The sequence below is a fragment of the Musca vetustissima genome, unplaced genomic scaffold, assembly GCF_032173495.1.
Source record: "Musca vetustissima isolate MV318-11 ecotype Yass unplaced genomic scaffold, APGP_CSIRO_Mvet_v1 utg81962, whole genome shotgun sequence".
Classification (NCBI taxonomy): Eukaryota; Metazoa; Arthropoda; class Insecta; order Diptera; family Muscidae; genus Musca; species Musca vetustissima.
The window spans coordinates 44,739-157,433 of NW_026876284.1; the positions used below are offsets into that span (position 1 = coordinate 44,739).

At 34.7% G+C, this 112,695-nt stretch overlaps 3 protein-coding genes across 5 annotated transcripts; 2 read left to right on the top strand and 1 right to left on the bottom strand.

The window, feature by feature from the left end:
• The first annotated feature begins 35,143 nt into the window (after positions 1 to 35,143).
• On the top strand, positions 35,144 to 77,763 carry LOC133338827 (SH3 domain-binding protein 5). Of its 3 annotated transcripts, XM_061546934.1 has the most exons (8): positions 35,144 to 35,188; positions 62,881 to 62,943; positions 63,116 to 63,244; positions 63,409 to 63,562; positions 63,793 to 63,928; positions 68,590 to 68,655; positions 68,748 to 69,872; positions 77,596 to 77,763. In XM_061546934.1, the coding sequence occupies exons 1-8, from the start codon at positions 35,144 to 35,146 to the stop codon at positions 77,756 to 77,758; spliced, it is 1,881 nt and encodes a 626-aa protein (XP_061402918.1). In that variant the 3' UTR covers positions 77,759 to 77,763. The 3 variants fall into 3 exon arrangements, with proteins under 3 accessions (XP_061402918.1, XP_061402919.1, XP_061402920.1); XM_061546935.1 differs by lacking the exon at positions 68,590 to 68,655; XM_061546936.1 differs by lacking the exon at positions 62,881 to 62,943 and having other exon boundaries at positions 35,146 to 35,188.
• Positions 77,764 to 86,678: 8,915 nt separating this feature from the next.
• Positions 86,679 to 87,880, top strand: LOC133338821 (AH receptor-interacting protein). Its single transcript, XM_061546928.1, has 4 exons — positions 86,679 to 86,766; positions 86,837 to 87,010; positions 87,128 to 87,477; positions 87,538 to 87,880. The coding sequence occupies exons 1-4, from the start codon at positions 86,680 to 86,682 to the stop codon at positions 87,878 to 87,880; spliced, it is 954 nt and encodes a 317-aa protein (XP_061402912.1). The 5' UTR covers position 86,679.
• Positions 87,881 to 89,739: 1,859 nt separating this feature from the next.
• LOC133338823 (uncharacterized) lies at positions 89,740 to 90,727 on the bottom strand. The gene has a single exon (XM_061546930.1). The coding sequence runs from the start codon at positions 90,725 to 90,727 to the stop codon at positions 89,747 to 89,749; it is 981 nt and encodes a 326-aa protein (XP_061402914.1). The 3' UTR covers positions 89,740 to 89,746.
• Between the last annotated feature and the right edge of the window lie 21,968 nt (positions 90,728 to 112,695).

Consider the following 112,695-nt stretch of genomic DNA (forward strand, 5'->3'; position numbering starts at 1 on the left):
TATATAGTTTCGTTCGATTTTAGGTAAAAGGTGCACAAAAATCCCAATATTGGTCCGATTGAGACAAAATTTTACACAGAGTATTGAATTAGATCTTAGTTGATACCTGTCAAGTTTTGTTAAAATCGGTTCAGACTTAGATATAGCTCCCATATATATTTTCGTCCGATTTTATGTAAATGGCGCACCGAGGAGTCTATGCTTGTCCCATATTCATGAAGTTTTTGTATCTGTATGGGTTGTTTTAGTTTAGTTGAAATATCTACAAGTTCATGCAGTTAATTTCGTTAGATTCCATTTCAATGGTCCTCCAAAGATGATATGACTATTCTATCTAAAGATACATATGAGCATCTATTGTATGTACCCAAATTGGTGAATTGGTCGGCCCCGACCGACTTTTGAAACTTCCTTACTGTTTTTTTTTTTTTTTTTTTTTTTTTTTTGTATACACTCCAACAAAGGGTGGATTCCTAAGTTTTAATAGGATGGATAGCATTAACCTGAATGTGATTTGAGTAAAATTTTGCTCCGTGTACTTAGATCTCACAGTACAAGTTTTGAGGGTCCCTTACACCTTCTATAGTTAGCGCAGGTCGCCCATTGGAAAACATTTGCGATCTATATATAGTTTTGAAATGAACTTTTCAATTAAAATTCAATCTATAAGCGTCATTACTTTTTGCCCTCCCCGACCACGTCTCTGGATATAGAGTAAAAAAAACAAAACGCATATGCTGATAAAAACAAAAACAAATGTGGAATACGTACCTTTTTAAATCTTCGTCGTTGATTGCTTAAAACAGATTCACCAAACAGATGATGCGTATGACGACGCCGCTGATGATTTGCTTGATGATGATACCACGAACCAGAAGATAACAAGCATTATGCAAAGGCATTTAAGTCAGGCAGGCAGCCAGCCAAATAGGCGGATAGACGCGGTAAGTAGGCAAACAGACAATAATCGAAGTTAAACAGTAAATACGAAAAAAAAAACTAAATACAAAACGTAACGAAACCCCGAAAGAAATTTAAAACCAGACAAATGAAATCCAATTAAATGATTTTTTGTTTTCGTTTCTGTTGTAGGTTGCGCCGGTTGCCGGTTCTATCGTTGAAAAAAAAATACCCAGTGATGTTCTTGACGGAAACAGAAAAACCGACACTCACACAAACCGAAAATTTGAAAAATTTGCTGTTAAACAATGGCGATGATAATGATGTTGTAGTTGTTGTTGCTGTTGAAGTGCGATGTTGTTGCTGTTGCTGTATGTGCCTCTGTAAAGAGTAAACAACCCAGACAAGCAGAGTAGTAAACAAAGAGTCTGCGCAAAGCTGTTTTTTTTGGGAGTAGAAGAGCACCAAGTAGCACCACCAAAAAAAGCAAAAAAACAGTTCCCAGCTGACAGCTGTTGTTACAACCGACACAAACAGTCCAAAAACTCCTGATGAATGAAACTTGGAGGAGACTTGGAGGATATGACACACACACGCACACAAATCAATCACTTGAACGTTTGCAGAACTTCTTGTTTCAACTTTTTTTAGAAATACAAAAAAATCATGAAATACAACAACAAATTGAAAAGGATGTTGTTGCTGCTGTTGCCAAAAGTGGTCGTAAATTCTTGTTGTCGGATTTTTGTTGCTTGTTTGTTTTTGTAAATTATCGATTTCCCGAAAATTGTTACGCCTTTTGTTTCTAAGACGTTGTCGTAGTTGTTATTATTTTTTCTTCTATTTATTTCGAAACAAAATTTTTCCGGTTATTTCTTCTTTATTTTTTTTTTTTTTCGTTTGACTTAAACTAAATATGGAGATAATGTTGACGTATTTTGGTTGCAGATGCTTTTCATTTATTTGTTTTAATTTTTTTTTCTTCTTCTTTTTGTTGTTGTTATTATTACTTTACTTTTGAAGTAGATTTCTCACGATTCTTTTCCGCTATGTTGTTGTTATTGTATTTGCAATTCACCTACAAAAAAAGAGAGATAATAGAACATTATTAAAAAATATGAGGTATAATATGAGGGTGGGATTATTTGCCGAGATATTTATAATTTACGAGGCTCGTGCGACAAGTCTTTTAAGTGGTAGCTGCTTTAATTATTTGTTTAATTTTTTTTTTTAATGTTTTATTCTTATTATATTATCTTCTTCTAATTTAATTCGAAATAAAATATCACCATAGAATTGTTAAACGTTCAGAGTTAAGTAGTGGGGGATAATTGGGGCACATTCGGCACTTATTTTTTAGAGCTCTATATCTCAGTACTTATTCAACAGATATAAACACTTTATGGCTGGTTATTGTCCTCTGATACTTATTTAAAAAAACTAATAGCTTCGATATTTGATGGGGCACATTCGGCACCATAGTCATAGCCTGGTAATTATCACCGCTATCAGTCTGGTTGGAATTCAGATCTTCTAAAAGTTATATTTAGTTTTAATATGCGAATCAATGTTTGACTTTTAAGGCTATATTTTCTAGCGGCAGATGTTGACGTCTCAGGGTCACACACACCTCCAGAAATAGTTTTTTTCTGTCGCATTTTCCTCAATAGAAGCACGTTCGGTCTAATATATGTAAATCGGAACCATATTAAAGGATTATTTTTAAATACAAACTCAAACCAGTAAGGAAAGTAGTAAAGTCGGACTGGGCCGACCATATTATACCCTTCACCACTTTGGGTATATTTTACATATGTATCCTAACAGACGACGCGTTTTGTTATAAATCTATATCTGAACCGATTTCAGGGAAATTTGCCAGAGACTAATTTATATAACATCAGTATGTTGTGTCAATCAGCCTAGCTATGGATCTTTTCACGAAGCTTAGCAACATCATTCTAGACTTAATTCAGTACCCTATACCAAAATTCGTGCAAATTGAAAGATATATAGGGTCATTGGTGCACCAATTACCTTAAATCGGATAAAAATATATATGGGAACTATATCTAAATCTGGACCGATTTTCACGAAACTTGGCAGACATCACTCTCGATCTTATTAATAACTCTGTGCCAAATTTCGTTCACATCAAAAGATTTCCAGGGACTTTGGTGCAACATTTACCTTAAATCGGACGAAAATATATATGGGAGATATCTCTAAATCTAAACCGATTTTCACGGAACTTAGTACACATCATTCTATACTTAATTTAGTACGCTGTGCCAAATTTCGTGCAAATCAAAAATTTCCAGGGACTTTAGTGTACTATTTACCTAAAATCGGGCGGAGCTATATATGGGAGCTATATCTAAATCTGAACCGATTTTCACGAAACTTGGCAAACATCATTCTAGACCTTATTCATTACGCTGTGCCAAATTTCGTGCAAGTCAAAAGATTTCCAAGGGCTTTAGTGGACTATTTACCTAAAATCGGGCGAAGCTATACATGGGAGCTATATCTAAATCTGAACCGATTTTCTCAAAACTTTTTACACATCATTCTAGACTTAATTCAGTACACTATGCCAAAATTCGTGCAAATCAAAAGATTTCCAGGGACTTTAGTGTACTATTTACCTAAAATCGGGCGGAGCTATATCTAAATCTTAACCGATTTTCACGAAACTTTGCACAGATTATTTTATACTTACATAGGTACGCTTTGCCAAATTTCGTGCAAATCGAAAGATATATAGGGACTTTGGTACACAATTAACCTTAAATCGGACGAAAATATATATGGGAGCTATATCTAAATCTGAACCGATTTTTCCCTATTTCAATAGGGTTCGTCCTTGGGCCAAACAGATGAGCTGTGCCAAATTTCTTCCAATTCGGATCATAAATGTGACCTGTACTTTGTTTACAATTTAACATGGTCAGACATACGGACGGACGGGCGGGCGGACGGGCATGTATAAATCGACTTAGAAAGTGATTCTATGCATATTCTCAAAAGGAACCATGGGTCTATCTCGAATATTTTTGCCTGTTACAAACATATGCACAAAGACATAATACCCTGTACCACAGTGTGGTGAAGGGTATAAAAATACAAAAACCCGTGCATTTGAATATTTTATTAGCTAGAGATTTAAAACTTTGCGGCCTGTATTTATTTTGATATTCGATACCTATGGAACCCAGCCAGCAACTTGATTGCCGAATGTGCCCCGATGCCCCAGTCTCCCCTATTTTGGGATCTCATTAATGGTCTCTTTACGATAAGACCACAACATAGGAAATTGGCATAGACATAAGGATTATCAATTTCGTGGTTACCTTCAGTCTTCACATTGATAGGGCTAAAATGTGCCTGGTTTTAGACACATTTTTGTAACCAATACAGTTTCAAACAATTTAGAGTCGTCCATACGTCTGCTTGCCTGGCCAGACGAATATCCGATTTGAACCAAATTTTTACAACCTATTATCTTTACCAAGCCTAGATCAACTTCGAATATGGGGCCTATTGGTCCATTCCTTCGAGGGTAAAAATGTTCAATATTTATATGTTCAAAATCAGGCGAATTGAATGTCCGATTTGAAACTAAATTTTGAACAACCTATTATCTTTATCAATCCTAGATGAAGTTTGATGATGGCACCCATTTGTCCACTCCTTCTGGTACAAAATTTTCAATATCAATAAATCCAATATCGGGCGAATGTAATGCCCACCACAAAGCGTCAACATGTCCAATATTTATAAATTCAATATCTGGCGAATGCATTACCCGAATTGAAACCAATATCGCACAACAAGCAAGCCTTAATCAAGTCCCAAGATGGGACCCATTGGACGTCCACTACACTCTGGTACCTCCCTCACAAAGGGTGAATATTTTATAAACTTCTAAATTTAATTTTTTGATTGAATAACCTCTTGGATCAACATTAAATCCGAAACATCTTTGTATATAACGAATAAGAAAATCTGTGCGTTATTCCGAAGACCCCTGCAAACCGTAGGCTGAGGGTATATATCAGTCGGCAACTCCGACTGTTTTATTAAGTTTGAAATATATCTTCAATTAACAGTGACAGTCAATCCATCATCGTTAAGTCAGGTACAAAAACACCTTCGGATCTAAGAGCGCACTAAACAGGGACATTTTCTGGATATAATTCATTATTTTAGAATTTTCAGAACACCAAATATGACAATTCTATTTTTTAACCTACCCACCGAGTGAAAAAATGTGCTTCATCGCTGAATATGTCGAATCCTGTCCCTAACTTTCAAAACCACAAAATGGATGACACATTATTATAACACACCAATGTAGGCCTAATCATATTCTCTATCATCCGGTTAGCTTTTTCGATTTGTATATGCCTTTTAAACAAGGTAGAATGTCTATTAAATTTGTCATTCCCATATAAATTTTTGATCGGAATTAAATATATATATGTCGATTTAGCCATGCTTTGAAATTTTGCACTACTCCTAACGGAATGTCAAATTTAAGAATGCACTCCATTTCATGGTCAAGAGAAAAAATGGTTCTATTCTTCTTCAAAGTATTCTACAAAATAAGCCCAAAATTCCAAAATATAGGCTGCAAAAGAACATCAGTTCGTACTGATCAACAAATTGTCATAGCAGTATGAGTTCAACGGAATTTGTGAGACGGTTATCGTGGGATATAACCTCAAGAACAGAGCATGGAAGAGCTATGATAGAAGGCATACATGCCCGGAAACCGCAAAGAAAGCCTTTTATTTTCCTGAAAAGGATCTAAAAACAATCTGGGATTTTACAAAATCTCATATAAATTGGAATCCGAATCAGTGGAGAAATATTATGCTCTCGGATGAATTAATCTTCGAAATATAAGTCTCAAACGAGAACAAATTTGTTGTGAAAAGGCCTAAAAATTAAAGACATAGAATTGCAAGGGTAATGGGTCAATAATGGTATTGGGCTGGTTTTCTTTTTATGGAGTTCGATCTGAAGTAATGGATCGTATTGTTTCAGCATGAATCGAATCACGTCAAAGATTGGTTGCGAAAGTCAATAATCAGTATTTTATAATCATCAGATTTTCACCCTATAGAAAAAATCTTCATAGTATCATAGATAGCAAAATATAAAAAGTGCCTCAAACAGACAGGAACTAGAATGGTATGCCCAAGTATCAAATCGTGCATTTTATTGATTCAGGGCCTCGTACGTTTGCTGCCGTAATCAAAAATAATGATTATTTATAAGAAAAAATCAAAAAAGTTGCTTTAGTTTGGACCAAGCAATAAATGGGTCAATTTATGGGTCGATTACGCCACGTTGCCAAATTTGCATTATGGATGGCAACTGTTGTCAACTTCAGTTGCTTCAAATAGAATTTTTCGGCAATCATTTATTTCTGGTTGCTGTTTATAATAACTGAACTTTGTAGGCTTCCCATAATGGCTAATATTACTACAAGAGACAAATTTGAGGTCCTTATTGCCCGGATGGAAGCTCGCCCAAATGTAGCACGCGGCGTGCGGACTTTTGGTCAAACCAAAGCCACTATTGATGATGTGTGGAAGGCCATTTCAGAAGACCTTTACTGCTATGGCCCACCAACACGCATTCCAAATGAATGGCAGAAGTGGCGAACACCTTCTTTTGTGTATCATCAATACATCCGACAACACCCTGGAATTTTGTTTTCGAATAAAAAAATGTTATTCTTCCCTTTTTCCTCCTCCGTTAATTTGAATACAATCCAAATTTTACACATTAGCCCGATAACTTCGGCGAAAACCACCGACATTGTCGGTTGAGCCATGCCAAAGTTGAAGTCATTGCTATGGGACTTTTGAAAACTTCCCTCCACAAAAACATCAGAGCTGCACACATTTTTAAAAGAGGGGGAATTGCTGTTGACCTCCAGGCTTTCGGAAATCAGGGTTTAAGGCTTCATCTATGTACACAACGGCATCTTTTGGTAGTCGAAAATACGCCTTCAAACTAATATGAGCAGTTAATTGAACATTTCTCTAAACGTCAGTATCTACTCACAGAACTGATGGTAGTTCTAATAGATTTATCTCTTAAATGCCTTCTAATAAATGACACACCTTGAACATAATTTTCATCATCAAAACATAGTTCCACTGTGCTACAGAGTATTATGTCTTTGTGCCGTTAAGGTATAATATTGAGCCTAGAAAATTCGTTTTGTAAAAAATTGGTTCAGATGCAAATATTACTCCCATATATATTTTGGACTAAATTCATGTTAATTGTGCACCAAATAATGAACTGGTGTTCAATTGAGATTAAATTTTGAACAGCACTATGTTTTGTAGCATAACGAATAGTGTGATTTAAATCGATTTACATAATTTTGTCTCATTGCCAAAAACGACTCTAAATCTGCTCTAATGAAATAGACTTTGACATAGGTTACCGAGGATTGATCGATTGATGTACCCAATAATATCCCGAAATCGGTTGAAAAGCGGACCAATGTTTATAATTTTTAGTGAAGATATTTGGTACTCAATAAGAAGCCATTGTACCAAATTTCATCGAATTCACTTGAATAGCGCATTCAAGAACCCCAAAATATCTAAAATTGGGGGGTGCACTTATATGGAAGCTATTCCCACCGATATATGTCACCTTAGAATTTGACCTGCCTGCAGACAAAAGACAACTCTATGCAAAATTTTGGTGATCTATCTCAATTCGTTTAGAGGCTAGAGGGATTACAACAGACAGACGGACATGGTGAAATCTTCATGTTGGAGGGTATAAAAAGGCACAAATGTACCCGGTTATTGACCGTAGGATTAAGTCATTTCGTATATAGAAACATATCACATATTTAACTTAGTCCAATTTCATGCCAATATTCCTTCACACAAGCTGTTAGGATGCATTTCTTGAATATTGCCAAATTGGTAAAGGGTGTCATGTAGTTGGCGCTTTCTGACTTTACTTCTTTCCTTACTGTGTTTTTTTAGTGAATACATTTCCATTTATTGCAAAAATAAACTTTCACTATAACATTATATTATAAGTTACAGTTCATTTATTCAGTTTGCAATTTAAGTTGCTTTAGTTTTGGTCACCAGTAAAAGCCGTAATGCCAAAATACAATCATCAAAATTTTGTTAAATTCATGGAACACTCTATTCAACCTCCCATCTCTGGCTGCAGATAACAAAATACCCCCAATAAACTCGCAACGTCCATTTAAATTAAGAAAATGTCTTAAACTAATAGTAAAAATTCTTGCTAAAAATGACATAACCTAATTTGATGGCAACCAAACTTGTTATGCGGACCCCTAGTACATACATCTATATGTGTAAATGTACATATCTTTTCAGAGATAGGCATTTTTACGACCATTGTTAAGGTTTCAGCCTTCTGTTCTTGTTTTTGTTGTTGCTGCTGCTGTTAATTCTCAAAAAAAAAAAAACGCACGCGACATGAAAACGTGTGGATGATACACGTTGCGACGAATGACAATGTGTAGTAAACGTTTGTGTAGCTGTGTGTTTATGTGACTATGTCAAAAGAGAGTATATACAACAAATGAAAGTATGTATGTAAGCAACTAGACAAAAGCAACAACAAAACAATTGACAACAAATATGTATATGCAGGGTACATAGCTAACTAAAAAAACCAAATATGTACAGCGCATACTAAATAATGAATAAACAACAGAAACACATTTTATTTTTGTTGATGGCAACAAACATAGTCGAACAAAAATGTTACGAACAAACAACATAAACATTTGACACACAACACCAACAACAACAGCAGATAGTAAAGATATGGAGTCGCCTCGCATACATATACATTCACACATTTAGATAACATCAAACCTTCTGTTTCGTTTGCCTCTCAACAAGGCTGTCGACGCTACAACCAAACCTTCGAATTCGAACAAACCAACAAACATTCACTTGTCGTTATAACAACGCAACCGAGAGGGGTCAGCCGCAACAGCAACAGTCCAACGACAACGACCATAACATTTCTCTCTAACAAAATCCATGAAATACTCGTAACAAACATTTAACGAACACACTAACTAATACGAACGAATGTGCCGACCATAACGAACGGAAGAAAACAGAAAAAACGGATTCCTTATTATTGTTTAGGTTTGGCCGTCTTGCAGCCTGGTCTTGGCAAAGTAAAAATCTCACAGAAACAACAAAAAACAATGTCAAGAGACACATTGAATTGAATAACCGTATTGTGTGAGCACGATGAGAGGAGAGTGTGAATGCCGTCAGGAGAAGTGTGGGAGAAACTCATTGAGGAGTATTGAAACCAGACTTCTTGATACAAGTGGCCAAAGAAGCAGAAGAAGAACAAGAAGGTGGCATAAAACACACTCCACTCTCACAACATCATCTCATCAGTAAACTTGCTGGCTATTGAATAATCTCTCAACTGACTGAAGGATGGCGGAAGGGAAAAAAGGGCGCGACACTATGAAACAATGTGGCTTGACGACGATAATGATGACGTTGTTGTGACGATACAAGTGCAGGAGGAAATGAAACTTCAAAAACTCCTCTTCAACGATTTATTGAGAGAAATACATGCATACATACGTACATGCATATAAATAATGAAAACTCTTAAACAAATGTCAAGAATGTGTGAATGGCAACAAAATAAAATAAAACAAAACCTATAACCGCAAAATAATCGCATGGTTGATGGGGGTTTAAATGTAGCTGTATGGGGTATTATTGGGAATAAAGGAAGATTAAATTATTAGAGAGATGGTTGGAAGAAGAAGAAGAAAATGGAGACTAAATGCAAAGGTCAAATGTGGCATAAACCACAAAATCTGATAAAGTAGGCGAATGGGGTTATTTTCAAAAGGGATGTGTAATGAAGTTAATTGCAGATGGGTTGGTATGTCATAATTTTGGATTTTTTTAACATTCCTTGTCGCTCATCGTGTTCCTGTCCTGCTCGATAAGCAGATATCAGAAGCTTATCGCACTCTGGTAAATCATTTTGTCTGATGCTTTCTTGGCATTAACCCTTTAAGAGGTCCATTGCTTCAACGGGCAGATCATCGGAACCATCATATAATACGATGGTTTCCTTGTTTGCTGCAGTATTACCACGTACCACCATGGATTAGGGGTTTTCGTCTCCGACAAGTATGATTCTCTCTTACTACTATTAAGTTACTTGGGATGTTACCTAAAATACCGTCGTGTTGACCACCGTCCGTTATCTTGGCTGAGACCAAAACTCCTAATTTCCTCAAATAAATTGAGGAAAATACCGTATGTTCCTTCAGGCTCTTGTTAATGTCTTCAAGTGTAATGAGATTGGGAGAATCAAAAAGAGAGTCCATATAAAAACAGAATAAATAAAAAAAAATGTAATGTTCAGGACTGCTGGTGCCAGACTGGGTATTTTCGTGTAGCCCCTATATAACGGTACCCCCAATATTTTGTACTTTGGTAGTTTTTAACATGTTTTCCAACCGAATTGGCTGGAATTTGGCATTTTGGGTTCTCATTGAATAACACATGTCCATACCAAAAGAATTTTAGATTATACCCAAGCTTCACGATAGCCCCCATTTAAGGATATCCCCCAGTATACGGCATTCTAGGAATTTAGGACACATCTTTTCACCGAATTGGTTGTAATTCGGTATTTTGGGTTCTCATTGTATTGGCCATCTTCGTACCAAAAATTAGTAATATTGACCGAACTTTCAGGGTAGCCCCCATATAACGGTACTTCCCCATACTCGGTATTTTTGAGATTTTGGACATGTTTTTCGAATTGTCTGCAATTTTGTATTTTGGGTTCTCTCTCATTGAATAACACATATCCGCTTTAAAAATAACTAATATTGACCAAAGTTTCTGGGTAGCCCCCATGTAACGGTATTCCCCTAGTAATCGGTATTTTGGGGATTTTGGTCACGTTTTCCAACCGATCTGGCTGTAATTTAGTAGTTTGGGTTCTCATTGAATAACACATATCCTTAACAAAAATGATCAATATTTAACCAAGTTTCAGGTTATTCGGTATTTTGGAAATATTAGACAGGTTTTCAAATAGAATTCAAGGCAGTAATTTCGTATATAAGGCGAGCTAAATCCAACCAAAGTTGTTTGTGGAAAATCGCTTCGAACCAAATGGTCGCCCGGTTTTTTTTCCGGAAACAGTTGCCAGTCCTACGTTTTTTGAATAATAAAAAAAGATGATAAACCACGATAGGTCGGACGCATCGGCAACTTTTTGATCGGTCAAAAAGTGGTTTGAATGGGTCATCAGCCCGACTAGCTACTTAACGACTTTTTTTTATTCCTGCACATGAAAAAAATGCGAAGTCAAATATTTTGTCTCAATCGGAATAGAAAAAGTAAATCATGTATAAAAATGTCCACAAATTGTGTATAGATTAAATTGTGACGTAAATCATATTAAATTAAATCGAAATCGTGCGAATAGAAGCGAATTGTGCACCGTATATCTTATGTTTATCCGATTGACACTAAACTTAGTATAGCGCACAGAATTAAGACATTTTTAAATATAGCTTCCATATCGAATTCGTCTGATTTCAGGTAAGTTTTTTCCGATTGTCATGAAATTCTGCATTGATTGGAGTCGATTAACTATATAAAAATGATCCAAAGAGTCATCGAAAGATCATCTTGAATGATAGTACCTACTTCGTCCTTGATGGCTACCTCAACAAACAAAATTGTTTCATCTAGAGTTCGAAACAGCAAAGAGTTATTACTGAGATTTTTCTACATCCTCAAAATGTGGATGTTTGGTATGGTTTAGGGGTCCGCGGAGTCATAGTACCTTAATTTTTCAAATATGATGTTGGATGGATAGTACTCTCGGTATGACCTGGAAAACGAGTATTTTCAACGATACTTGTTTCTGGGTCCTTAATTGGTCGTCGAGATCTTGTGATTTAACCCATTGTGACTATATATTTCAAAAACCAAGTGAAAAATTCAATTCGAAACCTCAAAGATAGAATTATTTCAATGAAGATATAGCCACCCTGAAATGTTTGCAAAAATTAACAAAATGTACCAAACCAAAAGATATGAAATCTATGCGATAATCAGTCTTTTCTGCACTTTTTATTTATAAAAGTGAACGAGGGGGTAGGGAATTCGAATCATGGTCGATAATCGAAGTGTTTTGCAGTTGAAATAAGGATTTTGAGTAGATTTGGACAGGAATAGCATTGGCTGAACGGAGCGACGGTGTACGTCAAACACAAAGTTTGTGACAGGACTCTTACTTGAAGTTACAATTTTCAAATCAACCTTTTCCAATTGAGATGTAAGTCTTCCACCGATTTGTGGAAGAGTGTAATAGTAGTACGAGTAGCATGAGGAAAAACACATGCTCGAAGTATACGATCTCTAAAGCTAGATTTAACTATTGAAGACGAAATATGTACTCCAAAAATTAAAAAAAAATGGGGCTCCACTGATTTAAATTGTATTAAATTATTTTTCCATGACTAGGCGATAACAATGTTTATTTAAATTTGACAGACGAGAACCGGATCTTACTATGAGGAACCTTATTCCTAAGAAGACAATAAATTGGTCCAACTTCCCAGTTAGATCATTGTGAATGTGAAACCTTCAACAATTTCTAACGAAAGCAGCAAAAATGGAATAGGAAGTTCGACACAGATATCATACTTAAAATCTACTATATACAAAAATCGGATCGTTGGGAATGGGGATAATACAATATCGGTTTTTGAATAAGAGACGGTACAAATAAAACTATATATATATATATATATATATACAAATTTGGAATTAGTAAAAGATCCGTATTTAATTTAAAAATCGCTAATCGAAAGTCAACGAACCATTTAATACCGCATGTGTTGGAGACGAAATGTATATATAAATCATTACTAATTAAAAATTATGGTCTACTATTATGGTCTACTATGGCTGTGGTCTCCAAATATAAATAACAGCTCTCACACTGAATGTATTAAATATATTTTTGTAAAGCGATATAAAATGATTTTATTGTGGTTTGGCAATAAGTAAATAGGTATTTTTTATAACAAATACCTCAGGTTATATACAATAATGCATCAATGGACGTTTATTCATCTTTCTAATATTATTATTTATTTTTTATTTTATATTAATTCTTTAGATAACAATGCATCTGAGTTTCTTTGTTTCAAATTCAAGTTTTTATTTTAAAAAAATATATATGCACCTATGACTTAGGCAAAAAGGCGATCATCACTTATTTCTTTGTGAATATATAATGTAGATTCATGTTTTTGTTGTTTGTTATTATTCATTCACCTGACATTATTTTTTGGAAATTTTTGTAAACTAACTTTGATATCAATCATTGCATTGCAAACAAAATTTTGAAATCAAATGGTCTATTTAAAATTTTATTTAAAAAATTAAAAAAAAACATTTTATAATAATCAACGATTTGTGGTTTTCATAAAGAACATATTCCTTAAAAATCGAAGTTTAAGGGCCTCATTGTGCCTATAGTGTCAGGAGAAAATAATCTTAAACATACCTCAATCCTCTAAATATCATAAATTGTAAGTAATATTATACGGGGGTTATATTAAAACGAGGGAAAATATTCGAATTCGGTTTTAAATCGTGCCGAATAATGGGTGGTGCGTTATATGATAGGTACACCAAACTTTGAGTCAATTTTTGGTTGAGAGATTTTCTCCAAATGTGATCCCTAAATTGAGAGCTACAGCCATTTTTTTGGAAAAATGGGTCCAAACCAATTAAAAATAGAATTTTGAGACGTATTATATAGAAGCAATGTTAAAAGGTACACAAATATTGAAAACATTTGGTAGGAATATTTAGTACCCACGGAAAACCAAAAATATCAACGTACGACAAATTCCAATTTTGCCGAGTTCCTCTCTGCATAATTTTAAAAGACGTTGATCTGATTGCTATCGACTGTAGGCAAATATTCCCATTAGCCCGAGTCAGTACTGACTTAAATTGAAATAAATTATTTTTCCATAGCCCCCCGAGAACAATATATATTAAAATCGACCAGACCAGAACCGAACCTTCATTCTATGGGGAACCTTACTTCGAAGAAGAAGTGATTTTCCCACAATATGAACCGTAAATAGAAAATTACAGTTATTTTTGTTAAAAAATGGGTCCAAACCACCTAAAACCCGAAATTTGAGATGGGTTATATGGTGGGGCTATCGTAAAACGTTGACAAATATTGATAACATTTGTTCGGAAGATTTGATATCCAAAGAAACCAAAAATATCAAAGTACGACAACAATTCGGTTAAATATTGTACCCAAAATTCCGAAAATTGGGAGGGTATCATTATATCAAGGCTCTATCAAAAAATAGACCCAAAGATCAATTTTCAATGTTAAATGCCAAAGCTCTGTGGTGATTTCAACAGACGAAGAAATCGTCATCGATTTTTATTATGATCAATAATATACTTCATGAATTCCCTGAATATTTCCAGGTATTACAAAGGGAATGACACGTTTAATATACATTTCAACTTATGTTGTCTCCTAGTCCATAAAAAATATTCTTTGAAATGTTCATATTCCTTAAAAAATTGTCTTTAAAATTCCAAGCTTACAAAATATTCTCTTAATTCGTTCATAAAAATTCATGTTTTCGGGTCTCGTAGTATATTAAATAACCTTTTTTTATACCATCCACCATAGTATGGAGGGTATATTAATTTTGATTTTCCGTTTGTAACTCATAGAAATAATCATTTCCGACCCTATAAAGTATCCGTCCGTCTGTGTGTCTGTTGTAATCACTCTAGCGTCTAAACGACTTGAGATATAGCGCCAAAATTTTGCATAGAATCCTCTTTTGTCTGAAGGCAGGTCAAGTTTGAAGATAGGCTTTATCGGTCCACGTTTAGGCATAGCTCCCATATAAGGGTACCCCCCAATTTTCTGTATTTTGAGGTTCTTGTGGTCGTTTTTCAACTGAATTCGCTGGAATTTGGTACATTGAGTTCTTATTGGGTAGCAAATCTCTCCACTAAAAATTATAAATATGGGTCCATATTTACGGATAGCCCCCATATAAAGGTACGCCTAATTTTGCGGTATTTTGGGGGGTTTGAAAGCATTTTTCGACCAAATTCGCTGAAATTCGGTACTTTGAGTTCTTATTGGGTAGCAAAATTAAAAATTATAAATATAGGTCAATTTTTTCGGGTAGCCCCCATATAAGGGACCCCCAAATTTTCGGTATTTTGGGGTTCTTGGGCTTGTTTTATAAGTGAATTCTCTGAAATTTAGTACATGGTGTTCTTATTGGGTACCAATTTTCCCCACTAAAAATTATAAATATAGGCCCACTTTTTCTGGTATCCCCCATATAAGGGTTCTTAATAGGTACCAAAATCTCTCCACAAAAAATTATAAATATAGGTTAATTTTTTCGGATATCCCCCATATAAGGGTACCCCCCAATTTTCGGTTTTTAGAGTTCTTGAGCGCGGTTTTCAACCGTATTCGCTGAAATTTGGTGCATTTGGTTTCTTATTGGGTACCAATTTCCCCCACTAAAAATTATAAATATAGGCCCATTTTTTCTGGTAGCCCCCATATAAGGGTACCTCCCAATTTCCAGTTTTTGGGGGGTTTTGACCGGATTTTTTCACCGAATTGGCTGTAATTTAGTAATATGAGTTCTTATTAGGTAGCAAATTTCTGCACAAAAATTATAAATATAGGTCAATTTTATAGGGTAGCCCCCATATAAGGGTACCCCCAATTTTCGATATTTTGAGGTTCTTGAGCGCGTTTTCCAACCGAATTCTCTGAATTTTGGTATTTTGTAGTCGTATATGGTAACAAATCTCCCCACCAAAAATTATTAATATTCACCCCTTTTTAGTGGTACTCCCCACATAACCCCCTTTTTTATATTAAAATAGTTATCTGATCTGTTCCGTCGTTACGGGGAATAGTCAATTTTTACCCTACAACGATTATTTAGCCATCTGTTGTAAGCATTCCGCCTTCTAAAGATACTGTGATAAAAAACTCAAACATAACTATAATGAAATATATCGGCAGACATTTAGGCATCTCCTCAATATAGTGATACTTCCTGAAGGAAAGTATTGAGATAAAAAATTTAAATATTGGGTTCGAAATTGGCATATACCGGTTATTAATATGGCATAGCCCTCATATAATGATATCTCCAAATATTCACTATTTCTACACTATGTAATCAATATTAGTCCCCCTTTAGGCATACCGTCATATTACTTTGTAATCTAAATTACAGTAGTTTGAGGATTTTATACTCTAGCATGCGTTATCAGTATCAGTCCACTTTTTTGATCTTACAGATTTTAGCAAAAGTCCCCATTAAAAATTGTTGTAGTTTGTATTTGGTGTAAATAATAGTTTACATAAATCGGTTTGTAGAAGTATCGGTATATGCCCATTTTTTGTATGTTATTTTTATTGCATGTATGGTGGAGGGTATCCAAAGTTCGGCCCGGCCGAACTTAACGTTTTTTTACATGTTAATATTTACGCTCTAGGGTCTCTTATCCCTGTTTAGTGTATCATTGTCTCTTAAATAGTGTTCGCAATAGGGTTTCCTACACCCTTAAAAGGTCTCTTGGTCCTTTACTTTAAGGTCTCTTGGTCCTTTACAAATATGTTTTGCAGATCCTCGTATTAGGCTTCCCTAATTAATGTTTAAAAATCCATGCTTTAGGGTTTTGTGGTCTCTTCAAATTTTTTCTTAAAAAAAATCATTAATTTAGGTTATACTGGTCCCTTAAAAAATATTCTTTTGAAATCCATGATTTAGGGTCTATTTGTTCCTTCAAACATATTCTCTGAAAATCCATAGTTGAGGGCCTGTTAGTTCCTTCAAAAAATATTACTTAAAATCCAGTTTAAGTAATATTTTCAAAAATAGTATTTACAAATCTCCAAATATTTTTTTAAAAATCTACAATTTAGGTAATGTTGGTCCCTTCAAAAATATTCTTTATAATCCACGCTTTAGGGTCTCCTGGTCCTTTTCAAGCTATTGTTAAATGTACACTGCTTTTGTTTCTCCTAATGCCTAAATGCTTTAAAAAACTATTCTTTAAAAATTCCCCTGGGACCTTTAAAAGTCCACGCCTTTGGGTCTTTAAATATTCATGCTTTAGGGTCTCCTTGTCACTTTATAAATATTCTTTAAAAATCTACGCTTTAGAGTTTCCGTGTCCTATATAAAAATCTACGCTTTGGGTCTCTTTAAAACGTCATGATTTAAGACCCCAAACTCCTCTTTAAAAGCCATGCTTTAGAGTCTTCTACTCCCTTAAAAATACATTCTTTAAAAATACAGGTTTCACGGAATCTAAGCCCTCGAGAAAATATTCTGTACAAATCAAAATTGTTGGGTCTCCTAATCCTTGGGAAAACTAATAGGCTTTAAAAACCTCTAACCCTTGTGGAACTCTCAGTTCTTGAAAAACAAATATTCTTTAAATTCTCCACTCTTTCAAGACTTTTAGTTTTTGGGAATATATATTTTGAAAAGTCTTCCTTTGAAGTACTCTAGCCGTGGGAAAATATCCGTGGATGACTAAAAAAACCTTCAAAGAAATTAATTAAAATAATTTGAACCCCGCCCAAATCCGAACACTGTTCTTTTAACCCGATACATGTGACTCAATATCTATAGTGTCTCAATATATATATATACATATATATTCCCTTTACGATTTGTAGGAGTGTCTGTTCTGTTTTCCCCCCTGTCTGGCTGTTTCTTCTTCTTCTTCGTTTTTTTGGCAACACCAAACATTTCGACATACCAATAGTTTAGTATTTTTTATTTTTTAGGTCTGGCCATTTCGTCTTCAGCCCCGTGTGTTATATTCGTGTGTTTCCAAGTAAAAATAACAGATGGTTGTGAACAAACGTCACATTGTTACAATTCGCGTGTTCGTGTAGTACTACCAAAATATATAACAACAACAAAAAACTAAACTACCAACAACAATAATAAAACAGCCGAAAAACAGAAGATGACAGCCAGAAAGCACAACTTTTGCTTACATCGCTTGGGAGGGGAAGAAGGAATCAGAAAAAACAGAAGTTTTTTGTTGCGCTTTTTTTCGGTTCTTGTTGGAAAGCCAAACTTGGAGAACCCGCAGATATATGTTGTATATCCGAACAAAAATATCATATGAGAATATTGAAGCACAAGGAAGAAAAGCAAATCAAGGGATTAGAAGAAGGAAAAGAGCAGAGGAAAAAGGAAATTAAAAAACAACAATACCACGTAACAGACATACGCACACACTAAGTCACACAGGGATGGGAAATTTTAATGTCTGTTGGCAAAAATTGACTTCAAAAGTAAAATTGTGTAAACAAATTTGCACACCTGCATGCTTTATTATGTGCCTAACTAAATTCAAAATAAATGTTCCGATGACAACTCATAATCCGAAACATAAAAAAAAACAATGCCCATAAACATTATTAAAGCTACAATTTAAGTTTCATAAAAACCAGAAGGCGTCATGTGAAATATCGTATCATATAACCTGTGGAGAAATACTACCAGAGTTGAATTATATTCGAATTAACTGTTAAATGCGGCATCCGCAATGCCTACGGCATTCATTTCATGGGAGATAAACGATTGAATCGATTTAAGGCCTCCTAAACCTCTAAAATATACATATAGGGTATCCTAGTCCCTTTTTAAAAATCCAACCTTTACGGGTTCCTAGTCAAACTTTAAAATTACACGTTCTACAGCTCCTAGCAACCTAATATTCTTAGATAAACATTCTATAAAATCCACTATTTAGGTTCTCCTTGAACTTTGTAAATTATTCTTCAAATAATATCCGATTTGAACCAAACTTTGTACAACCTATTATATTTTCCGAGGCTAGATCAAATCCCCCACAATGGGTGAAATTTTTCAATGTATATACAGGGTGAGATGAAAAAACTGCAACCAACTTCAGACTGCTATAATTTCTAAACCACTCACCCGACAGCTGTTAAAATTATTCCAGTGACAGTTCATAATATTGTTTACAAGCGTACAAAAGCATTTTGATGAGAATATTCCGGAAAAAAGTTATTCTTGATGGAATTCAAGGGTCATAGTGTGATTTCTTTATATTTGGGTGGAAAACCACAAGTGGCTATCGTTAGAGCACACCAGCATTTAAATGTGAATAAATATTTTGTGTCTCGTACCATCGCTCGTTGCCGTGATACTGGCAGCGTAGCCCGACGTCAAGGAAGTGGACGGAAGAAAACAGCAACATCAGCAGAAATGGCTCGAAAAGTAAAGAAGCGACTTGATCGAAACCCGCGTCGCAGTGGCCGAAAAATGGCTTGTGAGCTGAACATATCGCAATATTCCATTCGGAAAATATTTGAAAAATGAGCTCGGGGTAAAGCCATTGAAATTACAAAAAATGCAAGAAATTTCACCGCAACAGAATGAAAATACACTCAAAAGAGCTAAAGAGTTGCTTCGCTTGGCCGAAAGTGGTGAACTGCCGAATTTGGTTTTCTCCGATGAGAAAACATTCGTTGTCCAGCAGTTTGTAAACAAACAAACAAAACTTGCCAAAGAGGTCAGCGGAAAATGTGCACCTTCGGTTGGCCACCAGAACTGAAGCGTCGGCCGTGGTGATGGTGTGGGCCGCCATAACAGCCGATGGTCCCTCTCCGCTCGTATTAATCGACCGTGGCATCAGAATAAATGCCGAATATTATCGCGAAAATATTCTGGAGGGTATATTAAATCCTTGTGCACGCAAACATTTTGGCCGCAAACCTTGGTCATTCCAACAGGACTCAGCTCGCGCCACCCTAGAATGGTTACAATATGAGGTTTCTCGCTTCATTTCCAGCGCACAATGGCCACCAATATCTCCGAATACCAATCTGTTGGTCTATTGTGTCTGGAGTATTTTAGAAAGCAAGGTTGGCACTAAAAAATACCAAAGTGTCGATCACCTCAAGCAAGCGCTTTACGGGGCATGGGCCAAAATTGGTCGTTTGAAGGCCATAATTCGTGCTAAAGGTGACCAATTCGAACAAATCTACACTTATTCTAAAATTTGATACTATTTCCGACCCTTTTTTGCTTTCATTCAATAAAATTTAAAAATCATGACGTTTGACTTTGTTACAATTTTTTATCTCATTTTGTAAATTCAATATTACAAAAGGAATATCCTATTTGAACCAACCAATCAAGTCCGAAGACGAGACCACTTTTGAGAAAATGCATAGAATCACTTTCTATGTCGATCTAAGCATGTCCGTCCGCCTGTCCATTGGTGTATTTGAAGTGAAGTTGAAATCGGTTCAGATTTTATGTAGCTCCCATATATGTGTTCTTCCGATTTTATGTAAATGGTGCTCTAAAAAATTCCTCTCATCCTGAATCTTTGGGAAGAGGTTAAGTTTATCTGTTTCTGAATTTGTTTTGATTTTGCTATCCATGTAACTCCAAAGATTTTTCTATAGGGTGAAGATCTGATAGGTGTGTTGGCCATTATAAAACCCTGGTTTTTTTTATTTCCGCAAGCAATTTTTGTCAAGTTGTTGTTAAGCTGAAACACCCAAACAAGCGGTATATTTTCTTCAGTGAAGGGAACCATAGCGTTTTCCAACACATTTATATAAACTATCCAATAAATTACTTCATAAATCTCGTAAATATATCGAACTCCATAAAAAGAAAAATAGCCCAATGCCATTATTGGCCCACCTTCATGCTTCCCAGTAACCTTGCAATACTGAGGCTTCAGCCTTTTATGTCTCTGCATTTAATATAAAACTCAAAGGCTTCCGAGAACATAATATTTACCCACGGACTCGGACTTCAATCAATATAAGCTTTTGCGATAGCCAATCTGGCTTTCCGTTTTTTTCAGAAATGTCCGGGCATGTAGACCTGCTACTCTGTTCTTGAGGTTATATGACCAATTCCGTTGAACTTTTAAATGGGTATTTTTACTACTATTACATTTTGTTGATCAGAACGAACTAATTCGTTAATTAATTCATCTTTCCGGGATGAACTGCCACTATGATACAGTTGAATAAAAACAAACTATAATTCGAGAAATCACAGATTTATTTTGTCCAAGCAAAAATTGAGACAATTATCTTTTCCATAAAGTATTATTTATATCATAATGATTTTTTTTTTTCTTAATTGTCCTAAGCGAACTGGGCTTTTGGATTGTGAAATCGTATTGGGATACAATTAAAAATACAGGACCAAATGTTATTTTTTTATTTTTATGATCTTAGGTGTATTTTCCAAACAAAGCGATTATAATTTGACATTCCGTATTCTTAATTGGTCAGAAATATGTCAATATCGGTGCATGTTTGCCATAGTCCCCATATAAAGGCCATAACCCCCAATTTCGGTATCCCAGTTTGGTATTTTAATTTCTAAGATGATAAAAACGTTCATGGCAGCCCTCAATTAAAGGTGTTGTCGGTATTTTGAGGTTCTTGAGCGTGGTTTTCAACAGAATTCGCTGAAATTTGGTACTTTGAGTTCTTATGGGGTAGCAAATATTCCCACTAAAAATTATAAATATAGGTCCATTTTTTGGGACAGCCCCCATGTAAGGGTACCCCCCAAATTTCGGTATTTTGAGGTTCTTGAGCGTGTTTTTCAACAGAATTCGCTGAAATTTGGTACCTTGAGTTCTTATTGGGTACCAAATAAACCTACTAAAAAATATAAATATAGGTCAATTTTTTCTGGTACCCCCTATATAACGGTACCCCTCAATTTTCGGTATTTTGGGGTTCTTGAGCGCGTTTTTCAACCGAATTCGCTGAAATTTGCTACATTGGGTTCCTATTGGGTACTAAATTTCTCCACCAAAAATTGATATATAGGTCCACTTTTTCTGATAGTCCCCATATAACGGTACCTCCTAATTTTCAGTATTTTGGGGGTTTTGATCGTATTTTTCTGCCGAATTAGATGTAATTTAGTATTTTGAGTTCTTAATAGGTACCAAATCTCCCCACAAAAAATTATGTATATAGGTCCATTTTTTCGGATAGCCCCTATATAAGAATACCCCCAATTTTCGCTATTTTGGGGTTCTTAAGCGCGTTTATCAACCGAATTTGCTGCAATTTGGTATTTTGTAGTCGTATATGGTAACAAATCTTCCCACCAAAAATTATTAATATTCGCCCCCTTTTTGGGGTAGTCCCCATATAACCCCCTTTTTTATACTAAAATAGTTATCTGATTTGTTTGGTTCTAAGACTCTGTTGTAATCATTTCACATGCGGAGGATAGCGAGATAAAAAATTAGAACGTAAGGTTCGATAATGAACTATAGCCGCATTCAGACCTAGCCTCTGTATGGAGGTACCAGAAGAAGTGGTCCGATATTCCCCACCTTCGAATTTGAACTAAGTTTGGAAGAAATAATAAGATGGGCAACGTTTGGATAAAATCTAAATTTTTTGCAACGGATTTGGTCCAAAGAAACATGGGGTCTAGAACCAATATTTGGATGAAGCACATTTTCACCGTGTTAAAGTGTATACACCGTCATTAGCTGTAAGGCTGAGGGTATAATTATCCATTAAAAAGTTCTGAAATTTGTATGTTTACATAATCCGTTTTTAGAAATGTCGGTATAGGTCCACCTTTTGACATGTTCCCTATATTTTCATTTCTAGTACCTGTCCGTATATCTATGGTGGAGGGTATCCAAAGTTCGGCCCGGCCGAACTTAACTCTTGTTTACTTGTTATGATTCTAGCCGACTTTTCCAACTGGATTCAGAAATTTCTTATTTAATTTTCTTAGAGTATTAAAAACCACCCAACAGCATTTTATCAAAGCAAAGCCCTCAAAGAAAGGTCTTGGCCGATTTTAATTGTTTTGAATGTTCACTTCATGGTTTTGTTTTTATGGTCTTAGGAATATATAGGCTGTTGGCATTCCGTATTTTAGGTGCGCCAGAAATTTCGGTATTTTCAGGATCCTAGCCGAAAATTTACTTATTTTTAATGCCATATCATGTTAGGTGTAAAAAGTTCGTTCCGCTGTTTATGTCCTCCCTGAGTTAAGAATATTGCTGGAAAGAACAATTTTAGTCAATATTTTGGCGTAGACCCCTTATTTTTAGTTGTAGTTGTATTTATCCTAGCAATTTATTATTCCCATCCCTGTCGCACACACAATGATGAATTTTTCAAAAGGTTTTGTTTTTTTCGGCAAAAAAAAGTTCTTCACATAACCCAAAACAACAAAAGCTGACGCAAAGCATTTTCGTGTTTTTGCATTTCCACAAAATTCGTCTGAAAACTTTAGCCGTAAAGGCTATGGAAATTGCAACGAAAATTCCCAGCACTAATTTAGTTAAAGAGTTTCAAGAGGCCTAAAAGGCAGGGTCACGTTTCTATAGTGTTTTCATAAAACAAACATTTCTTTATATAACCCCTTATATATGGTAAAGAGGTAAGAACACAAGGCGGGCTAAAGAGGTGGACACAAAACGATTACCTAATACTGATTTTTGGAAATTTTGTTTTTTTTCGAAAAGAGTTTAACATACACTAAAACAGTAAATCCTTTTTTGATAGACATTTATATTTTTAGTTAGGATATTAACTAATCCTCCCCCCTTTGTTGGTGGGGCATTACAGCTCTCCCTCTCTAGTTTCATTTCCTCTCAGGAAATATCCATTGACAAATACCCGGCCAGCAGAGACAAGCCCTTGAATTTTAGATGTTTTTTGTTAACAACTTTTTTTATTTTTTTCTTATTCTCTTTTATTATTCTTTTTGTGGTTGTTTTTTTTCTAATTTTTCCTGGTTTTCCAGCAATCATTGCTTTTGTTTGTTTCTTGTTTTTATTTGTTGTTGGTTACGCAAATATTGATTTTTAAGCCATTGAAATTTTAAAACAAAAACAAGAATTACAAAAGAAAAACATAACATTATATTACTGTTGTTGTTATCGGTGTAGTTATTGTTGTTGTTGTTTTTTCACTATCATTTGTTCTTCATCTTCTTCCAATGTTGTTGGGTTTGTTTGTTCTTTGTCATCCGCCGTTGTCTACATTTTCCTCAATTTCTTCATCACCGTTGTCGTCGTCATCATCATCATTGCACTTCTTCGAGTACTTCTATCTTCCACACTATTTTTGCTGGTTTTGCTGTTGTTGTTATTTTCTGAGGTAATGGTAGGTAATTTATTTCACATTTTCCACAAATTGTTGCACTCACACACCAGCGCAAACTTTGCAATCCAGACGAATATGGCTGAGCTGCTGCTGCTGCTGGTGCACCACTCCAATTTCAATATCACACAACAGACACCTTCACACACACACACATAGACACACTCCAATTGTATACTACGAATGGCATTCTCTTTTCTTAATATTTAATTAATTTTCAATATTTTATTTTATTTTTTGGTTATTCCAAAACAAACGAAACACCAAATACATAATTGACCATTTTAATTAACTTGGTTAAACGTAATGTGCAGCACCAATTTAACTCATTTGACTTGTCGCAAATAGCCCAACTTAACTCCACTTCATTAACTCCACAAAAAATACATTTTCTCACAACTAGATTTTCTTTAGATATTTGTTTTATTTTCAAAAAATTTTAGATTTTTTCTTCTCATTACCATTTGTAATCACTTTTTTGTTGTTTTTGTAAAATTTTCTTATTTTTTTGTTTATTTATATTCACCGTTTAGATTTTCATTTCTATAACCGTTCGCTTTGAATACTCATCGAAGACTGGAATATAAACGGTGCAAACTTGATGTCTAATAAGATAGCTGCACTCTCCCGCTCTTATAAATGGCCGTTCTCTCTCTCTCTCTCTCTCGGTCACTTTGTTCTCCCTGTACTAAAGTATCTTATAGTACGTGCTATTAATTTGTTAAATACGTTTTCTAATAATACCATTTACTAAAAGAGAGAGAGAGAGTCACAGATATACAGAGAGAGAGTATCTGTGTATCTTTGGTGTGTCATGGTATTTGTGCTCATGCCCACTGTGGCCTCTGAACACCAACAACAGCAAACAGTAACAGCAACAGTGCATTTTTCTTATTGAGTTTCTTGGTGCCTAGGCTCAGCATTCTCAGTTTTGCGTACCAAAACAGTTTTTGTTTACATTCGCTCTCTCAAAGAATCTTGAAAACCCAAAGAGAAGACCTGTATTGAAAAGATATGTCACGTACACAAATCCTAACGAGAAAACAAGTGATGTACAAATTTTATTAAACTAGTAGAGGAATTTCCATTTTGGTATATACAACAGGTGAATATTTAACCACATTTTCCAACTGAAAGGGATGTAATTTGACATTCTGCGGTTTAGGTCCTGTTTCCCTATTTTCAGTATTTTCAAGGATTTAGCCGGATTTTCCCAACAATGTCGCTTTAATTTGGTATTCCATGTTTTGACATTTTAGGCCCTTTTAGGCCCTTTTAAAGTTTCAGCCGCATTTTCCAACCAAAATGGATGCAAAATGCCCTTTTGCTTTTTAGATGGGCCAATATTTTCTTTGATTGATATTGGCCTAATTTCCAAATCGAAACGACTGTAATTTGACATTTTATTAAGGACGATAAACAAATTTTCGATGTTGGTCCATGTTTTGGCCTAATTGAAGGTGTTAATTGCATTCTCTCGAAAATGCTTGTACTTTGTGATTCCGGAATCATGAAGTTTTAAAAACATATTTGTAGAAAAATTTCGAAGTATGTCCATTTCTTGACATACACCCCATATAATGGTCTTAGAATTTTTCGATAACTTGAAGGTTTAACCACAGTTTATACCGAAATCACTATCTTTTTGTATTCCGGGTTCTTGTGGGGCGAACAATGTATTTTCATTTTCTTTCAATATAGGTCCATATTTATACCCTTCACCACACAGTGGTACAGGGTATTATGTCTTTGTGCATATGTTTGTAACAGGCAAAAGGAAACGAGATAGACACATGGTTCCTTTTGATAATATGCATAGAATCACTTTTTAAGTCGATTTATGCATGTCCGTCCGTCCGTTTGTCTGTCCATGTTAAATTGTAAACAAAGTACAGGTCGCATTTATTATCCGAATTGGATGAAATTGGGCATACGTCACTTATTTGGCCCAAGGACGAACCCTATTGAAATTGGGAAAAATCGGTTCAGATTTATATATAGCTCCCATATATATTTTCGTCCGATTTAAGGTAAATGGGGCACCAATGTCCCTAAATATCTTTCGATTTGCACGAAATTTGGCAGAGCGTACTTAATTAAGCCTAGAATGATGTGTGCTAAGTTTCATGAAAATCGGTTCAGATTTATATATAGCTCCCATATATATTTTCGTCCGATTTAAGGTAAATGGTGCACCAATGTCCCTAAATATCTTTCGATTTGCACGAAATTTGGCACAGCGTACTGAATTAAGCCTAGAATTATGTGTGCTAAGTTTCGTGAAATTCGGTTCAGATTTAGATATAGTTCCCATATATATTTTCGTCCGATTTAAGGTAAATGGTGCACCAAAGTCCCTAAATATCTTTCAATTTTCACGAAATTTGGTATAGCGTAGTGAATAATGTCTAGAATGGTGTGTGTTAAGTTGCGTGAAAATCGGTTCCAAGTTAGATATAGCTCCCATATATATTTTCGTCCGATTTAAGGAAAATGGTGTACCAAAGTCTCTATATATCTTTCGATATGGACGAAATTTAGCATAGCGTACTGAATTAAGTCCGAATTAAGAAAGTTTAATGAAAATTGGTGCAGATTTAGATATAGCTCCCATATATGTTCGCCTGATTTAATTTTACTTTTTAATTTTGAACGAAATTTGACATAGCGTACTGAATTGAGTCTAGAATGATGTGCGTAAATTTTCCTGAAAATTTTCCGATTTTAAGACCCTAAGTTAGGCAGATTGCCATACAATTTTGCACAACGTACTAAAGTATGTGTAATATAATAAGTGACAAGTATTGCTGAAATCAGTTCGGATTTAGATGTAGCTGCCATATATATTTTCTTCCGATTTTAAATAAGTGGTGCACCATAGACTCAAAGTAAGGCCGATTGACACAAAATTTTGCACAACATACTTAAGATAGTATAGTTTTATAGTCAAATTTTGTTGGAATCCGTCCAGATTTCAATTTAGCTCCCATATAGTTTCGTCCGATTTTAAGTGGGACCCAAGGACCCAAAATATGTTCATTAGGAACAAAACGTGCATAAATTAGTCTAACTTAGTATATAGCAATTTTCATCCTATTTTAAGTAAATGGTGCACCAAACTCTTCATGTTTTTCAGAATAGAATGACATAATTGCGTGTTACTTGGGCTCAAAATATTCAACGGGTGCGCGATTGATATTTGCTTTAAATCGGTTTACAGAATTTGGTTTCATTTAGGCATACTCCCATATATAGTTTCGTCCTCTTTAAAGATATCCGAGGGTAAAATACCTCCTGGCAGTAGCAGGCATTTTTTGGTTTAGTTTTTCAAGATTTTTAATGGGCTGGTAATCCAATACCAATGCTTGTTAAGGTTTGTAACTTTGCACATATATATTTGAAGATTTAAAAGAGAAGAAAAATAATTTACAACAAATTGTCGTTATTGTTTTTTGTAATTAAAGAAAAGTCCTTATTTTTGATGGCGGGCATGATAACTCCTCTCGGTAACATCGGATTCCGAAAATTCCAACGGTGTTAGAAATAGTACATGTCTGGCTCTCGTATAAACTAGGATTATTGGATTATTGACTTCGCTCTAAAATTAACAAAATGGAGGACCTTTGAACAAATATTTTTGGAAAATTTACGATTTTTGACCAAAAACCATGTTAAATAATAAGGAAGAACTTCACCGATTGGCTTTATCCTAGTTCATACGATAGCTATGCACCCACAAAGAAACGTGTAAAATCGATTGGGTTATTAATTTTTGAGTTATCGTGCCCGCCATTCGCAAAACCAATGTTTAGAGAAAAACGCGTTTAACGTTTGAGAAGCCCTGCAGCCGTCACTTGATGCTGACACAATAAATCGGCTATATCTTCAAGAGTTCTTGAGATTTTCACTTGAAATTTTGTAGGGACATTCTAGTAGGGACATTTTGACCCCGAGAATGCGGGGGTCACCTTATGTGGCGTACTAAATTATTTATTCATTTTGATTCAGTTTCATCCGAATATGGCAATATCGGTCCACTGGTTTTGGTAAATCCCTCACAAAGGGTCAACATTTATAAAATATGTAAAGAAGGCATGGAGAATAGCAATTAACCCAAACTTTGAACATCGCAATATATTTACTAAAGCTAGATCAAGTCTGTTGATGGGTCCCATCGATCCACCTCATCCAATTCCTCCCACATATAGCATAACATTTTGTAAATCGTATATAAAGTGAATCCAAACCTTGCTCACCGTTATATTTTTATCAAAGCTACGTTAAGATCGAAAATTGGATTGGCCAACTTATCCTAGCCACTCCTCAACAAGGGGTACATATTTTTCAAATTCGTAAATCTCATATGAATCTGATCGAATTTCAGGTCATTTTGTTCGAATATGGACCAATCGGTTCTCTCCACCTGCTACCTCCCGCATAAAATAAATTTTAAAATTGTATATGAAGCCATCGATCGAAATTCGAAGTATTTTTGTCAAACCTAAATTAAATTAAAACGCATCAATCAAATGTCAATTTAGATGTGTAAAATTTTCATAATATGTATTTACAATTCAGGTATTGTTATTCTATATCTATATTTCAGTAGTTATTCAACAGATACTTAATTATAAAAATTTGGTACTAGTTTTAGTATTAGTTAAATATTTTTCAAATTCGCCGAAGTGCCCTAGCCGGGGTAGGTTCGACATTTGATGGGTTACATTCGGCACCCATAGGCATAGCCTGGTAATTATAATTGCTATCAGTCAGGTTGGAATTCAGATTCTCTAAAGGTTCTATTTTGTTTTAATATGCGACTCAATGTTTGACTTTTAAGGCTATATTTACTAACGGCGGACGTTGACGTCTCAAAGCCACACACCATTGTTAACTACTTTTTAATAATACTTACAAAACCAGTAAGGAAAGTAGTAAAGTCGGACGGGGCCGACAATATGATACCCTTCACCACTTTAGGTATATTCATTCTAACAAACGTTGCATTTTTGAAGGACCATTAACGTGAAATTAAACATGTCATTCTGTAACCTATACGAAATTTTGGTCAGATATAGGGTTGGTTCTTACAATGAGACAATATTATGTAAATAAATTTAAAGCAAGATATCGAAATCTAAACCGATTTCATCCAAACTTGTCACATGTTAGGTTACACTTATTTCAGTATGTTTTGTGCATTTGGCCACATTTTGTCTTCTTCATTTACTTATAAATCCAAATTTCGTGCAAATCGAAGAATATATAGGGTCTATATATATGGGAGCTATATCTAAATCTGAACCGATTTTCACGAAACTTTGCACACATCATTCTAGACTCAATTCAGTACGTTATGCCAAATTTTGTGCAAATCGAATTACATATAGGGACAAGTGTGCACCATTTACCTTAAATCGGACAAAAATATATACGGGAGGTATATCTAAATCTAAACAGATTTTCACTAAACTTAGCACACATCATTCTAGGCTTAATTCAGTACGCTGTGACAAATTTCGTGCAAATCGAAAGATATTTAGGTACTTTGGTGCACCTTTTACCTTAAATCGGACGAAAATATATATGGGAGATATCTCTAAATCTAAACCGATTTTCAGGAAATTTTGCAGACATCATTCTAGACTCAATTCAGCACGTTGTGCCAAATTTCGTGCAAATCGAAGGATATGTAGGGACTTTGGTGAACCATTTACATGAAATCGGACGAAACTATATATGGAAGCTATATCTAAATCTTGACCGATTTTCACGAAACTTTGCAGACATCATTCTAGACTCAATTCAGCACGTTGTGGCAAATTTCGTGCAAATCGAAGGATATATAGGGACTTTGGTGAACCATTTACATGAAATCGGACGAAACTATATATGGGAGCTATATCTAAATCTGGACCGATTTTAACGAAACTTAGCAGACATAATTCTAGGCTCAATTCAGTACGTTATGCCAAATTTGGAGCAAATCGAAAGATATATAGTGACTTTGGTGCACCATTTACATGAAATCGGACGAAACTATATATGGGAGCTGTATCTAAATCTGGACCGATTTTCACTAAACTTGGCTGTACCAATTTTCGTGCAAATCGAAAGATATATAGGGACCATTTACATTAAATCGGTTAAATGTATATATTGGAGCTATATCTAAATCTGAACCGATTTTTTTCAATTTCAATAGGGTTCGTCCTTGGGCCAATAAGTGACCTACGGACGGACAGACGGACATGCGTAAATCGACTCAGAAAGTGATTCTATGCATATTCTCAAAAGGAACCATGGGTCTATCTCGATTATTTTTGCCTGTTACAAACATATGCACAAAGACATAATACCCTGTACCACAGTGTGGTGAAGGGTATAAATATTATAATAAAAACCGGACATCTAAATAAGCTAATTAGCTAGAGATTTCAAACTTTGCGACAGTTATTTTTATTGATATTCAATGCTTATGGATCATAGCTAGTGATGTACAATGACAGCTTCGTATCGAAAACGACATTGCCGAAGGGTCCCTGATTCCGAAGCTCCTCCCCTATATTATATTTAATTTATGACAAAACTGAAATTTATGTACAATGTACATTCATCAAACATTGTTTCCTATGCATGAATATAATTTACAAACTACTCGATTATATTAAGAATGTACCGGTGCACCTTTCTTATTATTAGTCTCCTTCAGAATGCAAGCATTAGTTTTGTGTATTCCAAACATACGCAACAATTTTCAAAGTAAACTGAGCATACGTTGTTCTCAATGTTCTTGCTTTCTGTACACATTTTATTAATTTTAGTACACATCTGGTGGTTGTCTACGCTAATCCTGAATAGAATAAATATGAATTTAGTTATTCCTACCAAAAACTATATAACACATGTGTTTGGTAATGTTGACGGTTATTTGGGATACCTTTTGAATTTGTTTTTGCAAAATATTCAGTCTAAATCCCAGTTTTTTATTTTTTTAAAAACAACTACTTGAACTCACTACGGAACTCACCACTGTTCATTATCAGTTCCCTTAGTTTTTTGTTAGTGATATTCCTATTAATAGATTCTTTACAAAAAAACATTTTTCCACTAATTTCTACACTGAAAATTTTGTAAAAACAAAAATAAACATTTATAATTAATATTATTATATAATGCAAAAAATGTATTCCAGCCTCCAAAATTCCCCAAATGGCATATTATAGTCTTTTTAGCCTTGTGACTAAAACACTCAAAATTCCGAAAATGCCAAAAATCTGACGTTATTTGGCTATATCTAAACCTAAACACTCAAATTGCAACCTATTCGATAGAGGCTCTTTCCACAGTTCTATGTTACTTATGGTGCCAGAATATTCTGCATAGAATATGATCCTGACATATGTTTTTATTTCATTGCCGTAAGTAGAATGGATTTTATACATGCTCTCAAGGTGTATTAAATAAGGTGTAAGTGACAATCATATGGTTTTAAACTTTTTTCTTTATTGTTTGTAAAGTAAATTGTCAAAAACATTTTCAACAATTAATTACGATTTACAAAAATTGAATTTAAATTTAGGATATTGATAAAAAAATATGTTCATAGAGAGGAACGAAAAGCAAACTTAGGCTTAAATCAGTTTTAAACCTTTTCGCTGATTTGATCCAAAGTTTAAGTTTTGTATCCCGTATTGAAATATGTTCATAAATCCTAGCTACACGTACGTAGCCTATATTGGAATAGGAAGATTCCAAAAATCAATCCAAAGGTGAAAGTCTTTGATATTCTCCTATAGACAGATTGCACAAGGGCAACACAATTTCCTTGATTTAGTCTTTGGCCGGGGATTTACGTCCACCAAACTTCCATTAAGGAGGCGAAATTTGAAGGCAATTCTTCGAAAAAATTTGTAATTTACAATATAAGCAATATCACCAGGAGCCAAGGGCTACACGTTGGAAACATTTCAAAACAATTCGTGACCGGGTCTTAAACTTTAAATTGCCAAAAATCGAAAAAAAAACAAATTCCTTAATTATTCTTCAAAGAAAAGTTCTTGACACAAATTAATAAACATAAATGGATAATTGTTTTTATTTATTTTTGTCAAAAACTAATTGTCAACATGACAATTTAATTTCTATAACAGCAATGTTGTTTTTGTAAAATGTTAGTTGTTGTAGCTGATGCATACACCTTATTAAATACACCTTGACATGCTCTAAATATTTGAAGTTTAGTTTTCCTGTATATCTATATGTAGGTGAGCTTCTGGATACATCTTGCAGTCTTCGGAATGCTACCGAAGACCGTCTCACTCCGATTAAGGTTAACCTGGATGAATTCTGTCAATTGTCCTCCACTAATCGATCCTCTTATGATTCGGTTATCTTCTCCTCGGCTCCCTCCCACTTCCTCGCTACTCTTTTTGGCCTCCTCTTCTCCAGTCTTATCTTCCCAATCTTAAAGAAGTCTGCGTTGGACGCGTAGGTCTCCTCGCCTTAGTCTTTATCAGACTTGCCATTGAAGAATTATCAGAGCCCACCACAACTAGAGTTCCATCTTCTTTCTCCTTCCTGTGGAAGACTTTCCATTTCTTCACCAACAGTGTACTGTTTTGCAGAACAAAGACATCGAGCATGCGTTCTGACGAAATCCGTTGCCTTTTGTTATTGAGGAATGTACTGTTTCCTCACCATCTTGTGTTTAATTGTCTCATTTTTTGGAACATTATCTGTCACTAGTTTTCTTAGGGCTTCTATGCGCTTTTATGACTCATACTCTATCCTTGAAAAGACCCCTTTGATTCTCCATGATCTTTTTGTTGACCGCATCCTTCACCTCCTTACTCCTTACTTTTTTGTTTTCCAGACGCGTGGTTTTCGTAGATCACTACATAGCAGAGCTCTTCTCTTTCGCGCCACCTGACAACCTTTGCATAAGATGGCGGCTCCTTACCATCTGTTGCCTCTGTCTTCCCCTTTCCTAAATTCCCGTTAGTCATTTTAAAGTTGCTGGGCTTAACGAAAGATTGGGTGCTCTTCTTTTTGATATTAGAGCCAGCATCGTCACCCTCAGTCGATGGATTTTCATGCCAAACTCCTTTGACCTCTGTTAGACTATACGTTCTCTTGATATCAGCCGACTGGAAGCTCTTTTTCTTTTTTCCGGGTATGGTGTTCGTCTGCTCTTCCCGAGACCTAATCCTCTTCACCACTTTCGAGTAGAGGGGCCAACAGATTTATCCTTTTGAGTATTGGCTGCCTGTCCAATTTTGTTCTTTGGCTTCATTCTGGCTATTTTTCCCTTTTGTAATAATGCAGAAAATATAGTCGGCCCTATTCGACTTTTGTCCTTTCCTTTATTTTCTTTCCCTTTAAGTACATTGCCAAGCGATTAAAAATCGTCCAAATTTCCGTTTTTTGTTTAGGAGTTCAAAACATTTTTACAATTACTCGTTTAAATTCTAACGGAAATATAGTATTGTATCCATACAGTACTTTTTGTATCTATGAGATACTTGGACTGTACAAACATTATTTACAAAGTTGTATTTAACAGGTACAACTACTGTACAGATAAATAATTCATTCAAAACGGGCGAACACAACAAAAACCCGATAAATGTCTTGACTATGAGAAAGTAAACAATAGCCACCTGTCATTTGAGTGGCATAAACGAATGTCAAACAAAATAGAAATATAAAAACAAAACACAAAGAGTGTTTTTTCCTTTTCTCATCAAATAGAGAGAGCGAGGGCGGACTTTGAGCAAACGCGGTATATTTCTCTCTTTCGCTCACTCTCCCCTCCACAAACATTAAAGCAGACAGTAAACATTGGACAAAGAGCCCCAACGTCGGGCAAAACAACAAACCATGAAAACAGTCTGTTGGGAGCTGAATTTGCGAATGGGGGTTGCTTCTGCTTTCGTGCTTTTTGCGATAACTAGGCGAGTTTAGACGACGATAAGGAAAAACAAGAAAATAAGCAGAGACATCATCATCTGACAGTGCAACGGTTGTTTGAAACGAACGAATGACACAACAATTGTGTTAACACTCTTTTTTGCGTTGCTGAGTAAAAGTAACTGTAAATAAAGCTCCCCCATCTTCCCGCAATACCTTAACTGTCCCCCCTCCCCAACATTACCCTGAAAGATATACAACAACGTTACGTTGTAATGTAACGGACATAATGGGGGAAAATGTCAGATTTCCACACAACCAGGGTGGAGACAACTGAGGAAGAGTAAACGACGAAGATAAATAGCAACACACAACGGACACACACACCAGTAATAAACCTACATTAGAGAAAATTTCAGAGCATGATTTTGGGGTGTCGGGCACAAGAGAGGAAAAATCGAAAATAACTGCTGCAAGTTACATTTATCAGCAGCAGCAAAGTTGGAAAATTTCTTCCGCTGTTGAGACGACGACGACGACAACACTCATGCTCACGCTATACCGACGTTTGGTCGACCAAACGAAGTAGAGAAAATATAACGCATGAATGTGCAGCAGTATAACCGAACCGAATTCGCGGATAAACGGAAAGGCTGAAGTGATTTTTTTAGTTTTTCATGACAAAAAAAAAAGAAAACGCATTACCAAGAAAGAAAAATCGTTTTGTTATGAAATTTTCTAAGAAATTGCAAGAAAAAGAAGAAAAAAGTGAAAGAAATAGAAAAAGGAAATAGAAATAGAAATACAAGTGCAATTTGAAACAAAGTGTAAATGAAAATTAGAAATTATCTACAAATGAAAATGTGGTGTTGTTATTGTTGTTGTTAATAAAACTTGAAAAAAAAAATCTTAGAAGCGTTACCTACCAAAAAATAGTTTTTCTTCCACATAAAAAGTTTAGTTTAAACAAATTCTACTCTAATTACACCAAATCATTGTCATCATGTCAATGGAAAGCAATAATACCCCTGTGGATCCACGAGTTCAGGTATGTTATTTGAATACTTTGATTTTTTGCTTGTCACATTTATGAATAAAATATAACAAATCGCCGAATATGAAATCTGTGCCAAGCCCACACATTTACCGCAAGCGTATTTCGTTCTTTCTTTCTGTTTTGTGGAAAATCATTGTCAAATGTTTTGTTTCGGAATATATCTATATATTTAGTATACGAATGTGCAAAATGTGTTATTGTTATAACATTGGGTTGTATCGAAGAAAAATAAATAAATTTTCGTGATATAGCACCATGGGCCAGAGATTCCAGTTTTTGTCATAATTAGATTAGTGAGATAGACAATATCACATATAAGTGGTTCGGAGACAATTTCGTATACCCTTCACAGGATATTATGACTTTGTACATATGTTTGTAACAGACAAAAGGAAAAGAGATAGACACAGGGTTCCTTTTGAGAATATGCATAGAATCACCTTCTGAGTCGATTTATGCATGTCCCTCCATCCGTCTGTCCATGTTAAATTGTGAACATAGAGCAGGTCGCAGGGCTTAACACTATTTTAGTAAAAGCGATCAGATTTTTCTGAAATTTTTTCCAGAGGTATGTATTTTTACCCTAATTATGGGGATATTTTTTTTTCTTGGGGGACGTACCCGGTTATTTGACCCGGAAGTTCGGGTACGGGTAACCGGTTATATCCGGTTCTAAGGTCCATATCTTTTGATCCACAACAGATACAAATTGTGGTCTATCATTTGAGTCTGGGTTGGAGAGGGACTATAATGGACCCAAGTTCAACTTTTAGGGAGTTTTTCAAAAAAATCGGGGACCAAAATCTTTTTTTGACTATATCTCCAAAATGGTTTGAGATCACCCCATCATATTACCACTCAATGGAAAGGTATTTTTATAACCTTTAAAATGATACCCATTTTATAGTTACCGGATCCGTAGAACCGTATATAACCGTACCCGTACCCGAACTTCCGGGTCAAATAACCGGTAACCGGGTACGTCCCCAAATAAAAAAATATATCCCCATAATTAGGGTAAAAATACCTACCTCTGGAAAATTTTTCAGAAAAATCTGATCGTTTTTACTAAACTAGAGTTGCTTCAAAATCGGTTCGGATTTAGATATAGATCCTATATATAACTTCGTCCCATTTTTAGTAAATGGTGCACCAAAGACCCAAAGTTACGCCGATTGGCACACAAAATTTTGCACAACGCCTTGAAGTTGGGGTAGCCTAACACGTGCCAAGTTTTATTGAAATCGTTTCAGATTTATATATAGCTCCCCTATATACTTTCGTCCCATTTAATATAAATGGTGCACCAAAGTCTCTATATATCATTCGATTTGCCCGACATTTGGCATAGCGTACTAAACTAAGTCTAGAATGATGTGTATTTATTTTCCTGAAAATCGGTTCAGATTTAGATATAGCTCCCATATATATTTAATGTAAATGGTGTACCAAAGTCCCTATATATCATTCGGTTTGCACGAAATTTGGCATAACGTACTGCATTGAGTCTAGAATGATGTGTACTAAGTTTCGTAAAAATCGGATTAGGTTTCACTATAGCTCCTATCAGGGACGTATGCAATGATTTTTTTTCACAGTAAATTTATGTTTGCAACAGCGAATTTTTCCATTTTGTACTACCCAGTATGACAAATTATAGCTCTTTAGGTTGGATAATGCGAAAAAAAACCCTTCAAAATACCGAAAACGTGGTGGAAACCTTATACATATGATGTCTAGCCAAAACATGGACCTATAATAATAATTTTTTGCGCGTGGATTTACTGTAGATTTTTTTTAAGGATCATAGATCGGTTGAAGGAGAAGCTGACAACGGTCGTTGGGACCATTAGGCGTGTTTTGCGGACCGATTGGGGCTTAAGTAGGCGTTCTGGGCGTATCATATATGGTGGGTTTTTTGTTGCCTGTGCAACTTATGATGCAGCTATATGGTACAGATCTGCCTCATCTGTCTTTGGGCAGAGGAAGTTCCCTTCGTGTCGGCGGGTCGTTATGTTAGCATGTTTGCCAGTGTGTAGCACTATTTCCACAGAGGCGTTGCAAGGCGTTGATCTTGAAGTGAGATGTAGGGCTACCCTGTATAAGCTTAAGCGTGGCTTGCAGTTGGATGAGGATGATTGGCTCAGGCCTTCTGATCTGATCTTGAAGGGGAGAGTAGGCGGTACAGCACTATCCTTCGGGAGTGTGTTGTTGATAGGTGGTGGACAAGGTAGACGAACAGTGACAAAGGGAGGGTGGCGTACGAATTAATTCGTGACGCAACGTTCGTAGTGGAGCGCCCAGACTTTCGCTTCGGCTTACGTACTGGTTTCTTACTGACGGGGCATGGTTCTCTCAACTCGTTTCTGTATAAAAGAAGCCTGTCTCAGACGGATTTAGTAGTTCGTGAAGCATTTAGGAGAAGGACAGCACTTAGTGGAGGTGGTACTCGTGCACAGCCCCCTGCAGGTGGACTCGGTCGGTTGCACCGAGTGGCGGTGGATGTTGGCGGAGAGTGTGCTGACTGCCGATGTTTTGCATCGTGGGTGGTTCGCGGTATTCCTGCTTCACGAGGTTCACTCCTCTTGTGGATGTCGTGAAGGCTGTCTGTGAGGGCAATTTCGTTGAGTGTTTGTGTTGTGGTGTCCGTTGCCGCGGTCCTTTGGGCCCTTTGTGCAGTCTGTGAGGTCAGCATGTTAATTGTATGTGTTCAACGTCGTCACTGCTTGTGGCAAGGTTGTGCTTGCGGTTTTTGCTACTGCGTTTATTATACCCTTCACCACACTGTGGTACAGGGTATTATGTCTTTGTGCATATGTTTGTAACAGGCAAAAATAATCGAGATAGACCCATGGTTCCTTTTGAGAATATGCATAGAATCACTTTCTGAATCGATTTATGCATGTCCGTCCGTCCGTCTGTCCATGTTAAATTGTAAACAAAGTACAGGTCGCATTTATGATCCGATTTGGATGAAATTTGGCACAGCTCATTTGTTTGGCCCAAGGACGAACGAACGAATTGGGAAAAATCGGTTTAGATTTAGATATAGCTCCCATATATATTTTTGCCCGATTTACGGACTTTAGACCCTGAAAATCTTTCGATTTGCACGAAATTTGGCATAGCGTACTGAATTGAGCCACGAAAGATGTGTGCCAAGTTTCGTGAAAATCGGTTCAGATTTATATATAGCTCCCATATATAGTTTCGCCCGATTTACGGACTTTAGACCCTGAAAATCTTTCGATTTGCACGAAATTTGGCATAGCGTACTGAATTGAGCCACGAAAGATGTGTGCCAAGTTTCGTGAAAATCGGTTCAGATTTAGATATAGCTCCCATATATAGTTTCGGCCGATTTTTGGTAAATGGCGTACCAAAGTCCCTATATATCTTTCGATTTCCACGAAATTTGGCATAGCGCACTGAATTAAGTCTAGAATGATGTGTGCAAAGTTTCGTGAAAATCGGTTCAGATTTAGATATAGCTCCCGTATATATCTTCCTCCGATTTAAGGTAAATGGTGTACCAAAGTCCTTATATATCTTTCGATTTGCATGAAATTTGGCATAACGTACTGAATTGAGGCTAGAATGATGTCTGTCCAGTTTCGCGAAAATCGGTCCAGATTTAGATATAGCTCCCATATATAGTTTCGTCCGATTTCATGTAAATGGTGCCCCAAAGTCCCCATATGTCTTTCGATTTGCACGAAATTTGACATATCGTACTGAATTAAGCCTAGAGTGATGTCTGCCAAGTTTCGAGAAAATCGGTCCAGATTTCTATATAGCTCCCATATATAGTTTCGTCCGATTTCATGTAAATGGTGCACCAAAGTCCCTATATATCCTTCGATATATTTAGATAGAGCTTCCACATATATTTTCGCCCGATTTTAAGTAAATTGGACATCAAACTCTTCATGCTAGTCAGGTTGACATCAAATTTTGCACAACGTACAAAATTGAGCATAGAATTACGTAGTTGCGTTTTCTAGAAGTACAGACATAGCCCAACAGATAACCTATTTATATTTGATTGAAGTCGATTTATATAACTTATGGATATATAGGTAGATTCACATTTAGATAAATATCACATATTTTATTTCATCCAATTTCATGTTAATAGTCCTGTTTAATATATTCATAGTGGTGAAGGGTATCATATAGTCGGCCCCGTCCGACTTTACTACTTTCCTTACTGGTTTTTGTATTGGGATACCAGGCCGGACTTTCGTCGAACTGGGAGAGGCTTCGGTCTCGAGCCTGATCGGAGGTTTTCCGTACCGCGGGTGTCAGGTGCCCCTGAATCTGTCGATCAAGGCTGACAGTTTGCGTGGCCCCCTGGGAAGTTTCGCGCCACACCAAGTGCCTTCTGCATGCTCTTCGATTGGTACAGCACTTCGGTGCTGGTGGGCTTAATTCTACCTGTGGCTCAGCCACTGTGAGGTAGGCCAATAGACAGGTACTCATATTAAACTTCTCAAGATCCTGTTCGTTGATACCATTATGCAATTTAGTATTTTATAAAATGTTCAATGTATGTCCCTTATAACGGTTCCCACACTAATTCTCAAACTAGAGTGGCTGCACTTTTGTATTCCGAGTTATCGGATAGTAAACAACTTGATCCGGTATGTTGAAATTTCTAATAGAACCATAGTGTTTATAATTTGGTGTTTCGTTTTCTCAGAGGGTAACAATTTTCATGGTGGCTCGTGTACCTCCTCCATACGAAGACCCAAATTTGGCATATATACATACCCCATTGTTGGCCAAAATTGCTCCAGAGGTACCAGAGTGTTAACTTCGTAATTTCAATGTAACTGAAATTTACATCTTCAGCTTTAGTTTAGATCTCATCGAGACACATCTATAGATTATTAACACCTCCAGCGGCGTACCCATTACATTGTTGAATTCAAATTAAAATTCCCCTTCCTTTGAAATAATTTTAATTTAACAGCACATTGTTTCAATTTTGATACAACCCAATGTGCATATATTTGTGCCTGCATATAAATGTTAATGTATGTAAACACACAAACACATACTACTTACATATTATGTGATTTGTTTTATCTGCTTTCGTCTATTTTTTTCTGTTTTGTTTATGGTCAATCAATGACCCTCATCGTATCTAAAATAAAATATCTAAATTGAATGGCATAACAATATAACAGAGAAAACAGATTCTATATTTCATCTTTGAGAGGGAAAAAAGATCGCACAGATCATCTCCGATAATAAAATATTAAATAATGTAATATATTTACGGAAATAGCATACTCTTTGTGGCATTAACAGTGACAATGAATTTAAAAATATATTTTTGAAATGTAGAGCATTGTAAAGTGTTTTTATTTAACCTTGACCGTTTATCTTTGGGACATTTAAAATAAAAATAAAACATCAAAATATAACAAATTTTCCGTTATGATATCGAACGAAATAGTAAAAATATTTATTCCGTTTTGTAGAAGGTAAAATAGCAATAAAGTAGCATCAGGGAAAAAATGCATATTCGTCCCCTTGCCCATTTCAGTTTCGAGTTCAGTTCATATTGGTCTGTAACTGCGGTCTAAACTTTTATTATAGACAAACATACGGACTAGATAGATTCAGCTTGTCGAGGTATGACTATGACTAAAAGGTGGGTTTAAGGACAATATTGAGGATTAGGTCTCTAATATATCGCTGGTTTAACAAATAAAGGCAAAAAATCCATATTTGAAATTTATCAGGGGAGACAAAAAAACATCCACCAACATGTAATAAATTGGACATGTAATAAATTGCAAGTGCTGCTTGGCGTCGCGCCGCTTGATCTTTGAAGTGAGATGTAGGGCTATCATGTATAAGCTTAAGCGTGGCTTGCAGTTGGATGAGGATGATTGGCTCAGGCCTTCTGATCTGACCTGGAAGGGGAGAGTAAGCGGTACAGCACTATCCTTCGGGAGTGTGTTGTTGATATGTGGAGGACAAGGTGGACGAACAGTGACAAAGGGAGGGTGGCGTACGAATTAATTCGTGACGCAACGTTCGTAGTGGACCGCCCAGACTTTCGCTTCGGCTTACGTACTGGTTTCTTACTGACGGGGCATGGTTCTCTCAATGCGTTTCTGCATAAAAGAAGTCTGTCCCAGACGGATTTATGTGGGACTGGAAGCATATACTGACAGAATGCTGTTACTATGATGACATTGGAGATGGTGGTCTGTAACTGCGGTCTAAACTTTTATTATAGACAAACATACGGACTAGATAGATTCAGCTTATCGAGGTATAACTATGACCAAAAGGTGGGTTTAGGGACAATATTGAGGATTAGGTCTCTAAAATATCGCGGGTTTAACATATAAAGGCAAAAAAGGCATTTTGAATAAATTTGTCATTCCGATTGGTGGGTAAAAAACATCTTCGCAGGTGAAAAATGTGTTTTGTATAGGTCCATGCTTTGGCATAGACATTTTAAAATATTTTTCATCCTTCATATTAGGTTGGGCCACTTGTCGAAAATGTTGATAAAATCGGATAAATGTCTGAAGTTGACCGGCGTGTTTGCTTGTCGTAACATCGCCTAGGAGTTAAAATCGAATTAAAACTGCTTTAAACCATTTACACAAAGTTGGATTCAAAAATAAGCTCGATGTTTGATAAAAACAAGTAAAAAAGCGTTAAGTTCGGCCGGCCGAACTTTGGATACCCTCCACCATAGATATACTTTCAGGTACTTGAAATGAAAATAAAGGGGACATACCAAAAAGTGACCTTTCTATAAACTGATTATGTAAACCATAATTTCAGCAATTTTTAATGAATATTTTTACCCTCAGCCCTAATGAGGGGGTATACACTTTGATACAGTGTAAATGTACCTCGTCGAAATATTGGTTCTAGACCCAAAATACGGAAAATTGGGGGGTACCCTTATATGGGGGCTACCCAAAAAAATTTACCTATATTCATAATTTTTTGTGGAGAGATTTGGTACCTATTAAGAACTCAAAATACAAAATTAAAGCCAATTCGGTGGAAAAATACGACCAAAACCCTCAAAATACTGAAAATTAGTAGGTACTGTTATATGGGGGCTACCAGAAAAAGTGGACCTATACTTATAATTTTTTGTGGAAACATTTAGTACCCAACAAGAACCCAATGTAGCAAATTTCAGGGAATTGGGCTGAAAAACGTGCTCAAGAACCCCAAATACCGAAATTTGGCGGTTACCCTTATATGGGAGCTATGCCTAAACGTGAACCGATATATCCCATCTTCGAACTTGACCTGCCTGCAGACAAAAGACAACCCTATGCAAATTTTCAGCACCCTATCTCAATTCCTTCAGAAGATAGCGTGATTACAACAGACGGCCAGACGGACGGACATGGCTAGATCGTCTTAGGATTTTACCCTGATATTTCGATGAGTTACAAACGGAATGACAAAATTAATATACCCTCCATACTATGGTGGAGGGTATAAAAATAGGATGCGAAGCCTTGGCCAAATGGAATGAGATAGACCCATTTCTTAAACGGATGGTGACTGGAGATGAGAAATGGATAACCCTGTGCGAAAACGATCGTGGTCAAATAGCGCTGAAACACCTCAAACGGTAGCCAAACCAGGACTAACGTCCAGGAAGGTTTTGTTATGCATTTGGTGGGACTGGAAGGGGGTTATTTATTATGAGTTGCTTCCATATTGCCAAACGCTAAATTCTGATCCCTACTGTCAACAACTGGGCCGTTGAAAGGTAGCAATTGACCAGAAACTTCGGGAGCTTGGTTGGGAAGTTTTGATTCAGTCCGGACTTGGCACCAATCTATTATAATCTTTTTCTTGCATTGCAATGATAAACAATTGGTATCTAGGGAGGTGAACATGTTCGATAAATCCCTCCCCGTTTTGGTGTTTTGAAGGTCTTATCCGCATATTTACACGGAAGTCCCTGTAGGGAGGAAAACAAATTGTATAGGCGTCCCTGTTTTCGCATTGTCCAAATATAAGGATCTTGTATCATTTTTATACCATTCATCATAATATGGATGGCATATTAGGGAAACATTCCAAAATCGCTCTCAGAGTACAAAATAATTTGAAAAATTCTGGAACGGAAATCTAGTAAATATGCCAAAATTAGATAGCAATACTTCAAAATCAACATAACAGCCAATCAGAAGTAGGCATTCCTGTTAACCGAAAAGTATTAAAATGTACTTAATTTGGTACAAATTCGTAGCATGTGAATGGATAGAGCCAAAAACTTGAAATGTGGAATGCGAATTAGGGTTGAGATGTAGAGTCTATTTATGGAGATGGGTTTGAAAGCGTGTACTCATTTGTACAAAAAGTACTACTATAATAAAAGAGTAAAGTGATTGACTGAATGACTGACTGATTTAACGATTCATCGACGCCCAGACGAAACGGCTGAAGCTAGAATCTTGAAATTTTGGGTGAGGGTCACTCTTGGTCCAAATGGAACAGATAAGGCTGGGTTTTGGAAATTCGTACTAGAACGGTATAAAAAGTACTAAATGTGATACCATTTATATTTGGCGAATCGGTGGAGCTAGAACTCTGAAATTTGGGTTGGTGGTCGTTTTTGGAAATTCAAACTATAACTATCCGAAAAGTACGAAAATGTACTAAATTTGGTACAATTTCGTAGCATGTGAATGGAGTGAGCTAAAAACTTGAAATTTGGAATGTAAATTAACGTTGAGAAGTAGGGTAGATATGAGGAGAGTTTGGAAAGTATGTACTCATGTGTACGAAAAGTACTATATGGTACTATATTTGGTACAAATTTGATTTGGAGGTAAAAATCGAGCTGGAATCCTTAAAATTGAAATTAACATTACCGCCGGAATGTAGGATTGGGATATGTACGAAGTTTTGGAAGTTTTACTTATGTGTACAAAAAGTACTAAATCGTACTATAATTGGTACAATTTGGATATGGGTGAACCGATAGAGCTGGAACAATGAAGTTTGGAGGTAGGATCATAGTAGGGATGTAGGATTAGGGTGAGGATTCAGTTTAAGAAAATAATACTTATGGGTACTAAATGGTACTAAATTTGGTACAATGTGAATTTTAGGTGAACCAATAGATCTAGAATCATGAAATTTGGAGTCAGGATCACTGTTGAGTTGTAAGATTGAAATATGTAGGAAGTTTTAGAAATTTGTACTAATGTGTACTAAAATTGGTACAATTTAAATTGTGGGTGAGCCTATAAAATTGAAATCATTAAATAAATTTAGTACAATTTGAATTGTGGGTGAACCGATAGAGTTGGAATCCTGAAATTTTGATTTAGGATCAGTTTGGGGGGGTATGATTGGGGTGTGTAGAATGTTTTAGAAATTCGTACTACTGTGTACTAAATTTGGTACAATTTAAATTGTGGGTGAATCGATAGAGTTGGAACCCTGAAACTTGGATTTAGTATCACTCTGGGGGTGAAGGTTTGGGTTAAGTAGGAAGTTTTGGAAATTGGTACTACTGTGTACTAAATTTGGTACAATTTGAATTGTGGGTCAACCGATAAAGTTGGAATCCTGAAACTTGGATTTAGGAACACTGTGGGGGTGTTGGTTTGGGCTAAGAAGGAGGTTTTGGAAAATCGTACTACTGTGTACTAAATTTTGTACAATTTGAATTGTGGGTGAACCTATAGAGTTGGAATCCTAAAGCTTGTATTTAGGATCACTGTGGGGATGTAGGATTGAGGTATGTAGTTTTGGAAAGTGGTACTACTGTGTACTAACTTTGGTACAATTTGAATTGTGGGTGAACCGATAGAGTTGAAATCCTGAAACTTGGAAGAGTTGGAATCCTTGCTAAATGGAAAATTTGGATTTGGGTGAGCCTTTAGAGCTCGAATCATGAAATTTGGTACTAAATGGTACTCAATTTTAATTTATGGTCGTTGTTAATACACGTTTAAATATTTCCTACATTCGCTAACGAAGTTGCGGGCATATGCTAGTGGTTTTATAAATACGTACCGAAATGTAGTGAAAAGTACTAAAGGGTACTCAAATTGAGAATATTTGCATTTAAATGAGCTTATAGAAATCAGGGATGGTCCGTGCGACGAGTTTTTAGGTTTTCGACTGTCAAAAAGGTGTAAACGTCGAAAACATCATATACCTGTATAAATGTAGTAAACGTCATTTATTTGAATATTATTACCATACACAGTTATTTTCATAAATATACATTATTTTTACATATATCTGAATATTCTTTACTAGAACTGATAAAAAATTCTAAACTTTTTGGAGAAGAAAATTTTGAAATTTTATAAGGATTTGATTAAAACATAAGTAATTTGCAAATTGTTTAATGGAAATGGCAATTTTGTCAAAAACCTAATGGTTTTGGGTGGGTTTCCGACGTTTTTGACGTATGTATTATACGTCGGAAATGTATGTCATTTACGTCACTGTTTCTGATGGTCCATCTCTGATAGAAATGAAAATAAAAGTTGCTATTGGATTCCTATTGGAGTACAGGATTGAGGTAGCTTTAAAAAATCATACTTGTGTACGAAATGTACTAAAATGATAAATGATACTATATTTGGTACAAGTTGCCTTTAGGTAAACAGATAAAGCTGGAGTCTTGAAATTGGAAAATAAAGTGACTGTTGGAGTGTAGGATTGAGGTAGTTTGGGAAATTAGTATTTTTGGGTACGAAAAGTATTAAATGGTACTAAATTTAGTACATTTTGGATTTTGGGTGAACGGATAGAGCTGAAAACCTGAAATTTGGAATTAAGATTACAGTTGTGGATTAAGCTATGGAAACAGATTTGGGAATTCTTATTTATGTGTACGTAAAGTGCTAAACGGCACTAGATTTCGTACAATTTGGATATGGATGAACTAAGAGAGCAGGAAACCTAAAATTTGGAATAATGGTTGCTGTTAGAGTGCAAAATTGAGATATGGAAGTATAGTACTTATGTGTACTAAAATGTACTATATTTGATACAACGTGATTATGCATGAAAGGATTGAGCTGGACCCCAGAATTTGGAATTAAAAAAGCGGTTTGAGTGTAGGATTGAAATAGTTTAGGAAATACGTACTTATGGGAACAAAAAGTACTAAATAGTACTTAGTACAATTTGGATTTTATTGAAGTCGGTTCAAATTGAGATATATCTCCAATATATATTTTCGTCCGATTTTTACAAATGGAGCACCAAACTGCCAGTGTCGATTGAGTCAACATTTTACACAGCATACTGAAATTACTACAGGCTGAGGTCCGTGAAGTTTTGTTGAAATGGGTTAAGATTTAAATATAGCAACCATATATATTTTCGTCCGATTTTATATAAATGATGCACCATACACCCACTGTTTATACCCTTCATCACACTATGGTACAGAGTATTATGTCATTGTGCATATCTTTGTAACAGGCAAAAGAAAACGAGATAGGCACATGGTTCCTTTTGAGAATATGCATAGAATCATTTTCTAAGTCGATTTATGCATGCCCATCCGTCCGTTGGCATAGGTCACCTATTTGGGCCAAAGACGAAAAATCGATTAAGATTTAGATATAGCTCCCATATATACTTTCGTCCGATTTAATGTAAATGGTGCACCAATGTCCATATATTTCGATTTGAAGGAAATTCGGCATAACGTACTCAAATAGGTTTTGAATGATGTATGTTAAGTTTCGTGAAAATCGGTTCAGATTTAGATATAGAACAGCGTACCGAATTGCGTCTAAAATGATGTGTGCTAAGTTCCGTGAAAATCGGTTCAGATTTAGATATAGCTCCCATATATATTTTCACCTATATATTTTTCGATTTGCAAAAAATCTGGCATAGAATACTGAATTAAGTCTAGAATGCTGTGAGAGTACTGAATTATGTTCCGTGAAAATCGGTTCAGATTTAGATATAGTTCTTATATATATTTTCTTCCGATTTTAAGTAAATTGTGCACTAAAGACCCGAAGTTTGTCCGATTGCCACAAAATTTTGTACAATGAACTGTAGTTAATATAAATTAATCTCTGGCAAGTCTCGTTGAAATCGGTACAGATTTAGTTATAGCTTCTACATATATATTTTCGTCCGATTTTACACAAAATTGATACAAAATTTTGCACAAACCCAAGTGGGTTTCGATTGACACAAAATTTTGCACAACGTACTAAAGTTACTATAACATAACGTGTGACAAGTTTTTTTCGAAATCGGTTTAGATTTAGATCAAGGTCCTATATAGTTTCGTCCGATTTTTAGCGAATGGTGCGAAATTTTGCACAATTTACTGAAGTTAGTCTAGCCTAATGAAATGGAATTTTGCGTAGGTTACCAAGGACATGTGTGTGGATTAATGTAGCCAATAAGAACCCATTCTACCAGCGAATTCGTTTCAAAAGCGCGCTCAAAAACCCTAAAATATCGTAAAAAAGTGGATCGATATTTATAATTTTTAGTGCAGTAATTTGATATCCAATAAGAACCCAATGTACCAAATTTCAGCGAATTCAGTTTAAAAACGCGCCAAAGAACCCCAAAATACCATAAATTGGGGGTGCCCTTTGTGGGGACTACCTACTCAAAATACGACGGACATTCTTAAATCGTCATAGAATTTTACGCTGATCAAAAATATTTATACCTTATAGGATCGGAAATTATTATTTCCTCCATATTTAATTTAGTCCAAATTCATGTCAATGGACCTTTAAAAATGCGAGGTCTGTTAGGATGCATCTCTTGAATATAGTCAAAGTGGTAAAGGGTATCATATAGTCGGGCCGTCCGACTTTATTACTTTCCTTACTGGTGTGTGGTTTTCTTTGAATACCTTATAGGTAAACGCTTATAGGTAAACGCTGTATATTGCCATGACGAAGACCTGATTATATACCTGACTGAAATATCCATTATTCCTAATTCATATTGAAATGTTTACAAAACAAGAAGTTGTCATTTTTTACCAATTTCCCGAGTCACCATAATAAGAAATAATGTTACTGATATTTTCGCTGTTATAGCCACTTTTGTTAAATTAATAACTCAGCATCATTAGTAAAATTTTGTTTTTTCTATTACAACGAATTGTATGTTTCCCTTCACATCATCCCCCCCTTAGTATTCCATTGCGCACTAATGTAGTCATTTTGTGCCAATTAATGGTCCCAGAGCATAGAGAAAATCATAACCATTGGCGATGATAATAAAGGAATCAAACGAGAAAAGAAGGGATGCTGCCAAGAAAAGGAAAACGAAAGTTCGATAGATGCTTAATGGATAGTTTAGGATTTTAGTTTTTTTTTTCTTGGCTAACAAATGAATTGGGTTAGTTTTACTTTTGGGAGGAGAACCAACGCACGCACACACACGTTTATACATAGAACGTGAGAGTGAGTGTGTTTCTTCTGGCCAAGAGACAAAAAAAAAATCATTCAAAAAAAGCAGAAGTGCCACCATATCGCCAAATAATACTGTAATACAACAACAAAACATTAGTTTTTTTTTTTTGGTATTCTGTTTTGGCCAATTTATACTAGCCAAAAAAATAATAGAACTTGCCTTATTGTTGTATGAGCTATAATATATAATATTGTATAAATAGTGCTTATGTCATGGCTAAGGCCAAAAAAAATGTATCGATGCGAGGCGTTAAATATTCAATAATGTTTATGTTTTTTATTTTATCAATTGTTTTTTGCCAATATTCTATGTCTGAAGTACACGATGATGGGAGAAAGTAAATAAATTTCTTTATAAGTGACTTTTATTTTCAAGAAAAAAAATCAAGGATAGAAGGCGTAAACTGTAATGCAGACAAAACAGCATGATTTTGGCGGCAGTCTGATTTCGGAACTCACTTGGGCACATTATCAAAATGTGAAATGAACATATGAGACGTCAAATAATATTCTGATAGACACAAAACGCATTTTCATGTAGTCCAACATTTAGTGCATCATCCGATTTAAATTAAGAAAAGTTTGGCAGAATTTTGATTGACAATGCACCATGGAAATAATTTTTTAATACCTTGGAGATTCAAATACCTACTTTATGTATAGGGTATCTAATGGAGAGTCTATAATCGGAGATTGTCCGTCAGAAACAGTGACGTAAATGACCTACATTTCCGACTAATAATACAGTCAGAAACGTCGGATACTCACCCAAAACCATTCGTTTTTTGACAAAATAGCTATTTCCATTAATCAATTTGGAAATTACGTTTACTTTACTCAAATTCAAAACTCAAAATGTTTAGAATTTTTAAGGAATAGTCAGAAATTTATAAAAATAATATATATTCTTGAAAAGAACTGTATGTGGTGTTATTATTGAAATAAATGATTACTGCATTTATTACATTTTTATACAGGTACATGGCGTTTTCGACGTTTACACCTTTATGACTATCGAAAACCTAAAAATTCGTCACACGAACCATTCCTGTCTATAATGAGGTCTATAACGTACCGAGAACCATACCTGTCAATCGTTTGGAAAAATATAATTGTTAATCGAATATCGAATTATGTCGGGAAGTATGTAGGGAATAGACAGAGTATGTTAGGTTAGCTGCTTTCATCTTCTAAGCTTCGGTCTATGTTCTCTTCCTGAATACCTAACAAGTGAAAAAGCGTTAAGTTCGGCCGGGCCGAACTTTGGATACCCTCCACCATAGATATACTGACAGGTACTTGAAATCAAAATATAGGAAACATACCAAAAAGCGTACCTATACAGACATTTCTACAAACCAGTTATGGTCCTAAATATTGGTCCTAGACCCCATGTTTCTTTGGACCAAATTTGTTTCAAAAAATTTTGATTTCATCCACACTTTGCCCATCTAATTATTTCTAACGAAATTAGTGCAGCGAAAAAATTGACCTATATTTATAATTTTTTGTGGAGAGGTTTGGTACCTACTAAGAACTTAAAATACTAACTTACAGCCAATTCGGTGAAAAAATACGATAAATACCCCCACAATACTGAAAATTAGGAGGTACCGTTATATGGGGGCAACCAGAAAATTGGACCTATATTTATAATTTTTTGTGGAGACATTTAGTACTCAATAAGAACTCAAAATACTAAATTACAGCCAATTCGGTGGAAAATACTGCAAATTAGAAGGTACCGTTATATGGGGGCTACCAGAAAAAGTGGACCTATATTTAGTACCCAATAAGAACCCAATGCACCAAATTTCAGCGTATTCGGTTGAAAAACGCGCCCAAGAACCCCAAAATACCGAAAATTTGGGGGTAATGTAATATGGGAGCTATGCCTAAACGCCTCCGAACCATAGTATGCTAAGTCGACTTAGCATGTTTTAAAGTTCTTTACGTATTTAGATACTACGGTCCTTAATTTAATTTCACTGAAATTTTGGTAATCATCGGCCAATTCAAACCAAAGTTATAAGCAAAAATGTACTTAGCATAGCACGTACGATTAAAGAAACTTCCATACTTTGAAAGCTTCTACTGAAAAACTCACATTTCAGACTTAGCATACTATGGTTCGGAGGCGTCGATGTGTGTCCGTTTTCCATTATAATTTGAAAAAAATACTATACAATCCAAATAATACCACTATTATTTTTGGTAACGATCGGTTAATATTTTGGAGATAAAATGGACCAAAACCTTTATGTTTGTCTCTTGACTCTGTCTGCTGGCTCTAGAGTCTACAATTATGACCAGAAATATACACGAGGAAGAGAATCTTACCAAAGAATAGTATGAAAAAGATCAGTCAATGTTTATCAGGTCAAATTGACCCAGACGTTTGTGTATAAAATTACAAAATTTGTATTCTAAGGCGTATATATTTACTCCAGAAGAACATATACCCGAGAAGTTGTTAGTGTATTTAAGATAAGTGGTTGACCGTTAAATTGATACCAATTTAATACAGGTCTCTACATATTCTGATATTATTCAGTATTGCGATGGTAAGGAAATTTTTCATGATGTTCCTGTTATGGTCAAGGACGACGCATACATTTGGGGTATGAAATGGAACGAAAACTTTATTTTTGTCTTGTTTTCTAGTCGCTCTAGACGCCACAATTATAAGCCGACAATCTCGAATTTTCCATGGGGAAACCGATCTGATCAACAAATTCCAATAGGATGAACCAAACTTTTCTGCGTAAAATAACAAAATTAGAATGTTATTGAGTATTTTTTAATCCGGTAAAAATGGTTCGGAAAATATGACGCAGAGAAGCTTTTGACACCTAATAGGTCAAGAGAGTACAAATATCGTGAAATAATACCTGGGCACTGAGTATAGATCCACAGAAACTTAGAGGTCAGTAGTTATGTAGGGTATCATATGGACGGCCCCGTCTGACTATACTGTTCCGCTCACTGTGTTTTTTTATACGAATGCTAGGGTAAACCAGTAAGGAAAGTAGTAAAGTCGGACGGGGCCGACTATATGATACCCTTCACCACTTTGGGTATATTCAACAGATAAATCCTAACAGACGTTGAAGGACTATTAACACGAAAATGGATGTCATTCTGCAAGCTATACTATATTTTTCATTTGGTTAGATATATTAACTACAGTTCATTGTACAAAATTGTGTGACAATCGAAAAAACTTTGGGTCTTTAGTGCACAGCACATCACTTCTAGACCTAATTCATTACGCTATGGCGTGCAAATCGAAAGATATATATTTGATTTGGTGAAAATATATATGGGAGCTATATATACATCTGGACCGATATTCAGGAAACTTTGCACATATCATTCTATACTTAATTCAGTACGCTATACCAAATTTCGTGCAAGTCGAATGATATATGGGGAATTTGGTACACCATTTACATTAAATCGGACGAAAATATATATATATGTATGGGAGCTATATCTAAATCTGCACCGATTTTCAGGAAACTTAACACACATCATTCTAGACCTAAATTAGTACGCTGTGCCAAATTTCGTGCAAATCGAAAGATATATAGGGACTTTGGTACACCATTTACATTAAATCGGGCGAAAATATATATGGGAGCTATATCTAAATCTGGACCGATTTCCAGGAACCTTAACACACACGTCATTCTAGACATAATTCATTACGCTATGCCAAATTTTGTGCAAATCGAACTATATATAGGGACATTGGTACACTATTTACATTAAATCGGGTGAAAATATATATGGGAGCTATATCTAAATCTGGATTCAGTACGCTATGTCAAATTTTGTGCAAATCGAAACATATATAGGTACTTTGGTGCACAATTTATCTTAAATCGGACGAAAATATATATAGGAGCTATATCTAAATCTGAACCGATTTTCAGGAAACTTAACACACATCATTCTAGACCTAATTAATTACGATGTGCCAAATTTCGTGCAAATTTAAAGATATATAGGAACATTGGTACACAGTTTACATTAAATCGGACGAGAATATATGGACCGATTTTCAGGAAACTCAACACACATCATTCTAGACCTAATTCAGTACGCTGTGCCAAATTTTGTGCAAATCGAAAGATTTATAGGGACTTTGGTACACCATTTACATTAAATCGGACGAAAATATATATGGGAGCTATATCTAAATCTGAACCGATTTTTCTCAATTTCAAATAAGGCCAAATAAGTGACCTATGCCAAATTTCATCCAATTCGGATCATAAATGCGACCTGTACTTTGTTTACAATTTAACATGGACAGATGGACGGACGGACGGACATGCATAAATCGACCTAAAAAGTTAGTCTATGCATATTCTCAAAAGGAACCATGTGTCTATCTCGTTTCCTTTTGCCTGTTAGAAACATATGCCCACAGACATAATACCCTGTACCACAGTGTCGTGAAGGGTATAAAAAAACTATCCCCATATCTTAGTTCTACATTTAAACAGTAGTAATTATTCTAAATTTTAAATTTCCATCTCCCTCCGTTACCCAAATCTAAATTGTTCCGCAATTTAGTCATTTAGTACTATTCGTACACATAAATTTGAATTTCCAAAGCGGTCACCATAGATCAATCCTACACCTTAACGGTAATCTTACCAAATTTAGTACTTTTCGTACTCATCAATTACCTGAATCCAAATGTATGAATTCCAGCTCATCTGTTCACCAAAATCCAAATTGTACCAAATTTTGTACCATTTGTTACTTTTTGTAGACGTCAGTACAACTTTCCAAAACTTCCTCAGTTCTACACTCTAACGCTAATTTTAATCATAAATTTCAGGATTCCAGCTCCACACTTCACATAGATCGAAACTGTACCATATTTAGTACCATTTAGTACTTTTCGTACTTTTAAGTTCGAAATTCTAAAACTTCCTCAATACTTTACTCTAACTGTAATTTTGATTCCAAACATAAGTTTTCCATCTCTATCCATTCACTCAAATCTAAACTGTACCAAATTTAGTACATAACTACGAATTTTAAAAACTTTTCCATATCTCAATCCTGCACTCCGGTAGTAATTTTAAATCCAAATTTCAGGATCTCAGGTCTATCCGTTCACACAAATCCAAATTGTACCATATTCAGTATCATTTAGTACTTTTCGTACCCATAAGTACGAATTTTCTAAACTACCTCTATCCTGCAACCCCAAAAGTAATTTTAATTCCAAAATTCTGGAGTCCAGATTTTCCAAAGCTGTCCCTTTAGCTCAAATCTCAAAAGTAATTTTAGTTCCAAATTTCAGGTTTTCACCTCTATCCGTTCACCCATAATCCAAAATGTATTAAATTTAGTACCATTTAGTCCTTTCCGTATCCAAAGGTAAGAATTCCTAAACTACCTCAATCCTACAGGCTCCAGCTCAATCTGTTCACTTAAATTACGTATTTTCCGAAGTGGGGGAAGTTGTCAGTTTAACGGGGCTTGGCACGCCCTATTGTGACCTAATTATACCCTTCACACATGCTTACTTTTGAGAATATGCATAGAATCACTATCTGCGTCGATTTATTCATGTCCGTCCTTACGTTCGTATGTCCGTATGTCCAAGTATACCTGTGAACAAAGCAGAGATCGCATTTACAGTTCGAATTGGATGCTATTTGGCAAAGGTCATTTATTTGACCCAAGGACGAACCCTATTGTAATTTGTGAAAAGCGGTTAAGATTTAATTTACACGAAATTGTACATAACGTACCAAATTATGTCTAGATTGATATGTGTGTTATGTTTTGTTTAAATCTGTTTCGATTTAGATATAGCTCCCATATATATTTTCGTTCAATTTGAAGTAAATGGTGTACCAAAGAGCACCTACTTGTTCGATTTAAATGAAATTTAAATTGCCTTTGACTTTTTTGCTAATTTAAAATCATTCATTCGACGTTCATTTGTCTGCAGCACAAATCACGACGTGCAAACATTTGAATAGACATTTAAAAAGAAATTTCTATCTTGCTCTTACAGGTGGTGTATGGAGGGTTCATTTCACACAAAAAAGAAACCCCCGCCAATGCAACAGTCAATAAAAGACCTTTTGCTAAATTGATTTGTTTGAAAATACAAATGGTGGCATTTATTTAAAGAATCAAAATGGAGAAAAAGGTGCAATACAAAAGAAGGATATACAGATAGGAAGAGATATTTCACACCTTCTTAAATTTTTATATAAAATAATATAAAAATCTGTAAGGGAAAGCCGAAAGACGGACAAAGCCGACACATAAGGGGACATTAGGTCCTCAATGTTGCTAATTTTTGAGTGTCCATAATCCTAGTTCATACCAAAGCCTACATATCAGGCTTTCTAATTGCGTTGGAATTTTGATAATCGGATGTTCCACTGATCGGCAATCTAGACCGACGTCGAAAAGAAGGAATTTTCTTTAATTATTAATTTATAACAACAATAAATTTTGTATACCCTCCACCATAGTATGGAGGGTATATTAATTTTGTCATTCCGTTTGTAACTCATCGAAATATTGATTTCCGACCCTATAAAGTATATATATTCTTGATCAGGGTAAAATTCTAAGACGATCTAGCCATGTCCGTCCGTGTTCGAAGATGGGATATATCGGTCCACGTTTAGGCATAGCTCCCATATAAGGGTACCCGCCAAATTTCGGTATTTTGGGGTTCTTGAGCGCGTTTTTTAGCCGAATTCGCTGAAATTTGGTACATTGGGTTCTTATTGCGTACTAAATGTCTCCAAAAAAAATTATAAGTATAGGTCCACTTTTTCTGGTAGCCCCCATATAACGGTACCTCCTAATTTTCAGTATTGTGGGGGTTTTGGTCATATTTTTCCACCGAATTGGCTGTAATTTAGTATTTTGAGTTCTTAATAGGTAGCAAATCTCTCCACAAAAAACTATGAATATATGTCAATTTTTTCGGGTAGCCCCCATATAAGGGTACCCCCAATTTTCGGTATTTTGGGGTTCTTGAGCGCGTTTTTCAACCGAATACGCTGAAATTTAATACATTGGGTTCTTAATAGGTACCAAATCTCTCCACAAAAAATTATGAATATAGGTCCATTTTTTCGGATAGCCCCCATATAAGAGTACCCCCAATTTTCGGTATTTTGGGGTTCTTGAGCACGTTTTTCAACCGAATTTGCTGCAATTTGGTATTTTGTAGTCGTATATGGTAACAAATCTCTCTACCAAAAATTATTAATATTCGACCCCTATTTTGGGGTAGTCCCCATATAACCCCCTATTTATATTAAAATAGTTATCTGATTTGTTCCGCGTTTTGAGTTTGGTTCTAAGACTCTTTTGTAATCATTTCATCTGCGGAGGATAGAGAGATAACAAAATTAGAACGTAAGGTTCGATAATGAACTATAGCCGCATTTAGACCTAGCCCCTGATTGGAGGATCCAGAAGGAGTGGACCGATATTCCCCATCTTCGAATTTGAACTAAGCTTGGAAAAAATAATCGGGCATGTTCTGGCATTCACTTCAACGGCAGAAGTGTATCGAACACACGCCGAGGTGTTCTGTAACACACTTTACACCCATTTGAGGTATATTCTTTACACTTACATTTCCATAGTGAGAGTCGGGTGTATTCCTGTTTTTTCATATAAAAGAAAATCTTTTTTGAAATAAAAAACGCACATTATGATAGATTGATTTGTTATTATTGCGTATAATTTATTTAAAATCACAAAATGAACATGAAACACCATTAAAAACAAATTTTAAATAGATACTAAGGTTTGTCTTAAATTTTCTTCAATTTAATTTCTTGCTTGACACAAACAACTGATTTGAAGTAAGGCCGAAAAAGATAGGGTTACCAAATGTTCCCCTTAAATCAATCAAGAAATTAATGATATTACAGAGGTTTCATACATATATTTTATGTTGCGAATAAAAAAATATTAAAAAATAATAATAAAATGTCGTTAGAATTAACGAAATTACTAAAAAATTACAGAAACAATGTTAAAAACGAATACAGTTTATATTGAATGGCAACACTATTTCTGCAATGTACCATGTCGATGTTTATTTTTGTCGCAGTTCAAAATTTCAATTCACGTGAGAAGCAGAACAGGAGGTAGCTTCTGAGGTGAAGTGTATGTGTAAAGTGAAAAGAACACGCCGTGAGTTCCAGAACATACCCGAATAAGATGGGCAAAGTTTGGATGATATCTAAATTTTCTGAAACGGATTTGGTCCAAAGAAACATGGGGTCTAAAACCAATATTTCGATGAGGCACATTTTCACCGTGTTAAAGCGTATACACCCTCATTAGCCATAAGGCTGAGGGTATAATTATCCTTTAAAAATTTCTAAAATTTGTATTAGGGTTTACATAATCCGTTTTTAAAAATGTCGGTATAGGTCCCCTTTTTGGTATGTTCCCTATATTTTAATTTCTAGTACCTGTCAATATATCTATGGTGGAGGGTATCCAAAGTTCGGCCCGGCCGAACTTACCGCTTTTTCACTTGTTTCTATTACCTTATGTAGGGAATATACAGAATATGTTAAGTTAAATAATGTTCAGCCCCCAGTTGTTTAGCAACTGCTTTCGCTTTCTAGGACCTTCAATCTATGTTCACATACAGAGTACCTGAAAATAGAAGAGCGGGGTATGAGGACTATCAGACGATAATAGAGGTAGAAGTTATATATTTTAGCTTAACCATGTCAAATGTTTGTCTTAGCATTCCCTCGACTAGCTGAGTCGATCAAGACATGTGTGTCCGTCCCTCTCTCCGTATGTCCATTATAATTCGCCACGAAAATTTGCAGGTAGGACGGGTTCTGCCCAAATAATACCACTATTGTTTTTGGTAATGATCGGTTAATATTTTGGAGATAAAATGGACCAAAAACTTTATGTTTGTCTCTTGTTTCTGTCCACAGTTTTGACCAGAACACCACAAAACTTTACACGAGGAAAATAATCTAACCAAAGAATAGTATGAAAAAGGTGATTCAATATTTAGTAGACTTTTGTGTGAAGGAATACAAAATTTGTATTCCACGGTGTATATATTTACTCCTGAAGTACATAGACCCGAGAAGTACATAGTGTATTCAAGATACTTGGTGGCCGTTAAATTAATACCAATTTAATAAAGATCTCTACATATTCTGATATTATTCAGTATTGCGATGGTAAGGAAATTTTTCATGATGTTCCTGTTATGGTCAAGGATGACGCATACATTTTCCATTATGATCAGATGTTATTTTGGGGTATGAAATGAACAGAAAACTTTATATTTGTCTTGTTTTCTAGTCGTTCTAGACGCCACAATTATAAACCGAACATCTCGAATTTACCATGGGGAAGCCGATCTGATCAACTAATTCCAATAGGACGAACCAAAACTTTTCTGTGTAAAATAACAAAATTAGAATGTTATTGAGTATTTTTTTAATCCGATACAAAAAATGGTTCGGAAAATATGACGCAGAGAAGCTTTTAACATCTAATAGGTCAAGAGAGTACAAATATCGTGAAATAATACCTGGACACTGAGTATAGATCCACAGAAACATAGAGCTCAGTGGTAGTGGGTATCATATGGACGGCTCCGTTTGACTATACAGTTCCGCTCACTGTGTTTTTTATACGAAAGCTAGGGTAAAAAAATTTGAAATTCTGCATCCATATTCCCGAGACCCGGTACTTCCCCGTATGCGGCAAGGGAATACAAAACAAATAAATAATATTTAGTATGGAAATCGTGAATACTATATTATTTGTTGACTATAATTCCGAATTCCACTTCTATTCCTACATCTAATGTCAAGTTTACTACCGTTTAGTACTCTTCATACACATAAGCACTTCATACACATATTTCTTCATACACATTAGTATCTTATTTCCACTATACAAATTTCGAACAAATATGTACACCTTTTCAAGACAACCTTCATACCTCAACGCTCAAACAGCAATCAATATTTTAAATTTCCAGCTCCTCGTACACATAAATTTGAATTTACAATTTTAAAAACTTTTTCCATACCTCAATACTGCACTCCGGCAGTAATTTTAAATCCAAATTTCAGGATCTCAGGTCTATCCGTTCACACAAATCCAAATTGTACCATATTCAGTATCATTTAGTACTTTATACGAATTTTCTAAACTACCTCTATGCTGCAACCCCAAAGGTAATTTTAATTCCAAAATTCTGGAGTCCAGAATTTCCAAAGCTGTCCCTTTAGCTCAATCCTCAAAAGTAATCTTTGTTGCATTTTTCAGTTTTCACCTCTATCCGTTCACCCAAAATCCAAAATGTAATAAATTTAGTACCATTTAGTCCTTTCCGTACCCAAAGGTAAGAATTCCTAAACTACCTCAATCTTATAGGCTCCAGCTCTATCTGTTCACTTAAATTGCGTATTTTCCGAAGTGGGGGGAAGTTGTCAGTTTTATCGGGGCTTGGCACGCCCTATTGTGACCTAATTATACCCTTCACCCATGCGTACTTTTGAGAACATGCATAAAATCACTTTCTGCGTCGATTTATTCATGTCCGTCCTTACGTTCGTATGTCCGTATGTCCAAGTATACCTGTGAACAAAGCAGAGATCGCATTTACAGTTCGAATTGGATGCTATTTGGCAAAGGTCATTTATTTGACCCAAGGACGAACCTTATTGTAATTTGTGAAAAGCGTTTAAGATTTAATTTATACGAAATTGTACATAACGTACCAAATTAAGTCCAAATTGATATGTGTGTTGAGTTTTGTTTAAACCTGTTCAGATTTAGATATAGCTCCCATATATATTTTCGTTCAATTTGAAGTAAATGGTGTACCAAAGAGCACCTGTTTGTTCGATTTAAACGAAATTTAAATTGCCTTTGACTTTTTTGCGAATTTAAAATCATTCATTCGACGTTCATTTGTCTGCAGCACAAATCACGACGTGCAAACATTTGAATAGACATTTAAAAAGAAAATTCTATCTTGCTCTTACAGGTGGTGTATGGAGGGTTCATTTCACACAAAAACTGTCAATAAAAGACCTTTTGCTAAATTGATTTATTTGAAAATACAAATGGTGGCATTTATTTAAAGAATCAAATGGAGAAAAAGGTGCAATACAAGGGGAGGATATATGAATACGAAGATACATTTCACACCTTCTTAAAACTTTATATAAAATAATATATAAACATGTAAGGGAAAGCCGAAAGACGGACAAAGCCAACACATAAGGGGACATTAGGTCCTCAATGTTGCTAATTTTTGAGTGTCCATAATCCTATTTCATACCAAAGCCTACATATCTGGCTTTCTAATTGCATTGGAATTTTGATAATCGGATGTTCCACTGTTCGGCAATCTAGACCGTCGTCGAAAAGAAGGAATTTTCTTTAATTATTAATTTATTAAGAACAACAACAAATTTTTATACCCTCCATGGAGGGTATATTAATTTTGTCATTCCGTTTGTAACTCATCGAAATATTGATTTCCGACCCTATAAAGTATATATATTCTTGATCAGGGTAAAAGGTTCTAAGACGATCTAGCCATGTCCGTCCGTGCTGAAATTTTGCATAGGTTTGTCTTTTGTCTGCAGGCAGGTCAAGTTCGAAGATGGGATATATCGGTCCACGTTTAGGCATAGCTCCCATATAAGGGTACCCGCCAAATTTCGGTATTTTGGGGTTCTTGAGCGCGTTTTTTAGCTGAATTCGCTGAAATTTGGTAGATTGGGTACGAAATGTGTCCATAAAAAATTACAAATATAGGTCCACTTTTTCTGGTAGCCCCCATATAACGGTACCTCCCAATTTTCAGTATTTTGGGGGTTTTGATCGTATTTTTCCGTCGAAGTAGCTGTAATTTAGTATTTTGAGTTATTAATAGGTACAAAATTCTCTCAAAAAAAAATATGAATATTGGTCCATTTTTTTCGTCCGTCTGTCTGTTGTAATCACTCTAAACAGATTGAGATAGAATTTTGCATAGAGTCGTCTTTTGTCAGCGTAAAATTCTATGACGATCTAAGCATGTCCGCAGGTCAAGTTCGAAGATGTGCTATATCGGTCCACGCTTAGGTATAGCTCCCATATAAGGGTACCCCCAAATTTTCAGTATTTTGCGGTTCTTGAGCGCGTTTTTTAACCGAATTCGCTGAAATTCGGTACTTTGAGTTCTTATTGGGTAGCAAATCTCTATACTAAAAATTATAAATATAGGTAAATTTTTTCGGGTAGCCCCCATATAAGGGTACCCCCCAATTTTCGGTAATTTAGGGTTCTTGGGCGCGGTTTTCAACTGAATTCGCTGAAATTTCGTACATGGGGTTCTTATTGGGTACCAAATTTCCCCTCTAAAAATTATAAATATAGGTCCACTTTTTCTGGTAGCCCCCATATAAGGGTACCTCCCAATTTCCAGTTTTTGGGGGGTTTTGACCGGATTTTTTCACCGAATTGGCTGTAATTTGGTAATTTGTGTTCTTATTGGGTAGCAAATCTCTCCACAAAAAAATATAAATATAGGTCAATTTTCGGGTAGCCCCCATATTAGGGTACCCCCAATTTTCGATATTTTGAGGTTCTTGAGCGCGTTTTTCAACCGAATTCGGTGAAATTTGGTATTTTGTAGTCGTATATGGTAACAAATCTCCCCGCCAAAAATAATTAATATTCACCCCTTTTTAGGGGTAGTCACCATATAACCCCCTTTTTTATTAAAATGGTTATCTGATTTGTTCAGTGTGTTTGTGTTGGGTAATGGTTACGGGGAATAGTCAATTTTTACCCTACAAACACTATTTAGCCATCTGTTGTAAACATTCCGCCTTCTAAAGATATTGTGATAAAAAAAAACTCAAACATGACTATAATGAAATATATCGGCAGACATTTAGCATCTCCTTTATATAGTGATACCTCCTGAAGGAAAGAATTGAGATAAACAATTAAAATATTGGGTTCAAAATTTGCATATACCGGTCATGAATTAGTCATAGCCGATCTGGATGAAAACACAGCTGTCATATATATTTCAAATGGGTGTATGATTGAAATTAAATTTTGAAGAGTGCGGCGTACCGAATAGCATGTATCAAGTTTGCTCTAAATCGATTTACATAAATTTGTCCCATTGCTTAAGTTCGTTCAATTTCATGTCAATTTTCTTTCGAAAAGACGATGTCTGTTAGGAGACATATCGACGCCTCCGAACCATAGTATGCTAAGTCGACTTAGCATGTTTTAAAGTTATTTACGTTTTTAGATACTACGGTCCTTAATTTATATTCTCTGAAATTTTGGTAATCATCGGCCAATCCAAACCAAAGTTATAAGCAAAAATTTACTTAGCATGGCACGTACGATACTTTGAAAGCTTTTACTGAAAAACTCACTTTTTAGACTTAGCATACTATGGTTCGGAGGCGTCGATATGTAGAATATACTCAAAGTGCTGAAGGATATCGTATAGTCGACCCAATCTGACTTTACAAAATTCCTTACTAATTTTTAATTGAATACTACTAGGACTTTGCATATTAGTTTTTTTTATTAAATTGAAGAGATAGTAATATCATAGTAAGGCAGCTAGCCTTACTATTGGTGTTTATTCGGTAGACGCACGCGTATCATTTTAGAAATTATGGTCAATACAATATTGTGACCAAAGGAAGGGGTTTTTCCTCCTACATCAAAATAAAACTGATTATGAACTCACCTCTGACATTCGTGTCCATACAACCCCTTTTGGGAAATTATGAAAATTTGCATCGCTTGCCAGGACTAGTCTGTTATGCTCCCAATTTCCTGCAAAAAGTAATTCCCGACGAAGAACCCAGCCTTGGGTTCTCCGTAGGACAAATAAAGGGAACCATAATCTGCAATTTTTGTTTTGTTTTCCCACGTCCAGGAGGAGCAGGGTGGGTGTTATGACGGTTTCACTGTCATTTCGTCTGGCAATAACCTCATTATATCTTTTCCTATCTGACACAACCCATAACACTAACAACCTTAAACTACAAACATCTTGTAACCTCTAACCTTATCTCCGTGATGTACTAAAGTCATTTTACAACAACAACAACAAATTTAATCTTCAATTTAATGCTATTTTGTTGTCTTTTTTCTCCCACTCTACCTCTCGCTCTCTCCCCATATCTACCGTTCTAGGTTGAACTGGAAAAACTCAATACAGCAACAGACAATATTAACAAATATGAAGTGGAACTGGATGTAAGTATTGTATCCCTTGTATACTTCCATCCTTTACACCCTTATTGGTGTGGGAGGACAATTTTATTTTTTCGTTTTTTATATAGCAAAGGATTTCTCCCTCTATAAAATATGACAAAATAATTTCATTTACTTGCATGTTCATGTCCATCATTCGTCTGTCTGTCGGCAGGAAGCCAAATGTGAGTTTAAACGAATATTGGCCGAAAGTGTGGTTCGGATAAAACAGTCGGCCCACAAGTTGGGTAATTCCATAGAAGCGGCTAAACCCTATTATGAATCTCGCATTTATGCTGCTCAGGTAAGTAGATGTAATGAAGTGTGAACGTACATATGTGTATATTTTTTGTCGATGTGTGCGTCGTGTGTGTGTGTATGTTTGCCATGTGCTGCTAATTTTAAAACTGCGACATTTTTGTGAACTTTTTTTCCAACCTCTTCCTATTGTGTGGTTTATTTTTTTAGCTTGCCAAGGAAACTCAGGTGGCAGCAGCAAATTATGAAAAGGCCAAATCTATACATGCCGCAGCCAAAGAGATGGTCTATTTGGCCGAACAGGGTTTGGGTGAGAAATCCACACTGGATACAGCCTGCCAGGAGATGTTAAGTCATGCCGCCAGTAAGTATGCTTATTTATAGTTCGGGAACCACCCATCTCTTCCCTCCCTTTCCACGACAAGAATATTGATGACGCTAAATTCCATCGTATCCTTTGTACGTGTCCTACTACACTCACACACATAATGTGTTTGCATAGTGTGTGTGTGTGAGTTGGGGATTTTTATTGGGTGTTGCGGCTTTGTTGTCCTGTTTATGTTGTGTTATTTTTTTATTCTTTTCTTTTTCTAGGCAAAGTCAATCAATCACAACTGGAGGTTACCGATGCTCGCAACTCATTGAAAATGTGTCAATTGAAACTGGAAGTAGCCAATAATCGTGTGGGTAAATTACAGGGACAATTACGACAGGCCATCAAGGCATCAAGGTGAGTGAGTGAGAGTGTGTGTTAATGTTCGGCTAGAATTGTGTAATTATTTTTAACCGCACAAAACGTGAGTTTACCATGAAATTGGATGGGCGTGAAGTCGGTATTTCATTTCGTTTTTTATGAAATTTAAATTTTTTTATCGTCAGTTTTATGGTTATTTTAAACCCTAAGTTTCTTTGGATCAAATCCGTTTCAGGCTGGTGTGCACGATAAATCTAGAAGAGAGTAACGGATATCATCCAATTCTTGTACATCGTAACATTTCTTCAAGACTGAAATCGAAAAATTAATTTTAGACCCTATATTTCTTTGGACCATATCCGTTTCAGGGCATTTGGAATGTCTGGCTGGTGTGTACGATAAGTCTAGAAGGGAGTAACAGATCTCATCCCATCCTTGCACATCGTAACATTTCTTCAAGACTTAAATCATGTTCGAAGTTGAGGAATTTCGATCCACTCTTTCTTGCATCTCCCCGACAAAATGGTCAACATTTTGTGGGAAATTAATTTATTAATATCATGTGAACCGAGTATCAGATTTGAACCAAATATGGCATGATATATTTACACAATCTGAATTCTTGGAGGGTGAATACAAGGTTTCCAGAAAACTTTAGATATAGTAAAAAAGCTTCTATATAAAAATCTCGGTATATTGCAAGCCGTTATTTAGAAGGTGTTAGTCGAGGTTTACCATTGAAAATCGACATTCCGGATTTCAATATATAATTTTTTCAATATACATCCATGTCTAACTTACTAGCAGACTGTTTACAATGATATAGTCGTATTTGAAAACGTTGTTACCTGATTTTTATTCCTCAATGGTAACACTTCTCTATTCTAGACCCCGTACTTCTTTGGAACAAATACGTTTCAGACAGTTTTGAGTGTGTCTGCCTGGTGCGCACTATAACTCTGGAAGAGAGTAACCAAACCTTACATACATAGCTGGCCAGCTTAAAGTTTTTTCCAATTTGAAAGAACATCTTTCAATATGCCATCTTCCACTTGATCTTTCCATCGAATTCATCACCTTACCCTTCTGCACGAACAATCGGTTGGCTCGCTTGTTTGAGCTGGGGCATCCTCATCATGGCCATAGTCATCGCAGTTACTGTAGTTCCACACACCTGACTATGTCGATGTCCGAGTATAGAATATCGATGTCCGCCGATATTCACAATCGACACAGATCGACCAATATTTGCCTCATCTGCTTGCGCAGGTACCCATGCTTCAGACCCATACACCAGCACGGATAGTATCCGAATTTTAAAGTATACAGATCGTCATATCTCGACTAGCTGAGTCGATCTAGACATGTGTGTCCGTCCGTCCATTATAATTTGTGAACACGATACAGGCCACAGTTATGGACCAATCTTCACAAATTGCATGAAGGATGGGTTCTGGCCAATGAAGAACCCTATTGTTTTTGATAAAGATCGGTTAATATTTAGGGGATGAAATGGACCAAAAACTAAATTTTTGTCTGATTTTCTGGACACTCTAGGGGCCGCAATTATGGCCGAAACATCGCGAATTACTACATGGAGAAGGGGATTGGGCCATAGAATAAGCATGCATGTTTTGATAAAGATCGGTCAATATTTAGCGGGTCAAATGGGCCCTTACTTTTGTGAGAAAAATTACAAAATTTTAATTCTATAGCGTATATTTTTACTCCTAAATGGCATAGAGCCGAGAAGTTCATAGTATATCCAAGAGGAGTGGTTGACCTTTAAGTTGATACCAATTATATTGTCGTATATACTCGGATGTGGGAGTTACATTTAAATATTTACAGATGCTTACGTACTCAGATATTATTTAGTAACACATTATCACACTAGAGACAGAAATACAGCGCGGGTCGCTTTGAAATTTTCCATGAGGATCCAGGTATGCTCAAGGATGACGCCTATAATTTTCGGTGATGATCAGATAATAATATTGGGATGAGGTGGACCGAATACTTAATTTTTTGAGTCAATATATAGGTCACAATTGAAAGCCGAACATCATAACACAACCTATGGTGACGGGAATCTGGGCAAGTAATTAGAAGGGATTTACTGAATATTAGTAATATTTGTTGACCTCTAGTCGGTCAAGAGGGTGCAAATATAGCGAAATATTGTCCATGCTTAGAATATATAACCACAGAAAGTTAGATTTTCGTGGAAGTTATGTAGGGTATCATAAGGTCGGCCCCGTCCGACTGTACTGCTCCCCTCACTTTCCCAGGATTTGGTGCAGAGTGAAAATCTGGTAAATGGTGGATTTGCCAAGTCTGAAGTCGCATTGGTTTCAGTCGTTCACTCTTTATATATTATATTTCTTCCAAACTCATATCAAGTTCGGAGATATGGAATATCAATCGCTCCTTCCCTTACCTCTCCTACAAAATGGACAAAATGTTGATGAAAATTAAGATCATGATATCATGCGAGCTGAGTATCATATGTTGAAACAAATTTAAAACAATCTAACATATTCAGCATTTCTGTATAATGATTGAATGCGGGGTATATCGATCCACTCCTTCTAATAACTTCCCCAGAAAGGTCAACATTCGAAAATATGTAAATCGCATATGAAGCGAAGGCAAGCGGTTTGGTTCACATTGTGTCCATCGTAATCATTATAGGAAACCTAGATCAAATTCCAAGATGTTCGGCATCGGTCCAATATTGATTCAATATTTGGTACCTCTCTCACAAAATGATCTTTATATTAAAAACTTTTTCATATGAACCGAATGTAGTATCCGATATGATCTATATTGATTGAATACAGAAATATTTTTACCACACCTACATAAAATCAGAAGATCTATACGGTAACTTCTCCGGGTACCTACACACATATGAAGGAATATAAAGCGAATGCTAAATGTAAAGTCGTTTTTGGGATTGCCAGTTTTTACGGAGAAGTCCGTCTTGTTGGTATGTTTCTCAGGTTTATACTGGTCACTTTGACCTAGATATTGTCTATATTGCCTAAATGAACCACCACCCCCCCTCTTTACATATTTGTAACATGCAAAAGGAAATGAGGTAGACACATGGCTCCTTTTGAGAATATGCATAGAATCACTTTCTGAGTCGATTTATGCATGTCCACCCGTCCGTCCGTCTGTAGATGTTAAATTGTAAACAAAGTACAGGCCGCATTTATAATCCGATTTGGATGAAATTTGGCACAAGTCACTTATTTGGCCCAAGGACGAACCCCATTGAAATTGAAGAAAATCTGTTCAAATTTAGATATAGCTCCCATATATAGTTTCGTCCGATTTAAGGTAAATGGTGGACCAAAGTACCTATATATCTTTCGATTTGCACGAAATTTGGCATAGGGTACTGTATTAGGTTCAGAATGATGTGTGCTAAGTTTCGTGAAAATCGGTTCAGATTTAGGTATAGCTCCCATATATAGCTTCGTCCGATTTAAGGACAATGGTGCACCAAAGTCCCTATATATTTTTCGATCTGCACGAAAATTTGCATAGGGTACTGAATTAGGTCCAGAATGATGTGTACTAACTTTCGTTAAAATCGGTTCAGATTTAGATATAGCTCCCATATATAGTGTCGTCCGATTTAAGGTAAATGGTGCACCAAAGTCCCTATATATCTTTCGATTTGCACGAAATTTGGCATATGGTACTGAATGATGAGTGGTGAGTTTCATGAAAATCGGTTCAGATTTAGATATAACTCCCATATATATTTTCGTCCGATTTAATGTAAATAGTGCAACATTGTTCCTATATATCTTTCGATTTGCACGAAATTTGGCACAAGGTACTGAATTAGATCCAGAATGATGTGTACTAAGTTTCGTGCAAATCGGTTCAGATTTAGATATAGCTCCCATGTATAGTTTCCTCCGATTTAAGGTAAATGGTGCACCAAAGTCCCTCTATATTGACATGTGTTGGAATTGTTTTTAGTCGGTTTACTTATAGATAAAGATCGCATATTTAAGTTCAATTTCATGTCAATGTTCCTTCGAAAATACGACATCTGTTAGGATAAATATGTAGAATATCCCCAAAGTGGTGAAGGGTATCATATAGCCGGCCCAGTCCGACTTTACTACTTTCCTTACTGGTATTTATATTATATAAGGCGACGGGAAGCTCGTTTTATTTTTTGGGTGCATTCGTTCTCCGGTTCATCGTGGCCAGTTTTCCCAAATATATGCTTATTTCTTGTAGTGAGCTTGGCAATAACCATGCTCACCTCCGCCATCTTTTCAGTCTCTTCGCTCCTCCGGCATTCTAAGACGGTTATGTTAGTGTTATCCTCGTGTTCAGACCCGAAATTTTTAGTTTGAGTCTCCGCCATTCATGGAAGGTTGGATCGAGATTGTTCTTCCCCGGTGTTTTTTCTTGTTATGATGTTTTGGTCCATACTATTTACTAAAATGAATTTGGATCAACATTTTCATTTGAATTTTCCAGTATGGAGTGATAATTAATTATTCTTATGGTCAGAGGTGGATGACATTGATGTAGGCAACATTTCCTACCTTTTCACTAATATACAACACACACATTTTTTACTTATTTTTGCTTAAAATCATTATTATTATTTTTTTTTCAAATGATTTTTTATAATTTTTTTATTTTTTCTTAACTTTTAGTTTCAATATTCGACGCAATTTACTTTTAATTAATTTATTGGCTTATCAACATGATTTGAGTAATTTGTAAGTAATAATCATTACAACAGCAAAATGATTTTCTAATAATTCAATTCCATTTCAAATATTTCCCCCTTACTCTCTTTTGTTACTTTTAGGCCCTACTATGAGACCCGAGCCAACTACAATGGCATCCTAAAAGCACAAAAAGAGAAAATCAATAGCCTGGAAAATAAAGTGTCCGAAGCCAAGATGACCTATAATGAGGCTTTGAAAAATCTCGAACAAATATCCGAAGAAATTCATCGTCAGAGGCAACAGCAGCAGCAGCAACAACAGAATCTAATAAACTACGAGACCATGCTGAATCAAGCCTCGGAAGATACAACGTCCAATTATACATCGTCCTCTGGTGAAATGACCACAACATTTCAACAATTCTCCTGTGATATCGATACCAGTGATGAGTATCTCGAAATGCCCGATAAGTTGAGCACAAATTCCAGCCCCATACGGCAGCGGCATATGGATGAACACGAATGTCCCCATTTGTTGAGAGATTTCGAATCGGTGTTGACATTTCCGCAGAAAATTGCCGGTGGAATGCATAAATCGGCCAGCACCAGCAATACCAGTGATAATCTGTTTGCCCAGGCCCAGCTGCACGGTCCATATGAAGTGAAATGTTCCTCGATTGGTAGTGGGCAAAATCTCAATACAGATAATAGTTCGGGAAGTACGGGAAAGGGTGGTGGGGGCGGTGGCGGCATCGGCGATACAGATGATAATGACATTGAACAATGGACTGAGATACGTTTATCGCATTCGGAAAGTACCAGCTCTAGTTATTCAAATCAAAGTCTATTGCATGATCATGCCGATGGTGTGGCCGAAGATGCCCAATCTCATCATTCATCGTCTTCCTCATCGGATGAGCCGAAGCGTAAAGTTACCTGCACTACGATATTTCAGGAAGACGAACAAATCAATCGCAAACAATCGCTCAGTCAATGGTTGTCACGTTCGAATAGTCTTAAAGTGGGCGGCCGAAGGCAATCGCTCGATCTCCTAATTGATGCCAGTGACAAAGTGAAAGATGTCTTTTCGTTTGGTTTTCAAAAGGTCGGACGCACCCTGGAGCGACGTAACAGCGAATCGGAAATGAATAATGAATGTGGCGCTAATGGTTCGCCAAATGTGGGCAGTGGTGGTATGTCGGGGGCCAATAACACTTCCACATCATCGTCGACTACATCGGCTGGTGATTTCTTTCTATTTGCCAGGTCAGTAGTAGTAGAAGAAGAAGAAGAGGACCAAGAGGTCCTAACCTCATCACTTACCAGAACAACGTCAAGGCATGATTTAACACCTTTTTGCACTTTTACAAATTCTAGCAATACAAATACTAATAAACATATAACCACTACAACAACAACAACAGCTACTCCAACAACAACAAATAACAATTATGAAAATACAAATACAACTAAAGCTTTGCACAAAAAGACTGGACTATTTGGCGCTTTACAACATCATCTCACAAAACTCAAATAAATAAACAAAAATGCATCTGATTTTTTTTTCAAAATTGTTTTACCTTGTATTTTTGCTAAAGAAAAAAATCTATATGTTTTTTTATTATATAACATTTTCTTCTTAGTATATATTTTTTGTATTTTTTTATACTAAAACATAACAACAACAAAACACTCTCAAAACAAAAAACTCTAACAACAACCCAATTGAATTTTTGATATAAAAATTTCCTCCCCATTTTTTGTATCACATGAAATTCGAAATCCTGCTCTAAATTTAACTTCTTTGTTCTGAGGCAAGTACTACTGATTGGCTTTTTATCATAATCTCAATGTTTTATTACTTTTTTTTGATAACAAACAACAAATCATTAACTTTTTTATTATTGTAAACATGTATGTATGTAAATATGCATTATGTATATTCAGCATGTTTTATTATTTTTTTAATATATATGTGTAATTTTTTTTTAAATATGTAAATATAATATATTATTCGAGAGGCGTTCTCATTTGGATCAATTTTAAAAGTGTTGAATATCGGTTCCGATTTATATATATATATATATATATCTTCGTCCGATTTTACAATACGGCACCAAAAACCCAACGTTTCTCGGATATCGAATTAAGTCTAGAATGACGTGCGATATTTTCCTGTTACTCCTCTTGGGATCATAGGACTTCCACAAAGCACCGCCATCCTATTCGGTTGGTTGCCGTTTTTATTGCATCTTCCCATGTAATGTTTTTATACCCTTCACCACACTGTGGTACAGGGTATTATGTCTTTGTGCATATGTTTGTAACAGGCAAAAGGAATCGAGGTAGACCCATGGTTCCTTTTGAGAATATGCATAGAATCACTTTCTGATTCGATTTATGCATGTCCGTCCGTCTGTTGATGTTAAATTGTAAACAAAGTACAAGTCGCATTTATGATCCGATTTGGATTGAATTTAGCACACTCACTTATTTGGCCCAAGGACGAACCCTATTGAAATTGAGAAAAATCGGTTCAGATTTAGATATAGTCCGATTTAAGGTAAATGGTATACCAAAGTCCGTATATATCTTTCGATTTGCACGAAATTTGGTATAGCCTACTGAATTAGGTCTAGAATGGTGTGCGCTAAGTTTCGTGAAAATTAATTCAGATTTAGATATAGCTCCCATATATAGTTGCGGCCGATTTTAGGTAAATGGTGCAGCAAAGTCCCTGAAAATGATTTGATTAGCACGAATTTTGGCATAGCGTATTGAATTAAGTTTAGAATGACTTGTGCCAAGTTTCGTGAAAATCGGTTCAGATTTAGATATAGCTCCCATATATAGCATCGGCCGAGTTAATGTAAATGGTGTACCAAAGTCCCTATATATCTTTCGATTTGCACGAAATTTGGTATAGCCTACTGAATTAGATCTAGAATGATGTGTGGTAAATTTCGTGAAAATCGGTTCATATTTATATATAGCTTCCATATATAGTATCGCCCGATTTTAGGTTAATGGTGTACCAAAGTCCCTATATATCTTTCGATTTGCACGAAATTTGATATAGCCTACTGAATTATGTCTAGAATGATGTGTGCTAAGTTTCGTGAAAATCGGTTCAGATTTTGATATAGCGCCCATATGTAGTTTCACCCGATTTAAGGTAAATGGTGTACCAAAGTCCCTATATATCTTTCGATTTGCACGAAATTTGGTATATCCTACTGAATTAGATCTAGAATGATGTGTTTTAAGTTTCGTGAAATTCGGTTCATATTTATATATAGATTCCATATAAAGTTTCGCCCGATTTTAGGTAAATGGTGCACCAAAGTCCCTGCAAATCTTTTGATTAGCAAGAATTTTGGCATAGCGTACTAAATTAAGTCTAGAATGATGTGATGGTTTTACGCAAATTGTGCACTAAAGATCCATACCATAGTCCGATTGACACAACGTACTGAAGTTAATATAAATTAATCTCTGGCAGGTTTGCTTGAAATCGGTTCAGATATATATAACTTAGCTTCCATATATGATTTCGACTTATTTGTGTTAATTGTACACCAAATGATCAATGGGTGTCTGATTGAGATTAAATTTTAAACAGTACAGCGACGTCTTTTCGACTTTCCTTACAGGTTTGTCTTAATTTTTGGATTACTTTTCGCCGCCAGGTGTTTCTTGGTCGACCTAGCTTTCTAAATCCTTGGGGATTCTATTTAAGCGCAATTCTGGTTATGCTATGGAAATTTTTTATTAAGTGGCCACACCTTAAGAAAAAATTTCCATAGGTTCTCAATTTTCTACGTTTAATCTGTTTCTGTATGGGTTTCTGGTTCGTTAGGTTCCACAACTCTACCTAACTTATGGTGTTGGGCCAGAATATTCTGCATATGATACTGAGGCATATATTAATAAATGCCTGTAGCTTTTGCGTGATGGTATTTGACACTGCCGTGTAGCAGAATCGCCTTTATATATGCTTCGAATATTTTAAGATTCGTTTTCCTAGATATATGTGATCTTCTTCATAAACCTTGCAGTTGGCCGAATGCTGTTCTCGCTTTTGTAAGGCACTTACGTCTATTTCTGCACCACCATTTGTTGTTACAGTTCTTCCGATATATCAGAAGCTTCAGAAGCTATAGAGGTATTCAATTGCTTTCGTGCCTTTTGTTTTAATATCAAGTCCAACATTGCCTGTCAGGCTCTCCAGATCTTCTACTTTGGATATCTATGAGAGAGAAGGCAGATATCATCTGCATAGTCTAAGTCTTCGAGACTCCATGTTACGCCTCTTCTCTGAGATCAGACTTCATTAATTATTTCATCCAGTTAGATTTGGGCAATCTAGTTCACGTAGCGGATCGTTCTTTCTCGTTCCTTTTTTAAAAACGAACTAGTTCCTTAATGTAGTTCCCTTGCTCCATGTAGTTCCTTTGCTCCATATAGTTCCTTTACTAAATACAGTTCCTTTGCCCTTTATAGTTCATTTGCTTTTTATAGTTCCTTTGCTCCGTATAGTTCCTTTGCTCTTTATAGTTCCTTTATTTTTATAATTCCTTTGTTTCATATTGTTCCGACTCCTACATAGTTCCTTTGAATCTCTCTTTCATCGTTCTTTTTGTTTTTCTCGCTCACATAGTTCCGTGTTGAAAAATTACGAGATCAGAATAAAGTATACCAAAAAGGAACGAGATCAAAAAGATCCGGAAAAGGAACTATATTAATTAAAGAGTTGGACCTAGTTCCGATCGTTCCTTTCTCTGAATAGTTCCAATGAACTAGTTCGTTCCGGAACTACCCAACACTACATACAGTACAATGGTGAACAGTTGGGGTGACTTTAAACCATCTTCTTCTGCTGATTTCTTAATTTTTAATTGTTCTATTACCTCTTTTATTCGAAATGTTCTTTTCTTCGAAATGTTCTCTCCATCTCTGAGTTTGTTCATCATTGTTTGTTAGTAGCCTAACATGACAATATTTAATTGATTGGTTTCTGGAACATCTTATATTTGTGAAACAATCTATTGTTCGGTGTTACTCTGGCTAGTTGCTTCCTCGGCTGTTTTTACCAGATTTTCTAGGAACTTTATTTTATATTTCCATGCTGTTTTCAAGTAGTTGATTTTGTTATTTTGTGATACTGTTGTTGTTCAGCTGCAAGTTATTCCGGGATAGGAAGGCTTGTATCGTGGGAGCCTGTGCTTCGGTCTGGAGGGATGTGCAGCGTGGTTGCCCACAGGGTTCCATTTGTGGTCCATGTATATGGAATCTCATGATGGATCCTCTGTTGCGGGAGCTAGCTGCCTCCTTCAAGGTCTGTGCATATGCGGATGACTTGCTCATCATGATTCGCCTTGAACTGGAAAATCGTGGTGAGCAAGCTATGCATATTGTACAGGCTTGGAGTGACCGAGTTGGAGTGGAGGTGGCTACCAAGAAAACGGTGCTGATGCTGCTGAAAGGCAGGTTGGAACGCAGCCGTCCTCCCTGCATTCGAGCTGGTGAACGCAGCATACGATATTCGTGTACTGTTAAATATTTCGGAATAACGTTGTCAGAGCGTATGCATTTTCTTCCACATTTGATCGGTTGAAGGAGAAGCTGTCAACGGTCGTTGGGACCATCAGGCGTGTTTAGCGGACTGATTGGGGCTTGAGTAGGCGTTCTGTGCGTATCATATATGGTGGGCTTTTTGTTGCCTGCGCAACTTATGGTGCACCTATATGGTACAGAACTGCCTCTTCTGTCTTTGGGCAGAAGAAGCTCCTTTCGTGTCTGCGGGTGGTCATGTTAGCATGCTTGCCAGTGTGTCGCACTGTTTCCACAGAGGCGTTGCAAGTGCTGCTTAGCGCCGCGCCGCTTGATCTTGAAGTGAGATGTAGGGCTATCATGTATAAGCTTAAGCGTGGTTTGCAGTTGGATGAGGATGATTGGCTCAGGCCTTCTGATTTGGTGAATGGGGAGAGTAGGCGGTACAGCACTATCCTTCGGGATTGTGTTGTTGATAGGTGGAGGACAAGGTGGACGAACAGTGGCAAAGGGAGGGTCACGTACGAATTTATTCGTGACGCAATGTTCGTAGTGGACCAGCCAGACTTTCGCTTCGGCTTAAGTACTGGTTCTTACTGACGGGGCATGATTCTCTCAATGCGTTTCTGCATAAAAGAGGATGATTGGCTCAGGCCTTCTGATTTGGTGGATGGGGAGAGTAGGCGGTACAGCACTATCCTTCGCGATTGTGTTGTTGATAGGTGGACGAACAGTGACAAAGGGAGGGTGACGTACGCATTTATTCGTGACACAACGTTCGTAGTGGACCGGCCAGACTTTCGCTTCGGCTTAAGTACTGGTTCTTACTGACGGGGCATGGTTCTCTCAATGCGTTTCTGCATAAAAGAGGCCTGTCCCAGACGGATTTATGTGGGTGCGGGAAGACTGAGGACTGGAAGCATATACTGACGGAATGCTGTTACTATGATGACATTTGAGATTTAGCAAGTATGGGTATATCGAATGGAGGGGCGGGGTGGAATTTCAGTAGGGATTTTGAAGAAGATCGGATCTTTAGTTGTTTTAGAAGTTTTGCTCGTGAAGCATGTAGGAGAAGGGCAGTACTTTGTGGAGGTGGTCCTCGTGCATAGCCCCCTTGCAGTTGGGTTTGGTCGGTTGCACCGGGTGGCGGTGGTGCGGTTGTTGGTGGAGAGCTGCAGTTGTTGTTGCAGCTGTGGTCTACTGTCGTTCCACATCGTGGGAGGTTCGCGGTCTCCCTACTTCGCGGGATTCACTTCTGCGTTTGTGTAGGCTCCCCGTGAGGTCAGTTTCGTTGATTGTTTTTGTTGTGATGTCCGATGCCGCGGTCCTTTGGGCCCTTTATGAAGTCCGTGAGGACAGCATGTTAATTGTTTGTGTTATGTGTATTTGATCGACGTCGCCACCAGCGTTCGAAAATAAACATTATGGTACCGTTCCATAGTGTTCTGTACCGTACCAAGGTGGATAGGTACACTAAAATAACGTACTGTACCGGTACACAAACACTAAAAATATTTTTAGCGTTACTGTTCCGGAGCACAACGAAAATCTTAGCGTACCAACTGCGGTACACTAAAAAATCGTAGTGTACCGACAGCGGTACACTAAAAATCGTAGTGTACCGGCAGTGGTACACTAAAAAATCGTAGTGTACCGACTGCGGTACACTAAAAAATCGTAGTGTACCGACTGCGGTACATTAAAAATCGTTGTGTTCCACTGGTCGGAACACTAAAAATGTTAGTGTTCCACTGTTCGGAACACTAAAAATCGTAGTGTTCCACTGGTCGGAACAATACAAATCGTAGCGTTTCACTTACTTGAACTGTGCTGGTAGTGTACCATACACGTCTGTTTTGTTTTTTGAGGTAAAATGAGATCAAATAATAAAAAAATAAAAATGAATATAACTTTATTGGCAATTACAAAATTTAGGTATTTTGGCCAGTTTTTGTGACAAAATTATACAGCTTTGGATAAAATTGTCATTAATTTACAGAACGAACACGACTTTTCCCATAAAATTAGGAGATCTCCTTGTAAAATGTTGGTATGAAAATTTTTTTCTTAAAAAAAATTATACCTGCATCTATGATTCAAATTTTTAGGAAATTTTATCAAAAATATTCAAAATTTGATGATTGGCACACAATCACGTAATTATTACCTGCTTATTCATGAAAAGAAGTGTACAAGTTACGCGAATATGAAAAAAGTAGTTTTATGATTTTGGGATAAATATTACAAGACCACATACAGGTACCATATAAAAGCCGAATTTCATATTTCCGATGAGCGCAATCGATTATAACCCAAAATGTAATTCAATGGAATTTTCAGTTATGAGTTGGCACTAGATGCCCTTTTTTAGTTACAAAATAGTTATTATGTTAAACTGTTGATGTTAATATAATATTACTATTTTTTAATAAAATATAAACAAATACAAATATAAAAAATATTGTATTTATTAAGTATATTGAAAAGCAATAAAAATATAAATTTTATTCATACTAAAATAAAAGATAAATACATCATTTTGTTTTTCGACAAATGGAACACTATTATTTTAAGTGTTCCGCCAAGTGGATCACTACGATTTTTAGTGTTCCGCCAAATGGAACACTACAATTTTTAGTGTTCCGACCGCGGTACGCTACAATTTTTTAGTGTTCCGACCGCGGTACACTACGATTTTTTAGTGTTCCGAACGCGGTACACTACGATTTTTAGTGCTCCGACCGCGGTACACTACGATTTTTAGTGCTCCGACAGCGGTACACTACGAATTTCGTTGTGCTCCGGAACAGTAACACTAAAATATTTTTAATGTTTGTGTACCGGAACACTAACGCTAAAATTTTTTTAGTGTTTGTGTTCCTGGTACGGTACACTACGATAGTGTACCGTTTTTTTGCGAACACTGGTCGCCACTGCTTGGGGCAGTGCGGTTTTTGAATGCTGTCGTATTTTAGTTTTGGGATACCAGCCCGGACTTGCATCAAATTTTTCCGTAAGTTTTCCGTACCGCGGGTATCAGATGCCCCTGGATCTGTTGATCCAGCCTTACAGTTGGTGTGGCCCCCTGGCGAGCTTCGCGGTGGTTGTGGTTTCGCCCCTCACCATGGGGGAGAGTATGCCTTCTTATTGGCATTCAATAACGCTTTAGATCAGTACTGGACAGATTAGTGCAATACTGGACAGATTAGTGCATTAGGAAAAGAATATTAGATCAGTAATGGACAGAGTAGTGCAATAGGAAAAGATATCCCAAAGGCTCTCTCAAAATCAATCAACATTCTTTGTACCTTAAGTTTAAAACACTGAGTATACATAATGGCTATATACATACATACATATTGAAATAAAACAATCTACCATGTGTATATAACATTTATAATCAATTTAATATTTTATATTCTATTTCTTGTAGATCTGAACCCAAAGAATTGTTGTCCGACGAACAAGTCGAGAATCTCTTACTTAGCCATTCAGTGGATGAAAATGGAACGATAATTGTGGAAGAGCTTAAATCACCATTACAACAGCCAGCCGGCAATAAATATGGTGGCGGCTTGCCCTCGCTTTTAGTTTAAATTCTAATTTTTTATTGAGAATTTGTTTTTATCAGTTGTTATTAATTTTAATTTAAATTAAAAAAAAAATTAAAATCGATATTGTACATTTAAGAAAACATATCAAAATTAGCGATGGAAAAAATTAAATATAATTTGCTTATTATTTACATTTATTATTAACTTTAGAGGTCCGGGCAGAATGTTGGTGTTGCCAACATGAGAATGAGAACCATGACACAATAAATAGGTGGTCCATTTACAGCAGCTGATGTATTGATTAACTGTCAAAGTGCGTAATTTCTACTTGAATTCGATGTGCAATGTTGCCAACCATGAGAAATAATACTAGTACATTTAGAACAGCTGATGTCTTGATTAACTGTCAAAGTGCATAATTTCTACTTGAATTCGGTGTGCATTGTTGCCAACCATGTAAAATATTATAAGGAAAAATTTGACAGATCATCATGGTCCCGACCATGATGCAATAATAAGGTGATGTATCAAAACAAAAACCTTTGTTTTTGTCTTGACCATCTGTCAAATGTTTCCTTATAATATTTCACATGGTTGGCAACATTGCACATTGAATTCAAGTAGAAATTACGCACTTTGACAGTTAATCAAGATATCAGCTGGGATAAATGGACTACCAATTTATTCTGCCATCACCTTATTATTGTATCATGATGAGAACCATATGACATTTGCTTTCACTATGGTTGGCATCACTTACAATTTGTTTTTCTTTGGCAACACGAAGCGTTAGAATTTTCCACTAATAGCCATTAGCGGTCGACAAATAAAAAAAATGAATAAGTAAGGTCTTAAGAAGCGCGAAAAACAATTGTTCGTAATTTACAAAGTTTTAAATGCAAATAAAAACATGAAACTTCAGTTCACGAAACCTGATTAATTTGTGATACCTAACTATTTCAAATGCTGCTGTCGCATTGTTATTGCAACATTATATTAAAATATATATATTTATTTTATTATACATATATAAAATATTTTAATTTATTTTTGTATGCAAAACTATAATGTATTTTTAGGTTAAATGTTTATAGTTCGTGACACATTTGCGAAGGAGCCAGTTTGATTAATTACTAAATATTGTGAAATATGAACTAGTGGAGTAAAATCTTGAGATACATCCTGAAATAAATGAATTGTAGTTATATTGTTATATTCCTAGTGATAAATTTTAAAAATGCACGGTTATTATCCATGGTATAAATATTATAAGGGCAAAATAAATATTTGGTGTTGCCAAACATTTATTCTGCCAACTGATTACAATTTTTGTGGCTTGTCCTATCAAATCAAAATACATATTTTGTGTATGTATGTGCATGGCACAATGAATAGGTAGTCCATTTAGAGCAGCTGATGTCTTGATTAACTGTCAAAGTGCGCAAAATCTACTTGAATTCGATGTGCAATGTTGCCAACCACGTTAAATATTAATTTTGAGTTGAAAATATATTAATTTTATATTTGACAGAATATGCCTACATAGTTGTATTTTTGTATTTCCACCTAGTTCACAACCGCGGCCAAAAATGGTAAAAGCCAAGTACATGGAAGCACAAATTTATTGGTGAGAATTGATACAAAACATTCCAATTAGGAAAAATATGAATTTTGGTATTGATACGCCAAGTAGTTTTGCCTATACGAGGGTTCAAATCTGATAGTTGATGGCAATCGGCATTTTTCTCGTTTTTTTCGGAAAATTTGTACTTTTTTTATATGCTCAAAAATTAGAATATTAAAAGTAAAGGTTTTAAAAAAGTGTTTATTTTAGTTGCTTGGGATGTCAAAAACTTGGCTTCACCTTTGTTTGGGTGTAAATAGTGATCATATGCTGTTTACAGTTACAGACACCTGTTGTACTAAGTTCATCTATTTTGTAAAGCAATTCTTGAAATTAGTGGAGTAGGATTTTTGTTTATTTTATTTTAGTTGTGAAAAGTATGTACTTTTAACCTATAAAAAATTTAGCTGCGGACACCCAAAAATTGAGCTACTTTCACAAGATGCTAACAAGTCATGCCACAAAATAATTAGTAGCAGCCCGAACTTTTGTTAAAGCCGAGTCAAATAAGGATTTTATTTAGTATTTTATATTACAATCCGACCTTGTAATATCCTTAAACAGCCATAAAGTTAAGGCCCGAAATTATAATATGGATGATACTAAATCGTACAGTTGGGAAGACAATATTTTATATATATCTCTTATTTGCGTTTTGAAAATTTTGTTAATGATAAAAAAGTAATTTATTAGGAACTAAAGTATATCAAATATTTTATTATAATAAAAATAACAAAAATAAAACTACTATACTTAATTTAGCTAATTATAGCGATTTTTTAGTACAGAAAGTTACTTTTATAGGGACGTTTGGTATGGTAGGTACCTGAAACATGGACCAATAACTAAATTGCAACACCTATTACTGTCTTCGCCCAAATTAGAAGTAATTTGGAAGAAGACATGAAAATGTTCATGGAATTTGGATTAATAGGTCCAAAAATCGGATTTTGAAGACCCTTTGTATATTGGTATATCAAATCTTGGCCCGATCTACCCAGTTTTTGGTCAGTTGCTTTATCGGCATAAGTAAATATAAATTTAATTGAATTTGGTTGAATATTAACGATTATATAGCCCAAAATAGTAATATTTTCAAGACCCTTTGTATGGGAGGTATATCAAATCTTGGTCCGATCTATCCAGTTTTTGGACAGTTTTTGATTTATAGGCCTAAGTAAATGTAAATTGCCAATTCTCATTGAATTTGGTTGAATATTAACGATTTTATAGGCCAAATATGGTGACATTCTCAAGACCCATTATATGGGAGGTATACCAAATCGAGGTCCGATCTCTAAAATTTTTGTCAGTTGCTCTTTAGGCCAATAATAAGCACATCATTAGCTTACGATAACTCCTTCTATTTTTGGCCGCGGTTTATATGAACTCGCGACATAGTGTGACGTATGCGCTATGGAATTGCCAATTTAAATCGAGTGGATTTAGTAGTGTAAACATGCTCTAAAGGAAAGAAAACCGTTCCTGTACCAAATTTAGGAGAATAAATGTTTTTTTCGACTCTGAGTTGCCAAAATACAACAATATTTTGGCTATATGGTTATACTTTACCTTCTAAATCATGGTACAAAATCCTAGCTATGTAGACTAGTGTTGAAATGACATAAATTCGACGGTCAGCTGATATTTGTTTTTGTATACATACGCATTTCAATATTATAGTACTTTTACATTGTACCGGATTTGGTTAACCGAGTGGGTTTAAATTGTCAATTCCATTGTATATATTTCAAATGAATTTTCATAAAGTAGGTTAACCCGGTAAAAAGTTCTAATGTATATGCCGCTTTATTTGGTATTTGGAGCAGTGATGCATTTTTAATGCAAAATCAGTGTTGTATTTGAAAGTAAGTTGCATAGGATTTCGAAAAAATTACATAATGAGAGGATTTATGGTTCTATTGTAAATGGAGGTAAAATAACTTAAATATAACAATTAAATTTTGTAAATATTTGCATGGAATGATAAAAATATCCGTTCCAGAATCTTCATGAATGTATAATTTTAAATACTATAATAATTTCTTTTCTTTCAAATCGAGTGGCTTTCGTAAATCTAATCGAATTTTAAGCCAATATTTTGTTTGATCATTTAATCTTTTGTATTTAATAATCAGACATGGCTAATATAATCGCAATTAGTGTTACCAACCATTACTTTTTAATTACATGACATAAAAAAACGTTTATATAGACTTCCGAAGCAAACAACATTTTTATTTGATTTGATGTAAACATAACCTAACTTTTGCAATTCAGAATAATTGTAGCTAAAATCTTTTTGTAAAAAAAAAAAAAAACAAAATAAACACAAAATCTTCATAAATTTATCTTTAATTGTGACTTGTGAGATTTTTAATGCAATATTAAAATAATAACTATAATTACATACAATTGATATTAGCATACATTTACAAACATACATACACATATGTTAAGAAAAAAGAATTTGAAATACGAAAGTTTGTTAGTGAAATTTTAAATACAATTATTGTCAGACAAATAGAAATAACCGAGAGAAATTGGTTTTGAAGCAAGAAAACATTCGAAGCAAATTTTTTCTTAAAAACGATATATATAAATATGCATAAAAGTAATATAATTAGTAGCAAACAATAAAACTGATTACAAATATATATATATGATATTCAATTATGTATTAGTAAATTAAACAAATATTTGAAAAATTATACAACAACAAAAAGAAAACGAAAGAATAAATTGATTGAAAATCCCGATCTGATCACTAGTATTTTCATTTTTATACGAAGGTAGACTTGTGGGTATTCAAAAGTACTGTTACGAATATAACTTTAGATTTAAGTTAATTTAGATGAATTCTGTTAATTTAAGAATTTGAATTGTAACGTAAATTTCTACTACGCAGTTTATTTGAATAACTTCACAACAACAACTACTGTATAGATTTTTCTACATCCTTCCATTTCCTCTTTCATTTTCTATTTTGTTATTGTCGTACAATTCTTGTTAAACGTCATCATTGATGATCGCTTAATTCCTCTTTCTTTGTTACTCTCTCGCCTGTATATGTGTTGTTATTGTAAGTTTGTTCACTCAATGTAAGTTTGTTGTTGTTATTGTTCACTCAACGTAGTTGTATGCATTGGTAGATTGTTCGTAATCTAGGTGTTACCAGATCGTCTAGAAACTTCTGTAGCGACAGGCAAGGCTCATATAAATAGAGGAAATGGAAAAGCAGTTAGTCAGTTGTGAATCAGATCGCGAATTGAAACCGTCGAGTAAAGTAAAGTGCAAAGTAAAGTTGTGTGAATAAAATCATTGTAATAATCGTAATCCGAAAGAACCCGCGTTTTATTTGTACGAATTGTATCGGGAAATAAAACAACGTCTACACGGGATTAAGTAAAATCCAAGAACGTAACAGTACTATGAAGGTAGTGGCTTTTTCTGTCAAATATAAAATAAATATACGTAACAAGTTATTTAGTATTTTTCAAAACATAACTAAAAACGTGAAAAATTAATGAAATGTTAGAATTTCTTCTTAAAATCCAGTAAGGAATACCATGAAATATTTGTATTATAATTATTTCCAGACGGAATCGGCAACAAATCATTTTCATTTCAATATACAGTATGTCAAGAATCAGTTTACACATGGATAATTATTAACCCTTTGAGCCCCGAATTTTTCTCGTAATCATAGAACAATTTTATGTTCACAGATTCAATGCAACTATCCTAGTTAGGATATGGACAAATTTTGACATCGCTATATCCTTGCATTCGGGAGATACAGTACCTTCCTTCTGAAAAATAAAAGCTCAATATGTATCAAGAAAACCAAATGCAAAATCGACAAAAAATTCATTTTAAATTATTCTGTATAATAAATATAAGGTCTAAAACATTTTGTTGCCTGTGGGCAACATTGGGCCACAAAGGGTTAAACATTTTCAAATAGTTAAGCTCGAAATAACCCTTATTATATTATTTTTGACATTTATTTGTTAGTTTCGATAGCGAATGTGGGATATATTTAAAGATGTATTATCATATTATTTTATTTTGACAGAAAACTGCATACGTTAGAAAAACTAAGATACTCACACATTAATATCGACCATAAATTAAATTTGAGTACCAAATTTCATAATTCGAGCTCTACAGGTTCACCCAAATTCAAATTTTACCAACTTTAGCACACATTATTTCCAAGAGTACCCACCTCAACCAACCAACAAAACTTCCTGCATACCCCAGTCCTACAACCTCACAATGATTTCAAATTTCAGTACAATTTAAATTGTACCAAATTTAGTACACAATAGTACGAATTTCCAATGCTTCCTACTTAACTCAAACCCACATCCCCATAGTTATCCTAAATCCAAGTTCCAGGATTCCAATTCAATCGGTTTACCAAACATTCAAATTGTACCAAATTTAGTACACAGTAGTACCAATTTCAAAAACTTGTTACATACCCCAAACCTACACCCACACAGTGATTTAAATCCAAGATTCAGGATTACAATTCTATCGGTTCACCCACAATTCGAATTGTACCAAATTTAGTACACAGTAGTACCAGTTACCAAAACTTCCTAATTACCCCAAACCTAAACCCCACAGTGATCCTAATTCCAAGTTTCAGGATTCCAACTCTATCGGTTCACCCACAATTCAAATCATATCAAATTTAGTACATAGTAGTACCAATTTCCAAAACTTCCAATCCGACACCTGCACATTGATCCTAAATCCAAGTTTCAGGATGCTTTCAAACCATCTCCTTAAATGGAACCTACTTCTCAACCTTAATTCACACTCCAAATTTCAAGTTTTTAGCGCTATCCGTTCACATGCTACAAAATTGTACCAAATTTAGTACAAATTTAGTGAAATTGAAAAACGGTCAAAATGACCGCCTTCGGCAATCTAGTGTTAAGTCTGTCAGTCAATCACAATCACTCTTTTATTAGTATAGAATTATCATAATTGGGTGCTGCATTTAATACAGTTTGAGCCAACCAAATTAAAATTTAGTCGTGTGAGACATAGCTTTTATAGAAGCAACGATGGACGCACAACAATATTTACACATTTAAAAAAACATTTGGTAACCATTGCTATAAACTGTGGGTTCATCAGAGACAATAAGCAACATTTTAAATTTTATCAGGATAATGATCCTAATATTAAGTCACATATAGTTCGGATGTGGTTTCTTTATAACTGGGACAACGTTTTGGTTACACCCACGGTACAATAAATAGGTAGTCCATCTAGCGCAGCTGATGACTCGATTAACTGTCAAAGTGCGCAATATCTACTTGAACTCAATGTGCAATGTTGCCATCCATATGAAATATTATAAGCAAAAATTTGTCAGATGGTCGAGGCCATGATGCAATAACAAGATGATGTATCAAAACAAAAAAAATTGTCTCGATTATCTGTCAAATTTTTCCTTATAATATTTCAAAAAGTTGGCAGCATTGCACATCGAATTCAAGTAAAATTGACCACTTTGACAGTTAATCAAGACATCAGCTGATCTAAATGGACTATCTATTCATTGTGCCATGGTCGAGGCAAAAACAAGTGTTTTTGTTTTGATACACCAGCTAAAGATGTATAGTTCGCGAACGAACTAGTTCCGATCATGGTACATTAAATAGGTAGTCCATTTAGCGCAGCCGATGTCTCGTTTAACTGTCAAAGTGGGTGATTTCTACTTGATTTCGATGTGCAGTATTGCCAACTATGTGAAATATTATAAGAAAAAACAAAATATATTTTCTAAACCTGAACATAGCTCTCAAAATTTAACCATGGATGTTACAACTTATATTTATACGTTTTAGAGGCACATAACTTTAAAATAGTTATAAATATAAATTATTTAGCAATTTTTTGCCACTGAACAAAAAATATGCATACATTTCGAAGGAAGATATTTTCATTTAAATTTTGAAAGCTGAATACTGTCAAAGGCATATTTTATGGCATAACCATGACACAATTAATAGCTAGTACATTTAGCTGATGTCTCGATTAACTGTCAAAGTGTGTAATTTCTACTTGCATTCGATGTGCAATGTTGCCAACTATGTGAAATATTATATGAAAAAATTTGACAGAAGTTCGAGACAAAAACTAAGGTTTTCGTTGTGATACATCACCTTATTATTGCATCATGATGAATTCACTATTAAGAAGGGTTGCCATTATCAATTTTTCAAATAAGACTACCTTGTATAGTTATGCCCATGATGCAATAATAAGGTGATGTATCACAACGAAAACCTTTATTTTTGTCTCGACCTTCTGTCAATTTTTTTCATATAATATTTCACATACTTGGCAACATTGCACATCGAATGCAAGTAGAAATTACGCACTTTGGCAGTTAATAGAGACATCAGCTGCGCTAAATGAACTACCTATTTATTGTGCCATGGAATTTATATATCAATTTCAAATAAAATGAAAAATAAATTCCATATTGACACTATTATTACGTTGGAAATCAGCTGGGATTTGCTGTTACCTTTTATAGTTGTACCATGATTACTATTGTACTATAATCCTAACATTTACATCAAGTAAAACTTGACATGTGAAATTGATAATGTTTAAAATTAATATTTTTTTATTTATTTTATATTAAAAAATAATTTACCTTTTGTCAGAATTCAGCTTTCAAAACTTAAATGAAAATAAATATGTATGCCAAAAAAAGCATACACAAAATATGTATTATGATTTAGTAGAACAAACCACACTGAAAAGAATTTATTCAGTTGGTAGCTATGCCCAAACTTGTTATAATTCTACAAAGACTTCTAAAAGTTACAATTCATACGTTACAATTCAAAATATAGTACAATTTATCATAAGTATTTTTGTAATTTAAAAATATTGATTGAAAAATTGCTACAAGAGTTATGAAACCAGTGAAGTGTGTATGTATATGTAAACAAATAACATTGTACAAATAAACTATATATTTATTGTTTTAATAAGAGTTTTAAGCTCTGCGATTTTGTTTTTCGATTTATAAATCGAATCTCCAAGATATATTTTTGTGTCCGTGAAAGTGGCAACACTGACATAGTGTTCCACTTCATTTACAATTCCAACCCTGGTATTGACATATGGCAACATATGCCAGAAAAATAATAAGAAAACAAATCAACAATTGTAAACAAACAGCTGTCATTTTGGTCCGTTTCCCCCGACCTTAAACCATTGGAATCGTCAGTATACTTGTGCTATATTCCATAGGCTGATATCACCACAAAAAAAAAAAAGAATAAATAAAACCACAATGGATACCAATATTGATAATGCCCTAATAGAAAAGAAAACCATATCTCCTGGCAAACAATATATTCCACTAAAACCAGGAACAAGGGTAAGACCAAATTTGTTGGATCTTCAGTGATAAAGATATTTTTCTAGAAAATTTCCTACTCTGTATTTAGGTGAAATTTCATTTTCAAACAAAGAAACCCGATGGTACCATACTCGATGATAGTAGAAAGATGGCCAATCCCATGGAGCTGGTGTTGGGCAAAAAATTCAAATTGGAAGTATGGGAGGTGATTGTACAGAAAATGGCATTACATGAGGTAGCCCAGTTTACGGTGAACAAAAAGGTCAGACAAAGGTCAATATAGAAAAAGGATGCGCTTAGATGCAATGTTTATTACGGATTAGAAAGGATGTGAATTTCTGATAAAAATTTATAACAACATTTACTTCCAAACTTTCAGTTGGTAGCCCAATATCCTTTTATATCAAAAACATTGCGAGACGTTGGTAAAAAGGTGGAAGAACGGAGGCATTGCTGTGGAATGTCCCTACAAAATGATGGTCTGGGATATAAAGATTTAGATGACTTGCTTTCAAACCCCACCGACTTAATATTCACCATAGACCTTTTGTCCATTGAAATGCCCGAGGACTATAAAAAAGACACATGGCAGTTGTCGGACGATGAACGACTAACTACCTCAATGAAATTACGTGACGAAGGCAATGATTTGTACAAGCAAAAAGAATATGCCAAGGCTGAAGAATGCTATCGCCAAGCAGTGGGTCTAATAGAACAGCTAATGATAAAGTATTAATCATTCAAAAATAACAATATTATTATTCCACTAAAAATATTTTTTGTTTTTAGAGAAAAACCCCACGATGTCGAATGGCTCGAATTGGCTAAACATAAAGTTCCTCTATTGCTAAATTACGCACAGTGTAAATTGTTGGCCAAAGACTATTATGCCGTTATAGAACACTGTACAGAAGTTTTACAATTAGATCCGGATAATGTAAAAGCTCTATATCGACGAGCCAAAGCACATTTTGGTGCATGGAATCCTAAAGAGGCTCGTGAAGATTTTCAACGGGCAGCTGAATTAGATCCTTCCCTACAGATGGCTGTACAAAAAGAATTAAAGGCAATTGACAAAACGCAACATGAACGTGATCTTGAAGATAAGAAACGTTTGCAATCATTATTTTAAGTTATGTAACAATGTAATATAGTCAAAATTTATATGTTTTAGAATAATAAATTAGTTTGTCAGATTGTATATAATAAATGTTTATATGTGATGTGTATGTATGTGTGAATTTAAATATATTTAAATGCGGATAGTAATATTGGAAACCATTTCCAATTTCAAAACGCATAAGCGAGTATTATTTTTTAAGAAACAGTTCAAATCTACAAGAAATTAAACTCGATCACTTTTTACTTCGGGAACCTATAGAGTAACTTCGGATAATGTGGACTATGCGTCTAATGTGGACCAACCCCATATCTAAGAAAATGCTTGAAATATGACAATGCCGCATTGATACATGTTTTCATAATTAGTGAAAATAAACATGGATTTGAATAAATAATTGCAATGTTGAAAATGTAGACAAGCCCTGAATGTGTGATTTCAACATTTTTTTAGAACAAGAGTCGAACACTTAAAAACAAATGTCCGTTTTTTTTTTTTTTCTAAGACAAAATTATACGTTTAGCTGTAATTACAATCGGTTAGTTTAAATTTTCATTAATGTTTGAAGCCGAAAATTATTTTTAAATAAAAAATAAATTAATGTCGGGTAATATGGGCCACTATTAAAAAGTGTTACAGTTGCTTCAGTTGGATAATGAAGCTAGGACCGTCAAAATATCGAAAATGAGGTGGTACCCTTAAATGGGAGCTATTCCCAAATATGGACCCATATATTTTTGAATTCATTGTTACCCAAGATTGAAACAAATGGAAATGGGGCCCTACACTCTATTCAAGCACACACGTACACAGGGGCACATCGGCAATAGCAGTACGGCAGTGTAGTCTGTGGGGGCCAATACAGTTGACATGGTATAATAATAGAAGGTAACAGCAGGTGTTGTACAACAAACGATACAACAACCACATGGAAAAACTGATCAGCGATGGAAATTTGCAGAGGATGTGCTCAATTGTTTCCTGTTCTTCTTCGTCCTCACATAGACGACAGTAATCCTCTCCACTGGAGTCCCACTTAGAAGTGAGAGATCTAATTTTGCAGTGACCAAACAGACAAACAAATTATCAACATTATTTATTTTGAAAATGTAATATTTTCGAAAATCTATCAAATTTATATTTCTATCGCTTCCACATCTTTCCTATAATTGAGCCATTGCCACTTATATGTGTAACTCATATAAAAATGCGGGGAATTGCGAGTTATTCAATGAATAATGATTTGCTTCCTCAAACTTTCCCAGCAGGCAGATTAAGTAAAATAAATACGGGAGGACATATTAAAAAGAAAAGATATGATTTTTAAAAACGTAATTTGTCAAATTCATATTGAAACTAGTATTACGTTGGAATCAAATCAGCTGGGTTTTACTGTTACCTTTTATAATTGTTCCATGTACAGTTGGTATGATTGTATCGAAATTGATTGTCGAATAAAAACTTACTCGATATCGACTGCCATTTTTTGTTCCTTATTTCTTGTTAAAGGAACAACACGTATTTTCTTCCACAATAAAGGACAAAAGGAATACCACATTTTATTTATTTATAAGGAATATTTTCATAAATCAATTAATGTATTTTTTTTTAATTTTAGTATTTTATAATTTTATAAATAATTTAAGGAGATCAGTGTGGTCTATTTATTTCTTTACATAACAATATATTATATGTAGATGAGGGTGTATTAAATATATGTATATAAAGTTTAAATATTAACTAAAATAATACAATAATGTACACATGGCTTGGAAACAATAAATGACTAAAATTATACATTCATGCTAACACGTTGGCGTCGTCGCCTTAGTCGTCTTCTTCTTTCAACTGTGATTTGTTTTATTTCTTAATTTTTAACTACACTCTTTTAACACGCATTGTGACAGCACCCTCAGCTTGACCCCTATGCTTATTATCATCGGTACGCCATACAAACGGTTCCAAACGATCTTCAAGATCCAAAAAATTATTAATTGTCTCCAAACTTTCCAAATTTGCATTCAGTATGGAGTTGCAACGACTTAATTGTTCGGAAATCAAGCGCACCTTGGCAAATTGTTCAGCGTATGCTGCATAGGTTTTTTGCATATCAACGAACGAAGCGAAAAGGGTCGTTATGGAATTACTAACTACTTTGGTGCGTTCAACCAGATGCGATTGATCCTGGGCCACCATATTGGCACACATATTCAAATGGGTTTGCATGCGACAACATATATTCAATAAATGTGGCTGTATATCAAGTCTTTCCAGCAGCTCAGCATCTTTGGTGAATGTTGAGGAATTTATTGTGTCCCGTAGAACTGGTAGAAATTGTGGTATATTCTGTAGTTGCTGCAATTCGATTTCTATCTCCTCATGAGGATCTTTTACGCCGGGTTTTACAATTACTATGCTGTGAGCACCCACTGTGGACTGGGGTCTTTTGGGTTTAGCTCCGGTATTGGGTCTTCGTAAGACTAGCGAATTGCGATTTGTTGCCGGACTATTGCCCGATTTTCCCCGTATCTTGGGTGAGTCACCTATCGGTCTGTCTGTTGTATAGGAAACATAAGGCAAATCGGAACAAACACTTAACGGCGGCGATGATGGCCTACTCATTTCCGATGTTGTCGGAGATGGTATCGGATCATTGGATTGTTTTAGTTTACTGGTTGTGGATGAACTAGCACTGCCCTGCCGGAGCATGGAACGTTTTTTGATGGCTCCTGAAGCAGTTCCCTGGACCATGGGTACAGGTCGGCCAGTTGCATTTTGATTTGTTGGAATTCTAGTATCACCATCGAATAGTTCTCGGCCGTCGGCTTCAGCCCGTTGTTGGGAATGTTCAGCGCCCATATTTTTTTTTACTTTTTTCCTTCTATTACGACAATGACCTTTTTGCTGAGAGACTTTCCGTTTGCGAAAAAATCACAAAAGCGATGAATTTATTTACGAATGAACAAAAAGGGATAAGGGTTAACTAGAAGAAAGCGATAAAGCATAATAAGAAAAACATTTTATAGGGTTGCCAAGCCAATATGTGTAGTTCGACGTATGCTGGGCGTAAGGCATAGAACGCAGAATCCGCGAAATTCAAATTAAAATTGGTAAATTAATCCATATTAAATTAGGTATAATTAGCTGTGTCTTTTTACTCGATATTTGTGTAACAATTGTTACTAAATGTTATAGAATGTTGCTGTTTACTCCAATGTCCAGAAAAGTTGGGCGAAACGAGGGAGCTGGTTTGGCAATTCTACGCTGAGAACTTACTGAACGTTACTGGGTAAAGTTCTTCTAATAAGATTTATCCAGCACTAATCGATATATATCTATTGGTGGTTAATTTTAAATTTTGACCAAAGTAAACATTTTTTATTTTACTAGTGTTGGCGGGTTTATTGGGATATCATTTGTATTTTGTTTTTGCAAAGTAGTCAAGCTGAATTAAGTGTTTTGGTATCATTAGATTTGTCTAAGGCATTTAATTCTATTGATCATGATAAGCTCGTATGGAAACTTAAGAATAACTTTGACTTTTCTAAATCAGCCTGCAAGCTAATATTGTCTTATTTGAGGGATCGGAGTCAGTTTGTTGTTTTAAATAGTGCGAAATCTAATTCTTGTTCATTATTTTCTGGTGTACCCCAAGGATCTGTACTTGGACCACTGCTTTTTATTTTATATGTGAATGACCTTGCTCTTCACATAAACACTTCAAGCTGCACGACATATTTATTCGCTGATGATATTTTCCTGCTTTTTAATGGTAGTCCTAAATCTCCTAACACTTTTGAAAGGGACATAAATTTGAACCTAGATCGCTTTGTTGATTGGGCAAACAGAAATGTTCTGAATGTAAACCCGTTAAAAACTAAACCTTTGTATTTTAGGAAAAATGGCCGAGCATATCCTCTAAATATTTATATAGGTCAAGAAAGAATTGATTTTGTATGTTGTCTAGGTGTTATAGTTGATTGTGAACTATACTTTAAATCCCATATTGATGCATTGACCGGTAAAGTATGGGGCACATTACGTAGGATTTATTCGTCTAATTTGTACTTAAATCAGCGGATAAAGCAAATTCTAGCTAATTCCCTTTTAATGTCTCAGGTTTTATATGGGCTTGAAGTATATTCTGGGACAATTGCTTTTAATATGGAAACAGTAAAACGGATTGTAAATTCTATAACGCGGTTTGTCTATAATCTCAGGCGAGATAGTCATGTGTCACGATATGTTAAGCTGTTTCTAGGGTGTTCCTTTGACATGTTTGTTAAATATCGTTGCTTATTCCTTTTTTATAAAATAATTAAAAATGATTCCCCCGTATCCTTGAGAATTTTATTTTCTTTTTCAATTTCTTCTAGGAACCCACAGGTCTGCATTCCTAGAATCTATAAAAATATCTTCGCAAGGTCTTTTTTGGTTAGAGTTGCGAGATGTTGGAATACCCTTCCACTTGAATTACGTGCTTTTTCACATATTAACAATGTTTTCCGTTTAAAAGTTCTATGTCATTTTGACAATTCCCTACAATAATGTGTGGATATTCTTATACATGTGCTGCTTATTGGATATATGTTAAAATCTATATTTGTTTTTATGGCTGGTGAGCCTTCATTCTATTTTTATCAAAGTAAAATTAGTTATATTTATTTTAGATTAATATATAATGTATCTCAGGCTATGTATATTTGTCAGCAGATACGTATTAATGGTCTTAAGGCTTTGTATCATAAATGAATTTGAAAATAAATAAATCCCATTTTATTGTTTTTATAAAAAACAACTATGGTCTGTTCCCGTACTGCAAGAATCTACTAGATTTTCTATTTTCTTCGATAACATAAAGGAAAATTAGTTATCGTAGTAAAAAGTAGTAAATTCTTGCAGTACGGGAAAAGACCACTAGTTATTAGTAGGGAATGTATGGAAGACTATAGTTCGGATCTTGCCACTGATCCTCATCATTTCCCTCAGTTTTTGTTGGGATATTCTCTCCAGAAGCTATTTATTACTTCTTTACAAAAAAACGTTTCAGACCCAAATGTCTCTTGTGACAATTCGAAGTTCTTACGTTACCAGCGATTTTTGCAAAAAACTTTTCTTATTTTATGATATTTTTTTCTTAATCAGTCAAAAGAGTAAGTTTTGAAGCATTTTAAGTGAAATTACATCATATTTTGCTGTTTGTAGTAGTTCATGTATTGTTGTTTATAATATAATTAAGTGATATACTGTTAATTTTAAGCTTTTGGAGTAGTCCCTGTAAAAAAGTTTTTGGAATCGCTCATGGCCCTTTGGGCTAGGTTCTTGTTTATGATATAAATTGTATTGAATTGAAAATCTTACTGGATGACATCTGTTTATTTTTCTCCGTATTATTGCAAAAGAGAATACAAATGGTTTACTCTCTGAAAAAGAACTTATTGAGTAAATGTTACTGAAAAAGTTGCCAGACACAGCTATTATTACAAGGTAGGACAGTAATGACTTTGTTACATTTCAGGAAGTAATGACTTTGTTACATTTCACGTTATTCCCTATTGGATTAGGGGAAGGAATCATAACCTTTCACCTCAAACTGACCTACTTGGCAATCTTGTACTATTGTATTAAACCTTAAAAAATTGTTTATTTTTCATTTCAAACTATACGGCATGGCATAATTATACAAGGTAGTCTCACGCAGTCATATGTTTTCAATTTGTTCGTAAATTTGCCTTTGACAGAATTCAGCTTTCAAAATTAAAATGAAAATACCTTCCTTCGAAATGTACGCATATCATGTGCTCAATGGCAAAAATTGCTAAATCATTTATATTTATAAATATAATGAAACCCCCTGCCTCTAAAACAACCACGTCTAAATCATAAGAGTAATGTTCAGCTTTACAAAATAAATTTTCATAAATTTCACGTAGTGTTATCGTTCTCTTTTGAACTTGCTACATGCGTCTATGCAAGACAATTCGGTTTCAAAAATATTTTTTTTTTTTTTGCAATAGTTTTTTTTCACATCTAAACAAATATAAAATGTCAACAATTACGAAATACACAAAACGAATTTTACCAGAAAATTGACGGTGCGAGCAATTTTTTTAATTTCTATCCCCCTTGCCCTCTCTCCTATAAACAAAGACTTGCCGCAAGTAAACTCGCCTAATCTTAATTGGCACTATGTACATACGTAATTCAGAGCTTGAACGACGATTTTTTTTTTAAATACCCGTGAGAACATGGCATAGTGGTCTTTTATTTGGTAGTTTCTGAATAACCGGTATATTATGATCTGTAAAAATCGATCATTTGTAATCGATTAATAAAAAAATACATCCATTTTCTGAGGATTCCCCGAAATTCAAATTCAAATACGCAGAATAATCCACATTAGACGCTCACATATTGGTCACTTTTTATTTTTAAACTGTGCGGATCGAATAAAAACGAAGAAAAATAAATAACCATGGCAACTGGAGAAAATCAAAATGTTCTCATGAAAACTGAACGACATCATCTGTTGAAATTACAAAATTCCAGACATGTTTTGGAAACTCCAAAAATTGTTGGATTTTATTCATATGATTACAACAAATTTGAACCGTCAAAATATATTAAATACTTTAAAGAACCGAAAAAATCGAGCTATCCTTTAAATTTAAATGGTGGCGAATGCATAACTCAACAATTTGATACATTTGATACTAGGCTTCATATACCTCTAACTTATATCATGACCCTAGACGGGTCGATCAAACACGCTAATGTAAAGGCGACGAATGTATATACCGGTCGTCGTGTACTTACACAGCTAATGGAATATTGTTATACTAAAAATGAAAACCTAATATTTATAACCCGTCATGATGGGAAATTATACATGGCTAGCTCGTATCCTAGATATATTAGACACGGCGTTCCGCATCACAAACGTTTGGAAAAGTATTTATTTACAGGTATGCAATAAATTGAAATAACGTTGATTTTTATTCAAATAAAATATTTATATGATTTAAAAGTGTAAATTTTTATTTACTTGCAGATTCTCCCGATGAAGAACCAAATCCAGACGAACCCATTGATATGAATAAAACATTGAGTTGTTTGCATAATGCTAATTTTGGAAAATTTTCTCTTTTTTTATGCTGGCGAGGTACAAGGTATTATATCCGACAAAAAATTGGATAATTTGTAAGTAATTATAAAATAATTGTTGTTGACAATATCAAAACTGTGATGTTCCATATTTCATTTTAGGAACGATATGGATATGTTAAACCAATGTCGTTTTGTATTTACTAAACAAATGTGGGCCCACCAAATTGAACAACAACATCGTTTTCTACGTTATTGGATACAAGCAAGATTATGCAATATTCATGATATTTATATTGCATATAAAAAGAGAGGTGGTGTTGTACAGGATCCGATTGAACATCATAAAACGTCTGTAATGCATGAGGTAAGAATGTATTTATTAAGGTATACAATTTTAAAATATATATAAAAAACATGTAATCTTAAACGACATTTACATTAGAACTTTTTACCAGGTCAACCTACTTTGTGAGGATTAAACGTACTATAATTGTTATTTTTTTTTTTTGTCATTAATAAGTTGCTCTACCTTTTTTGTAGAACAGCTTCTCATTTTACTCTATTAAAATATTTTTCTGATGAACAATTGCTAAAAAAAATGGTTTAGTTAAATCCAAATTTTTGTCTGATTACTGTAGAAACATTTAATTTCATACCCTACACTCATTATTTATTTGCAGGCATGGTCCTGGAAACCAGAAGTTTGCTATGGATTTTTATATGAATTTTTGGAAAATGTTGAAAAACTTATGATTAATGTAAATTCGTTGGATACTGTGTATGAATTTCATTTAAAACCCCGAGAAAAAATGGTAACATATAATATTCACGAAGGTAAAACCGACAAGACCTTCATTCCCAAATATTATGCCGAATTTGTCAACAAGTAAATGAATACACATTGTATATAAGAAACATTATTTGGAAAACTATTCTAAATATGATATGAATTTAAAACAAAGAAACACCAAAATCCACTGCAATGCAAAAATCCACAATAGCAACGGTTGTAACCGGAACCTATCAAGAGCTATTCCTATAGTAATATAACTATTTTCAGTTTTTATATGCATATATGTATTTGAATTATTATTATTTTTTTGTTTTTGTTTTAATGTTCCTTAGACGAAGGTGTGAAAGTAACATTAATTTTCTTATTTGTACCATGGCAGTATTTGTACTGTAGTTATAATTCTATACTTAAAAAAAAAACTAATTTTTAATAAAAATTGTTAAAAGACTGAAATATTTGAAAATATTGTCTTCTTTTTTTGCAATAGCTGTACAAAAATATAATTTCCTATCATTTTAAAATTAATTAATTTTATAAACGCCTATTGTTAATGAACATCTTGCAATATAGCTTGTAGGTTGTGGATGTTGTTAAGTACGGCCATGTGATAAGTTCGGGTGTTTAGAAACTCTGGTAGGAAACTTTGATTAATAGAATAACTATACTAAATAAACATTTAAAAAATATGTTTATAGGGTAAGTGCACCAATAGTCGGCACTTTAAGAATTTTCGCATTTTAAACGTTTCACCATTCCAAGTGCATCTTTTTCACGATATTGCATTTAGGTTCATCTGTTTCGAAATTTTGTTTACTCCCTGATGGAATACAAATTTGTTTAATTAAGTAGATTAAATTAATAATTATGTAAAATAGTGCCTTTGTGCCAATAGTCGGCACATTTTTCCAATTGTCGGCATGTTATGTTCCAATAGTCGGCATGTCACATTTTAATTAAACAAAAATTATATATTTAATTGATTTTTCTGTTATTTGCAATAATAAATTATTACTATGGGACGTTTCCATCAGTATTGTATTGAAAAAGTTATATAAAATAATATTATTTATTAAAATATTACAATTATAAAACATGGTGCCGACATTGGGAACCTGTTATCCAATTCTCGGCATGGCTAAATAAGGCACTCCAGATGTTAAAAGAATCTGAGATTAAAATCGTGTCTTCTATTATACATGCAACTTTTTTAAGCAACTCTGACTTCTAGTAGCGCCCATATAACGGTACCCCTAAATTTCAGTATTTTGTGAGTTTTAAGCATATATTCCGACTGAGTTGGGTATAATTTAGTACTTAGAGTTCTTATTGGGTAGCAAATCTCTACACAAAAAATTATTAATCTAGGTTCATTTTTTCGGGTAGCCTCCATATAAGGGCATCCTTCAAATTTCGGTATTTTGGGGTTCTTGAGCGGTGTTTTAACCGAATTAAAAAATCTCCCTATCACAAATTATTACCCCTTTTAAGGATAGTCCCCATACAACCCCCTTTTTATACCCTTCACCATAATGTGGTACAGGGTATTATGTCTTTGTGCATATGTATGTAACAGGCAACATGAAACGAGATAGACACATTGAGAACATGCATAGAATCTGTCTGTTCATGTTAAATTGTACAAAGTACAGATCGCATTTATAATCCAAATTGGATGAAGTTTGGCACAGCTCATCTATTTGGCACAAGGACGAACGCTATTGAAATGGGGTAAAATCGGTTCAGATTTGGATTTAGCTCCCATATATATATATATATTCATCCGATTTTTAATGTTAATGGTGTAACAAAGTCCCTACATATCTTTCGATTTACACGAAATTTTGCACAGTGTACTTAATTAAGTCTAGAATGATGTGTGTTAAGTTTCCTTATAATCGGTTCAGATATATATATAGCTCCCATATATATTTTCGTCCGAATTAATTTATACCAATGATGGAGGGTATCCAAAGTTCGGCCCGACCGAACTTAACGTTTTTTCACTTGTTTCTTCATTTCAGCACACAATGGTACTAAATGTAAAATTTGGTTGTTTGTGTCACCCTGTAGTTTCGTTAAAATGTTGTTATCGAAAGTTAGCAACGTAGCTAACTCCACGTAGATTAATTGAACAAAGCTCCATTCTGTTGTGAATGATGGATTCCCCGAAATTCAAAATTTAAACAAAGAAAAAGCCCGACCGAACTTACCGTTCAATTATACTACGACAGCAGTACTTTTTTAATAGTAAAGCTAGGAAAAGGGAAACATTTCAAAATCGATCTAAGAGTACAAAATAATTTGAAAAGTTCGGGAACGCAAATCTAGTAAATATGCCAAAATTAGATGGCAATACTTCAAAACAGGGTTTAAAATGCAGCATCAAAAAATATTAGCATTAGCCTTACAGAGCTACTGCTAAAAAATATTGACATTATGACTAAATCAGCAAACGGCTAGTTTTTTTAGTTCGTAGCATCCGTGCTAAGCACGTATTGCACATGCGAGCTTTTTTTGTTATGACTAATCGGCAGTACGACTACATATTCATATTTCGCTGCCGACGAATAATCAGCCGAGGGTTGTTTTTATGTTTGTGTGTTGCCAACGCAGAAATTAAAAAAAAAGGCATTTCATTTTGTGCGTTTTTATTTAATTTAAACTTGTTAAATCATAATCAAAAATTGTCAATAATAGTACTAAAAACTAAATAATATATTAAATTAAACTCTTTAGCAAGTATTACTAATTGTCTTTCTTCGAAAAAATGAAATTATCATAATCGCGATTTTTAATTCTCTCATATAATTTACAAAATTTCAATGGGCAACACTGAACTCGAAAAATGTTCGGGTTTTGTTTGCTAAAAATCTTGCTAAGCAGCCACAGTCAAGGTGCTTAGTCTTCATTGTAAGCTTTGGTTGTTAGTCGCGTTGACAATTATGTTGTAGTTGTTCATTGCTATTTTGTAGCTGCTGACAAAATCAAGAAGCTTTAGTTTTGCTTGCTAAAATTATTCGTAATGTATTGCTACTTGCTGCAGTTGTGCTTGGCTGTGCTGCATATTTTGAGGATGAATTTAGTTAGCAGTGCGGCAATTTTCTGTGTTTTTGCTATTTTGGCGTTAGCATTTTAAACCCTGCTTCAAAATGAACATAACAGCCCATCAGAAAATTGCATTCCTGTTTACCATTTTAACTCGTTCAAATTTTTCGAGTAAAAAGTTTACATGGAGAACGCGATTTTGTTCTGTGTTCTCTTAAATTTGGTTCAAATTTGTGGGGTTGAGGAACGGTTTTCGGGTAAAAAGTTGTAAAATTATTAGATTCTTGTTGGTTATGGAACGGAACTAATGGTACTAAGTGTAACATTTGGTCGTTCTGTGTCACCTTGTAGTTTCGTTCAAAATATTCTTATCGAAAGTTAGCAACTTAAGGGGCCCGTACACGGTCATGCATGCATGACATCAAAGTCGTGTATGTGTGCATGAAGCTTCAGCGCACATTGTTCATGCATTCATTTCGCTTTTGATTTTATGCTGTACAGACAATGTTGACAACGGACGAAACATTTTTTTTCGATTTTGTCCTTGTGCTTAAAAAAAAGAGAAAATGCTGAAAAAGGGCTGAGAACGACTGGAATACTTGCAACAACTCTATAACATTTTTCTCGCAGTATCCGACATCTCTATACAGTCATTCCCTTTGAAAAAAACGTCACAAGTGAGAATATGCATGATGCCTCCACCGCACACACGTCAAAATCGAACGTCATGCATGCGAAAAATCAAAAATTTTTGATTTTGCTTCATGCATCGTAGGTGTGACACATACATACAAATTTCACTAACACCACAAAATGCATGTCATGCATGCATGACCGTGTACGGGCCACTTTAGCTAACTCCACGCAGGCCAATTGAACAAAGCTCCATTCTGTTGTGAATGATGGATTCCCCGAAATTTAAAATTTAAACAAAGAATAACCCCATATCATTCATACCCGATAACGTCCATATAATGGACTTTTATAAATGTGTCATGATTCTCAATAATATTAGTCTTCCGTTTTATTTCAAACTGTGCAGAGTGAATTGAAAAAAAATAGTAAATAAATATAGTGATATGGCGACTGGGGAAAATAAAAATCTACTAATGAAAGTTGAAGCGCATCATCCATTGAACTTCGAAAAATACAAAGATATTATGGAAACTCCAAAAATTGTTGGATTTTATTCATATGATTACAACAAATTTGAACCATCAAAGTATATTAAATACTTTAAAGAACCGAAATCATCGAGCTATCCTTTAAATTTAAATGGGGGCGAATGGATTCCATGCAAATATGGTCAAGGTGATACTAGGCTTCATGTACCTCTAACTTATGCCATGACGACCATAGACGATTCGATCAATCAGCCCAATGTGAAGACCACAAATGTATATACCGGTCGTCGTGTACTTACACAGCTAATGAAATATTGTTATTCTATACATGATGACACGATTTTTGTAACACGTCACAATGGAAATTTATACATAACTAGCTTGGTGTATAGGCATACGACGGAGAGTGTTCCGCACCACAACAAGTTGGAACAACTTTTATTTACAGGTACATATTAAATAAAATCAACTTTTTTAAAATCAAATCCTCGTATGTGCAATATTGGAGAGATAAAATTTGAGATAAATTGTTAAATTTTAAATGTATGTTATGAAACATATTTTGAAGTAGAATTAACAAATCGCACTCAAGAGATTTAGTGTGAAAATGGAAAATTATTTCATGCAATTTTTCCATAAATAACGGTTTTTATGAAAATACATCGACTTTGAAGTGGCCATATAATTATTTAGTTAAATTTCATTTACTGATAAAAATTTTTGAAAAAATCTGTAAAATCTATCAAAAATGTGTTGCATTCAGAAAATAACCCTTATTATATGTAAAGTGTTCAGTAGAAAACAATAAATAACCAAAATAAATAAATATTTTACAAAAAATTGGATTAAATTCTAAAAATATATAGTGGTAAAAGTTTCTGCCACACAGCAGCATTTTTGATGCTTAAGACTTTAAATATTTGTCAAATTGTAAAACTGTTAAAATAATTAAATGGGCATTAATTTTAAGGGCAAGAGTTAACCTCAAACATGATGCTGTGTACCAGAATTAACAAATCGCGCAAAAATATTTGGAAATATGTGGAAATTTATCAGAAGCTGCTACAACCATTGAAGATTACTAAAAATTCTATGAAACATATATATATATATATATATATATATGGGCATTTACCAGTCAGCATCAGTTGTATTTAACTTCAAACAACTTAAAAATCCTTTCACTAATATGAAAACTGCCTTGAATAATCTTCAATAATATTGTCAACTATCTCTGTGTGAAATGCCATCAATCTAACTTAATTTATTAGGCAGTAATTAACGTTTTTCTAAATGTGTTTCTTTCACCACTAGCAAAGTGCATGTTTCTTAAGAAAAAAATGAGTGAGCATGCCGATTTTAAAAGACTCATAACTTTATTAAAATTATATATTGTTCACCCGGATTTTCTTCATAATTGTTAGGAGCATGCAGAGGAACCCTTTAGAATTTAAAATTATTATGAAATATTTGTAATTTTTATATTTTTATGGATGCCGCACTTAGGAAAAAACAAAATTACGATTTTCCTATAGTCGGCATATGGGTGAAAAATAAGCACATTTTCGATCATTTTGGCTCAATATTGGGAAAAATGTTAAATAAGTATTCAAAAAGCCGATTCATTTATAAAAATCAAGTTTAAGTGGGTTTACACAATATTTGGCATGGTCTTATTCTTAAACATTTTTAACCTATAAGTAAGTGTATAAGAAATGCCGAGTATTGAATAATTGTTTCCTAAAATCGGCAGCAAAATGTAAAATTGTAATATTTTCATAAAATAAATCAATTTGTTTCACCTTTTTTGGCTCAATAAACAAAGAAAAGTATTTTAATAACCATTTATTTAAGAAAATAAAAACAAAACAGCCAACTATACAATTATTCTTAATTACAATACGACATGCCGACTATTGGAACATGACATCCCGACAATTGGAAACTCGTGCCGAATATTGGCAAAAAAGCACTATTTTACCCAATTGTCAATTTGCTCAATTCGCATGAAAAATAAATCAAAATTTGTTTATGCAACCGGGAAGTAAACAAAATTTCGAAACAAATGAGCCTTAATACATTATAATGAAAAAAACTGCACCCAGAATGGTGGAAATTGGTACTCTTACCCTATTTCCTTTTCAAAAAATTGGCTCTTTTGTTTTCGCACTACATCAATGATTTTTGGTACATATATAGGGAAAAATGTCCTGACTCCGAATCATTTTGCGATCTAATGTTTCGTTGGTACAAGCAAAAGTTATCGAGGTTCTAATTTTGGGCATAAGAAAAAAATCTTAAAATTACACCCCTTTTTTATAATGACCAAAAACTTTGATATATGACTTCCTTCGTAAAATAAGAATATATAAAAAAATCTCAAAAAAGTAGCACATTTTCGCGAAATATGAGAAAAATAATAAAAATATAGGAAATTTTGTCTTTATGTTGGGGCTACTCTTCTTTTTTTCCCGAATTTCACTGAAAAATTAACTTATATAAAAAAAATAACTTCTTGTGTGTAAGTATACACCTTGCGGATTAAAACAGGACCTTTCCGATAAATAATGGGGTTCTAGAAATAGGAATAAATCTTAAAATAAAACTATATTATAAAATATATATTTTAAATTGCGTCTGAATCGCGTAATCCTCAAAATCATTTGATGCGCATGCGGTTTCCAGAAAATATTGAAGTTTATCTTGCAATCCATGTATGTTTTGCGAAATTTCATTTGACGGCTAAGATGTACTACACGTTGCATTTAATTTATTTTCGATCTATAATTATTTCAATGCGGTCCATTAACCCGAGCTGTGCTAGCGTGACCATATCGACGCCTCCGAACCATAGTATGCTAAGTCGGAAAAATGAGTTTTTCAGTAAATTAAGGACCGTAGTATCTAAAAACGTAAAGAACTTTAAAAAATTCTAAGTCGACTTAGCATACTATGGTTCGGAGGCGTCGATATGGTCACACTCATAAGACGTCACTCATAAGAAATAATAAATCGTCTAAAAAACCTGTACCTCAGCAGTGCTAGTGTGAACATATGGTCACAGCCCAAAAATTGATCCTGTGGATTATGCTGATAAGAAAAAAGGATACAAATCATATTTTTCGATTCAGTGACCCACAATCTATGAAAAAAAAAATTACAAGAACCATGGATGACCCAGCTCACACAATTTTTGTTATAAATTGAATAAATCTTCCTTTCGGCTGACGTTTTTAAAGTCCCGTTTTCGCAAAAGTCCAAAATCCGCATCTGGTCATTTATAGCAATGTAAATGATCCACAAAAAAATGCAATTTTCAAAAATCATTTTTTTTCCAATTTTTTTAGAAATTCCTGTTTGCGTATTAAAGCTAAAAGTAAAACTAAAAAAACACTAAAAACGAGCTTCAATATGTTAGCATCATTTAAATGTAGATGCTGTTAACATTTTTAAAAATGATACATAAGAGAAGTAGTCCTAATTTAGTAGACTTCTGGTATTACGTTGGCCGGGAAATGAGTCCCTTAGTCACAAATCGACAAAGAACATAAAAAACAGGTTCGCCTCAACCTGCTGTTACCCATTTTTTACATTAAAGTAGACACAGCTTCCACACAAATACAGTTTGGGGGGTCAATATCATGAAAAGTTTGCTACGACTGATCAATTAACCCAAAACTATTCACTGAGTTATTAAGAGGCGAACCTCGGCTTCACCTATGTTCAAAAATTGACAATACTGTCCATATATGCATATTTAAAATTAAAAATAAAACATTTCTACTCGATATTAAACACCTCGGGAAAAAGTGAGTTGTATTTTGGAGCTATTTATAATACAATTTGCCAAAAATCCTTAATAAAACTCCTTGTACATTAGAACTTTATGCCGGGTTAACCTAATTATGAGGATTTATTTGACATACATGCAAAGGAAATGACAATTGAAACCCACTGGGTTAACGAAATCCGGTTAAATGTAAACGTAATGTAATATACAAAACTCTTTTAAGTGTTATTGTTTATTTTTAAAAGAAAAGGCGGCCGCCTTTTCTGTAAAACATTTTAAAAAGCTCCTCTAAAGCCATGGTATAATAATAGAAGGTAACAGCAAGTGTTGTTGTACAGCAAACGATACAACAATCACATGGCAATTTGTTGTTGTAAGTTATACTAGTGTCAACGTCATTTGACAGAAAAATGTAAACAAACAAATTATCAAGAAATTATATTTATTTTGAAAATGAAATATTTTCGAATCCTCAAAATAAAAATTGAATGGAAAATCTAACAAATATATATTTCTATCGCTTCCACATCTTTCCTATAATTGAGCCATTGCCACTTATATGTGAAACACATATGAAAATGCAGGGAATTGCGAGTTATTCCATGAAGAAAGATTTGCATCCACAAACATTCCCAGCAGGCATACTGAGTAAATTGAATACGGGAGCACATTTAATAAAGAACAATTTCAAATTGTATGCGTTCCCAATTTTCCTGTTGGATGATTTTTAAAAACATAATTTGTCAAATTCAAATTGACACTAGTATTACGTTGGAATCAAATCAGCTGGGATTTGCTGTTACCTTTTATAATTGTACCATGCTCTAAAGCCTTCAATTTATCCAAATAAATTATTTACAAGAAATACAAATAAATAATTCATACATGTAGAATTGAAGTGACAATTTGAATATTTTACAAGCAATTAATGAGTAGTACAAGAAATTAAGTTTTCTTTTACCCATGATATCGTGATAATACCTTAATAGTTTATGTATAAGTTTGATACGTTCTGACTCAACTTCCCGAGCTCAGTCAATCACGTCTGCTGATTGACACCACGGGCATCCCCTCTGCAAGTTCCCTCAGCGGAGACCGTAGAGTGCAGATGCCACCGAGCGGTGGTTGTTGCTGGTTTGCTCTCCTTGCTCGACACTTTTCTCCCATTGGAATATGTAAATGTAGTAGTAAACGACAACCGATCCTCAGTGATCACCGCAATCCTCTGTGATTGCATGAACCACAGCGTTCACTTGTCGTCTAACCATAGAAGTAACTAGTCGTATAACGTCTACGCGTTATTAACAGGTCTCAGCGCCGCCACCATAAATTACAAGAGGTAATTTATTTGTTGTATTAAGAAAAGATTACCACCAATAAATCCAAGATAATTAGAATAATTTATACTTTCTTGTGTTTTATTTCTTTGAACCTTTCTTTTCTTTACCATTTACCCCATTAACTGCTTGGGAGCTCTCGTTGTCGCTTCATCCCGCTCCCTTGAGTTAATAATTGAACACCCCCCACACACCACCACGGCGAAGAGTAGAGCAGACCCCTCGCCTAAACAGTTTATTTATCTGATAATTTGCATCACAATTAAATATGTTATATGCTTGTATTTCTGGCGTTTCTATTTAATATGTATACATTTTTTCTTATAGACTCCCCCGACGAAGAACCACAGCCGGATAAACCCATTGATATGAATAAAACATTATGTTGTTTGCATCGCACTAATATTGGAAAATTTTCTCTTTTTTATGCTGGCGAGGTACAAGGTATTATATCCGACAAAAAATTGGATAATTTGTAAGTAATTATGAATTAATTGTTGCTGACAATATCAAAACTATGGTGTTCCATGTTTAATATTAGGAACGATATGGATATGTTAAATCAATGTCGTTTTGTATTTACGAAACAACTGTGGACCACACAAAAGAAGGAACATAAGTTACGGCTATATTGGATACAATCACGTTTATGCAATATTGATGATATTTACATTGCATATAAGAATTGTAGCGGTGTTGTGTATAATCCAATTGAACATTTAAAAACGTCTGAATTACCTGAGGTAGGAATCATTGCAAATATTTTTTTTACATATATATTAATGATATGAAAAAGTAACATAACCGCCACCAAAGGGATATTAATTTAGAATATGTAAAAAATAATTTCAAATAACGTATATAACTGCTTTTATTATTTCCTCAAGTAAGATTAATTTATTTGGTTATTCTAATTTTATTGATGAACAAAATACCATATGGGGAAATGTGCCAGTAGTTGACACCTTAAGGATTTGCATAATTTAAATTCCCAAAACGTATCAGAAAAAGAGATGGATTTTCAATTTTGCCATGCTACTGCGATAATACAACAGTATTTTTATTTAGGGGTTTGCTTAAAGTTTATATATTTGTTCCGAAAAAATCTATGGCCAACACAGACGCATTCGCAATTTGTTACAATGGAAAAATTAGAAATGTGTGCTTTCATTGTATTAAAATTGGGGATCCGTCTTTTTTGGAACACCTGTTTCTATATGAAGGAGTTGCCAGATCGAAACAAAATTTAACATGTGTTCATAACAAAGATGGAAGTTTCCAAAACACCTAACTTTTTTCTGTTTCTAGGCTAAGAACTTTCCGAACTGCCATCGTAATTGGCTGTTACAGTATCGCCCAAAAACTGTTTTAAACCATTCACACAAAAATGGATTTCTTTTTTCGTTAACCTAATGCAATTAGTTGTTGTAATTCATGCATACCCGACAATCATCAAAGCGACACTCATGTATTTAAAAAATTGCAGTCCAAACTATATACATAATATTTTTCCATGCCCCTCTCTGCTTCGATGAATATAAACGAATAATACTAAACAATATGCACATTTTTTTATTTGCAGGTATACAACATTAAACCAGAAATCTGTTTTGGATTTTTATATGAATTCTTGGAAAATGTTGAAAATCTTATGAGCAATGTAAACTCATTGGATACTGTGTATGAATTTAATTTAAAGCCCAAAGAAAAAACGGTAACCTATAAAATACACGAAGGCAAAACCGATAATACTTTTATACCAACATATTATGCCGAATTTGTCAACAAAGCAAATAAATAGCTATTATATATTAACAACAGATTTTTTTAAACGATACCAAAAACAATTTACTAAATGTAAAGAATTAAAAATAAAATTTAAATTAAAAATAAATGTAAAAACTAAGTTGCAGGCAAAATGTAACTGTAACTGCCGAAAGACAGAATCACAATTTTGTACTCAAAGAGAAAATAGAATGCTAAGATGTAAAAGGACTTGTCTGAAAGTACGCACAAAGTTTACGTCTGTATGTCATAGGAAGTAAATGAAAATGTCTCAAATATATAGGCAGTGAATTATATGATCTAGCAACTCTTACAAGAAACGACCTTTCAAGATGAGAAGTTAATTTTGGAATTAAAATTTGAGGATTTCTTACCGACCTGGAAAAAGGAAATTCATTAACTAAATACAATGGTGCTTGGTATTTAACTACTTTATAAAAATGTAGCATAGAGCGTAAAGATATAAAATTAGAAAAATTGCAGCCAATGAATTCACAAACATAAGGGGTTACATGTTCTCGAACATTTAGAGAATAGAAAAAACGAATTAAACGGTTAAAAACCAACTGTAGTTTTTTGAGGAAACAGCGTAACGTTCCGGAATATACCTCCACACAATACAAAATTATAGGCATAATTAAAGCATGTCCCAGCTTTTTCCTAACATTCAACGAAAGAGAAAGTTCAACATTATAAAGTTTTCTCAGAAGGAAGTTGACTTTAGAGACAACGGAATTAATATGGGGAACAAAATTTAAACAACTATCAATAATAACACCCAAAAACCAATTGAATGTCATCTGCAAACACTGAAAGGGTTAAAAAGGCGTTCTACCATTTTAGACAAGATTGGCATTATTGAAATTGGCCTATAACTACCCGTAGAATAATTTTTAATTATTGGTATTATTTTGCCAATTTTCCATAAAGCTGGAAAAGAAGAAGTCATGATAATGGTATTAACGAGGTGCAACACATGAACACTAACAAAAGGAAATATGAGACGAAGAAACTTCAAGCCAAAACCATCGGACCCCACAGCCTTAGTTTTAATTCCAGAAAATGCATCAAATATCTCACTCAATGTTACCGATCGAAACCCAAAATTCCCGGTTTCCATCAAAGAAGGGATTCCAGAAGAAGGAGCTTGAAATGATGAAAACATATTATTCAAATCGTTCACATCCGCATTTACAACATCTTTACTCTTGCCAAGACCATGTTCATTCAAAACCTTCCACAACTCTTTGCCAGTTTTATCGCGAAACAAAGCATCATGAGCCACAACTTTATTTTTCCTAATAATCCTTTTTGCTTTATTTCTATATCTACAAAAAATTTTCCAGTTTTCAGGTGTACGCATTTCTAAGTAAGACCGCCAAGCCAGATCACGCAAAGACAAACAATGTTTTATGTCAGGTGAACTAAACCATTCATCTTTACGGAAAGGTAAAACCTTACACCTCCGAATAGGACAACTTTTATGTACAATCGAAAAATGTCTATACAAGACAGACAATTGAACATCAACATTGTTAGAAACATACATAGGGGAGAAATCGCATAAAGCAAAAACTTCTTGCAATGTTTCCTGGTTCAAAACGCTATAGTCAACAAACTCGTAATATTGCGGCGACAACTCTTTTTCCAAATTAAGGGACATAAAAGAATTGAACAAGCTCTGGACAAGACAACAAAAAATAATCAATTAACGAAGTAGAAGCATGATCACAATTAACATAAACTAATTTGTGTTGAAGACCTTTTCTTAAATATAAAGCCACACCTCCACCTCTCACATTTGGACGCTCATTTCGATAACAAACATACCCAGGAATATCAGCCACGTTTAATGACATATATGGTTTGAGCCATGTTTCACTTACTTCGACCACGTCTAAAAATTCTCCATATAATATATCTCTTATTTCGTTCATTTTGAACGAAGAGCTTTTCAAACAAAAACTTTGGCAATTAAAATGCCCAACATTTAAATTCTCCCTATAATTACACAATTGTGAAGCTAAAAAACTATTATCGTTAAAAGCGGTTGTAATATTAGGCTGACTTCCAAAATGTATCAATGCAATGTTTGTATACAATAAAACTACGGTATTTAAACTTCGTACACATGCAAAGTTACCAAACATTGCAACTATGAACTTTGCAAACATTTACAATATAAAATGAATGTGATGCAATCTGTAACTAAAAAATCAGCTGTTTCATGAAAAACAAATATGTATGGAAAGCGTGGCTGTAAATCATTATTTGGCAATATTTTTGTAAGTTATCAGATTGTCAAAATAAAATCCAGACAAACTTCGATGTGTTTATAAAAGTTAAATATAAGTAAAGACGTGTTTTAATACTGCCCAATTAATTACAAAAAAAGTCTTTTCAATGAAAAACGTTAAAAATACATTTATTTGTTCCAAATATTAATATTTTACTAAAATTACTTTTGCGAATCTTCCATTAACTTCCTTTTCTTAGGACATTTAATTTTGTGTTCGTAAACAAACAATGCATCAACAATAAAACCGATGCTTGATTGCTTTTTAACTGCGTTGCAAATGCATGGCAGCGACATTTTGAAATAGTATGCAATGTAAATATTGTTACGTTCTTGGATTTTACTTAATCCCGTGTAGACGTTGTTTTATTTCCCGATACAATTCGTACCAAATAAAACGCAGGTTCTTTCTGATTACGAGTACTACAATGATTTTATTGACACAAATTTACTTTGCACTTTACTTTACTTTTTTTTTGTGTTTTAAGTTATTGGCCCGCCTCCCGATTGTACTTTACTTTACTTGACGGTTTCAATTCGCGATCTGATTCACAACTGACTAACTGCCTTTCCATTTCCTCTATTTATATGAGCCTTGCCTGTCGCTACAGAAGTTTCTAGACGATCTGGTAACACCTAGATTACGAACAATATACCAATGCATACAACTACATTGAGTGAACAAACTTACAATAACAACAACACATATACAGGCGAGAGAGTAACAAAGAAAGAGGAATTAAGCGATCATCAATGATGACGTTTAACAAGAATTGTACGACAATAACAAAATAGAAAATGAAAGAGGAAATGGAAGGATGTAGAAAAATCTATACAGTAGTTGTTGTAGTGAAGTTATTCAAATAAACTGCGTAGTAGAAATTTACGTTACAATTCAAATTCTTAAATTAACGGAATTAATCTAAATTGACTTAAATCTAAAGTTATATTTGTAACAATATTTTGTACTGTTGCATTATGAAACAGGATGCATTGTTCGAATGCAAAGCAATTAACATTTTGGAAGTCAGCCTTACTCATTATAAAAATGTAAAAAATAACGCAGCAGAAAAACTGATAAAATATATACTTATAAATAAGATTAGCTACTCTCAACATCTGGCGTTGTCACTGCACCACCACATTCATCTAGGAGCTGAACACATTGACTTATGTCAAGAAGATTAGAAGTACCTCCAAAAAATTCCACTTCGACTTTAGGCACATCTGAGCTTATTCATTTAAATTTTTTAATTTTATTTAATTTCCGCAATCTCCGACAAACAAAAACTAGTTTAGAAGAAGCAGCATTAAAATGGTCATTAAGGTAGACCCGACTACTAATATGCAAAATTCGTGCAAATCGAAACATATTTAGGGGCTTTGTTGCGCCATTTACCTTAAATGGACGAAAATATATATGGGAGCTATATCTAAATCTGAACCGATTTTCACGAAACTTAGCACAAACCATTCTAGGCTTATTTTAGTATGATGTACCAAATTTCGTGCAAATCGAAAGATATTTAGGGACGTTGGTACACCAATTACCTTAAATCGGACGAAAATATATATGGGAGCTATATCGAAATCTGAACCGATTTTTACGAAAATTAGCACACATCATTCTAGGCTTAATTTAGTATGCTGTACCAAATTTCGTGCAAATCGAAAGATATTTAGGGACTTTGATACACCATTTACCTTAAATCGGACGAAAATATAAATCTGAACCGATTTTTCCCAATTTCAAAATAAATTGTTCACAATTTAACATGGACAGACAAACGGACGGACGGACATGCATAAATCGATTTAGAAAGTGATGCTATGGATATTCTCAAAAGGAATCATGTGTCTATCTCGTTTCCTTTTGCTGTTGCAAACATATGCACAAAGACATAATACCCTGTACCACAGTGTGGTAATTTTCAGTATTTTGTGAGTTTTAAACGTATCTACCGACTGAGTTGGCTACAATTTAGTACTTAGAGTTCTTATTGCGTAGCAAATCTCTACACAAAAATTATTAATATAGGATCATTTTTTCGGGTAGCCTCCATATAAGGGCATCCTCCAAATTTCGGTATTTTGGGGTTCTTGAGCGGTGTTTTAACCGAATTAACAAATCTCCCTACCACAAATTATTACCCCTTTTAAGGATAGTCCCCATACAACCCCCTTTTTATACCCTTCACCATAATGTGGTGATGCAATTGTAATGAATAGCAATTCTCTGCTATTGTATAGTTATATAGCTAGTTACTACGTTCACTAGTTACTTTATACCCAAAAGTGACACACAAAATAGATTATTGACTTCATTTGTTGATTGAAAAAGCTATCTAATTTTGTAGTTACTGGTATTGTAAAAAGTAGTGAATCGACAAACAAAACAAAAAAAGGAATTATCATTTTCTTCAGACTTTTTATAATTTTCAGAATTGTGAAAGAAAAATTTTTAACAAATATTCTTTTAAACATATATAAGGCCCAGCAAGCATTTTCTATACAAAAATATCCAAAAAGTTGCTACCAGGCGATGAAAACACTCGTAGGCGATATCGTATTTTTAACAAATAAGTTATACCGTTTGGGAAGAAATGGACCACGTAATCGTTACCTTTAAAAATTATCGTCTTCGTCACAGTTTGAAGGTAATAAAGTGACACTCCAAAATGACTCTGTTTTGTTACCTTAAATATTATCGACTTAGTTACTTTCAACTTTCACCAAGAAGATACCTTTAAGATGTGACGAATGCGTGTTTCATTTCTTTTTTTAAAATACGATATCGCCTGGTAGTGAGTTTTTGATACCCAAAGTAAAATACTTGTATGAATAATGAGTAACAATAATGAATAACCTATATTTTGAAAAAAAGTCAACATTTAACGCCAAACAAAGATCATATTGATGTTAAGGTTAATACTAAGTAAAACTAAAAACATTACTTAGTTAAATTTGTGAATTCTATCCCGATCGTGTAAAATATGTTGTTGACAAACTTTGTTTAGGTCCAACAACGACGTCTGGGAAATTTTAGATGGCACATATCTGTAAAAATTAATGTTTTAAAATTTCAAATTAACACAAAAGTAAGCTGACTTGTCTCTTATTATACTATATGTAGCAAATCGCTGAAAACTGGGTTTTTGTATAGTTCCACGACATATAATTTCAACAGCTATTTGATCACTCATAATAGCTTTAATTGCTAATTTAACAAATGATGACATTTCTTTTCCCCAAACACGAACGGTGACAGAAATTATAATAAAAGTTATATATTATTACCAATTACCCGAACTTCATCTTCTATTAGAAGTTAGGTAACAAAATTTTTAAAATCGTCGAAAACATAAAATGGCAGCGAAGGCAACAATTGCAATTCTTTTTCTAAGGAAGTGGGCATTATGACAGTATTTTAACCCATAATGAGTATATGATCCCCCTAAAATACTACCAATGTATACTTCGTTTGGAGTTCCTTTTAATATCCTGCAGTCTTTAGGTACATTGATTCCTTCTTCTCTTAACATGACCAAGA

Excerpts from the sequence above, each read along its gene's own strand:
- LOC133338821 (XM_061546928.1), top strand. The coding sequence starts at position 86,680 with ATGGATACCAATATTGATAATGCCCTAATAGAAAAGAAAACCATATCT. Across the intron at positions 87,011-87,127 it reads AGTTTACGGTGAACAAAAAG|TTGGTAGCCCAATATCCTTT; the intron begins GTCAGACAAAGG and ends CCAAACTTTCAG. Across the intron at positions 87,478-87,537 it reads ATAGAACAGCTAATGATAAA|AGAAAAACCCCACGATGTCG; the intron begins GTATTAATCATT and ends TTTTGTTTTTAG.
- LOC133338827 (XM_061546934.1), top strand. The coding sequence starts at position 35,144 with ATGTCAATGGAAAGCAATAATACCCCTGTGGATCCACGAGTTCAG. Across the intron at positions 62,944-63,115 it reads AATATGAAGTGGAACTGGAT|GAAGCCAAATGTGAGTTTAA; the intron begins GTAAGTATTGTA and ends GTCTGTCGGCAG. Across the intron at positions 63,563-63,792 it reads GATGTTAAGTCATGCCGCCA|GCAAAGTCAATCAATCACAA; the intron begins GTAAGTATGCTT and ends TTCTTTTTCTAG.
- LOC133338823 (XM_061546930.1), bottom strand. The coding sequence starts at position 90,727 with ATGGGCGCTGAACATTCCCAACAACGGGCTGAAGCCGACGGCCGAGAA.